At 40.0% G+C, this 143,355-nt stretch overlaps 1 pseudogene; it reads right to left on the bottom strand.

The window, feature by feature from the left end:
- Positions 1-23,646: 23,646 nt before the first annotated feature.
- On the bottom strand, positions 23,647-79,957 carry LOC114256885 (uncharacterized; annotated as a pseudogene).
- Between the last annotated feature and the right edge of the window lie 63,398 nt (positions 79,958-143,355).

A 143,355-nucleotide genomic window follows, 5' to 3' on the forward strand; every position in this document is an offset into this window, starting at 1 on the left:
ATGTGATTATTCGGCATATTATGTTATAGCCGAATCATATTACACTACCCCACTTGGCCAGACAAGCTTAGCATTGAGCCATATATTTGATTCGGTAGATTATGTTATAGCCAAATGTTGCAAGGTTAAATTTAATGCGGAATTATGGCACATTGTCTAACTTATCCATCAATCTAAATTAGAAAAATCAGAATAGAGACAAAAAGGGCAATTTTCATTAATAAAATGAATACAAAAGACAAACAGTCACTTTACACATGAAAATTGCCCTACGAAAAACTTACAAACAAAATGAACAAAAACCTATACAGACTACATACAAAAGATGCCTAACATAAAGCAAAATTATGCTAGCTCTATTTTATTCTTCGGGGTCTGATTCCAACGGCTCAACATTGAGTTGCTCGTATGGAATCGGTTGCCCCAATGTCACGTTAGCGACTCCAAGGTTTTAAGCCGGCCATTTTTGAAGCCCCGGTTTTCAAACTCGGGCACCTTCTCCACGTACTTTTCCATGGCGGCGTCCTTTCCGACTTCGAATGCCTTGGAAATCTCAAATTCGGTGATTTCTTTTACCTTCTTCGATTCTTCCAAGTCAGCCTCTAGCCTTGTGATCACCTCTTTGGCTAATTTGAGCACATCATCGCTTATATTCGCTCTCTCCTCGGTGGCCGCCCTGAGTAGGTCGGAGCTTTTGGCCTTTTCTTCCTCAACGTTGGCCCTAGCTCGCTCCTCTTCTACCTTCCTAGCCTCGGAGTCGACTCTTAGAGATGCCACTGCCAATTCGGCCAGAGGCCCCTTGGCTTTGCCCTTTTCATTTTCAACTTCGGCTTTAAGTAAGCTGATTTGCTCAACGGCGTCATAGTGACAGCAACCAATTTCTGCGATTCTGCCTGCCGCCTGAAACAAAACATGGGAAAGTTTATCAGCATACGAAGGAAATGAAGTATAAAATTTTCCAATTATGTACCAATATCGCTGATTGAGTAGCTAATGCTATCGGAAAGCAGCCCTGTCTGTCGGCAAGGAGAACGATGAGGCCACACTTAGGGCCACGGTGGAGTCTTTCAAAGCTGATGCATCGGCAGAAATTGATGTGTTCTTGATTCTGGTTTGGATAATAAATGGTGCCGCCAAGTCTTTAGAAGAGTCGGCCTTAATCTCGGTGGGGCGTTTCTCCCCACTTTGTTCGGCAACTTGGTCGTCTGGTTGTTCAATGACTGATTTGGCCACAACAATTTGCACCATTTCCTCAATAGGAGCAGGTGGTGAAGGTTCAGCCTCAATAGGAGCAGATGGTGGAGGTTCAGATCTGGCGGCTTTGATCTTCCAATGGGCTGCCATCTTTTCGGCGCTCTTTCTTCTCGCCATCTGAACGAGCGATTCCCCATCCATGTTTTCAGGATTTGTGCCGGGAAGGTCTCCTAGGTCGGTGAAAATATCCTCTTCTAAAGATGTGTCAATTCAGCCTGAAGTGGATGAGAGGTCAAAGCTGACTTCTTCAAAAGCTAAGTTAAGAGCTGTGTCAACTTTCTCCCCCAAACGACCCTCTGACCCGTCCGTGCTGGATTAACCCGGCTGCTCAGCGGCCTGATCGTCGACTTCACCACCTACGTCCAAATCTGAACCTTTAAAATCGATGTCCCTAAGGCTCTTGAAGTTTGGGAAGATGAGTGTCGTAAGATGTTGCTCACCCCTTTGAATTGGGATGTGATCTTCAGCCAAAAAAGTCGAATACGTAGGATCGTGTCGAAGTAACACGTGGGCAGCCCACCATTGCTTTTGAAGGTTTGGACGGCCAAAGAATTTGAGCGTGGTTTTGACTTGCTTAAGTACAATGTCGTCGGCCAAAGTGAATGCTTTCTTCAGATCGTTACCTGCACAAGAGAAACAATTAAGTTCATGGAATCGAAACCGAGTAAACATATAAGAAATGCACCTAAAAATATTTTTTTTAAAAATGGGTCTATGTGGCCACTTGCTTCGCCTTTTTGCCTAGGCACAAGATCCAGGCGATCTTCACCTTCGCCGAATTCTCAGTTACCTCAGACAATGACCATGATATCGTCAACACGTTTACCAGGGCTGGCAAGCATAGTCACGAAGTGGTGATTAGTGTCCTTGGCCTTGAGGAAGTAGCGTCCCTGCCGACCAGAAAATCTTGCCAGGACATAACAATACCGAATAGTAGGGATTCCTAGATTAATCCTAAGTCGGCGATTTAATTCTACTATGCCCGTTATGATTTGAAAAAAATTTATGTTTGGCTGTGAAGGGAGTAGGCCCTAATAACGAAGAACGACCCTCAGAAATAGATGAGGGCGAAAATGGACTCTGCCCTTAGCGAATTACAAGAGGGGAAAGATGATCGTACTTGCATCGGCTCTCTCCATATCAACCACGCTGTCCGCCATGAGTGAAAGATGGATGTCATCTGGAATAGAGAAATGGCATTGAAAAGTGAAAATAGGATCCGCGGAAAGGAGATCTTTTAGGTGTTTCGCCATTTAAATCGGAATAGAAAACACGCTAACTAAAAAATGAATAAGAAAATGTGAGCTAGAATGAGGAAGAAGTACAAAGAAGAGAAGAACTTACAGTTTAGAGAGAGAAGAACAATAGGGAGCAGGCAAAAGTCGCAGAGGTCTTAGAGGAATGATACTGTGAACGAACCAAAAAATCTTGCACATTCAAAAAATATTCGAAAAGACAGCGCGGTTTGGTATCGCATTAAATGAGCAACGTGTACGAAGGGGCGGGAAGTTATAATGATTTCTAAAACCGTATTTATTCTGATGCTTCGGTATTGGAAGAAGTGCGAGCACCTTATTTTTGACTTTCCATACGCAAAACCAAATATGCCGGCTAATTGGTTTTAGTCGGATGTTCGGGGGGCAATTGTGGAGGCCGAATAAAATTTGTTAGGAAGAGGCCAAGGCATTTGATCGGCATCCGGCCAAAGCAATTCAGCCCTGACCACGGGCTGATAAGGCCGAATAAACGAATCGGCCGTATAAGGAGCCAAGCAGGAGCCAACACTCAACTGGAAGGATGACTAGGTAACTACGTAGGAGATCAAGAGTCGGCTCGACCCTCGGGCCCAGAGGTAATATAAAAAGGGAGGAATGTCAATTAAAGAAGGTATGTGAGAATAGATGATATCATTTGAAATAGAAGTAAGCTAGAGAGGATACTGATTTGTCCGTCGGAGTGCTAATTCTGGCACCCCCGACCGGAGTGTTCATCCCTTTTTTAGGTAGTGATCAAAGGATCCGGGACGTCTGACTGGATTCTGGAGTATTTCCAAACCACTTCACCACAAGGTGCTAATGATATGCCTCCACCAAGTACATATCTTGGGAGGACTTGGAGCCAAGAGCTCCTTTTGTTTCTTTTGATGTAATTACTTTTGTAAAGCCATGGGCTTTAACTGTATGAAGTTGAACTTGCTTCTGTTGTATCCAAGCATTGGCTTGGAAAGATATAGTCAGTAGGGTAGAAACTTACCTGTATAACCGCTTCGATTTAGACCCGACGCTTTTCATGCTCTTAGATCTAGCATTCTGTACCTTTAATTATTGTTTATTCCTTTTATTATCATGTTGATAGTTGAGTTGAGTTGTTTATTGTGTTTGAAATCGGCTGAGAGTTAGTTTTCCAATAAAGTTGTTATCTATTTCACTTTTGGTTCACTCGAGTGATGCTTTGGTCACTCGAGCAGTGTTTGAGATCTCTCAGTATTTTTACAACCTGTAAAACTTCTGGAAAATGGGTCATTGTGCACTCGAGTAGTGTTTTTGGACGCTTGAGTGGTGTCACTTACTGTGTCTAACACTCGAGCAGTTGTTTGGTCGCTCGAGCGGTCTGTGCGTATATCAATTCGAGAAAAAAGAATTTTTGTCACTTTTTCACTCCCTCTCTCTCCCTCAAAAACCTCTAAAAACCTAATTTCTTCTTCTTCTCTCTTTAGTTCTTGCTTAAAACCCTCTCATACACCCTAATCCATTAATTTCACTACCATTGTGCTTTAGCGTAAAACATAGAGCTCGTTAAGAGGTCAATCTAATCGGAATGGATTTCATTTCACCCCTTCCAAACTTCAACACTTGTTTTTTTCTTCTTCCAATCTTAAGGTAGGAATTTCTTTAACCTTTGGTATGACTCTTAGCTTAGTTATTTTCTATTTGAGAAGGTTTAGTGATTTGAATTTTGGGTTAAACCTAAGTTTTGATTTTAAAATGTAAAATAGGGGTTTTTCAAATAAATTCTTGAGAAAGGTTGTGGGAGTATGTATATTGCTGGGTTGTGTTGAAATGTTGGAATTTCCTTCCTTAAATGTGATTTGAAAAGTAAATGAGGTTTTGTTTGAAAATCAATGATATTTGATTTATGAAAGAAAATGAAAAGATGTTGGGTTTTGAACAGATACGAAGAATGTATATGTTGATGATGAGAGTGGAGGTGGATATGTATTGTTGCTGCCATTTTGAAAATTATGAGATTGGATCTGTTGTTGGAAAATTATCTGTTGAGTAGAAATATCTGTTTTGGGCTATCCGTGGAGGATAACTTTGATTGTTGTAGAAATTACATGAGGATTAGGGGAATTGAAACTAATTGCTCATACATCTTGCATTGAGCATTGTTTCATTCTTAAACATTGAAAATGGATTGTTTTGAGAAAAAAATTGTATATTACGACTCGAGACACCGCCGGATGAAACTCGTCCCTCGGTGAATTTGGTTAAGAAGTGTGGTTATGGTTTATTATGTTGGCCTATTTGTCCTTGGTGAAAGTCCAAAAACCCACGCGATTAGGTATCGATCCTTCTAGTTAGTACCAGTAAAATGGCTTTGGTAGTGCTTGTATAGCCTACTGGCAGACACTTACCTAGAGATTCCTAGTATTTTGTATCCATTGTTGTATTTTCTTATATAAAAGTATATTTTCATGAATTGATATATAGATATATATAATATTGGCATTGCATTATTTTGAGATGGAAATGTATAATGTTTGGCAAACGGCATGCATATGCATTCACCTTATGACTTCAATAAGTTTTATACATTTTGTTAAAGTATCTCTAATAGGCTTTAGCTCCCTACGTGGAAATCAACTTTAGGTGCTGATGATATGCCTCCACCAAGGATTTAGCTTGGGAGGACAGTGGAGCTGAAGGCTCATTTTTGTGCCTTTTATTGTGATTATCTGTTGTACAAGCCTTGGACTTTTTAAAATTATTTTGGACTTGATCCACCTTGTTGTAACCAAGCAATGTTTTGGAAAGATGTAGCCATTAGGGTATAAACTTAAATGTATTCCCATTTATTTTCAGTTCTCTCATACTTGGCATATGCTATAGATTCAGGAACTAGGATTCGTGAATGTATACATGCATATGTCATCTTTTGTTTAGTAAAGGAATATAAATGAAAGGTTAACATTTAGCAAGCTTGTGCTTCTATTTAAACATCATGGGATCGGTTGTCGTTATTATTTTGGGGTGTTACACTAACCGGAAGGATCGACACCTAATTGCGCAGGTTTCTAGACTTTCACAAAGGATACACAGGTTAACATAATAAACTATGGCTACACCCCTTAATCAAATTGACCAAGGTATACACCATTTTTTCCCAAAAAAATACATTTTCAATGTTTAAGTAAGAAACAATGCTCAATGTAAGATATATGAGTAATTAGTTTTAATTAACCTAATCCTCATGTAATTTCTAAGACAATCAAATCTATTCTATACCAATAGCACGTAACAAATATTTTTACTCAACATATAATTTTCCAACAATAGATATATTCTCATAAATTTCAAAATGGAAGCGATAATATATATATATATATCCAACCAAATTTGTAATGACGGATGTTGCGAGGCAGCACCGCTGACCATTATGAATTGCATAAGCTGGAACTGCCATGGGCTTGGGAACCGCAGATAGTCTGAGACCTTCAGCAAATGCTGAAATCTGAAGATCCTGCTCCAGTCTTTCTTATGGAGACTAAAAGTGTTGCGAGTAAAATTGAAAGGTTACGTTGTAAGATTGGTTTTTCTGGTGCTTTTACGGTGGACTGAATTGGTTTTGCAGGTGGTTTAGCTTTGCTTTGGAGGGAGTGATATTCAAGTCTGTATTAAAAGCTATTCTACTGGATATATTGATGCTATTGTAGACTCTGGTTTAGGTTCAACCCATGGCAATTTACGGGCTTTTATGGTAATCTAGTGGCATCTCACTGATGGGCTTCATGGGAATTGCTACGAAGATTATCGGGTTTGTCTAATTTGTCATGGCTTGTTATTGGTGATTTTAATGAAATACTATTCTCGCATGAAAAGGTTGGTATGGGTGAACGTAATGGTGTCCATATGACTACTTTTTAACATGTTTTAGAAGATTGTGCTCTTGCAGACCTCGATTATAGTGGACCCAAATTTACATGGGCCAACAACCGCCAGCAAAGATTGATTCGGAAAAGGTTGGACCGTGGTGTGGCTACTTTGGCATGGTCGCAGTTATTCTCTCGGGAAAAGGTACATAATCTGGTATGCATATCCTCACGTCACAACCCACTTTTGCTTGATTTAGTAAGATTTAAAGATATCTTGGTGGGTCGGCGTGGAGGGCATCGTCTTTATCGTTTTGAGGCAATGTAGTTGCGGGGTGAAGAGTGTGAATCTATTGTTCATCAAAATTGATTGTGGCACCAGACACCTACAATGGAAGGTATTCGATGAAATCATGACGTCAATGGGGCCCACTTGTCTGCGTGGGGCCAAAGAAAATTTGGTGCATTTTAGAACACCATTCGTGACAAGATCAAGGAGCTACAAAAATTAGAGAGATTGCTATCCATGTCGCCTTTGGAACGGGATACCTTTTATGAACTTTGGTGACATGTTGAACTTCATTAGAGAGAGGAAGTCTTTTGGTTTCAGCGCTCATGTGCCAATTGGTTAAAAGATGGCGACTAAAACACTTTTTTTTTTTTTTGCCAAAGCAACCCAGAGGCATAAGAAGAAACTGATTATGGATTTGGAAAATGAGCAATCATAATGGTGCACTGATATCTGTAGAATAGAGGATGTTGCGGTGAGGTATTTTGAAAGCCTTTTTACTTCGGAGAACCCCCGGGGTATTACGGAAGTTCTTGACACTATTACCTCGCAGGTATCCGACGATTTAAATAGAATGTTGGGTCATGTTTTCACAGCTGTAGAGATGGAAAGGGCCTTAGCCCAAATGAATCCCACAAAGGAACTGTGTCCGAATGGTAAACATGCGTTGCTCTATCAACGCTTTTGGTCAAAAATTGGGTCATAGGTGATTGAGGTAGTTTTGGGAATTCTTAATCGACAAGAGTAGGTGAACATTATTAATGACACTTTTATAGTGTTAATTCCGAGGGTTTCTTATTCGAAAAGAATATCTGAATTTTGCCTAATTAGTTTGTGCAATGTTCTCTGCAAGTTGGTTAGCAAGGTTTTGGCGAATCGACTTAAGCTTATGTTGCCATTAGTGATTTCAATCAACCAAAGCAGCTTTGTTTCTGGGCGTCTCATCACTGATAATGTAGTAACGGCATTTGAAGTATTTCATTACATGAAGAATCAGAAGCAAGTTCATACAGAGCATTTCACATTAAAATTGGATATGAGCAAAGATTATGACCGAATAGAATGGGAAGTTCTTTGCTAAATCATGTTGAAAATGGGAATGAATGACCGGTTTCTACAAGTTATTATGAGGTGTTTTACGATAGTTTCGTATTCGATCCTTCTCGATGGTAAACCCACAAGAACTTGCCGCCCTTTCCATTGATTGTGTCAAGGTTGTCCTCTGTCCCTTTATCTATTTGTTTTATGTACGGAATGTCTATCTTTGTTGATTTAGAAGGCAGAGCTCGATAGTCAACCTATTAGGATAGCCTTATTCCGCGGAAGCCCAAGGATTTCACACCTACTTTTTGCCGATGATAGACTCTTATTTGGTAATGCGAATGTGGAGGAGGTGTAGATGATTTAGCACATTCTGAAAGCTTATGAATTAGCTTCAGTTTAGAAGGTCAATTTTAGTAAGATATCTATTAGTTTTAGCGCTAATGTGGGGGAAGGAATTACGAGAGGAGCTCTGACAACTTTTCAATGTCGGCTCTGTGGTAGTTGAAGGCAACGCACCATGCGTGATGTGTTTCAGTTTATCAAGGATCGATTGTGAAAGTGTCTAAACGGTTGTAAAGAAAAGTTTATATCAATGGCGGGTTGCAAGTTTTGATCCAGGCAGTTGCTAAGGCAATACCAACCTATGTCATGTCGTGTTTTTGAATCCCAGAAACTTGATGTGATGAGATGGATTCCATGGTGAGTAGATATTGGTGGGGACAATCTGATGACAACAGGAAAATACATTGGAAAGGTTGGGATGATCCAGGCAGTTGCTAAGGCAATACCAACCTATGTCATGTCGTGTTTCTGAATCCCATAAACATGATGTGATGAGATGGACTCCATGGTGAGTAGATATTGGTGGGGACAATCTGATGACAACAGGAAAATACATTGGAAAGGTTGGGATGAGTGCACACCGAAATGGGTTGGTGGGTTGGGTTTTTGGAAGCTGGCAGGCTTTAACAAAGCCTTGCTCGCTAAACAAAATTGGTGCTTCATAAAATTTCCCGATTCCTTATTGACCTGTCTTCTTCGAGCTAAGTATTACCTTCATGTGGATTTTTTGTCTTCTTCGATTGTGCATAATCCATCTTTCACTTGGCGAAGCATTTTTAATGCAAAACCATCGCTTATGGCAGGTCTTCGATGGTGTATAGGTGATGGACAAAGTGTTCATATATGGGGTGATAAATAGATTCCTCGACCACAATGTTTTGAGATAATATCTCCCTCAATTAGTGAGAAAAATTGAATGGAATGTTTTCTCATTGACTTGGATCGACGATGCTAGAATCTAGATCTTTGTCAAGAGTTGCTGCTCCTAATTGATGTTGAGGCTATTCAACAAATTCCATTAAGCCCAACTCTACCACCTGACACAATAGTTTGGCATTACACTCAAAATGGTTTTTTCTCGGTAAAGTCAGCCTACCATTTACAAGTTGATCTCATGTGTTCAAGTAATCAACTTGGATCTTCAGGTAGAGGACATGAGCAACAACACTTTTGGAAGAAACTTAGGCATCTCCATATTTGAACAAAATTAAAATCTTTGCATGGAGAGCGTATTTGAACAATATCCCAACCACCGACTTGTTGCGTCGCAAGCAAGTATTTGTGGTAGAAAATTGTGTGCTCTACTTCAAAACTCTAGAGAACCTGTTGCACTATTTTCATGATTGTCATGGGGCGAAGCAGGTATGAGAATTGAGTCTGCTGTTTGAGGTTCAAACTTGGACTTGCTTTAACTTTTCTCAATGGATTTTTGTGATTGAAAATAGAATTTAGGAGCGCAGGCTTGGCTTATTTTTTTGCACTTTGTTGGTGTTTGTGGTGTGCTCATAATCAAGCTGTGTTCAACGGTGTCACTCATTCAGCGGAGGATACAGTTGGGTATGCGATCTTCTTCATGACTTTTCTCTTGCGAATAATTGAATTCTTAGTGCTCCAGTCATTCGAGCTCCTGTCCGATAGGTAGCTCCGATATATGGGTTTTACAAAATCAATTTTGATGGTGTTGTGTTCCATTATCTTAAGGAAATTGAGGTTGGTGTGATTATCCGGGACCGCGTGGTTATTGCGACCTTGTCAGAGAAGATTGATTATTGGGGGGATACAGATTGTGTTGAGGCATTTGCAGCCTAACGAGTGATGAATTTTGCTATTGATTTGGGCATTTCTGATGTTCATTTAGAAGGGGATTTGTTCACCATCATTCAAGCTTTTTAGGCAATGGAATTTTTCTCGTACTCCTCTGCTTGGCAATCAAGTAACTCATGGTCTGTCCCAGATGGCTACTAAGATTTTTGGACCATCAATCTGGATGAAAGAGGTCCCTTTGGAATTATCTTCCTTAGTCTTTTCTGAAGCTCTGTAATTTTCTTTGGGTTTTTCCCCTCTCAAAAAAGAGAAAAAAAAAGGGCCCACTCTTATCATCAACTAATACATTCCTCTTAACTTTTCAGAGCCAATATCTTTTCATTTTCTTTCATAAATCAAACATCAATGATTTTCAAACAAAACCTCCTTCACTGTCTACTTCACATTTAAGGAAAGAATTTCTAACATTTCAACACAACCCAACAACATACACACTCCCACAACCTTTCTCAAAAATTTATCTAAAAAATCCCTCTTTTACATTTCAAAATCAAACCCTAGATTTAACCAAAATCCCCAAATCACTAAACCTTTTTAAAGAGAAAATAACTAAGCAAAAAATCATACCAAAGGTTGAAGAATTCCCTACCTTAAAGTAGAAGAGGAAGAGAACAAGGGTAGAAGTTTGACAAGGCTGAAAGCGAGAACCTCTACGATTAAAACGAAACTTTCAACGAGTTCTACCTTTTTTCCCAAACAACTATGGTGGAGAAATTAATAGATTAAGGAGTATTTGAAGTTTTAAGGTAAGAACTACAGAGAGAGGGTGAAGAAATTAGGGTTTGGAGTGTTTTAGAAAGAGAGAAAGGAAGTGAAAAAGTGACAAAAACCCCTTTTCCTCAAACTGATATACGCACAGACTGCTCGAACAACCAATCCATCACTCAAGCGTCAGACACAATAAGTCACATCGTTCGAGCGACCAAAAATACAGCTTGAGCACACAATTACCCCTTCATAGAAGTTCAAACGTGCAAAAGACGAAGAAAAGACCGCTCAAGCGAAGATCACCCATTCCCAAAAGTTTTTCAAGTTTGCAAAAACTTTGAGAGATCTAAAAGACTGGTCGAACGACCCAAGCATCGCTCGAGTGAAATAGAAGTGAAACAGACAACAACTTTATTGAAAAACTAACTCTCAACCTATTTCAAACACAACCAACAACTCAACTCAACTATCAATAGGATGATAAAGGGCATAAACCATAGTTGAAGGTACGAAATCCCAAATCTAAGAACATAAAAAGCGTTGGGTCTAAACTGAAACTGTTATAGGTGGCGAGTGCATGCTCAATCCCTAGCTCAGTCTTTGTCTTCGTCGGGGGTTTCAAACTCGTCCGTTGGGAGGTCCTGTGAGGTTCAGGCTTTAGGTCAGTCATAGAATAGAAAGTCTGTTGTTTGTTTTGATTGTGGTCATCTAGGCCATGTTAGACGTTTGTGCCCTATGAGTGTGAATTCTTCAGGTGTTTCAGAAACCAGTTGGACTTAGTCTCGTCAGTCTAATCGGGGCCAATATCGGTACCAGACTTGAGTAGGCTAGGCTTCGTGAGCCTTATGAGGGTCAACTTTTCAGCCAGTACAATAGCATTACCCTTAAAAGGGGCTTTGTATTAGAGACCAGTGATATAATATTTGGGAAAAAAAATTGTTGTTAATAGGTGTGCAGTTAGATTTAAGGCATCATAACTATGTGTTGCATGTATACATTGTTTTTGTTTATCCCCATGTATTGGGGGTACGTATTGGAGTTTCAACCCTCTTTTATGTATGTAATGAGAATTTGTTAATGGGATCAATAATCCTAGTGTTTTTGTATAGCTATTATTAATTTAAGAGATAGTTATGTGATGGCATGTGAGCCTTGTTCTATTTAGAAGTTGTTTGTTGAGAACGGGAAATCCGTGCGCATTGTGATTGGAGAGGTGGTGTCATAAAGGCCAAGTTATAAGACTTGAATAGGTTGAGTCTAAGGGAATATGTGACTTTAGAGTCTTGTGAAATTTGTGAGGTTATAAGCGTAAGGAGAATTTAGTGGTTAGATGCTAGGCGTATTCCATGGGATGAAGTACGGTTTGTGTTACCAAGTAACGAGTGTAGCCTTGGTGAAGATTGTTTTGTGTGTTCGGGATTGTGTGATCTCTTTTGACCTTGTCGGTCTTGTGTTCGCGATGTAAGGATGTGTTTTCCATATAGGCATATGTGTGGTGATTTCCTTGGGGACAATAGTAGTGTGGTCTAATCTTGAGAATCTGAGGTGATTCAAGGAATATGAGGGCATGTGTGTGGAACTTCGTTTTGGAGTAATGGGTGTTGGGTGGCATGTTGGTGTTTAGTATCGAGTATAGAGTTTTAACAAGTCGATTAGTCGGTTAGTTGATATCGGAGTTTAGTTGGCAAGTAGTCACCTTGGGAATAGCTTGTGCTTGTGTATGAGGGTCGAAAGATTTTGGATGCCTTAGAATGGTTTGCGAGCATTGGGCCTCGTGTATATGGTTGTGAATCTTGTGTGAAGCTTGTCTTGAGTTAAGGGAAATTTCTAAGTTGGAGTAACGTATTGTGAACTTTTGTTTCTGCGTGTGCTTTATTGTGTCGGTAGCACCATTGCTATTTCTATTAATTATTATTGTAGAAGTGTTGCATACATGTTTGTTGTGGCATCACTGTAAGATTGATGGGCGTTGTTGGGTAATGGTAGAGGTTCACCAGTTATTTTTTTAAAAAGGATTTAGAAAATGAAATTTTCCTAGTGGTATAGCCTCGGATGTTTTGTTACAAGGAAATGTTATGGATTTAATTTAAATGTGTAATTAGGAATTTCTATTACAAAAATCTTGCGTTCTATGTGGAGAAAGGCATAAAATATATTTCGGTTGTGCCAGTTGGGCACCCTTTTAAGAAATGTTTTATATGCAAGAGATTGATTTTCAAAGAGTTGAGAAAAAGAACAAATTTCCCTTATAACAAAGTTATGTTATTATTTTGATGATTGGGTTGTGTAGTGATTTAGCTTGAGTTGCTAATCATGGGTTTGGGTGTTTGGTTTTGAGGAGTGTTTTGGCATTGTTGAGGCTTGTTATGCTAGGGTGTTATATTTTGACCGTATTGTGTTATAATTTCTTTCCTTCTGTGCAAGTTAACTGAGAATTCTATTGTAAGGTATTTCTTCCGTATTCGAGTATTGAACACTCGGGGTGTTTGTGTGTGTGGTGGTGGTTGAGACGTGGTTGTAGTGAGGGTCGAGGAGGCATCCGTGATCTCTTCCTGGAGTTTTGTCGATCGGGTTTCTTTGGGGCCCCCGAAGTGTTGAATCAAGATCTAGGAATTTATCCCAAGGATGGATCTAGTCTTGAGTTGGGGGTTGTGCTTCCAGTTGTGAGTGTATGGCCTTTTGTTTCGGCCTTATCTTTAATTTCGGGGATGAAATTTCCTAAGGTGGGGAGATTGTGACAACCTGTAAATTTTTTTTCTCCATCGCTCGAGTGACAGATTGTTCGCTCGAGAGGTTTTGCGGGTCATCCAGTACTTTTGTAGGTCTGAACTTCTAGGAGTTCGCGTTCTATGCTCAAGTGAAAGTTTCATCGCTCAAGCAGTCTTATGTCTCTGATGCTTGAGTGCAAGTTTCATAGCTTGAGCGGTCTATTCGGGTTCAACACTTTGAAATGCCACTTTTTGGTCAAATCTAGATCATTCTCTCTCTCTCTCTCTCTCTATATATATATATATATATATATATATCTTTTTCCTCTCTTCTGCCATTTTTAAGGGTTTCAACCTTTCTAGCTTGGTTTTCATTCATTTCCACTCACTTTCTACCCTTAGTTACATATACCAAAATGCAGAGCACGAAGAGAGCTTTCTAGTAATCTGAGCGGATCGTGTTTTTGTCGCAGTTGAATTTTTGAGTTTTCTTCTCTTCTTGCTAAAGGTAGTGATTTCTTTGCTCCTTTCCAATCCTTCCTTATAGATAGACATGTGGTATATTTCTATTACATAAAAAGTACGATTTAGTTATGTAATTTCAAATTCATGCAAAGGGGTTTTTGAGGTTGAGTTGTGAAAAATAAAATTGTATGTTTTGGGGAGGTGTTGGTGTATCGGAAGGTAGTTTATTTTGTTTATGTTATAAATGACAGTAAAACCCTAATTTTTATTATTAAAGGTTGATGAAATAAAAAGGGACAAAGTTAAGTAATAGTTATGTTATGTATTATGCAGATTGTATTAATGTAATTGTTAAAAGGGGAGCTAATCGAGATATTGAAATTGTTTGAGAAATATATGTTGAGTTAAGTTGAATTGTGGTTTTGGTTAACTATAGATTCAAGATTTTTTTATAAGAAAGAAAACGAATAATTTTAAACATGGTTGGAGTATTGTGAATTAGGAAAATAAGGAAATTGATTTTGAAAGGAAAATGGAATTATAAATGTTTTATAAATTGAGAAATAAATGAGAGGTTGGACATTTGAACATTTGATATATATTATTGTTGTTTTGGGCTTACGCTCCACGAGGATTTGACGGTTGTAGTTATGTGTAATAAATACATGTGCTTAGAGGTTTTGTCATTGGTCATTGGTGGAGGATGACATTGATGTGTTGAATAGATTAAGTGTATGTATTACACTTGTGTTATTATGATTTTAGCATGTCATTATGGTTAGTAATGCATACTGTGTTGAGAATGAGAGGTACCATTACCTTCCAATTAGCGCTTGGAGAATTGGTTGCACTTAGAATGAGAGGTGTTAGTACCTTCCAGCTAATGTCTGGAGAACTTGACAGAGGTACCATTCCCTTGCAACTTGTGTCTGGTAAATTGGCAGAGGTATCATTCCCTTCCAGCTTGTGTTTGGTAAATTAGCATTTCGTTGTGGAAAGCTATATTCTTGGCCTACCGTGCTTGAAGCAGGTAGAGCATGGGTTGGGGATTTCAGTGTTGAATCGGTTTATCTGTGTATATCATATGTGGTAGTGGTTTGGTCAATGAGGTCGGATTGTCTCATGTGATATTGTCGTAGACTTGGTATCTATGTTATTTTTTTTTCGTGTTAAAGGTATTGTATGTAAGTTTATGTGTTAAACGGGTTGTAGAAATGTTTCTTTACCTTGGCTTAGGGCTTGGAAATGGCATTCACGTATTTGAAATGGGTGTATGTGATGGATTGGGAGTGTAAGGAATGAAAGGTGAGTTGGTTTTGTGAACATATCATCGAAAACGTGTTGTTAACATTTGTTCTTTTTGACATGAATAATGTAAGAGAATGAAAAGAGAACGTTATGTATTGTTCAGCAAATTAGACAAATTATTGGAAAAGTATATATATATATATATAAGTATACTTTGATTATAAACCATCACATTATTTATATTGTATGATATGAAGCATTCATGATCATAGTTATCTATATGTTGTTATTGTTTAAGATCATGTTGGGATCACTACTGAGCTTTATGCTCATCTCACGTTGTTAATCCCTTTTCAGTACAAGTTTACAAGTGATACAAGATTGGTGATCTTCCTTACGTGTTGGCCACGAGGCCCTTATTTGTTGGCCGAACGCCGTCAATGTAAAGAGAGTTGAACCCTTTCTCTTTTATATAATAGTGTAAGCCTACGGACAATTTATTTTATTGTAATTCATGTTGCATTTCAATTTGTATATCCGATTGGGGGAACCCTTATGCATTTCTGGATGTCAATGTATTTCTTTTCCGTATTGTATTAATGAAATGGACTATAACGACGGATTTGGTAATGTTATCCGTATAATAAAAAGTGAAGTGTGACAAGAATTGTAAAATTTCAAAATAGAACCATCCTAATAATTCACTCCCCATAACAAAACTAGTTCGCATTTGTTTCATTGAATCTACAAAGAAGCTAAAGGTTGTCTTGAACAAGCTTGCACTTGGTGATAGTCAACCTATAATTATAAAAACATTAAGAGGATGTTTGATTGGACGGACTGGATAAGGGGGAATTAGAATCCATCAGACTTGAACAGTGTAAGGAGTCTGGTTGAACTCCTGGGGTGCGAACAGTGTAATTCCACATATGGGGGAATAAGGAGTCTGGTTGAACTCCTTGTCCGGGGGATTGAAAAAAACAAACGCTGGATAAGGGGCTTCTAATGGATTTCAATTCAATCCCACACCCTAATCCTTCCAACCAAACACCTTCTAAGGGTACACTACCAATAGGTCCTAATAGTTAGACTTAATTTTCATCAAATCCTACTAAAAATAAGTCCTAGTAAAATTGTCTTTAAAAATAAATTTTTGTGACGATTGTTTGCATATGTCGTTAAAAATTGACATTTAGTGACTTTTTTTGCCACAATTTTTATAAATTGTCGCTAAAACTTACAATTAGTAATGTTTTTATGAGTTGAATTTTTCAAATTGTGGCTGAAAGTTAAAAATTAGTGAATTTTCTTGTGACGACTTTTTTAAACTATCGCTAAAACTTATAAATAGTAAAAAAATTTATGACAATTTTTAAACAGTCGTTAAAATTAACAATTAGTGACATTTTTTAATAGTGCTTAATAAACAATGCCATTAATTATCATAGGACCTATTGGATAATAAGTCTACCTATTAAGACCTACATGTAAGTCCCCTAAACATCAATCAGTATTAATCAGTTAACTACTACATTTGTAGAACATTGTAAAGCTCTAAACTCAAAATGGTGAATGACAATCATGAATATTATAATTAATTCTAGATAACAAATCCTTCCCTTTTAAAATAGTCTATATAGTCTCAAGGCAACAAACAAAACAAACAGTGACAACTCAAATGGAATAATCAGAACAATATCTTATAAAGAATTGAAAAGAGAGTAACATATATATCTGGTTTTTGTTGGATATTTTAGTATGAACAGAAATTAACTCCATTAAAGTTGGAAGGGTGTGACTCTTCATGGTGTCTACTCGGATGGACAGAAATAATTCTTCATAAAAAAAAGTCATAACATTTCAGAATAATCACCAATACTACAATAAATATTATTCCCATGGCATTCATTCGAGATAGGAATTTTAGGATTCATAAGGATAACAGAGAGAGTATATGCACAACCATGTTCGCTAGACTCATAGATTAAAGTGTTGTTTCTGTAAATTTTTCAATCGTTGTACCCTTAGAGACAGATGCCCATTCAAACTCATGAACACTAGAGTGAGGGGCAAAATTCGTCTTAAGAAAATTGTGTCCAATACAAGCCTCGATCAAATTGTTTTTGGTTCCAGATATGTAACGTCCGACAAATGAACTTTAATGTTCCCCTTCTCATCCGAGCATTACCAATATACAATAGACAACACAACAAAACAAAATAGAAATAATGCAACATTAACAACATTCCTTCCATTTTTAACTATTTAAAAACCTTACAACATTGTTTCATTACATTTACAACTAAAAATAAAATAGTTCAACAAGTAAGAAAAGATTCAACAAAAAATTTTGTCATTGTTAATCAAAATACCTAACTACACATAGTCATCCAAAAACTGTCCCTAGCACACACCGAATATGATTCAATACAAGCCCTCACATCCCAAAAGTGTTCTTCAACCCAACACGTTCATTCAGAGGTCACTTCATCTTCTTTTCCTGAAATTTGGTTAGTTTTGGGGGTGAGCAAAAGCTCAGCAAGTAATGCACTTAACAGATTATAACATTAATTGAAAAACATATCATCATGCAATGCATCATTCTATAATTATTTTATTATGTATGTATGAATGCCCTTGTGCATGAGTATGCAATATGTAAGTTAACTAAACAATTCCTGAATTCAGACGATGAGGTAAATATACTATGACCTTCCAAGTAAGAGCCAAAATTCATAATACATACACAGATATAGGTTTTGTATACTTAAAATAGTCTCACATTTGCTGGCTCCAGAAATGGTGGGGCGATGGGCACCCAAAAATACTTTTCCCTTCAGCATTTGCCGATTCCAGAAACGGCGGGGATACGAACACTCAAAACCATGCTTGTCCACATTTGCCGACTCCAGAAACGGCGGGCTCGTGGACACCCAAAAACATGTTCCCACATTCGTCCAGCAATATGCACAGACAGGGCAATTGGGCACCTTGGCTCCCCACGCGGGTACCGAATACAATACACAACTCAAAACCGCCTGACTCACTTCCCAAACTCAGACTATTTACCCCCGTTTTAGCTTTCCACTATTTGCACCATTAATTCAATCACAAAAGAACTTTAGTAATGCATATGATGCATAAATTTTGTAAACACTCATTTTCCCCTAAAATGATTTCTAATGTACCTAATCTAGTATTCACCTTACAATAATAATCATGGTTTATTCACTAATCATCACCAACACAAGATGCATATAGGGAAAAAAAAAAGAAAAAAGGCATACATTTCAACCTCAAAGTTAAGCAATCACCCTCAATTTCATGTTTTAAGAATCAATTGAACAAAACCCCTCTTTTTAAAACAAGTTTCAAAACTAGGGTTTATAGAAAAATTAGGGGTTTCCTCTCTTTAATGAATTAGAGGCTAAATTTCTTCACCAACAACCATGATCATCAAAGATAAAAATAATTCCCTCCTTAATCCTGAATCATTACTCTTATCCTTCCAAATCATTTGATAGCAAACACTATCTATACATATATATAGATGTAGATATATCTACAAAATGAATAGCTAATGAAATTACCACATATAGTTCCAAATTAAAGGTATAACAAGTTAATGACACCCCTACCCCAAATACAGAAGCTAAGGTGGAGAATCCAAGAAAAATCTCAACCAATGGGTGAAACAATCAGTAATTAGCTTGAACTGAACTTGCTCTTTAGTTATCTTGAAGGATCTAAGGTGGATTTAAGGCAAAAATTGGAGAATTCAAGTGTTTACAGGACTTCGAAATATGTGTGTGTGTGTGTGAGAGAGAGAGAGAGAGAGAGAGAGAGAGAGAGAGCAATTGGAAAAAGTGAGAAAAGAATGAGTTAGATCGACTTTTAAGTGAGTTGTCCCGAACAGACCGCTTAAGAGAACATCACAAATTGTAGGGGATCGCTCGAGCGACCTTTTTATCGCTCGAGCAAAAAACAAAAGGTTCAAGAAGTTTTTCAAAGTTACTGTGAAAATACTGGGAGCATAGATTCTATGCTCGAGTCTCTACTTTACCGCTCGAGCAATCTCACCTACAAAATGGCAAACTACTGAGAGCTAAGAATCTTCGCTCGAGCAACCAAAAAACCGCTTGAACGGTCCTCAAAACTCAACTATCACAAGATATATATACAATCTGTTTGTAAATTTTCTACTTCTTTATGAGTATTTTGGTTTGATTTGACTTTACCCAAACAAATTACGTTGTTTTCAAGTTAAATTTTTTATATAATTGAAAATATATTTGGTATAATTATTACACATTTTACCTAGTACAGATAAGGATTTTTTTGTTCTATTTAATACAAACCTATATTATTATTTTTTTTTCTTGCTCTAATTTCCATACAAAATTTTCTTTGTATATTTCATGGTTCTGCTTTAATACAGATTGTACGTTTTCTATTTTTTAAAATACAAATTTTTTTTCTTTATTTTGAAAAATCCGTTGTGTACTATTCTTACCCGAATCTGTGTTTGAGTCAAATTCTCCTTTATCACTACAAAAAATTTGCTTTTTGCCGTCGCAAATAACCAAAACGCCATCTCAAAAGTTTTTTTTGTGACGGTAACTGGCTTTTTGCGACGGCAAGTGGGGGTTCGCAACAACGGGGGTTGCAAAAGGGTTTTAGCGACGGCATAACATCGTCACCTTTTTTTTGTGACGGAAAATATGCCTTTTTGCGACGGAAAAATTCTGTCGGCATTAACGTGTGAAAATCTGAGTTTTTTTGAGACGACACTGTTTTGCTGTCACTAAAAGGGTTATTTGTGATGGCAAAAATACCGTCGCTAAAGGGTTATTTGAGACAACACCTGATGCCGTCGCTAAAGTACTATTGGCGACGGCAAATAACACCGTCGCTAAAGGTCTTCCATTTCAACCAATTCCCCTATCTTTTGCGACGGCACTGGTTCTATTTTCTTTTTGAGACGGTGTGTGTGGTGGTGCCGTCTCAAATTTCTTTTTGAGACGGTGTGTGTGGTGGTGCCGTCTCAAAAAAAAAAAACTGTAATAAAATTATTAAAAATATGAAAATAACCTGTATTAAATGAAAAATAACTGTAAAAAAAACCCGATAATTACATAATAATATAAAAAGTCCAGTATATAAATAAAAATTCATCCATAATTAAAATATTCTTCCATTCATAACAATACATCAGCAAAATTATCCCCCTACATAATGTTGCATAATACATACATAATGTTGTTCACAAATCTAAATAGCGTAAATCAAAATCAAAAGTTTTCATCATGATTCTTCCGTGGGTTACAAAAACAAAAGTTGGTCATAATCTTTACACGCCTGCATTCCACAAGAAGCAAACTGTTACTCAGGAAATATCTGAAAATAACAAAATAAAAATAATTAATGACAATATAATTGTGTTAATATTTTAATTACAGAAAAACATAAAAATTAACTACTATATAATTACAAAGATAGTTTAGTAAATAATTTTGGCCAAACAGAAATCCGGCCCCAACTCCCAAACCGGAAACCCGATTGAAGTCCCGTCTTCTCCCATAAGTCTCTCGTGCCTAGGCGGTCGTGTGTGCCAAGTTTCGTGCTAAATCGACGTTGTTTGCTGATTTTGGGGGGTCAACACCTTGAATTCAAGTTTCTTAAGGAACTAGTTTGCCTAGATCGAAATCCGACTCTAACTCCCAAACCGGGAACCCGATTGGAGTCTCGTCTTCTCCCACAAGTCTCTCGTGCCTAGGCGGTCGTGTGTGCCAAGTTTCATGCTAAACCGACGCCGTTTGGTGATTTTGGGGGGTCAACACCTCGAATTCAAGTTTCTTAAGGAACTAGTTTGCCTAGACCGAAATACAGCTCTAACTCTCAAACCCGGAACCCGATTCGAGCCTCGTCTTCTCCCACAAGTCTCTGGTGCCTAGGTAGTCGTGTGTGCCAAGTTTCGTGCCAATCCGACCCCTTTTGGTGATTTTGGAGTGTCAACACCTCAAATTCAAGTTTCTTAAGGAACTAGCTTGCCTAGACCGAAATACGGCTCTAACTCCCAAACCGAGAACCCAATTGGAGTCCCGTCTTCTCCCACAAGTATTTCGTGCCTAGGCGGTCGTGTGTCTCAAGTTTTGTGTCAATCCAACCCCGTTTGGTGATTTTGGGGCGTCAGCACCTCGAATTCAAGTTTCTTAAGGAATTAGTTTGCCTAGACCGAAATACAGCTCTAACTCCCAATCCGGGAACCCGATTTGAGTCCCGTCTTCTCCCACTAGTCTCTTAGCTTAAAATGAAAAGAATGAAAAGATACATTTTAGCTTAGAATGTAAAGATACATTTTATACATGATCTTCTGGTGGTGGTGTGTTTGTTTGGTATTAATTCAAACAATAAAATGTTTGAATTAATACCCTTTCTTGCTAATGCCAACAGAAAAACAAATGCCAAAATTATAAAACATGTTTTTTAAATAAATGAATCCCCTCTATATAAAACTTTTTTAAATCGCAAAGATAAACATGTTTTTTTATAAATAAATAAAAAATAATAAATCACGTGCTCACTACAAACTGCTTAAGTTATGTCATTCATTGCGTAAACTACTCCATGTTTCAGACTACTATATCTACAAACCATATATAGCCTTCATCATCATGAAATATAATCAACAAAAATGTAAATTGGTTTAACCGTGACGTCATATTACCACCATGTCCTACTGTAGGTCAAATAATTGGGATTAAAGTTTGGTAAGTTGAGTTGAGTTATCTTGCCAATGCATATCAAGTTCACTACTGTCAAATGACAGCAATTATTTGTTAAAAACCATTTCTACTTTCAATAATGTCAAATGACAACAACTATTTGTTATATTGCAAAATCTTATTTCCAATATGTTTTGTTAGATAGCCCACATTTATTGATTTTTTATTACTTCACCCTAGTACCAACTTTCAAATAAGCACTAGTACAACTATTTGGCCGGGTCCCATATTTCCATCTGTACCAAAAGTTGATGGTCAGACAATCCAAACACCAACACAAACACTCCCATGTGTACCAAAAGTTTGGTTAACATAGTAAATTCATATTCACAGGAAAAATACTAACTTCAAGGTGTGAAAAATCCCAGTTTGCCTCTTACCATCTCATCCAAAATTATAGATGCATTATATGTATGGAAAACCTTTGCTGTGAGACCAGGCATGAGTTCCTTCAGATGAGCATTCAGTTTATTGGTATCCAGCTTGTCAAAAAGATCATCGCCGCCACTTTTTCCTGTAGAAAAATAAGATCATGTGAGCATGTCTTTATCATGAAATACAAAAAGAGATATTTTGATACAAAAGGCCATGCATCCACTAACCAGTTCGGAATTGCTGAATTACCTTGAACACAGGAAGTTCAACTTCAACCTCATTTTGGTATCTAATTGAATCTTTACCAAGGAAGTCAAACTAGAAAACTAGAAAAGATATTGATTTGTTATTAATTGCAGTTGACGAAAAACCTTTGTATTGTTACATGTTTCTAATAGGTTCAAAATATTCCAGAAACTGATTCCAGTTTCACATCATGCAGTCCCCTTTTTAGTCATTTAAAACTTCAAAATCTCAATATAATAACCCACCAAACTCACAAATATTATAATAACCAAATCCAATTGTAAGTTAAGGTTTAAAACCTTGCTATCTGAGACATAAACGCCATTATACCTTCAGTATTTGGAGGCATTGGTTCTACATTTTCTACTTTCAATGTGCAGCAACCAACGGTATCAATGTCATCATCATCCTGCAAGATCAAAACAATTATAAGAATAAAGGCTCCAAAACTTGTTTTGTTTTTTTTTGTTATGTTTCTATTTACTTTCTGAGCAAGATCGTAGAGGACTCATCATATATACATAATACATGTGTTTATATATTAAAGCATGCATCTATATAAAGTAAATAAAACACTATTAGCATCTGTAAGATGATCTGCATCACTATGTTTCCTCCACAGAGAAGGTTGTCCACCCCATCCAACAGAGTCTTAACCAATTACCTGTTGTCAGATTCTCAACTATGCTTCTACATTGGGAGGAAAAAGAAAGAGGATGTTCCATGAACAAGAGAGTAAAAGATAATCATAAACATGATGAAAACAATTACATACACCATACCTTTTCATTGCCTGCCCTGAGAGCTAGTTTATCAATAAGATAGGTGGCAACTGCTATTTGCCGCCTTATGATATCCTTCCTGGAAAAATCTTTAGTATAAGCTGCTCTGATGCCTTGTATGTAGTCCTACAATCAAACAACAAATTATAGTTATAGCTAAGGGACGGGATGTTACTACTACATTGTCTAACACAAATAGAAATGGCATTCATCAGATGTGTAGGTAAAATTTTATGTAAAGTACCTTCAACATCCTTGATTTCTCATATTTCTCCTTGTCACTTTGCCCTTTCAAAGAACTGCTAGCTACCAAGAACACGTATTTGAATTCCTTTGGGTTGATTGGATCATTCCAAAAAGCAAGCCATGTAACTGTGTTGTCATGCCTTATTTCTTTCCATCTGCAAAGATCAAATATTTGTAAAGTTAATTTATTAAAAATATTAAAAAAGAGACATAACTTTGTTCCTATTTTCTAATAAAATTATGGCAGAAACAACCACCTTTCACCAGGGATAGGGCATTCGAGAATTGGGGCATCCTTTCCAATATTTATAGTAGTGTCTCTAGGTTGAATGCGTCTTTTCAGCTTCCCCATCTGAACCACAAAACCAAAAGTCAATAGCAAGTTCTGAATGAAAACTTGAGAACAATTGCAAATTCTTCCAGAGACAACTACAAAAAATTCTTCCATGGATCTCATATACAAACACACAAAACATGCATAAAAGAGCATACACAAAGATAAGCAAACACATGAGAATAGGAAATGATATACTAAAAACAAATTCAATCTATAATACTGGCAGGCAATAGTACTATTGGTTATAGTAGATAAAAATATATTCCTCTCAATAGTCAGAACATAGGAGTTAAGGTAATAATTGAACTGACAACCTAGAACAATACTTTTGGCAACTACACAACAATTAGAAATGATTGTTTGCAGATGGCCAGAAATCACAGAGAGAGAGAGAGAGAGAGAGAGAGAGAGAGAGAGAGAGAGAGAGAGAGAGAGAGAGAGCAGAGAAGAAGAAATCACATACCTACAAACTGCTCAGCCTGTTGTAAGAACCTTTCGACACGGGTTGTATGTATGACAGAAACATCAAGAAAACTAGTCTATTCTAAATTTGGTCGTAGAACATCTGAAACAACCCAAGGATCCATCTCGACAAAATGCACCTGACAGTATGCACAACCTGTATTTCAGTGCAAACCAATAAGAGAAGCATGAAATCAAAACAGCAAAAGAAACTAAAACCAAACAACTCATAAAAAAATCTCATTGCCAAAACTCAAGTCAAACGCATCTTTTCAACTATATCATGAAGCCACTCCATCCGACATGAGTTCAACATTAATTTACCAGCTAGCCAATCAGCCAAACATCGTTACCAACGCTATAAACAGTAATCTATTTTATTTATATAAATCATACACCTGAGTTGATGTGAAAGCTATCATGCTTTTTACTTTTCTAATAATGCATTTCCAATCTTGTGACTGTCAACCCCTTCCTACCTAGTAATAGTAACTATCACATCCTAAATTTTAGAATGCTTTTTCTCCTTCATCAAACAGTCCAAAATTGTTAATTAATTTTTCTCAAACATCAAACTATCCAAAAATTTAATTAAAAAATTACTGCTAGTTTACTAAATTAATCATAGTACCTCAGAACATCCCCAGCTGAGAGCCTCAATACCAACAGATCCTGTGCCGCTATACAAGTCTAACCAATGACGAGGCCTTAAAGATGCAGGACAACCACCGGCCGCCTTAATAAAACAACATTATAAGTATATCAAAATAGCATCTACATAAAGTTAATTGCAGACAAAGAAATTGAAGTATCATCTTGTTTCTAGAACTACAGGACAACATTTGAAGAATAAGATATCTTTTACCTGCAAAAAGTCAAAGGCTGCACCTTTTACAACTTACTTCATTAGGTGTACGTCCATGCCCTTTGGTGAGAGCAATTTCTTTCTTTTAGCTGTTCCTCTAAGCACCTAAAATCACCAATAAGGTTGATATTACTTCTTTTATGACGATGTATATATTGAACTATTCACATTAAGAAAAAACAATAATGAAAAATTTATCACTATAGTGTATCCTTGAAAATGGCAAGCCTCAATTCTGTAAGTTAACCTTTGCATTCACATCTAAACAAACCAAGACAGACACTTAGATGGACATTGAACTACAGTTTTTCTAGTTAGATCACATTCTCTCTCTCTCTCTCGCTCTCTCTCAAGTAGTTTGATCACACTTTGTATCTGTTTGAGTTTGAGCACACTTGCGAGTGATTCAAATGCAATACTTGAATAGAAAATTGGTTTCCAATTGCGCATAATTTTCCAAAACCATTGAGAATAAGGGCAGTTAATATTCATTTAATCAACAAGCTACCAGTTCCATCCATGAAAAGTTCCAAATTGTGGTGAAATAGTAAAATAATCCCAAAATTCTTATATCAAATTGGAACATCACAATGTATATGTATTTACCCAAACTCATTGAATACAAAGATGAATTCAAGCCATTCCACACCTGAAGCAATTTATGAGTCTCCCTTGGCGGCTTAGGTTCCTCCGGTGGGACCTACTTTCCCCTTCCTGTCTTTCGCAGTTCCTTTCTCCTTGTCTATACATTCAAAATCCAAACTTTATTTACATTATTATCATACATATTATATACGTATATATCGATATTATAGAGAGAGAGAGAGACCTTAGGAGAAGGTTTTTGATAGGAAGTCGTCGGGATTAAGACCGTATCGTTCGAGAAACTCTCTTTTCTAATCACTCGAGAGTCCATTATTTGATTCTAAAATTGTCGCATTAAGAAAAAAAGAGTAAGTAAAAAAAGAATTGAAAGATTTGGATTTGTAGAATGGAGACTTACTGGAAGAGTAGACGACAATCAATTGTGGTCGTCGTCGTGACCAAAAAAAGAGTAGACATCAAAATCAGATATTACTTATAGAGAACAAAAAATGGAGTAATCAAATATTACAGTTTTGAATCATAGCAATGAGAGAAACGCACCTGATCTCTATACAAGATGAGTGACCAAAATAAATTACTGCGGGCTTTCGAAAGAGAGAGAGAGAGCATACATACTGACTGAGCTCAGAGAGAGAGATCGTAATACGCCGTCGCCGCACCACCGCTAGCCGTCGTTGCTCGTCAAGAGAGATATCGTCGGTGAACACTCGCCGTCGTCGCTATGATCGTCGGTGAACTCGAACACCGCTAGCCGTCACCGTCGTCGCTCGTCGAGAGACGGAGAGAGATCGTCGTTGAACTCGTCTCTGGGGATTTAGGGATTTTGGGGATTTAGGGATTTGGGGGGTTTTGAGGGAGAAAGGTGTTAGGGATTTTGGGGATTTTAGGGAATTTGATCGAGCGCCATTTCGGCTGAAGGAGGGAGATGAAATTTCAGACTATTTGCGACGGCATGGCAAAACCGTCACAAATGATCAAATCCATTTATAAAACGACGCCGTTTTATTAAGGGTTTTTTTTTTTTTTTTACGACAGAGCATTCCCGTCACAAATGTCCACTATTTGCGACAGTAAATTTCACCCTTCTCAAAAAAATATTTTTAGCGACGGTACACAGTGCCACTTCCGTATCTAAGTTACTTTTTGTTCTGTGCTTATTAGCGACGGGGAAATTGCCGTCGCAGAAAATAGTATTGGAGACGGCTTCATATGCTACCGCAAAAGACCACTTTTTGCGACGGTATAGACGCCGTCACAAAAAGTTTCGTGTTATTTGATCATTTTTCCTGTAGTGCATGTTGCATTGGTATTACAATTTCACGTTGTTTATGATTTGAAAAACTCAGATTTGTTTCTATACTATCCGCGGGGGGGGGGGGGGGAGGAAATTGATTTATGTTAGTTTGTGGAATATATATATAGTTATGTCGGTTGGTGGCTTCTCTTCAGAAGTTGTGTAACTTCTATCAATTGCTTGGTCACTATATTTATCATATTTGTTAGTTCTTTCAATATCATGATAAGCAATGCTTTGGTTACAATTTTTTATTTTATTTTATCATTCCTAATGTCTCTTTGAATTTGGATTTGGTTTGGGGCTTATGATCTTTCATAATATTATATAATATTATGATTTAGTGTCAATATGCTTACCAATCTCTACAGCACTCTAATAAAGGGATGCACTCTAATGAAAATTTTTACTTTGTTTCGGTAAAGGCAGTTTGCAAACTTTTTTTTTTTTCTTTGAAAACAAATGTTACGTTTGGTAGAGTTTTGTAAATATGATTGGAGAGTATGAGTTGTATTTTGAGTTTGTGAGTTGTGAAATTATGAATTGAGTGTAGAAAATTTGTTTGGTTATGATTTTTGAATTGAGTGTTGAATTGAGTTTTAAATTGTATGTGGAATTGAGTTATGAAAGTTTGATGTGACATGTGACATGTGAAATAAGAAAATTTGTTTGGTGATGAGTTTTCAAAATAATTTTCAAAACTTAATTCAACCTATAACTGATAATCAAACACACAACTCATAACTCGATATCGGTATTTTTTAGCAACAATCATAACCACACTATTTTTAAAATACTCAAATAAAAAAATAATTTTTTTTTTCAATTAATTGTTTTTAAGTAATTTGTTTGAATAATTTTTTTTTTCAAACAATTTTTTTTTTTCCAAATAACTTTGATGTCAATTATTTTATGTCAATTTATTTTTCTGTCAATTCAATTTTTAGGCCTGTGTAAACATTAAAAATATGAAAAATATTTTAAAATTATTTAGAAAATTAAAATATTAAAAATATACAGAAAAATAAAATATTAAAAATATTAAAAATATTCCGAAAATCAAAATATTTACAATTAAAATATCAAAATATTAAAATTAAAATATTAAAATATTTTTATGAAAATTAAAATATTAAAAATATTCCTATAAAATAAAATGAAATATTTAAAATAAAAAAATATTTAAAATAAAAATTAAGTTGTTTTTGAGTTTTGAAAAGTGTTTTGAGTTGTGTGTTTGGTTATGAGTTTTGAAAAGTAATAATTATAGTTTGAAATGAGTTTTGAGAAATGAGCGTAGAATTATGATTTGAAAACTACAACGAAATACCACACGCAAATCAGTGGCAGGGCCGGCACTGGGGTGAGGCAACTGAGGCGGTCGCCTCGGACCCCCAATTTTGAACAAAATTTAGGTCCCCCAATTAGGGGAGTGTATTATGTCATGTTATTTCATAATTATTTTAATATTAGCTCAATTTATTTATTTTTATGTTGTCGTGTGGTGTTATTTTGATTCGTGTTCGATTGATATTTAATGTGAAAACTTTCACTTTTATTTAAAAATAACTTAGCAAGTGCATTGAGAGAATAAAATTTTTCTCATAATTTGAATTTTATAAAATTTATTTCAGCTAAATGAAATTATTCATAGAATGTTTGATTTTAATTCAATTGCATTTTTCTAATTAAAAAAATTGTACCTTATTACTATATATTTTTTATAAGATTGACTCTAAAATAGGTAAATATATATATATATATATATTAAATGAAAAAAAGATATTAGCCTTAATTATAATTTTACATACTTTTTTATTCAGTTAGATAGAGTTAAATAAAAGATTAAAAAAATGGCATAGCATCCCTTAGTGAACATTCAAATATATAACTAATAATTCATTTTATTGAGTTGTGTCATATTTGGATTCATGTTGAAAATAGTCAACCTTAACTTGCTAATTTTATATATTGCTTGAATTGTGTCGAAAATTCTCATCCTTACCTGAATTAATTTTTGTTCTTATAGCATTGGTAAGCTAAAAAATAAAGATTCGATTCAACTAATTGAAGTTAAACTATTATATATATATATATATTTGTTATCTAAATTTTGTTAAATTGTAATGCAATAGAAATAACTTTTTATCTTTTTTGTTTTATCCAAACAATCTTTTTTTTTTTGGATAATAATATATGAAGGGCCAAATTTAAAAAATTCGCCTTAGGCCCCTAATAAGTCAAGGCCGACCCTGATCGGTGGTGAAACTATATTTTGAAATCTAAACACCAAACAGTGCCAACATTTTCTATATTTTTGTACTATCGTTAAGTTGATGTTGATAACTAGAAATTTTAGGATAGAACTGATTGATTGGTTTCTGGTTGTGCTCTTGTACAACCTTTTCAATTCTGTGTCGTATCAGAATTTGATACTGTAATTTTCAACGGATTTCAGACTTTCTTTCAAAATTTGTTAGTTTTTTTTTTTTTTGGTTTGAACTGTAAATTTGTTAGTGTTTGATTTTAGTTTTTTATTACATATTTTATTGTTGGTGTAATCAGAATAAACTGTTTGTACAGATTAATATACTATTTTTGTGATCTTTTTATTACATAATTTATTGCTGATGTAATCAGAATAAACTGTTTGTACAGATAAATATATTATTTTTGTGGTCAAAGTAAATGCTTGTGGATATGTATGTTTTACACAAAGTATTTTAAATCATTTTGGAATGGCAATTATGGAACATATAATATTAATAATGGATCTTTTTTGAAGTATGAAAAAGTATATTTTGTATGTAAATAACTGTATGGCAGTAGTATTCTTGTTATATCAAAGTAATTTTTAACACTGGAAAAATTTAAATATAATAGTTTAAATGGTGTCATTCCATTTAATTAGAAGTAGATTGATGAATCTTTTGAGTTGGTTATTATTTTGTTAATAATCAATTTAAAAGTTATTTATAAGGTGATTTTGAATTTTGTGACAAAATTTGTCATCGATTATTATACTTGTAAAGTTGGTTTATTTTTGTGAATATTCAATTATGCCAGGTTACATGGATGCTTGTTGCATTAAGCATTAACTAAAATAAATAAATAAATAAGAAAATAGTTACTCATGTGAGAGTCTCTGTTTTGGTTTTGAAAAAATAATTTAATTTTCATTTCTCTCTCTCTCACACACATACACACATATATATAATAACTTTTCTTTGGAAATAACTTTTTGCATCATTAAGATGGTCACCGTCACTGAAAAATCTAATTGATAATTTAAACAGTGATATTTTATATTCCATATTACAATTGGAATGATGGGTTGCAGTAAATAGCTAACTAATCTAATTGATAATTTAAACAGTGATATTTTATATTCCATATTACAATTGGAATGATGGGTTGCAGTAAATAGCTAACTAATTTGTGCTGTGTACTCTCTCTTTATACTTAACTAGATATAATGTATGTTGAAAGAAATATTATTAGACAGAAGTGTTGTAGCCATAACTGGTCTAAATATTATTTTAGACAAATTAAATTGCGATTGTAACTTGTGTTATTACAATTACTTTTATATGCTATGATAGGTAACTAACTATTTTGACCGAACAAAAGGTGCCTATATGTATATAAATCTATAATTTACGAGTGAGTAGTTACTCTTTATGGGGATTTATTTCTACATTCTAAAGGTATGGAATGACATAAAGTGTAAGTCTTGCATTAAATACATACTTGTCAGAGTATGAGTTGATAGTTGAGGCAATGACACTTGTTCAAAAATGAGTCATATCTTTGTGTTAATTTATGTATTATCATAAATGTGAGGGAGAGTAGCAAGATTATCTACTAATCATTACACACATAAACTCGAACAAGAAATACTCAATTTAAGAATTTGAATCATAATTTGGAGGTATAAGTTTTTTTTTTTTTTTTTGCATGCATTGTAAGGATTTATACAATCAAATGATATTTTTGAATTGTTTGGTTCTTGAGCAAAATCTTTATGAGAATATGACTTTGTTTAAGCATTAATTTTGGAGACAAATTACAGCGGTAGTTCCTGTACTTTGATCATTGTGTCATTTGATCCCTGTAATTTCGATTGATTCGATTTTGACACTAAATTTTTGACTTTGTTTCTATTTGGTCCAATTGATTACAATTTTAAGATTTTTTTTTGGAAAATTTACCCATAAGTCCTAGTTTTTGAAACGTTGAACCATTTAGTCCTAAAAGTTTTCTTATGCTCCATTTAGTCCCATTTTTACATCAACATGATGTGAATGATGTAAATGATCTGATGTTTCATTCTATAATTTCAAAATTTATTGAAATCTGATGAACATTAGATGTTTTTCATCCTATATTTTCAAACATTATTGAAATTTGATGAACATTAGATGTTTGAAATCCAATGTTTGTAACATGACTCTGATGTTATTAACATTGTATCTGATGTTATTAACATTGTAATGGGACCTTTCAGTCTATAAGAAAACTTTTAGGACTAAACAGTGCATAAGTTATTAATTTGGAATTTATTGGTGCATACCCTTTTTTTTTTTAATGAAAAATTCACACATAAGAGTCATATATCATATCTGTAAGGGTGAAATTATAAATTTACTCAACTAAGAGAGTTAACCTCAATTAATTTAGTGATAAATTTTGATAAAAAACAATAACGATATTATCAATTGGACCAAATTGACATAAAATCTAAAATTAAATATCAAAATTGAGCTAATTGAAAGTGTATGGACCAAAATGACACAAGAGGTAAAATATAGAAACCACTAGCATAATTTGCCCTTCATTTTGAGTTGTGTAGTCATACTTATTCTGGCTTTTCTATTTGATAAATTTGATTTAAAATTGTATTATTCAAACACACCATAGTCAATAAGTGATGGATATATTCTGATTTATATTAGAATTGTGGGAGTGTATTGATGTTTTCATGTGGTAATATCCTAACAACGAAATTAATTTTTCTTAGAATATTTAAAATGTAAGGGTTCTTGGAGGATTTTATTAAAGTAACAGTTCCGATGTTAGGTCCACAAAGGATCTCGATTTTGTCTAAGACAAAGCTGGAGGAGAAACAAAAATGACTTTGTTAACTCCTAGGGAACATCTCTATGTCTATTAATTAATTTTAGATATGGGAGTGACATAGAGTAACAGTAAGTCTCGACGTAGTCAAAGACCTAATACTGTAAGACATTTTCTCTTAGTCGTGAATATTGTTTGAGGAGAATATAGTGATCTACTAACCACTCAATGATATGTAACTGAGAAGGTCAAACGAAAAATAGCGGCCGCTAAACAAATGGTTTGACCAAATAGCAAATGAGAGAAAGTTCATTGAGGATGATATGATTAAAGCCTTAATTTTGAGTCGCCATAATGGCAGCCCAACCTAGCTGATTAGAGATCCCAAGATCTGAGTTCAAAGAGACAACCAAATTATTGATGACTCACCACAAATCACTAAGAGAGTCTATCCTCATACCCATTTCTATGCTGAAAGTGATATTTGCAACATATGTAGTTTGTAGGGGACTTAGGGTAAGCTATGCTTTTAATGATCACTTATATCATGAAAATCTTGAGGGGTATCTGTCAAGAGGAGTATTTAAGATACTCGAAATAAGGATCACCAATATGAGCGTGAAGGGGCCGTTTCTACGAGAATTGATAAGGCTAAATCCTCTAAAGCACTCATGAAACACAAGGACATGCCTAAGGCTAAAACGGGCACAACTGTGAGAAAACCAAATTGTATCCAGAGATATTCTGTGCGAATTCTATGGTCTTGGCTTATACAAACCACTGAACAGTTTTAAGACATTGCATCTACTGATTAGCTAGTAAGTTCGATAGTCTTTCACTAAGAATGTTCAAAGCCAAAAGCCACCTATCTCAATGCAGGATATTTTCATTTTGTACTCTCTTCGCCAGTGTTGGCATTTCATTTGCATTGTGTTGTCAGTTTTCTTTATGTGGGGCATTGTGTCGTCAATTTCATTCATGTGAGAGATTATTGGATATTTCAGTATGAATGGAAATTAATTCCATTAAAGTTGGAAGGGTGTGACTCGTTATGGTGTCTGTTCGAATGGGAAGGTATCCTTCATAGAAAAGTCATAACCATTCATAACAGTCACCAATATTACTATAAATATTATCCCCTTGGCATTCATTCAAGATAGGAATTTTAGGATTTATACATTATACATTATACATTAAGTCAAGTATAACAGAGAGTGTACATGCACAACAACGTTCGCTAGAATCGCAAATTGAAGTGCTACTTGTATGAGGTTTCCGATCGACTAATGCCCATTCAAACTCGTGAACACCAACACGAGGGGCAAAATTCGTCTTAATGAAATTGTGTCTAGCACAAGTCTCGAAACTGTTTTTGGTTCCAGATTTATACAATATGTTTGTAAGTTTTCTACTTTTCTATGAGTGTTTTGGTTTGGTTTTACCTAAACAAATTACTCTTTTTCAACTTATATCTTTTATATAATAATTGATAACATATTTGGTATAATTATTACGTGTTTCACATAGTACGCATAACTATTTTTTCCAAAAGGTTTTCAATAGGTTCACCCGCAACCTTTACTAACAATCTATACAACAAATATAACCTATCATGGTTTTCAGTAGGCTCACCCTCTGTTGACAAATAAATTTCAATCAAATGTATGCTAAAATTTCAAATATAGTAAATTAGTTAATAACACGTGTAGAGCCTACGATAGGAAAGTTGTAGGTAATGACTTTCAAAGAGGACCAATGTGATCCATTGAAGTGCATGGCAAAGTACAACAATGTCGTATTGTTCAAACGACATGTGGAGCATACAAGAATTTTTTTTTCTTTTTTTTTTTTTTGGGAGGGGGGAACGCTAGAGCCTACAAGACTTGAAGTACAATATGCTCAACAAAAGAATGACACATGTGAAGCCTACAGAAAGGACACTACAGAGGATGAAATCTAAATAATTAGTATGGTTAATCATATTTATGATTAATCAGATATGATGATGCCAAATTCAAGTGGCGTTATCATTCAATTTGAAATTCAAATTGAAGATAGTGCACTCTTACCACATAGATGACCCTCTATAATTATAAGGATGCAAAGATAAAAATATCAGAGATCAAAAGATCATAAATCAAAGGATTAAGAATCAAAGATGACACACACACACACACACACACATACACACACACACATAGAGAGAGAGAGAGAGAGAGAGAGAGAGAGAGAGAAATCAGAAGTCAAAGAAGTCTTCACAAAGAAGAAAAATAGAAATCGGGAGAATTGAAGAGCCTATGCTGCAAACATATAATGGCGATCAATAGGTAAAGAATTGTACTTCGTATTCAGGGACTCAAAACCCATAACAATTCAACAAAATATTTATTTTCATTAAATTGTCTTATGTTATTTTTCGTTCTTCATTAATCGGAGGTTTCATTTAATTAAAATGTATAATTAACAATCGAGAATACAGATCAGAAATAGGAACCTGCTATTCAAATAATCAACACTATTTAGTTTGGACATTTGTAACATGAATTCCAAAATGCATTAAAACGCTTCATGTTTTGAACTTTGTGTCTACAAATTCAAGTACACCCAGTAAGACCTATTTCTCATCCCATTTTTTGAAGAACAAATATATATATATATATATATATATATATTTAAAATTTTGAGTTGTTGGAATGCAGTGGATAGATATTTGTGGTGGAAGTTGATAGCGCTGGTCGGGCCACAAATCTAGATTGGGCGGATGCTTCACTGACATATTTTGTTTGTTATAGAAATGCTGAAGTAACTATCAAGAGGCTGACTTACATTTCAGTGGTTCTAAAATAATGAAGGATGGAGATGGCGTATATCACCCAAGGCGTGCCAGAGCGAATGCTCTTGGCTGTCCCAAAGGTAGAACCAACAAAATCCTAGAAAGATACATTTCTTTCCCCGATACCTATCGCCTAAGGGGCTCTGGAGCGAATTCTCTTGGTTGTCCCAAAGGTGAATCGTGTCTCAGAAAAGGTCACTCTTCTCTAGAATGCTAAAAACTTGAAAAAGATTGTGAAACACTACGTACAGGCGTCGAAGCAATATACAGTAGTGAGGGCACAACCCAAATAAAGAGTTTCTTGATCTGGGCAAGGGATGCGACTCAAATTTCAACTACGGCCCTTGTTGTAGTCTCGATGGATGCAATACAAAATGCTGTGGCCCAAGTACTCACAAGGGTGGAAGATTTCATTAAAATAGCGGAGTCTGCCTAGATGAAAGTCTTTGCTAAGAACATGGCCGTCATTAGAGCCATTGGGAGAAGAGTGATGACTCAAACCCTTGTTAATGAAAAGCCAAAACCAAATGTGGGCTTCGAACCTACAATTCTATTCAAGGCACAAAGTTTGTCAAATCGAAGCCTAGTAATTTCTGATGGGCTAATTTTGAAAAAGGAACACTCGTTAGCTCAACGAGATCCAAATCAACATCAACTGGTCATAGCTATGGACCAACACAAGACCTCCTCTATTTTCAAAAATACAAGGACTATCTTGAAAGTTAATAAGGAATTTGCAAAAGTGACTACACACATTGTTCTTTCTATGCCCATAGAGGTTCGACCTGATAGGTCATCAAATGGCTCATGCTCGAAAAGACAAAGTCAAAGGAAAAATAAGGCCTTAACAGAACTGAAAGGAAAGATAGTGGCGACAAATATCATAGGAGCTATCAAAAGAGATGAACACCAAAATCAATTTTGAAACTCCTATCTTCACACTAGGAAAAGCTAGAGAATCAAACTCCATTGGAAAGTCAAGCCTCTCAAAGGCAGTGAGTAAATGACCCTTGGGAAATTTTTCTTCCTTGATCCAACCATCTATGGAGGTCATGAGAAAAGGGCTTGTAACAAGGTCTATGACTCATGTTGAGGCCCAAAACAAAACATCGTAGTCAAATGCTTCAAATATAAGTAAGGTTATGGAGATAGATAATCCTTCGTATGAACAAGATGATTTTGTCTCGTCCAATTCATCTACTTTAACCAATATTGAAAACGATGATTTGAAAGACATCACCGAAGCTATTACAACGATGATGACTGATGATGAAAACAAATGCGAAAACTCATAGGCCCTACAGGAACAACTAGAAAGAAGAAAATGAGAAATAGCTGCTATGTTGGAGCAAATGCAACAGTTATAGGCCCAAATAAAAAGAACAGGAAATGCACCCAAACAAATGGTGCAATCCGCAACGGGGACATCCATAGGCATGCAAAGCACACTAACCCTGAGAAGCAGTGGTCCTTGTTACTCTGACCTACCCAATGGTGGTATAAATCCAATGCTGATGGCCATGATCGATGATATGGTAAAGAGACAGGTAAAGAAGGTCAAGGAGTAAGATGATGAGAACTTTCGAGTAATCACAATGCCTTACTCAGCATGGGTACATGTGGTTACATTTCCTTCTAGTTTTTTTTCTAACCAAACATCAAAATATTTGATGGGACAGGAGATCCAAGGCATCATGTGGCCCACTTTCTTTCACGATGTAGGCCGATAGCCCAGAAAAAGGCCCTTTGCGTACAACTATTTGTCCAGTCACTTGAAAGTTCCGCATTTATGTGGTATGCTAACCGTCTTGAGGGATCAATCCCAAATTGGGATTTCATGGTAAAGGAGTTCCTTAAACAGTTCTACAATATGCAAAGGCGAGTCGGAGTACCGGAACTGATTGAAACCAAGCAACGTACAATGAGCTTGTTACAGATCTCATTGCAATATGGCAAGCGTTGACAGTTGTCTGCTCTCAAAAGTTCATGCAATTAGAGTTAATTCAGATGTGCCTTAACAACTTTCGATATGAGCTCTCTACGTCTCTTATGGCTCAACCCTTCAAAGGATTCAATGATATGTGCACTAAAGCTCATGACATTGAACTGTTTTTGTTTAAAATAAGGAGGTCCATTATAACATTCTGAAATTTGAGAGACCGCTCGAGCGGTGTAGTTACTGCTCGAGCGGTAAAGTGAAGCTCGCAGACACTTCCCTACATGTTTGAAATTCTAGGAAGAGAGATTTTTTGCTCGAGTGACCAAGTTACCACTCAAGTGGTGGATTGATTGCTCGAGTGATCTATTCGAGTTCAGCCACTTAAAAAGTCACTTTTGCTTCATTTTTTCTCACTTTTTCTTTCTCTCTCTCTCTCTCTCCTCTCCATTTCTGAAAAACCCTAATATCCACCCTTAGATTTCAACCACTTTTATAAAGAACACCCCTTAGATCTTGTAGTAGAAATGAAGAACACGTAGAGATCGTCACTTTCACCGATTGAATGTGATTTGTTAAAATTTTCTTCTTGGATTTTCATCTCTTGCTCACATTCTCAAGGTATTTAACTTAATATATCTATGATTTGAGATGTATATGCGGTATTTTCCTAGTTATATTGATGTATGAGAGAAACCATTTGATTTACAATGAAATATTTATGTTAAAAGGGGTGATTCCTTCCAAAATTTTAAAATGTCTTGAATGTTTTGACATATTAGAAGATGGTACTTGAAGGGTTGATGGTTTGTAAAGGAAATCAGAAAAGGCCCCAATTTCTTAGAAAACCCTAGAATTTAAATGTGAATTAAAGGTGGGTTTTGGGATAAATTGATTTTCTACTATGAAATTGAGATCAAATTGACATTGCTATGTGAGAGGTACTTAATTGTTGCAAACCTTGAGATATGATTATTGTTTTTGAAGCTTATAAAAAAGGGTTGAAACTGATGCTTGAGGTTCCTACTTCCAAGTTTTTATTAATAGCTTTGAAATACCTTATGATTGAATTAAATTTTAGGTGACTTGTAACATTTGCAAATTTATGCATAACATAGCATCCATGGTTATTCTTATGATGGTGCACTCATTGGTTGTTGATAAATGTAAAGTGGCGGCAAATGATGTATGAATCTTGGTAATAAAGTTAGTTGATGTTGATGAATTGAGTATTGTATTGGTATATGTGCAGGGAGTCTAGGTGCCCAATTGCCCTGTCTTGAGTTGATCGTCGGACGAATGTGGAAAATGTTTTGGGGTGTCCACTAGCCCTATTGTATCAACACAACAAATATGGAAAAACAAGCGATTTTAGGTGTCCATTGGGATTGCTGTATTATGAGCCGGCAAATGTGGAAAGGGTGTTTATGTTTTAGGTGTCCATCGCTCTATCGTATTGTGAACCGGCAAATGTGGAAGTAGCGTAATGATGGTTGAGTGGGGGATATGCTAATTCTTGATTTTGCATGGGAACTCCTCGCATTTTGATTCTTAAAGGAAGGAAAACAAGGATTTTAAGCATTTATATATTTGTTGAATGTATTCGTGCTAGGCAATTTTGCTCATCCCAATCATTAATTTTTTCAGGTATGGATGATGTGCTTCTACCTAATTGATGGTGGGTGGTGATTATTTTTTTATGGAGCACGGAATTGCTCATTGGATGTTGTTTGTGCTTAAACTATCGAGCTTTGATATTTTGGGATTAAATTCCTTTTTTGTGTAATCACGACACATGTCTTGAATTCTGTAAGCCAATAGTTAATTTTCTTTTATTTCTCTCTAACTCTTTGAACTGTAATGTATAACCAAATGCTCACTTTTGAAAGTAATTATTCATTTGATGGGAAATAGTTCAATGAGAAAGAGTATTTTGCATGGAAATCCTAAAGAATATTTTAGTACTACTGAGGATCATATTTGGTAAATTGAATTATAATATCAAGGCGTTACAACTTGGTATTAGAGCTAACCAAGTTTGAATACCTTGAGCTCGTAGAATTTGGCTTGTGCCACAATGGGTTTGTCATGCTAGGAAAGAACGTTAGTTTACCTTGTATACTTTTTCTGTTAATGTGAATATGTGGGTATGAAGTTAAGTTTCTTGGATACAACTTATGCCTATTGCATTCATCGAAATCTTTTTGGAAAGGCACCTGATGAATGCTTTTTTCACTTGGAAGTCTTTAAGCAGCGTGGGATGAGTTGATATCTAGGAGGGTGATCAATATGTGCTCTATGTGACTATGCTTATTTGGCTTCTTTATGTGAAGTAGTTACATGTGTAGGTTCATGTTTGTGCATATGTTACGTATAAGGTAATGTGTGAGCATGTGAATTGTTAGCTTAACCTTATTTCTACTCTCATATAGGATGTCTAAACATGGTAGAGGCCATCGTAAACCTTGTCGAGGTGGTCGGGATATTGCAGCCCAACAAAGAATCCCTTCTCTAGAAGTGGGAGTTGGTCAGAACAATGTGGCCGTACAACCGGTCCAAGATGCAATGGTGGCCTTGCCCCAAGAAATGGTCAGGGCTATTAGAGAGTCCATGGATATCCTTAAAGCCAAGCAAGTGACTAGGATTGTAGAAGGAGAGACTAGAGTCACATTCCTGAAAAGGAATTATTCCACTCTAATCCCACTAAGTTCAGTGGCGGTTTTAATTTAATGAAAATCGATGAATGGCTTGAGAAAATCATGAAATCCTTTGAGATCCTAGACATCCATGAGGGTGAGCTCTGAGTAGTGCTTGCGGCCTATCAGTTGAAGGGGCAGGCCAGTCAATGGTGGAAGTTCGCTAAGAACTGCATTGCGAACACTTGGAAGTTCCTTCCCCCCAGAGCTAGGGAGCGGTTGAGGAGGTAGTTCGAGGGCCTTAGGCAACTTGATACCCCTTTGGTTGAGTTTGAGGCCCAATTCACTAGCCTATCCCGTTTTCCACCTGAACTTGTGGCAACTGAGGAGCATCGATGTTGAGTTTGAGAAGAGATTGAGGCCCAAAATCTTGATGAAAGTAGTGGGAAACATGATTCAAGTGGATCGACTTGTGAAAGCCGACGCACACGTGGAAATTATGATAAAGGTAGAGGAGGTTAGGCAAAGGTCTAAGAGGCCAAGAATTTCGAGGTCCCAAGGTGACACGAGGTCATCCAAGAGATCGAAATGATCATTATCTTTTCAGTCACCACCTCAGCAGACTAGATCTACAGTCCTTATACCTGCGAGGAGTTCAAAGAGCATGGGTTAGAGCTGTGTTACTTGTTTTCAATGTGGCTAATAGGGGGGCCAGCAATAGTCAACTCATTCAAAAAGTCAATCCCAAGGTAGAGATCAACCACTCACATGTTATCAGTGTGGTCAGCTTGGAAATGTGAAGAGGTTTTGCCCATAGTTAGCCGGGACGGCCAGTGCTTCTGGGTCCCGATAGTTGGGAGGTTTTTAGGTGGGCAAGGGCTAGACACAATTACATCAGCCAGTTCAGTAAGGACATGCATCTAGAGCAGTGCATGGGGCCATTTCTATAGAGTTTGTATAACAAACCTATGTTCTGAAGGGTGATCAGGGTGAGCAGAGACCATAAGGACAAGTGTACACCGTCATTGCGTCCGAACAGTCATCTCGACCAACTGTAGAGAGAGGTACATATCTTTTCTTCAATAGATGGGCCAATGTGTTAATAGATACCGGGGCATCTCATTCACTTATATCATCTGCATTCATATCTATTCTAGGGTTAGAGATTGACCTACCTCTTATGGTAGAGTCACCAGTTAGGGGTAAGGTTGTTCTAAACCGAGTATGTCATGATTGTGAGATTGAGGTCAGCGATTGCCGACTTTCCTTTGATTTCATTATATTAGACATGTTGGGTTTTGATGTCATTCTAGGCATAGATTGGTTGTCTTCCTATCATGCCACCATAGATTGTCACCGTAGGAGGGTCACCATGTGTACATCTGATGAGGATTACTTCTATTTTATGGGGAATCGAAATGATAACTTGTTATCACCATTGTATGACCTACGGGGTCGACAGGAACTTAGTTTCCTTTTTACTATTATTCTAGCAGAGGGTAGTATGGTTCGAGGTGCACTTTCTAGAGTAGTTTGAGAGTACCCGTATGTCTTTTCGAAAGACCGTACCGATTTACTGGCTCATCATGAGGTTGAGTTCTCCATAGATTTAGTGCCAAGCACAGTACCCATCTCAACGTCACCTTATAGATTTGCACTGGCTGAATTATTTGTTTTGAAAGAGTAGTGAGAAGAGTTATTAGATAACGGTCTTGATGGGTCATTTTGCACACCAAAAATAAAAACTATACTAAATTCTAATTCCTTAGAATAGAGGTAAATTTAGGCATCGATCCACAGGGACAATTGCAAATTAAACTAATTTAATTGCTAGGTTCCTAAATTAATTTTGATAAAAAGCTTGATGATAATTACATTGGAATGAAAAAGAAAACTTAAATTAGCAAAGAAAATTAGGATTTGAGATATTAATTGAAGAAAATTTCTGAGGTAATGAATTCACCACAAGTTACATAAATAAGGTTTAAAGATGGAAATCGATTGTGCTCTGGTTCGAACTACCTAATACTTCACAACTACAAGCTTGAAGTATTGATCAAGAGGATTATCACGTTCAATGTAAACGAATCATCTCAAGTAGTGCGAGTCATTTGCTCTAAACTAGGGTAGCAATACAACTCGTCTCTCATAGCATGACTCGTCTCATGCTTTGAATACGAAAGAAAAGATAACCATTGCATAGAAAGCATTCAACAATCATAGAAAGTAGAACACTTAAAGAGAATAATGGAAATATATTGAAAAACTTCTTAAACATCATACAACTTGTTCAAACCATTACAACAATAAAAAACCTAAGAAAACCCCTATTTACTTGGCTAGGGTTCATAAAAACCCTAGAAAATGGACGACTAGCCACTCATGGAGGAGTGGAAAGAGGTAGAGGTAGAAGCCACCATAAAAGACATCCTTGAAAACTCTAAACTCCTTTATCTCCCAAACCCTAGCCTCTCTTTTTCTTTCAAAAATCTCATAACCCTTTTTCAGCTTTTTCTTCTTCCTTTTATACCTTCCAGGCTTCAAAACAAGTTTAGAAAGCTGCACATGAAAAATGAGATATGGCGCACGTAGGGGAAATATCACCGCATGTGCGGCGAAGGTTCCGCACGTGCGGGAAAACCCCTCTGAGCGTGCAGCTTTTCCAGAATGCATGGGCTTTGGGTGGTGAGGCCGTATGTGCGGGAATGACCCTTCGTACATGTGGGGTTGACTTTTTTTTTCAGCTAAAACTCCATGCTTTTGCTCATTTTTTGCTTCCACCGCATCAAACCTCATTGACATTAAACAATCGTGAAATGTACAACTTGAATCAAGAGTAGGGTTAAGAAATCTCAATTACCAGCCTCAATAATATACAATTCGGCCTCAATCACAGCCCCAAATTTACAACAAGCAAGTCCTCGAGCAAGGAAATAAAGAAAGAAAACAAAGCAAAATCTAGCTACCTTCTCTTTCGTGGGATGAATAATTGCATTTAGCGTATGCAACAAGCCTTTAAATCACAAAGTTATGCAAAGTGGAAGAGTATAGTCTTCTGAGGATTTCCATAAATGGTACCAACAAACATTCTATATACATACACCTCATTTACAACATTTGAATTATTTGCTCCAATAACACTCCCCAAAATCTCACACCATCTAATGACAGATATTTCACTTCCTCTCATGGATTATTCAATACTATTGTTATGCATAGATCAATTCATATGAACATGCGAAACAACAAGAGGTATTCGGATTGAAAGTAATATTTGCACCTCGTGTGTAATGTGAAGCTCAACAATTAGTGAATTACCATAAAGTATCAAATCAAGTGTACTTAAAGTCCCATAGCACAACGGCACCTTTAAAAAAAAAAAATTCTTTTTTTTTTTTTTTTTTTTAAAGAGACTATTCAATGTCCAGATTTCTTAAGCTTTCTAATTAACCCATGTAGCAAGTGTTAGGCTAATAACTCCCAAACCAGACAACTTTAGGGCACTAGGTGTGAAGACACCCCAATGGACTTAATAACTTCATCTTTTTAACTACAAATCCAAACTAGTCATCTTTTCAATCAGTGACCGTGTGATGTGTAGGCCCTCAAGCTTTCTAATTAACCCATGTAACAAGTGTTAGATCAATGACTCCCAAACTATATGGTTTTTGGGCACTAGGTGTGAAGACACCCCAATGGACTTAATAACTTCAGCTAAAAAGGCTACGAACCCAAACTAGTCACTTTTTATTTATTTGTTTTATTTTTTTAACTCTGAAGGATCAGTCACACTATGAATCAAGAACACAATCTTAGATAACAAATATTGCAATTAACGTACTTAGAATTGTGCTTGTGAAAGAGAAAGTGCAAAATTATCACTACAAATCAAATGGACCCTTGCTACACACACACTTACATTAAGTTAATCATGCACACCAATAATAGATTGAAAAATATTTTAAGATGTCATAAAAACAGTACTTGTGGTGCAAAATATCAAGTGTGTTCCAACGTTCATAATTCTCATATATGAATTAAGGTGTACCCCCTATAGACCGCCCCGAACTCCGCTCGGCGCGCGAGGGCGCGAATTGTGGTTCTAGCTACTACAGTTCGGACTCCTGTCACGGTTATGTATCTAATCTCACAAAGTGCAATGTAAGACTGATAAATCACCAAAGAGTCCAAATCCGGCAAATCGTTTTGGAAAATCGATTTTAATCAAAAAGTGCCAAACATGGACTGCTTTGCCAGATTTCAGAGTCGCCACCTAAATATTTTATTTTGGAAAATTTAGGAAACCCTGACTCGTGCCTAAGGCCACGTGTCCGTCATCACCAAAGTTGCCTCGGCTCGGGAACTTGGGTACGAGAGGGGAAGGTCCTGAAATGAGCACTCCCGCTCGCCCGATCAAAGATCAGCCTCTACTAACATGATATGATGTTTTTGAAAACACATGCGTTCTTATTCTGGTTTATTTGCTAGCTTACTATGTGATGCGCACAACATACAAGTATAGACTAAATCACTCAACTTGGAACAAAACATCTCATGCTTGTTTGTGAAAATGGTCTGGAAGTGCTACTCGCAAGTAGGCTATGATGCGGATTTGCCACCGTCAAGTAGGCTTAGAAAAACATGATTTGCCACTCTCAAGTGGGCTTAAAATGCACATTTTGATGAATTATTCCAATTCAAGCAATGAAGCCTTCATCCACAGGCATTCATGCAATTAATCAATTAAACAATTAGCCTCATGGCAAGCATGCTATCATGGCAGTCACTTACACACATGCAAGGATGCTAAAGCGTAAACACTCACAGTGTACTCCGAGCCAAAGAAAGAAAACTAGTTAGAAATCAATGCATGATCCTAGCTATGTTAACACTACTAGAAAATAGGGCTTTTGAGTCGGCAGCGTGCCGTCGCAAATAGCGTATTTGCCGACGCAAAAACTTTTTGCGACGGCGTTTCGACGGCAACTCAAGGGACGAAAATGGTAGGGTCGCAAAAAGTTTTTGAGTCGGCAATCTGCCGACGCAAAAGGTTTTAATTTTTTGAGACGGTAGATTGCCGACTCAAAAAGTGGTTAAATGTTTTAAAAAATTTAACTCATAATTTTCTCATTGAGGCTCCCAAGTTTCGAACACACACCATTTGGACAATTTGACCCGAGGTCACCGCACTAAACCCACTTCACCACCATACCTCTTCCAGATATTAAACGAGATATATATTATTTATAGTATATACACTCAATATTAATATAAAAGTATATGTATAAATAAATATATTTATTAAATATAATCAAGTAAATATATATATATATATCTTGGCTATAATTTTTTTTTTTGCTACGGTATCAGTTGCCGACACAAAAAGGTCTAATTTTTTGCGTCGGCACAAATTTGCCGACGCAAAAGGTCTATGCCGACTCAAAAGGTCTATCTTTTGCGTCGGTAAATTCAACCAACTCAAATAATGCTATCAAATATTAATTTTTTTGTGTCGGCCAACGGTGCCGACGCTAAAGGTTTGGTATTTGAGTCGGTAACTCTGTGCCGTCTCAAAAAGGCTACCTTTTGCGACGGTAAAATTTGCTGACTCAAAAAACCGACTCAAAAGGCCCTTTCTTTAGTAGTGTAAGATGCCTAATGTAACACATGCAAAATGTAACTAAAATAGGCTCAGCTATCTAGAATGGCATATGAATGCAACACTTGATACATGTTGTTAAACTTGTATTCAAGAAAGTGTATTGAAGTACAATGCAGTTTGAATGATGCGCTGAGCCCGGTGCATGCAATACGAAATGAATGATGCATGCATGCAAGCACAAGTATGCTACTTGAAATATGCCCTAATCTAACCACTGAAAGCGGATAAGTAAAAAGGAGAAAGACGTGGGGTTGGAAGACATTCACACACACACGCACACTTATTACAACATTTTCCCTCTCGACGGAGGGTCCAAATGAAAGCTAAGCTACTCTAAGCTAGGCTAGATAACTAATCTAATAATATAATTAGACTAATTATTACACAACCGAATTGAAAACTAGCTATGCTAAGCTAATGAAGAAATTAAAATAATGAATTAAATTAGCTAACACATTAACTAATTAATTACAAAATGACTAAGCTAATGAATTAGTTTAACTAAGCAATTTAAACAAATGGCCTCGGGAAGCGAGGGAGATATGCATGCTCGGTCGGCTTCGCTCGAAAATCCACTACCGTGCCTCATGATGCCTCTATTTGCGCTCTTTTAGACTTCTGAAAATTGTGCCAACTTCCAAGATGCTTCTGATCCACCCTAGAAACACGTTGATGGGTGGTCAGCCAAGAGGGATAGCCATCGGCCAAAGTTAATGGTCATCGGCCACTTTTGATAGCCGATCAGCAGACTTGGTGGCCGGTCAGCAGCTTTGATGGCCGGTCGGCCACTGCTTCCTGCAATTTCTCCTTTTGCTGCAACAGAGGACAAACAAAGGCATGGTAGTGTATTTGCAAGGTATGTGTGCACAACCACCCTCCCTATCATTTCTCAAGCTCAAGGGAGTGCGGTACTCGACACTCAGGCCACCAACCGAGCATCGCAATGCACGATGGCCGAGAAGCCAAGTTTGCACAATTTCAATGTCAATGAATGCACAAATAACACATAAGGGCCTCCACCTCTATCATGCAAGATCAAGAGGGTCGACGACCGAGAAATGAGGCACGTTTCATCACTTCAAGTATGAAACGTTCCTCATTTCTCGTGTTTGGATTAATGTTCAATCCAAACACAATGCACTGCAACAACATTCCAAACAACATGCAAACAACATGAGCATGGCAAGTTAAAGCCCTTAAGCATTGAAACTAGTGAAGGACACAACACAAGGGCTATGTAATGCAATGCTCAATGGATCAAACCAGCCCCAAACTGACTTCATGCATGTCAAAACAGTGGCCAAAATGTTCTGAAATGATGGCATGAAAGGTAAGATGGTGATGCTCATGCATTGGCCCATGAACTAGGTATAAGGGTCAACTCTCAAACACAATCAAAGAGTGATATGCATGAGGATATGACAATGCTATATGCTCTGAAATCAAGTGTTAAATGATGCCAAATCACATAAACACACAAGTATAGCATGGAAGGGGCCCTAAGGCACAAGGCTACTAAATGGAACTACACAAGAGGCATGCAACACATGCCACAAATGATGGAACCAACCATAGACAGAGCTCAATTAGGTCCAAACAAAGACCAAAACATGCTGGGAAGGGAGCTCAAAAGTCTAGACAAGTATGCATACGCATTGGCCGGTAAACGAGTGTAGACACCCCATTTTTGACCGTCCTCAAGACTTGGACGTCATCGTTTGAACACTTGATAATTATCCATGCTTGTGTTCGTTTTGAGTTCCCGGAGGTCTCGGCCGCAGTCCTTGCCTCAAGATCTCTCAACGTGTCTATTTTGTGCTTGGTTGTGGACCAAACACTTGTGTTTTTGCTTCTAAGGGAAGAAGATGGCTTGTTTGCCATACCCTCAACCCACCGGCCAAGGCTTGAGGCCATCGGCCCTGTTTTCTTTCCATCGGCCGAAGGTATTGGCCAATCAGCACTTTATTTGGTCGACCGGCCCTTATTTTGGTCGATCGGCCATTTTTGGTGGCCGAACCCTGTTCATCTACTTTATGCAGATATTTTATGCCAGCTGGCATGCACAATTGACCCCCTCCATACACGTGTATGGAGGGATTTGAGCTTTGCTTAGCTTCTCCAAGAAGCTTTTCAATTTGGATTTCTATAAGAGGGGAGGCCCTCCTCTCTTCTCAGGGGTTCTGAAATTAGGGTTAGAAAGTTGTATCTCTCTCTCTCTCTCTATATCTCCTTATCTCTATCATTTGTGTGTGTATTTGTGACCTAAAGTGAGTTTTGTTCACATTATTGCACACAAACACCTAGCATTACACCATCCTTGGTTGCTGAGGTTCTAAGGAGTTGTTGTTAGGGTTCTTGGAGTGGTTTTGATCAGAGAAAGGTGCTGGTGTTGTGTTCTTGAAGGTGTTCTTCAAGGGTGAGCATTCTTGCTTTAGATACCCCTTTCTTACTTAGGCTTTTAGCCCTTCTTGCTTATTGTTTTAAGCTTAGCTATTAACTAATAAAAGTTCTATTTTTACTTGCTTTTTAAGTTTGTTTAAGGTCATTTTCAACTTTGGGGTTTTTTACCCCCTCCAAGTCCTTGTTAGGCCTTATTTTAGGCCATTCCTTTTGGCCCTTGCTTTGAGGTTTGCATGACCTTTCCACCACTAAAATCCAGAGAATTTTCAGTGGTGGAAAGGTGGTTTTGGTGTCTTAAATAGGAGAGGGTCATCCCCTCTCCTTGTTGTCTTGAAAACTTGCATAAATGGCTTATGTTGGTAGCTTGTATGCTTAGCTTGTTTTAGCTTCATTTCAGTATATATTAGGCTTTGTTTTTCCGTGATATAGCACTATTTTAAGTTGTTTTAGACATACCATACATGCTTCATGTACTTGTCTTGTAATCCCATGATTTGCCTTAACATGCATCATGCTTTAAGCCATGTTTCTAGCATGATTTTGGCTCGACTCCATGAAGCTTTTAGTCTTGTTATAACATGCTTAAGCTCTAATTTGAGTTGTTTTGACCATATATGCCATGCTTCGTATAACTACCATGCATTTTAGCTTCTTAGCTTTGAGTGTCCTAGTCACTAACATGCTTTACTTGGTTCATTTCAGTGATTTGGAATCACTTGTTATGTTATTTCAGTCCATATAGTATGCTCATATACTTGCATTTGTCACTCCTTTAATGTTTTGAAGGGTTTGTGTTTTATGCCTCATGAATGTACCATTGTGTATGCCATAATGCTTAGGTCTTTGGGATGCCATCTAAGTGAGTTTTTGGACTTAATTTAACATGCCATAACTCTGGCTTTCATTGCTTAAATCATGCCATATTTGGTTTTGATAGGTGTAGTGTAACACCCTCTTTGGTAACCTTCCATGCCTCATGTTTTGGCGTTGTGTTCTAGCTTGTGTTGGTTATTTTTGAGCTTGCTTTCGGTCTTGTTTGGACCTGCCTTAGGACTGTTTTAGGTCCTCTTGGCCCTTTGGGGCTTGCTTTGTATAGCCTTGGTTTGAACCCTTAGGCTAGTTTCAAGCTTTAAGCTTTCTTACATGCTTGGCTAGTCTTTGGAGTCTCCATTTCATCACTTTGGCCGTTGATTCGGGCATGGCTGAGGTCTGTCCATTTTTAGTTTAAGTCCATTGAGTATGTGGTTTGCATATTGTTGCATGCATATTGCATTGCATGTTGTTGCATGCTTGTTATATGACCTCATATTTGCATGTTTGTGTTGCTTTGTTAAGTTAATCATACATTCGTCACATTGGTTTAATATGCTTGTCTTTGCATGTTGTTGTATGCTAGTTGCATTGCATGACATTGTTGTTGGCATACTCATGTTGCATTAGCTTTGTTCATATGCTTAGGTTGCATTGCATTAAGTTGGCATGCCATTAGTTTTGAGAAGTTAATCATGTTGCATTGCATAGCATTTTGTATGCATTGCATTCTGTGTGCATCCCTTGCCTCTTGATCTAGCATGATAGAGGTTGGGAGCCCTTATGTGGTTTGTGCATTTTATTTGATATTGAATTGCACACTTGGCTCATTTGGCCATCATGCATTGAAATGCGTGATTGATGGCCCGAGGGTCGAGAACTACACTCCTTTGAGTCTCAAACATGATAAGGAGGGTGGTCATGCAAACATTGCCTTGTAAATGTATTGCCATGCTCTGTTTGTCCTCTGCTGCAGCAACACAGCATTCTGCAGGAAGAAATGGCCGGTCGGCTACTTTCAGTGCTGGTCGGCTAAACATTGTTGGCCGAGAGCTTTACATTTGGTCGATGACCAATCTTCCATGGCCGATGGCTCTATCTCTTGGCCGATGGACTCTCAAAAAGTCCCCAAGTTGGTTCAGAAGTGTCACAGAAGTTGGCACAGTTTTCAGAGGTACAGAGCAGTGTAAACAGAGGCAACATGTGACATGGCGATGGATTTCCGAGCGAAGTCGTCCGAGCACGCATGCATCCCTCTTCCCGAGGCTGTTTTTACTGTTTTCATAGCTTAATTGATTTGCTTAATAAGTTAAGTGTTGTGTAATAATTAATTAGCTTGTTAGTTAGTTAATTATGTAATTTGAATTATTCTTTCGGTCCCTCCGTCGAGAGGACGCAATTATGTAATAAGCGTGCATGTGTGTGATGCATGTCTTCCAACCTCCACTTCTTTCTCCCTTTTACTTAATCGGTTACGATGGTTAGTTCTAGGGCACATTTCAATTAGCATCCTTATCCTATGCATGTTTGCATCATTCATCTGTATTACATGCATCGGGCTCAGCGCATCATACTAACTGCATTGTATTTCAATTCTAAGTTGAATACATGTATCGAATTGTCGCATCTCACATGCCATTTTAGACTAGCCGAGCCTATTCTAGTTGCATTTTGTATGTGATGCATTAGCCATCTTAACATGGACTTGGATCATACATTGATTACTAACATGTTCTTTGTTTTGGCTTGGAGTGCACTATGAGTGTTTATGCTTTAGGATCTCGCATGTATGTGAATGTTAACATGACAGCATGATTGCCATGAGGCTAATTGCTTATGTGATATAACTGCCTGAATGCCTGTGGGTGAAGGTTGGATTACTTGAATTGGAACAATTCATTAAATCCGTATTTTAACTTGCTTACGAGGAGCAAACTTCAAACCATTTTCCAAACAAACAGATATACAATGCTTTGTTCCAAATTAGGCGATCTAGTCTATACTTGTGTGTTGTGCGCATCACATAGTAATTCTAGGCTAATAACCGGAATAAGAACGCATGTGTTTTCAAAAACAAGATATCATGTTTTGTAGTGGCTGATCTTTGATCGGGCGAGCGGGGGTGCTCATAGATGACCTTTCCCAATCGTACCCAAGTTCCCGAGCCGAGGCAACTTTGGTGATGACGGACACGTGGCCTTAGGCAACGAGTCAGGGTTTCCTAAATTCCCCCAAAAATAAAACATTTAGGTGGCGACTCTGTATCTGGCAAAGCAGTCCATGTTGGGCACTTCTTTCTTAAAAATTAGTTTTCCAAAACGATTTTCTGGATTTGGACTCTTTGGTGATTTATCGGTCTCGCATTGCACTTTGCGGGATTAGATTCAGAACCGTGACATTTGAGTCCGAACTGTAGCATGAGGCCCTCGTGGCCCATCTACAGTTTTTGGCAGCTCTGCTGGGGAGTTAGAGAACTTGATTCGAACTCATGATATCTTGTTTTGACTACACTTATGTGTCTCTTTGCATTGCATTTGCATTGGTGCTCCAAGGACACCGTGTTTGCCGTATGCTATTCCTGAACGGTTTGCCGAAGGCTTGCTTTGAGAAGCATTCCATAAGGCTGACCGGTTGCGGGCTCTGCCACGATGGAAAAACAAACCCCGATTTTTATCGGGGCACCCCTTTTGACCATTCGACCTAGTGCATAATCGGAATCCATAGTGGCTATTCCAAACTAGGACAGGTTGCTTACCCGAATATAGGTTGTTTAAAACCGCTGTGTGCGTAGTGAAACCCTAGCTCCTGACAAAATAGCACAGGGAAACCCTACCCCAACATAGGGGTGTTTTGGCTCTCATTTGCTTGATTATGTGCTTTTAGAGTGTACCTCTACAGGGAATGCACGTATCAATTTGCAAGTCTGAGTATCAGGGCTGCGTGCATCAGTATTTTGATAATCAGTTATGTCTGTTGGTATCAGATTCAGTTTTGGGGCAGTAATTTAGGGAATCGTGATTAGTGGTAGAATACAATTATTCAGCTATGCTTATGTCTGTTCTGGGGAAATTGGGCTGAGATGTTGTCTGTTTTCTCTTTCAGTTTAGAGATTCGATTCAGAGCAACCAGTGTTCTCCTTCGCTGAGGCAAGGCAGAAAAGGGCCAGTCAAGGCTCACCGGTTCATCAGATTCGTCAGCCACCAGTCACATCACCTTTGTTCAGTTCAGCAGACTCATGATGACACAGAATTCAGAAGAAATTGTGGTTATGGCGGCGGCACTAAACCAAGGAATCACCATACAGGGTGAGACCGATGTGGAAGTACAACACCCATCCAGGTCACCGGCTGCGTGTCCAAATCTGGGAACCCCAGTTATTTCAAACCCATGAGCCCACCACTTTTGAGTTGATGGGAATGATCGGCGATCTCCAGAGATCTGTGGCTGATTTAGCTTACAGAATGTCGGCTCCGCCACCGACTGCATCGTATGCCGAGAATTTCATGCTAGAAGAGCCCCCGCTATTAGGGCGAATTGTGATTGAGCTCAACCAACCTAAAGCCATCCCAAGTTTCGGCAATGGCATGACAACAACAACGGGGCTCCGCTCTGATGCAGCGACCCAAACCTTCCACCAAGCTGAGGCGAGCGGTAAGAACAAGGTGGGGGTGGACACTGATCCCTATGAACAACTTCTGCAGGCTGTTGAGGCTTTGAAAGCCGGAGGGCTGAACAAACAACAAGTGCTCGCAATTGTTACAAAGGCTGTGGATGACACTTTCGTCACTCAGAACGAAGGCGGTTCAAGACAAAGGGAAAATCGGGAGAAAGAGCGTCGTACCAGAACTGTTCCTCCCAACCCTAATTCTGTATCCGAGAAAGATTAGAAAACCAAATCAGCGCCTGCCGGCCCTTTTGCCAGTACATCCGGCAAAGGTTTGCAAACCTCGAAGAATCTACCCCGAGGTCGTAGGGTCTTCCATGCCCTCTACAGGCCTTTGTCCAAGGCTCTCCAGATCCTTTCTGAAAAGGGGCATCTTAAACCCCTCGAGCCTCGGCCTCTCCCTAGTCATCTTCCATCCAATCATGACGCTACCCAGTACTGTGCGTACCATAAACAGACCGGTCACCGCACCGACAATTGCTTCCGTCTTCGCCATGAAGTACAGGATTTGATTGACGATGAGGTCATCCTCCCACCTAGCTCAGCAAAGTCCATCGTCACTAGGTCAGTGAACTTCGAGGATAATACACGTATGTGATCAGGGGATGAACCACCTGTGGACGGCACTCAGTTTACTCCAGATGTGGCGTATGGCACGTACTATTTTGAGCATTTGCCAATGCTAGCTTTTGTACTGTTTGACTTGGGTATTCAGTCGGTTTTGTTGTCTTGTATATAGTCAGTTTTTTTTACTATGTCAGTCGGGTCTGCGTTGTTGTATCGAGTCAGTCCTGTTGTACAGGAGTCGAGTGATTTCGGGGGTGTTATCTGGGATTGTGGACGCGCCCTCGGGCTTTATGCCACCATAGTTCGGACTCCCTTTTGTGTCACGGTTCTTAGTTTGACCCAAAGAGTCCGAATCCGGCAAATCGTTTTGAGAAAACAGATTTTTAGAAAAGAAGTGCCAAACATGGACTGCTTTGCCAGATACAGAGTCGCCACGTAAATATTTTTTAATGGGGGAATTTATGAAACCCTAACTCGTTTGCCTAAGGCCATGTGTCCGTCATTACCAAAGTTGCCTCGGCTCGGGAACTTGGGTACGATTGGGGAAGGTCAGCTATGAGCACCCCCTCTCGCTCAATCCAAAGATCGGCCTCTACTAACCATGATATCCAATTTTGAAAACATTATGTGTTCTTATTTGGGCTAATTAGCTAGAATTACTATGTGATGCACATAGCAAAACGAGTATAGAGTAGATCGCCTAATTTGGAACAAAGCATCGCATATCCGTTTGTTTGGAAAATGTTTTGAAATTTGCTACTCACGAGTAGGCTAAAACACGGATTTTGATGAGTTGTTCCAACTCAAACAATCCAACCTTCACCCACAGGCATTCAGGCAGGTCATATCACATAAGCATCTAGCCATATGGTAAGCATGCTGTCATGTTAACATTCACACTCGTACGAGATGCTAAAGCACAAAATACTTACAGTGTACTCCAAGCCAAAACAAAGAACTCGTTAGCAATCAATGTATGATCCAAGTCTATGTTAAGTGCCTAATGTAACGCATACAGAATGCAATTAGGATAGGCTCTGCTAATCCTAGGATGGCATGTGAAATGCAACCATTTGATGCACATATCAAGTTAGATTTGAAATACTTATGCAGTTAGCATGATGCGCCGAGCCCGATGCATGCAATGCTGATGAATGATGCACGCATGCATAGCATAAGGTATGCTAAATTAAATATGCCCTAATACTAACCATCAAAGCATGTAAGTCAAAGGGAGAAAGAAGTAGGGGTTGGAAAACATACACACACGCACCCACACTTATTACAAATTTGCCCTCGCTCGGAGGGACCGAAAGAATAATACAGATTTAACTAACCTACAAGCTAATTAAATATTACAAACCAATTAAACTAGTTAAGCAAATTAACTAATATAATAAAATAGTAAACAGCCTCGGGAAGAGGGCCCAATGCAATGCGTGGTCGGCTCCGCTCGGAAGTCCACTACCATGCACAAGTTGCCTCTGTCCACGCTGTTTTCCTTCTCTAATCATTGCAAAATTCCCAAGGTGCACTCTATGAACCCTGTGGGATACCACCGGCCAAGGGAAATGGTCACCAACCAAAGGAAATGATCACCGGCCACTTATTAAGCTATTGGCCACCAATTGTTGGTCGGTCGGCACTAAAGATGGCCGGCCGGCCAAATCTTCCTGCAGAATCCTGTTTTGACAGCAGCAGAGGGCAAAACAAGGCATGTTAATGCATTCCAAGCAAATGCGTGCACCAACACATCCTTTATCATGTTTATGACTCAAAGGGACATGGTTCTCGGTTCTCGGACCACCAATTGCACATTTCGATGCGTGATGGCCCAAGAAACCAAGTTATGCACTTTGATTTCAAATGAAATGCACATAAACAAGCAAGGAGCTCAACCTCTATCATACTCAATTCAAGAGGCTAAGCATGCATGTCAATGCAATGCAACCTAGACGTATGAGCTAGTATGCAACATGAGCAATGCGAACAAGCATACAAGGCATGTGACAATCATGCTAACCAATAAGTATGCCAAATACAATGGGGATGTTCAAGCATGCAAGCAAGCATGTGACGTCATTCAATCATGCCACAACACATGGAGCAAACATGTTAGACAACCTAAACATGTGACAACACACAAGTATGCAACAACGCACAAGGTGAGCATACAACAACGAACTATGGACTTAAACTAATTTGGGCAGCTCTATACTAAGCCCAAAACAGTGGCCAATATGCTCAAGAATGAAGGCAAAATGACATGCAAACATGCATGCACACAAGGACCAACACTTAGGCATATAGAAACAACTCTCAAGCACACTTAAGAGGATGCAAATATGGACAAATGGCATGCATTATAAGCTCTGAAAGTCATGTTAGAGAAGGTGCCAAACCAATCTACAATGCAAGCTAGGCATGCCACCAAGCCCAAGGACTTAAACCATGGCCATATGACATATGAAGCAAATGACCAAAATGAACTAAAACAGTCCTAAATCATGCAAAAGTAAGCCCCAAAAACCACTTAGATGGCATCTAAATGATCTAATCCTAGAGGCATACACAATGGCACAAACATGGAGAAAGAAACACCAACCTTTTAAAGCATGAAAGGGGCATCAAATGCAAGCATACGAGCATATCATGAGGACTGAAATGACATGACAAGTGGTTCCAAACCACTGAAATGATGCAAGGATGGCATGTTAGAGGGGTCAATGCTTAAGGCATACAAGAGAGGTTACATGATAACTATACAAAGCAAAGCATGGACAACCCAAATGACCAAAAACAGACCTTTAGCATGCTAAAACAAGCATAAAAGTTTCACAAAGCTAAGCCAAAAACATGCAAGAAACAAGGCTCAAAGCACAAGGCATGTTAAGGCAATTCGTGGCATTACAAGACATGTATGCTAAGCAAGCACGGTGTACCTAAACCAACTCACAACAATGCTATATCATGGCAAGATAAGCATAAAAAAACAGTTAAGGCATGGCCAACATACACTTAAACAAGGTGCTCACTAATGAGGCTTAAATGGCCATTATTGAAGACAACAAGGAGAGGGGGTGGCCCTCTCCTTCTTAGGACCTCAAGGCACCAACCTCACCATTGAAATCCCTCAAGATTTCAGTGGTGAGGAGGCCCAAACAAGGTGGTCCCGGAGCTCAACCAAAATGGCACAAAATGGGGCCAAACAAGCCCTAAGAGGAGCCAAACAACCCCGAAGTTCAAAACACTCTTAAACAACTGTTTAGAGCAAGCAAAAACAAGACTTTTATTAGTTATACACAAAGTCTAAAAATAGTTGTAAGATAGTCAAAAAAGCTTTGCAAAAATGGGGAATAAAGGGTAAGAACACTCACCCTTGAAGAATACTTCCAAGATCACAAGACCAGTCCTCTTCTTGGACCAAAACCAGCTCAAAAAGTCCAAGATCAACCCTCTAATGCCTCAGCAACTAAGGAAAGGTGCAATGGTAGGTGTTTATGTGCAATAATAAGGACAAACACACACTTAACTCACAAGGGAGGGAGGTATAGAGATAGAATAGACACACACTTCTAACCCTAAAAACCAGACCTCTGGAGCTTTTTTCTCTAACCCTAATGGAGGGAGAAGAGGCTCCCTCTTATAGAGCTCACTCTTGCAAAGCTTCTCAAGTAAGCTAGTCAAGAGGGAGATCCCTCCATACACGTGTATGGAGGGGAGCAAAGTGTATGCCAGCTAGCACAGCTAGCATAAAAATATCTGCAAAAGCAGATGTACAGTGGTCGGCCAGCCAAAAATGCAATTTGACCAAAATAGATGGCCGGTCGACCATCTAGAGTGCCGGTCGGCCAAACATTTGGCCGATGGCAACAAAACACAGCTAGTGGCCTCAATCCATGGCCGGTGGAGTGCGGGAATGGCCAACAAGCCATTCCCTGCCCTCCAAAGCAAAAACACAAGTGTTTGGTGCAAAACCAAACACAAAACAGTCGAGTCGAGAGATCCTGAGGCAAGGCGCATAGCTGAGACCTCTGGGAACTCAAGACGAACACAAACAAAGATGATCACCGAGTGTTCAAACGGTGACGTCCAAGTCTTGAGGACGGTAAAAAATGGGGTGTCTACAGTTGTCCCTCTTTGACAGAACTCGAAAGTCATAAGAATGACAGGAGTGAGTGTCAAAGCCCAGAGACGACCCATTTTTGACAAGGCCGAAGACTTAGACAAAGCATGCAAGACAATAAAGATATGCGCCTGAAGGCAGGGGCGAAATGCAACTGAAAATGCAAGAAGCCGGGCATAACTTATGATCATACAAAGAAAGCTGTAACAAAGCACATACAATGCAACAGTTTTAAGCTAGCACAAACCAAACTACACTACAATGCAGAGAGGGTGCAAGAGAATTATGCAATTCTCGATACGTCTCACTAGGAGGATACAATACTTGTGCGGCTTGTCTGGTTGCACCAGCTTCAATTGAACCGTACATACAATATCGTGCCTGAAAGAGAAAGAAAACTCAACAGGTGCAATATCATTAGCAACATGCATAACAATGCAATCGAAAGCTGCGCGACAACGCGAATGTAGGATTTAAGGTCTCCTTAGACCAAGGGGTGCACAAACAGTGCGATGATATGCAATTGAATCTAATGTAATGCAAATGATATACAAAATTCCAAAACAAATGTAAAAACAATGCAAATAATATGCAAAACATACAAAACTATGTATAAACAATGCAAACGATATGCAATGCAATTGAATCATGATCCAATCATGAGCGGTTCAAAACCACACAAATGTCAAATAGATTGATGGAGATGCAAAGTCCGTCTACCATAAAAAAGGTGCCGTAACCCTCAAACCACAATACCAGCAGTGGAATAGGCGCGTACACATGCAGAGCTATGAGTGATGCAGACGGACACAAGAACAAGTAATTGGTTGGAATGACATAAGTGAGGAAATGACCCGCTGAGGAAAAACCAATGATCCTAGTGCTGGACGCAAAAATTACACTACAATGTAATATATACAATGGATATGGCATGCAGCCAAACCAAATCTTGCCTAGGAAAGGCATGGACACATACAAGCCGCGTCTAACACAGATACGATGTCGTCACCCTCAAACCAACATACCAGCGTGGAATAGGTGCGTACACATAATATCATAACTGTGCTTCGACGTGAAAGATATGGGCACATACCAGACCAAGCTCAACATGGAAAGGCGCAAGCCATAGATGGAGGGGGTGATGTAGTGAACGCACGCAGACTACAATGCAATATTTACAATATGCAATGGAATGTATGTATGTACAATGCATTATATACAATGAATGCTATGTACGATGCGATCTGCCGAGGAGAATGCAATGGATGCAGTGGATAAGGCCTGCAGCCAAACCGTATTTTCCCTAGGAAAGGCATGGACACATACAAGCCGCGTCTAACACAGAACAGTGCCGTCACCCTCAAACCAACATACTAGCGTGGAATAGGTGCATACACATAACATTATAACTGTGCTTTGACGTGAAGATATGGGCACATACCAGACCAAGCTCAATCATGGAAAGACGCAAGCCATAAATGGAGGTGAAGCAATGAATGCATGCAAGCTACAATGCAATATATACAATATGCAATGGAATGTATGTATGTATAGTGAACGCATGACATATGCATTATTTACAATAAAAATGCATGACATATGCATTATTTACAATGATGCATGACATATGCACTATATACAGTGGATGCATGACAAATGCAAGAAAATGCATGATAATGCATGCTATTTACAATGCATGACATATGCATATATATTTTTTTGTTTTTTGAAATGCAAATGATGCATGTTGTTTTTGGCTTTTTCTTTCGAAATGCAAATGATGCATTTTTTTTTTGTTTTTTTTTTCTTTCGAAATGCAAATGTTGCATGTTTTTTTTTTGTTTTTTTTGAAATGCAAATGATGCATGTTTTTTTTTTTTGTTTTTTCTTTCGAAATGCAAATGATGCATGTTTTTTTTTGTTTTTTTTTTTCGAAATGCAAATGATGCATGTTTTTTTTTTGTTTGAAATGCATGTTGTTTTGAATGCGCGACAACGCAAGTTGCTTGAAATGCATGGCAATGCATGTGAATTTGAAATGCGCGACAACGCGCGGCTTGAAATACATGACAATGCAAATGAGGAAGATGCATAACAACGCATGTAAGGTGCGCATGGCAACGCGTGACGAGGATCATGCATGACAATGCAGACCGACGGATTTAAGGCCTCCTAGACCGAGCGTATTTAAGGTCTCGCCAGACCGTGCGTGTTTAAGGTCTCGCTAGACCGTCTGTGTTTAAGGTCTCGCCAGACCGTGAGGAGGTGTATGACAATGCAAGCATAATGATGTACAACTCAATGCGCGTTCACATCAAAGCGTTGTAAAGCAACGCGTGTGGGGCAACTTTCAAATCTTGAAAGGGACAAAAGGATACAAAAAGGATACACCTTGCACATATTCAAGTGCTGCGCACAGAAGACACAGTCTGAGGTCAAAACGGAGGCCGGTTGAGCTTCAGAAATGCACTGTCTTGCACTGTCTTGAGCAATGAAAGCCCCAAACCACACCTCTGACCCAAACAAGGTTTTAGGAGACTCACCGGCCATCAGGGGAGGTTATTGGTATCAATCCCGACACTCTGCTGCCCTGCTCTCCTTTTGCTCTACTTTCCTTCCCTACTGTTAGTTTTAAGCACATTGCACTGCCTCAGGCAGGTTTTTGTTTTCTCCAAAACTTTGTACTTGTAAAAGATGATGAAATGAAACAAACTTTTTGTCTGAAAAATTGTTACATTTGTACATTTCATACATTGCATCGCATTGCATCATGTTACACCTCAATGTAAATGAGATTGATCTCCTGTCTGAAAATCAAACATTTGTATTGTAATAACCAGGTAATGAACTAGCTAACAGCAAAACAACTTAAACAACCCACTGCTCAGTCCGAACACTCGGCTCATGCTCTGTTGGGGATTAATCTGCATACAGCGAATCCTGAACAAACAGTTCAATCTGACAAGACGAAATACAATGGTTGAATTTGCTGAATCTGAAACACACTCAGATGCAATCCGGAATCCATATGCTCATTGTTTTCACGCGACCTGGGTTGAACCTCCGCGGCTTTACGAAAGAACCAAATCTGTTTTGTACAAATGTGGAGAATGGCACAGCACTCTGAGCACAAATGATTTGTTTTTGAAAAAAGGGTTTCTCACACCAGGGTATTAAGCCTACGACTGAACTCAGTGAAAAAGACTCAATAGCGAAAATCAAAAGGTAAACTACCTAGACACAACGAGTAACACTCAGAAAAGACTCAAAACAAAAGTTGAGCTAAACAAAACAAAAGACACGACACACAGACATGTTTACAAAAATGAAAGACCTCAAATCACGAAGAGCCAGTTCCTCCGGGTATTGTTTCCCACCCTTTCTTATTTGTGTGATTCTCACCTCACTCAGCACTCAGGCTCGATTTTTCTCTCAAAACCCTTTTGCTCGCTTTTCTCTCAGCGCACATCTCTCTATTCTTTACTCTCTCATTTTTTATCCCTCCCCAGATACAGTCGGTGGATAAACAAGAGGTTGTTGGTTCACGCCCAACACTGTTAGCTTGCAGCTATTTCTTCCGATGACATCTAGTCAGTGCTCCGGATGAGGGAATGGAGTATCTTGATCCGTTCCGATTCGTGCTTCGCACTAGGTTTGATTCCTTGTCGCTTGGAGGGTGAGAGAGCTTTTAGCCCTTTACAGACAGCTCCAGTTATGCCCTTTCTGGCAGGTAGAGTGTCCTTATGGCAAGGAATGTTAACCACAGGGTAAAGACAGAACACCTGACTCAACTGTGCCCCTAGTTCATCATTTTGACCATTTTTTTGTTTTGGTTTTCTACTAAAACAATTTTGACCAAAATGAGAGTTAGATTAACATACTTGTCCGATTTTCTGATTTAAAATCATGCAAGTCAGGCTATGAGCACTGGAAATTTTCCTTTTTTGGGTCCAAGAAAATGGTCCAGTTTTGGAAAAGATAGAATAATTTTTGAGAAAATGGTCAAACTTAGTAGAAATTCTCAAAAACTATTTTTTCAAATGGCCAATGCTCAACGAGCACGGAACCTACGCTTGAGATGCACAACCTCGGATCCGAAGGAAAATTGCCCCTTGCTCGAAGGATGCTGCATGGCAACGAAAAGTTGCCCCTGGTTTGAATGGTGACTCATGGCAACGGAAAGTTGACCCTTGTCTGGATAACGCCGCAACATTTTGTAAACAGTCCTCATTAGTGATGATCACGACCGAACTCTCGGATACGGAGAAGACGAAGATGGTCAAAACCAATATATGGACACAGTCGCTTTGCAAGCGTTGGTGGCTGGACTTCAGGATGAAGTTGCCCACGTATCCCAAACATGGGAATCAAGCCTACGTAGTTCATGGTGTCATAACCGAACTATCGAATTCAGAGAAGGCAAGGATGATCAAAACCATTACATGGACTCAGTCGCTATGAAAGCATTGGGGGCTGGACTTCAAGATAAAGTTGCCTACGTATCCCAAACATGGAAATCAAGCCTTACGTAGTTCGGGTTAAGGTACACTCGTGTATTAACCCTCACTTTTTATGCTCTAATTTTTGCTAAGGCCGCCCTTTGCGGGTTTTCAACCTTGCGAGCTTTGTTCTTATTTTCTTTTCCATTCTTTTCTTTTCCTTTTTTCTTTTCTATTTTCTATTTTCTCTTTTAATTTCTTTTGCATTTTTTTTTTCTTCTTCTTCTTTTTGTATTTTCTCTTGCTCTAACTTTTGCTTGGGTCGCCCTTCCGGGTTTTCGGCCCAGCGAGTTTCTCAAAGGGTAAAAGTTTAACAAGTCCATGCCAAATGGTTTTGAGATCCTGAAGTCATCTGAATCCAGGAAAATGATTGTTGTATTGATTTGCTGAAGGACCCATCTTCGGCTCTTCAAGCACATCGGACATTTTTGTCCCTAGTTGGAGGGGTGCTTCTGTTCTAGCTTCACAAGCTTCTTCCGGCGAGATATGATCTTCTTGATCTGACTTTGGTGCCTCTTGTTCAAGGGCTACTTCCAATCTGGCCACACAGGCCTCTCTTGATGGTCGATCGTTGAACACTCCGAATTGTGGTTCAAGGTTTTAAAGTAAGGGCTCAAGTCTTGAGGCTGAGAGCGATCCTAAGCTGCACAATCTCAAGAGCGATTCCACACAGGTCTTTGCAGGACCGCGCAAAACATTTTATTTTTGAAAGTTTTTAAAGAAGCGACAAATCGTTCGCGCTGAAGATAGTGTGGAACCAGTCTGGATCAAGCCAGGGTCCTTCTCAGTACTCACGCTGACAAGCATGATTTCAATCTTCCTGCAGAATCCTGTTTTGACAGCAGCAGAGGGCAAAACAAGGCATGGTAATGCATTCCAAGCAAATGTGTGCACCAACACATCCCTTATCATGTTTATGACTCAAAAGGACATGGTTCTCGATTCTCGGACCACCAATCGCACATTTTGATGCGTGATGGCCCAAGAAACCAAGTTATGCACTTTGATTTCAAATGAAATGCACATAAACAAGCAAGAGCTCAACCTCTATCATTCTCAATTCAAGAGGCTAAGCATGCATGTCAATGCAATGCAACCTAGACGTATGAGCTAGTATGCAACGTGAGCAATGCGAACAAGCATACAAGGCATGTGATAATCATGCTAACCAATAAGTATGCCAAATACAATGGGGATGTTCAAGCATGCAAGCAAGCATGTGACTTCATTCAATCATGCCACAACACATGGAGCAAACATGTTAGACAACCTAAACATGTGACAACACACAAGTATGCAACAACACACAAGGTGAGCATGCAACAACATGCGAACTATGGACTTAAACTAATTTGGGCAGCTCTATTCTATGCCCAAAACAGTGGCCAATATGCTCAAGAATGAAGGCAAAATGACATGCAAACATGCATGCACACAAGGACCAACACTTAGGCATATAGAAACGACTCTCAAGCACACTTAAGAGGATGCAAACATGGACAAATGGCATGCATTATAAGCTCTGAAAGTCATGTTAGAGAAGGTGCCAAACCAATCTACAATGCAAGCTAGGCATGCCACCAAGCCCAAGGACTTAAACCATGGCCATATGACATATGAAGCAAATGACCAAAATGAACTAAAACAGTCCTAAATCATGCAAAAGTACGCCCCAAAAACCACTTAGATGGCATCTAAATGATCTAATCCTAGAGGCATACACAATGGCACAAACATGGGGCAAGAAACACCAACATTTTAAAGCATGAAAGGGGCATCAAATGCAAGCATACGAGCATATCATGAGGACTGAAATGACATGATAAGTGGTTCCAAACCACTAAAATGATGCAAGGATGGCATGCTAGAGGGGTCAATGCTTAAGGCATACAAGAGAGGTTACATGGTAACTTTACAAAGCAAAGCATGGACAACCCAAATGACCAAAAACAGACCTTTAGCATACTAAAACAAGCATAAAAGCTTCACAAAGCTAAGCCCAAAACATGCTAGAAACAAGGCTCAAAGCACAAGACATGTTAAGGCAATTCATGGCATTACAAGACATGTATGCTAAGCAAGCATGGTGTACCTAAACCAACTCACACCAATGCTATATCATGGCAAGATAAGCATAAAAAACAGTTAAGGCATGGCCAACATACACTTAAACAAGGTGCTCACTAATGAGGCTTAAATGGCCATTATTGAAGACAACAAGGAGAGGGGGTGGCCCTCTCCTTCTTAGGACCTCAAGGCACCATCCTCACCACTGAAATCTTGAGAGATTTCAGTGGTGAGGAGGCCCAAACAAGGTGGTCCCGGAGCTCAACCAAAATGGCACAAAATGGGGCCAAACAAGCCCTAAGAGCGGTCAAACAACCCCGAAGCTCAAAACACTCTTAAACAACTGTTTAGATCAGGCAAAAACAAGACTTTTATTAGTTATATACAAAGTCTAAAAATAGTTGCAAGATAGTCAAAAAAGCTATGCAAAAATGGAAAATAAAGGGTAAGAACATTCACCCTTGAAGAATACTTCCCAGATCACTAGACCAGACCTCTTCTTGGACCAAAACCAGCTCAAAAAGTCCAAGATCAACCCTCTAATGCCTCAACAACTAAGGAAAGGCGTAATGGTAGGTGTTTGTGTGCAATAATAAGGACAAACACACACTTAACTCACAAAGGAGGGAGGTATAGAGATAGAATAGACACACACTTCTAACCCTAAAAACCAGACCTCTGGACGTGTATGGAGGGGAGCAAAGTGTATGCCAGCTAGCACAGCTGGCATAAAAATATCTGCAAAAGCAGATGTACAGTGGTCGGCCAGCCAAAAATGTAATTTGACCAAAATAGATGGCCGGTCGACCATCTAGAGTGCCGGTCGGCCAAACATTTGGCCGATGGCAACAAAACACAGCCGGTGGCCTCAATCCATGGCCGGTGGAGTGTGGGGATGGCCAACAAGCCATTCCCTGCCCTCCAAAGCAAAAACACAAGTGTTTGGTGCAAAACCAAACACAAAACAGTCGAGTCGAGAGATCCTGAGGCAAGGCGCATAGCCGAGACCTCCGGGAACTCAAGACGAACACAAACAAGGATGATCACCGAGTGTTCAAACGGTGACGTCCAAGTCTTGAGGACGGTCAAAAATGTGCTACGACGCACTCCAAACAAGGGGCAACTTTCCGTTGCCATGCAGTGCCATTCAGACAATGGGCAATTTTCCATTGCTTTCGATTCCAGGTTGTGCATCTCAAGAGTAGGTTTCGTGCTCGTTGAGCAATGGTTGTTTGCAAAAATAGTTTTTGAGAATTTTTACTGAGGTTGACTAATTTTCTCGAAAATTATTTCATTTTTCTAGAACTAGACCTTTTCTTGGACCCAAAAAGAAAAATTTTCAATGCCCACAATCCAACTTGCATGATTTTGAATCAGAAAACTTGAACAAGTGTGTTAATCTAACTCTCATAATGGTCAAAATTGTTTTAGTAGAAAGCAAAAACAAAAAATGGTTAAAATGATGAACTAGGGGCACAGTTGAGTCAGGTGTTCTGTCTTTTCCCCATTGTTAACTTACTTGCCAGAAAGGGTACCGTATTTGCCAGAAAGGGCACAACTGAAGCTAAAAACAAAGGGCTGAAAGCTCCCAATATCCTCCAAGCAACGAGGTATCAAGCCAAGTGCGAAGCACGAATTGGAATGGATTAAGATATTCCACTCCCTCATCTGGACACATCCGATCACATCCAAACTGGCCAAGGGCGTCATCAACTGATGTCAGTTGTAGACCTGCTGCACACACAGTTGCGGCGTAACCCCTCTTTGGGAGAAAATTCACTAGTTGTGCCCAGAAGAATGAGAATCTAGCAGAATGCTAGGGGCATGAGCCCACAACCTCCTATTTATCCATCAACCACCCAGGGGAGGGATAAAAATGAGAGATTGAAGAATAGAGAGATGTGCGTTGAGAGAAAAAGTGAGGAAAAAAGGCTTTTTCAGAAAAACAGAGCCTGAGGGCCGAGTGATGTGAGAATCACAAATGAGAAAGGGTGGGAACCAATACCCGAAGAAACTGGCTCCTCACGAACTGAGAGGTCTCTCGCCTTTGGAACACGTCTGAGTGTCGTGTTTGTTGTTTTGTTTGTTTCGATTCTTATTTTGAGTCGTTTCGAGTGTTACTCGATGTGTTTAGGTTGTTTACCTTTTGTTTTTCTTTGTTGAGTCGTTTTGACTGTGGTCAGTCGTAGGCTCAATTCCCGATTGAGAACCCTCCTGTCATTACAATTTCAAAAATGAATCGTTTTGTGCTCAGAGTGCTGTGCCATTCTCCACATTTGCGCAAAATAGAATTTGTTCTTTCATAAACTGCAGGGTTCAACCCAGGTCGCATCAGAACAATAAAAGCAGGACCTATCTGAAGCTATATGGGTTCCAGACTGCAAAGCAAAAGAAAAGAGGGAAAATTTGGAGCATCCTAGTATGTTTCAACTCCAACAAATTCCGTGGTTGCATTTCAGGTGCACCTTCTTAGGCATCGCCTTTCTTGAGAGTGTGAGTGTATCTCGACCCCAAGTGTAAGCCTGCTTCAAGTCAGAATGGTAGTCCAAGCAGCACCTACGGTTTTCACATACAAATGTTATCTCTTGCCAACATAAACAGGGTATACCATTTTTGAGCTGAGTGTGTTGCAAAGCCCTCTGAGAGATAAATCGGAGGCACCAGAGTACATGTTTGATGCCCCTCTACTGCATAGAATGTGCACTCCCATCTACACTTCTGTTGCACGCATGCCGCGCATCGTTATGATTCATACATAGAATATGCTTTCAATATTGCATATGATATACCTGTCTATTGCGTAAAATGTGCTTGCTTTCAATTTTGCATAGAATATGTTTTGCTTGTCTCATGCGTAAAAAAAAAACAAAATGTATTTGCTTATCGAGTTGTTGCTCATTTGTCTATCGAGTTGTTGCTCATTCTTTTATCGAGTTGTTGTCCATTTGTTTATCAAGTTGTCGCGATTTTATTTATCGAGTTATTGCTCTTTACTTATCGAGTTGTAAACTTGTCAAGGTCTTATTGTTGTTTATCGAGTTGTTTTTGTTGTTAGTCGGTTCACTACCTGATTATTACGTTGCACGTGCTTAATTTTCAAACAAAAGTTCAATCTCATTTATATTGTTATGTAATGCGATGCGATGCATAGAATGTACATATGTAACACTTTTTGAACAAAACAGCTGTTTCATTTCATCATGGCCTTGTTTGGTTTGTGTTTGTCAAAAAATTTTGGAAAAAATTCTCTACAAATAAGTTTTCAAAAGTAGTCAAACCAAACAAATTTTCCCAAAATTTCTTTCCAAAACTTGTTTGGTTTACAAATTTTCCAAACAAATCTCTCTCTCATACACATCAAATCAATCACTTTTTTCCAAAACTCTCTCTCAAAATAATTTTTCAAAACATCTTTTGAAAAAAAACCAAACCAAACAAATTTTCGTACTTTTTATCTCAAAACATGTTTCTCAAATACAAACCAAACAATAGTTTTGAGAAAGTAAAACCTACCTGAGGCAGTACAATGTGCTCAAACTACCAGTAAAAAGAAAAATAAAGCAAAACAAAAAAGAGGAGAAAAGTAACAAAGTGTCTGAACAGAGCAAAAAAGAAGAAAAACAGAAAATGTCTGGATCAGTATCAGTCATCTCGAGCACGAGAGTCGGTCCTGGTCCTCTTCCGGGACGAGGGTCCAGGGTCACCACCGCCATCTCCATAGTCAGAGTCTGAGCCGTCTCCGGCCTCGCCCTGGGACGACGCCGCCTCCTCGTCAGAATCATCGGGGGAGGGCTCTCATGAACTGCTCTCAGCATGAGTGTGCCTATGTCTGCCCCGGCTATGAAATGTCATCCCTCACCTGGCTCCCCCTCCTCCTCGAGCAGGAACAGATGGTCCAGCTGGAGCACCTCCCGCAGCCGGAATCTGGAAATGGGGCCTGAAAAGGACAAATAACAAATGCATCAGTCATGTTACGCAAAGCAAAGTATGAATACCGAATACAGTGTATGAGTACAGTGTATAAATACTGTGAGCAGTGTATCAGTACAAAATGCAGTGTATGGGTCCAGTGTATGAATGTCGTGAGCAACGCTGTGAGCAGTATGTGGGTTACAGTGTATCAGTGTCGTGAGTGCTGTGTATCAAGTGCCGTGTTGATAGTGTGATGCATCAGATTATGTATGAAATAGATTAGGTAGAGTTTGAGACTGCAGTTGAAAGTACTTACTGAGATATTGTAGATGGTCAACAAGTCGATGCACCGTTGTAGCATTCCTACCGTTGAGGCTATCAACTCCAGGGACTGGCGAGTGTACTCGATGGAAGCCTGCAAAAGTGTTCAAGTCATTAGTATTCTGCGGGATATCAAATGAATCGAAATGACTGTAAAGAATGCAAAGTCTAGTAGTACATACCGAGGTCGAGCCATAGACTCCGACAAGCTCATAATCAGCCGGAGGAGGAGCGAAAGGGATCTGATAAGTCTCCCCACCTTGCCTTCAGCATGTGATCGTTGTGGGCAGTGCTGGCCACTCAGCACCTCGTCCTCTTCGAGATCCACTCCTACCACGAGCCTAAGTCACCCTCGGTGCTCGTACTCCAATCGGCGCCGCAAGCCTCTCTCTCTCGACTCGACGAGCACCGATCAGAGGCCGCATGAGATAAGCCTGAATGAACTCGGCATAATCGCCCTCGTCTCTAAAGCGCTCCGAGTCCCAGCCGATCGTATAATCCATCATCTCCTCAAAGGTACACCTCTCAGTATGCCTCATATGGGTAGGAGGCAGCCTCGGGAGTACCTGCTCCGGTAAGCCGAGGGTTTGCTGCAAGAAGCGCTCACCCAAGTACCACGCCCGACAGACTGGACCCTCCAGCAAGACCCTAAACCGGACAGTCTCTCAAGCACCGGCATACCGCTCCCGAACTACGTCAGGCAACGGGGTCCAAGGCTGTCAGGTGATCTGCAAATAATACACAGTTTGTTATCTACTGTTATTGAGAGTACAATATAAAGTGAAGCTTAAATAAACTGTAATGTTTGACATACCTCGGCTGTGGTGATGGTGTCAAAATAGCGACGGAAGAACATGAAGGACTCCCGTGGCCTCCGCTCGCATCTCACATCGAAGCGGTGGGAAAACGGAACCATAGGGGGCATCTTCTCATCCGGCATTGGGGCAAGCCTAGGCAAGTAAGCATGCACCCACAACTACCGAATGCAACAAAGCAGATATGAGTATGCTTATCAGATAAAGCAGTATACAAATAAAGCAAAATGCAGTAAGTGCAGTGTATTGTGCAGTGCACAACCAGTGTAAAGCAGATTGCATGCGCGTAGTGTGTGTGATGTACAGATGATGAAAAAAAGAATTGAAAAAAAAAAACAGAAAGGGAAAGTGTACCTCCCAGGCTCGCCAGTAGCCTCCAAGCAACTGCCCGTTGAGGCGGGAGGATGAGCTCATATATCCGTAAAGGGTGGCCAAGCCCGCGCCACCCCAGTCGTAACTGCGGATCTGCGCCATCCCAGTGTTCGCTCGATCGGCGAAGAGCGTGGTCCCCAGCAGGAACATGATGAAGCCACGAGCATACTGCTCCTCCTCCTCCCGAGTAGTAGGCGCCTAGATCCGGAAGTGATCCTCGAACCATGAATACCTCACAAATCCTACATGGGCAGGAGGTGGCTGAGTGCCAAGCAAGTATAGCTGAGCGGCGTCCCACTCATCCATGTCTGTATCAAAGGGGATCGGATCACCCCCTACTCCGATGCCTGTGAGCATGGACAAGTCAAATGGAGTCATCGTCATCTCCCCAGTGGCAGAAAGGTGGAGGGAGTCGGTAGTGTCCCACCACCTCTCCACCAAAGCAGCAAGAAGGGGCCTACTCGCAGTGAGGCGCGAGAGTCCCATGCAGAAAGTCCCAAAACCGGCCTAGTCGACAATATGACGGATCGCATCAGGCAGCTCCATATACCAACCTCGGGCGACAGTGTTCGTATACCCCCGAAAGTTATGGGAATCTCCCTGTGTTTAAAATATATCAGTTGTGAAGCAGTGTTAGAAATACAGTGTTGAATGTGCTCAAAATTGTTCAGTTAAAAATGCAGCGTGTGTGCATGTGTTCAGATCTAAACAGATATCGGGTGTGGGTGTGCTCAGAGTGAACTATAGCATATGATGTATCAATGTGTCTGAGTTAAGCAGTTAAAGAACAGAATCGACTATCGTAGTTATTGTTCTACATTGTAAAAAATGAAACAGAGGAAGAATATACCTCAGTGGCACCGTAAGACAGATGTGACTCTGGCTCGCGCAACAAAAGCTCCAGTGGCGTGCCCGCGCATAGCTCCTGAAATGGTGGATGCCATCGGGAGGCAACACGTGTACCGCCGGCCTGTAAGTCGCTGGATCGAACGGCCGGATAAAAAGAGGTATGAGCTAGACCTCGGGGTCCACGTCCATCTCCGGGGGAGTCCCACCACGTGAAATATCGTCTACCATCTCAAAAGGGGCGTGAAAATGGCTGAGAATGTGAAAAACGAGCAAGAATGCGAAAGGTCAACCCAAAAGTCAACCCCGAGAGGATGAAAAATGAGAGAAAAGGTCAGAGTCTGGAAAAGGCACGAAAACCAAGTAAACTCGGGGGGAAACAAACCCCAAGTAGTGGAAATCGAGAAGGAAACATCGAAAACCGTGTTTTGTTCGGTTTAAAGTGTGCAAAACGGGAGGGGTTTCACGAATCGAATGACGAAAAAGGCTTGAAAACACGGCAAAAACTCGGATCGAAGGTTGTGAAATCACCTAGAGAGAGAGAGGAGTGTTTTTCGAGCTAGGGTGAAGTGGAAATATAAGGTTTGGAACCTTATATTTAAAGACCCGTGGCCAAAGGACAAAACTGCCCCGACATTGCCATTTTTGGCCGGTCGGCCAAATTGTTAGCCGATCGGCTAAATAGTTGGCCGATGAGCTCCTTTTGTGGTTGATAGATGGCCAGTGGCCTCCCCTTGTGGTCGATGCACCTCCCACACCCTTGTTTGGGTCAGTTATGTGGTTTGGGACCTTCATTACTCAAAATAGTGCAAGAAAGTGCACTTTTTCGTGTTGACCTCGAGCCGTGTCTTCTGTGTGCGATGCTCGGTGCGCGCAAGGAGTATCCTTTCTCGTATCCTTTTGTATCTTGCGAGTTCCACAAATCGCTTTAAATATGTTGTATTACAATGCTTTGTTATGACTGTAATAAGCACGCTCGTTACGTGTCTTGCATTGAACAATGCCTCGTCTTGTTTTGAAGTTGCATTTCAACATCGCGAGTGACGTGCCTTCACCATACTTATGCTGAACTTGGGTCTTTCTTGTTACTCACATTGTTATACGTTGTCGCGTATGCTTTACTTACATGTGTTCATGCTTTTCCTTCTATACACCTTGCTATACATTGTCGCGTATGCTTTACTTACATGTGTTTATGCACCCCGTTCTCACATTGTTACACACATTGCTTGCGTTGTTGCGCATGCTTTACTTACATGTGTTTATGCACCCTTTCGCATTGTTACACACATTGCTTGCGTTGTCGCATACACTTTACTTACATGTGTTATCCTACTTATTTCACTCGCATTGTTATACGTACACTTAGATTGCATTGTTATGCACCCCTTGCTTGCGTCGTCGCGCATGCCCCTACTTGCATTGTTATGCTCATTCTACTGGCATTGTTATGCCCTACTTGCATTATTATACTCGTGTTTATCTCATATTGAAATGATTTCTTGATCTAACATTGAACGTAACTTTCTACTATATTGTACCTGTTGAATTTCTTTCTTTTGCAGGCACGATATTGTATGTACGGTTCATTCAAGAGAAGTTCCAGTTCAGTCTTACTATACCCCTTCTCCACTCGCGTGCTACGTTTGGACGTACCCTTTCTCCACTAGCGTGCCGCGTTTGTACGCAACCTTTCTCCACTCGCATGCCGCGCTTGGACGCAACCTTTCTCCACTCGCGTGCCACGTTTGGATGCAACCCTTTCTCCACTCGTGTGCCACGTTTGGACGTACCCTTTCTCCACTCGCGTGCCGCGTTTGGACGCAACCTTTCTCCACTCGTGTGCCGCGTTTTGACGTACCCTTTCTCCACTCGCCTGCCGCGTTTGGACGTACCCTTTCTCCACTAGTGTGCCGCGTTTGGACGCACCCTTTCTCCACTCGCATGCCGCGTTTGGACGTACCATTTCTCCACTCCCGTGCCGCATTTGGATGCACCCTTTCTCCACTCGCGTGCCGCGTTTGGATGTACCCTTTCTCCACTCGCGTGCCGCGTTTGGACGTACCTTTCTCCACTTGCGTGCCGCGTTTGGACGCACCCTTTCTCCACTCGCGTGCCGCGTTTGGATGCAACCTTTCTGCACTCGCATGCCGCGTTTGGACGTACCCTTTCTCCACTCGCGTGCCGCGTTTGGACGCAACCTTTCTCTACTCGTGTGCCGCGTTTGGACATACCCTTTCGACGTACCGTTTCTCCACTCGCGTGCCGCGTTTGGACGCAACCTTTCTCCACTCACGTGCCGTGTTTGGACGTACCCTTTCTCCACTCGCATGCCGCGTTTGGACGCAACCTTTCCCCCCTCGCGTGCCGCATTTGGACGCAACTTTTCTCCACTCGCGTGCCGCGTTTGGACATACCCTTTCTCCACTCGCGTGTCGCGTTTGGATGCAACCTTTCTCCATTCGCGTGCCGCGTTTGGACACAACCTTTCTCCACTCGCGTGCCGCGTTTGGACGCACCCTTTCTCCACTCGCACGTCGCGTTTGAACAGACCCTTTCTCCACTCGCGTGCCGCATTTGGACGCAACCTTTCTCCACTCGCGTGCCGTGTTTGGACGTATCCTTTCTCCACTCGCGTGCCGCGTTTGGACATACCCTTCTCCTCTCGCGTTTGGCACACGTTTGGATTACTGCGCTTTCTTGCACAGTCCAACCTTTCTCATGCGTGTGCCACGCTGAGAAATGCTCCATTTCCTCTCATGCGTGTGCCACGCTGAGAGATGCTCTCTTCTCTCTTATGCGCGTGCCACGCTGAAAGATGCTCTTTTGCCTCTCTTGCGTGTGATACACTGAGAGATTTTGTGTTTGAGACTCCGGGTGTCCTCGGTAGTCACTTTTAATCTTCTCTGCATGAGGCGCAGTGAGAATTGCGTAATTTTCTTATATCCTCTCTGTTGGATTGTGTAGGACTGTTATTTCTTATTCACTCGCTTAAGCTGTTGTATTTATTTTGCATAAATTCTTCATTACAACTCTTTTTGCATGATCATAAGTTATGCTTGGCATTTTTCATGTCCTTTGCATTTTGCCCCTGCCCATGGTTGCTATCTTGTATGCTTGTCTGAGTCTTCGGCCTTGTCAAAAATAGGTCATCTCTGGGCTTTGATATTCACTCCCGTCATCTTTATGACTTTCGAGTTCGGTCAAAGAGGGGCAACTGTAGACACCCCATTTTTGACCGCCCTCGAGACTTGGACGTCATCGTTTGAACACTCGACGATTATCCATGCTCGTGTTCGTTTTGAGTTCCCGGAGGTCTCGGCCGCGCTCCTTGCCTCAAGATCTCTCAACTTGTTTGTTTTGTACTTGGTTGTGGACCAAACACTTGTGTTTTTGCTTCTACGGGAAGAGGGTGGCTTGTTTGCCATACCCTCAACCCACCGGCCAAGGCTTGAGGCCATCGGCCCTGTTTTCTTTCCATCGGCCAAAGGTATTGGCCGATCAGCACTTTATTTGGTCGACCGGCCCTTATTTTGGTCGATCGGCCATTTTTGGTGGCCGAACCCTGTTCATCTACTTTATGCAGATATTTTATGCCAGCTGCCACAGCTGGCATGCACAATTGACCCCCTCCATACATGTGTATGGAGGGATTTGAGCTTTGCTTAGCTTCTCCAAGAAGCTTTGCAATTTGGATTTCTATAAGAGGGGAGGCCCTCCTCCCTTCTCAAGGGTTCTGAAATTAGGGTTAGAAAGTTGTATCTCTCTCTATCTCTATATCTCCCAATCTCTATCATTTGCGTGTTTTAGGCCATCCCTTTTGGCCCTTACTTTGAGCTTTGCATGACCTTTCCACCACTGAAATTTAGAGGATTTTTAGTGGTGGAAAGGTGGTTTTGGTGTCTTAACTAGGAGAGGGTCATCCCCTCTCCTTGTTGTCTTGAAAGCTTGCATAAATGGCTTATGTTGGTAGCTTGTATGCTTAGCTTGTTTTAGCTTCATTTCAGTATATATTAGGCTTTGTTTTGCCATGACATAGCACTGTTTTAAGTTTTTTTAGACATACCATGCATGCTTCATGTAGTTGTCTTGTAATCCCATGATTTGCCTTAACATGCATCTTGCTTTAAGCCATGTTTCTAGCACGATTTTGGATCAACTCCATGAAGCTTTTAGTCTTGTTGTAACATGCTTAAGCTTTGATTTGAGTTTTTTTTGACCATATATGCCATGTTTCGTATAGCCACCATGCATTTTAGCTCGTTAGCTTTGAGTGTCCAAGTCACTAGCATGCTTTACTTAGCTCATTTCAGTGATTTGGAATCACTTGTTATGTTATTTCAGTCCATATAGTATGCTCATATACTTGCATTTGTCACTCCTTTAATGTTTTGAAGGGTTTGTGTTTTATGCCTCATGAATGTGCCATTGTGTATGCCATCATGCTTAGGTCTTTGGGATGCCATCTAAGTGAGTTTTTGGACTTACTTTAACATGCCATAACTCTGTTTTTCATTGCTTAAATCATGCCATGTTTGGTTTTGATAGGTGTAGTGTAACACCCTCTTTGGTAGCCTTGCATGCCTCATGTTTTGGCGTTGTGTTCTAGCTTGTGTTGGCTAGTTTCGAGCTTGCTTTCGGTCTTGTTTAGACCTGCCTTAGGACTATTTTAGGTCCTTTTGGCCCTTTGGGGCTTGCTTTGTATAGCCTTGGTTTGAACCCTTAGGCTAGTTTCAAGCTTTAAGCTTTCTTACATGCTTGGCTAGTCTTTAGAGTCTCCATTTCATCACTTTGGCCGTTGATTTGGGCATGGCTGAGGTCTGTCCATTTTTAGTTTAAGTCCATTGAGTATGTGGTTTGCATATTGTTGCATGCATATTGCATTGCATGTTGTTGCATGCTTGTTATATGACCTCATATTTGCATGTTTGTGTTGCTTTGTTAAGTTAATCATACATGCGTTACATTGGTTTAATATGCTTGTCTTTGCATGTTGTTGTATGCTAGTTGCATTACATGACATTGTTGTTGGCATACTCATGTTGCATTAGCTTTGCTCATATGCTTATGTTACATTGCATTGAGTTGGCATGCCATTAGTTTTGATAAATTAATCATGTTGCATTGCATAGCATTTTGCATGCTTGCATGCATTGCATTATGTGTGCATCCCTTGCCAATTGATCAAGCATGATAGAGGTTGGGGGCCCTTATATGTTTTATACATTTCATTTGATATTGAATTGCACACTTGGTTCCTTTGGCCGTCATGTATTGAAATGGTTGATTGATGGCCCGAGGGTCGAGAACTACACTCCTTTGAGTCTCAAACATGATAAGGAGGGTGGTCATGCAAACATTTCCTTGTAAATGTATTCCCATGCTCTGTTTGTCCTCTGCTGTAGCAACACAGCATTCTGCAGGATGAAATGACCGGTCAGCTACTTTCAGTGCCGGTCAACTAAACATTGTTGGCCGAGAGCTTTACATTTGGTCGATGACCAATCTCCCATGGCCGATGGCTCTATCTCTTGGCCGATGGACTCTCAGAAAGTCCCCAAGTTGGTTCAGAAGTGTCACAGAAGTTGGCACAGTTTTCAGAGGTACAGAGCAGTGTAAACAGAGGCAACATGTGACATGGCGATGGATTTCCGAGCGAAGCCGTCCGAGCACGCATGCATCCCTCTTCCCGAGGCTGTTTTTACTGTTTTCATAGCTTAATTGATTTGCTTAATTGGTTAAGTGTTGTGTAATAATTAATTAGCTTGTTAGTGAGTTAATTATGTAATTTGTATTATTCTTTCGGTCCCTCTGTCGAGATGGTACAATTGTGTAATAAGCGTGCGTGTGTGTGATGCATGTCTTCCAACCTCCACTTCTTTCTCCCTTTTACTTAACCGCTTACGATGGTTAGTTCTAGGGCACATTTCAATTAGCATCCTTATGCTATGCATGTTTACATCATTCATCTGTATTACATGCATCGGGCTTGGCGCATCATACTAATTGCATTGTATTTCAATTCTAAGTAGAATACATGTATCGAAATGTCGCATCTCACATGCCATTTTAGACTAGCCGAGCCTATTCTAGTTGCATTTTGTATGTGATGCATTAGCCATCATGACATGGACTTGGATCATACATTGATTATTAACATGTTCTTTGTTTTGGCTTGGAGTACACTGTGAGTATTTATGCTTTAGCATCTCGCATGTATGTGAATGTTAACATGACAACATGATTGACATGAGGCTAATTGCTTATGTGATATAACTGCCTGAATGCCTGTGGGTGAAGGTTGGATTACTTGAATTGGAACAATTCAATAAATCCGCATTTTAGCCTGCTTACGAGTAGCAAACTTCAAACCATTTTCCTAACAAACGGATATGCAATGCTTTGTTCCAAATTAGGCGATCTAGTCTATACTTGTGTGTTGTGCGCATCACATAGTAATTCTAGGCTAATAACCAGAATAAGAACGCATGTGTTTTCAAAAACAAGATATCATGTTTAGTAGTGGTCGATCTTTGATCGAGCGAGCGGGGGTGCTCATAGATGACCTTCCCCAGTCATACCCAAGTTCCCGAGCCGAGGCAACTTTGGTGATGACGGACACGTGGCCTTAGGCAACGAGTCAGGGTTTCCTAAATTCTCCCAAAAATAAAACATTTAGGTGGCGACTCTGTATCTGGCAAAGCAGTCCATGTTTGGCACTTCTTTCTTGAAAATCAGTTTTCCAAAACGATTTTCCGGATTTGGACTCTTTGGGGATTTATCGGTCTCGCATTGCACTTTGTGGGATTAGATTCAGAACCATGACATTTGAGTCCGAACTGTAGCATGAGGCCCTCGGGGCGCGTCTACAACGAGGCACAAAGGCACAACTCTTAAAAGCACTCAAAGAGTGAAAGAAGTGGGAACATGGCAATGCCATATGCTCTGAAATAACATGTTAAATGATGCCATGACATGCAACTATCTCTAACAAAGCATGCTAGAGGCATCAAAACACAAGGCTAGTCAAGCCCATTACACCATAGCTATGCAATACAATAACCATATGGCCCAGACAACCCAAAATAGTCCTAGAGTATGTCAAATCAAGGCAAAAAAAAAAAGCATAGACTAGAGCTAACACATGTTAGAATTAGAGGCATGAAGCATGGAGTATGCAAGGCCAATGAGGAGGATTACACTACAAGTGTAAAAACCAAGAATGAGATGACTTCACCAACAAAAATCAGAGTTGTAACATGGAAAAATAAGACCAAATACACACTGAGATGGTAGCCCAAAATATTAGGCATGATGGCATACATATTGGCTCATGTTTAAGGCATAAAGCACAACTTTCCAAAAGCATTGAAAAAGTAACACATGTGAGTGTATGACACTGAAACATGCTCTGAAATCATATATCAAATGATGCTAAATCATGTAAATAACCCAAGCAATGCATGCTAGTGGACTCAAAACACAAAGCTAATGAGCAAGATTGAACTATGGCTATACAAAGCAAGGCATGCATGACCCAAAACACTTAAATAAGAGCTCAAGCATGGCAAAACATGAGTAAAAGCTTGCTGGAATGGAGCCAAAAACATGCTAGAATGATGGTCCAAAGCATGATGCATGTTAGACTAGTTAGTGGAATTACACTACAAGTGCAAGGAGCATGCAAGTGGCAATCAAACCAACCCTAGACAGAGCTATATCATGGCAAAACAACACCAAAAACATGCTGAAATGATACCAAAATAAGCTAGCATGATGGATCAAGGCATTGAGCACACAAAGGCTAAATGACAAGATTACACTACAAGTGTAAAAAGCATGCATGAGATGATCAAACCAAGCCAAAACAGTGCTATGCCATGCTGAAATAAGGCCTAAGACATGCTAAGATGGAGCCTCAAGGAGGTAGAAAAACATGCTAACTTGGTGAGCCATCAACACAGGCATACAAGAGAAGAGGAGGGGGGACAACCCCCACCCATTTGGGGCTTCAAAACACACTTTCCACCACGAAAATTCCTCTGAGTTTCAGTAGTAGAAAGTCCATGCAAAGGTGACCTAAAAGGCCTAAAAAGATGGTTCAAAACAAAGCAAAGCAAGGCACAAAAAGGAGCAGACCACCCCTAACATCAAAGAGGCCTCAAACAAATATTTCAAACACTTGAAAATGAAGATTTTTACAGTTGAAAGTTAAGCCAAAAGTAGCATGCAAAGATGGCTAAGTACTTAAACAAAACAAAGCTTAAAAGAGGACTAGTCTCTTACCCTTGAAGAACAAGAACAAGGTAACAACTTCTGAGGTGAAACCAAGCTTTTGAGCTTCAAACAAACATCCAAGAACCTCAGCTCAAGAATGAATGTGTTTCACTAGGTGTTTAGTGCAAAAGTATGAACAAATCTCACTTTTAGGTACAAAACAACACAAATATAAAGAGAGAGGAAGAAAATATAGAGATAGAAGGATATGTATAGCCCTAAGTAATATTTCTCAGCCTGAGACAAGAGGGAGGAGGCTCCCTTATATAAAATTCCAAGCTTCAAGCTTGTTGAACAAGCTAGAAGCTTGGTGCAATCCCACCATACACGTGTATGGAGGATGCTTTCTGTGCCCAACAGCTGGCACAACTGGCAAGAAAAATATCTGTAAAAAGTGCAGGAAAGTTGCCGACCAGTTAAAATGGTCGACCGACCATTCCCACTGGTCGACCGACCAGAAAAAGTGGTCTGCAAGGACAAAAGTGGGCGGCAAGGGGGGGAGGTGGTCTGCACAGAGAGAGAAAGGTGGTGGCATGGCTGCCGACCACTTTAGGTGGTCAACAGACCATCCACCCTAGCTGGCCGACCAGAAAACTGGCTGGCAGGGAAGAAAAGTGGTCTACAAGGGGAGAAACTAGTCTACACCCATGTTCCACTCTCCAGGCAAGGGATAATAAGGTTTAGTTCAAAACCAAACAAAAAAGAAAGCAAGACAAGAGTCCGCAAGGTGAGGCACTCAGTCGAAAGCCTCGAAAACTAGTCTACGGGTACAAAAAGTGGCCTACGAGAGGGAAAGGTAGTCTACGGCTACAAAAAGTGGCCTACAGACCTCTGTCTCCCTCTAGGAAAAGGCAGCAAGGCATGGTCCAAAAACCAGGCCAAGAGAAGGAAGTTAAGAGGTCCCGAGACAAGGCGCTCGGCCGAAGGCTCCGGAAACTTGAAACGAGCACAAACATGCACAATCATCGAGCGCTCAATCGATGACATCTGAGTTTTAAGGTCGGTCAAAAATGGGGTGTCTACACCCCCATATAAATATGCACTCCCCTCCCCTCCCCCTCTCAAAAAAATAAAAAGATAAATAAAATAAAATAAAAAACTAAAATGACATTGTCCTCAATGACAAACAAATAATTAAGTAAGTCAAATCAAAATTGAAATAAATGTAAAAGAGAGACTATCACCAGATTGTGTTTCCATCAGTACCACAAATTCATATTTAACTACACATATACTAAATTGAATAAATAGGGCTCATGGGCCGAAAGTATCTGGAGGTGATGGATGATAATGACCTAGGAGGGCCTACAACATAATGTGGGTCTCATATGCATCCTAACGAGACTACATCTGGTAGGCCTGAAAATCGGTCTACAATGTGTGCACATGCTTACGGTACTAAGCAAAATCGGTGTGCAATCCCGTCAGTAGCTACTAGTGGTTCTAAAGGGTATTGTGGACAAGATCCACTAAGTGCTGAATACGCATGTAATGCTCTGTAGTCATGTACATCGGCTCCCCTTGGAGTGGTAGGAAGAGGTGGATCATGCATAGGAGCATCCCCTGCATCAACCATAGCACCACTCTGTGGTGGAATTTCGGATAGACTATGCTGCCATTCCTACTAGCCAAACTTCGGGATGGTAGTATTGGATTGCTTATCCGGGTCAATCTCGAGGCCATTCATCTGGAAGAGGCGAGTGAGCAAGTGGGCAGATGGAGTAGGCCAACTCATACTTTGCATGGGTTGAAGCCAAATAGCCTCCCGTATGAATTTATGCATGTAAACTTAGATGATGTTTTGAAGGTCAACTTGGTAGCCATGCTAGTAGTGATATAACACCCGCACGCATTCCTTGTGATGTTCAGCTTTATGCCCAAGTGGAAGGGCATTCATGTGAAGCACTGAGTCGATGAATAATAGGCGGGTGGGCTGTTTGCTACAGCGTAGGCAGGTGAAAACATTATCACCATGGGCTCCTAGAAAGAAATCATGAATGAGGCTTGGTATGGAGGTGTTACCGCAATGTCAGGAAACGGGTAGTCAGCTGCAGACCCCTCATAGAAGTTTAAAGCTCGAGCAATCATCAATGGCATGATTTGAATTTCATAACCATCAATAATTGAGCAGAGCTTTGGAGAGGATACCATGGGCTCCTCATACATGTTATGATAGAAAAGCCAGACCAGGTGAGGGTAGGCACTAGCAATGACAGTGCAAAAGTCTAACTGTTGTTGATCCCAGAGCTATTGAACAGCGTAAGAGGTGGCTGGGTCATCACGAAAATACCGAATACTGAACCAGGTGAGCTTGTGAAGCAGCCAAGAAGCCCACTAATCTCTGGGTTGCTCAAATTGTGGCGGTGGCAAGGATGGTGGTGACGATGGTGAGGATGTTGGTGACGGTGGTGGTGGTGGTGCTGCTGCTATTGAGGAAGAACCTTTAGCTTTCTTGGAAACCTGAGATGGTGCATGTCGACTCATATTCTGCGCACAACAACAACATATACAAAGAATACCCGTGAAACATGAGTGAGAATAAAATATAATGTCATAGCACATGTTTCCCCTATTGATTTCGACACATGCAATTCTCCATCCTCCATTTAAAAAAAAAAATACAATTAGCTATGCTAACAAAATAAATAAATAAATAAATAAACGAATACTAAACTACTATATTCTAACAAAAATAAGAAAAATTAATATTAGACTATTGTTAAATAAATCTTACTGACACACACACAAATAAACAGTACATAAGTCTATCACCATCAAATTTTTATTTATTTATTTATTTTGACAACAAAGCAAAAAAAAAAATATTAATGAACAAAAAAAAAGAAAAAAAAAACTAAACTAAACTAAACTGTTAATAAACTATACTTTACCACACTCTACTTAAGTAAATTAATTAAATTAAACAAGTAAAACAACTAACTGATTAAACTATAATAGTAGCAATCGTGTGCCGGAGATGGCCACACGTACGGCTGTTTATCATTTCAAATTCCATAAAAAAATAAAATAAAATAAAATAAAAAATTTAAAACAATAAAAGAAAACTACTATGAATCTACAAATGTACTTTACTACAAATGAGGAATGAAAGATCTAAAACAGAAAATGAACTCACCTTAAAAAAGTGAGAAGAAAGAATGAAAAAGAGAAGAAAAATGGAGGTCTTCCAAAAAAAACGTCGCCGAAGGTGTGCCGGTGGTGAGTTGGGTGGTGCTAAGGTGGTGAGAAGAGATGGAGTGAAGGTTGAGGAAGGTGGTTAATAATGGTGATGTTGGGTAAAAGAGAAAGAAGAAGGAAAAGATAAGGTAGAGAGAGAAAGTGTGAGAGGTAGATAGAGAGAGTTTGGAAAATGATGGATTAGAAGGGTTGGTTAGGGTTTGAATCAAATTTTTTTTTTCATGTCGCGCCGTACGTGTGGGAATATCTGCCGCATGTGCGGGCATCTCGCCGCACCATGTGTCGCACCTTCTTTTAAAGTAGTGGGCAAATTTTGGTCTTTTGGGTTTCCATGTGCTAAAAATAGTGCCGAACGTGCGCCACTCCTTCGTACCAACCCCTAACACCTGGTATTTTGTCACATGTACTGGTATTTTTTTTAATTTTTATAAGACACCCTCTACTTACACCAATTCAAATCCATGGACAATCACTAGCGACTTCTACCTTCATTTTTGCATTTAACAAACAAATAAACCTTTTCAACTTCCCCATACTGCTAAATGAAGGTATAATCTTCATGCAAAAACCATGGTACTACTTTTTTCCCTAACTGTGTTTGTAACTTTCCCTATTCTCCAACAAGGTGACAAACTAGGTTGACTTGGTATTCAGAATTGAAGCGCCAAAGCTACCCTCAACCTATGGGACTGCGATACAGATTTCAAGCCAAGGTGGTTTTGAAGCAATCTCCACACCCCTAGGTATTTAAACCAGACTTTAGTTTCAAAAATTCCAAACATTTGCGTTCTAGGTTTTGTCATTCGAACTCCAGTTTCCATCGTCTCAGTTGGTCTCCTAAGAACTCACTACAAACATTAGTAGGTGGCTATACCAGACTGTCAAATGTTGTTCGGGCACGGCTAACACCGAAGGAATTGCACCTTTAGAGGATTTAAAGTCTCCTGGACATCAAGTACAAGATAGCAAAAATAGAAATAAGAAAAGAAAAGAAAAGAGCCAAACAGAAATATGTGCCTCAATCGAAGTAGAACAGATCCATCAAAGCAATGGACTCAATCATCTCCCCATTCTCAATCATTTCCACATAGGATTTCAATCGTTGGCCATTCACCATAAAGGTGTGTCCATTACGTGGATCTCACACTTCAATGACACCATGAGGGAATGCCTTGAAAACCACAAAGGGGCCATCTCATCTTCATCTAAGTTTACTTGGGAAGAGTATCAACTTGGAATTAAAGAGCCACACTTTTTGGTCAAACTCAAAGGCTTTGCGACTAATATGTTTATCGTGAAAAGCCTTGCTTTGAGCCTTGAAGATTTTTGAAATCTCATATGCATCATTCCTAATGTCTTTTAATTCATTCAATTACATCTTTCAGTTAATTCTAGCTGCGACCATATCAAAGTTAAACTTCTTTATGGCCCAAAGTGTTCAATACTCTAGCTCAATCGGGAGGTGGCAAGCTTTTCCAAACACCACCCTATATTGAAACATTCCAATGGGTGTCTTGTAAGCAGTGTGGTAGGCCTATAAGGCATCAATCAACCATATTAACCAATCCTTCCTATCCGGCCTCGTCTTCTTTTCAATTATGTGCTTCACTTCCCGATTGGACACCTCTACCTGGCCACTAGTTTAAGGATGGTATAGAGTTTCAACCTTATGAGTGATGGAGTATTTCTTGACTATCGACTCAAAGAACCGATTACAAAAATGCGTACCCTAATCACTTATTATGGCCCTAGGAAAGCCAAAACGACTAAAGCTATTTTCATGCAAAAATTTTATCACCACTTTCTGGTCATTAGTTCTGGTAGCTATAGCCTCAACCCATTTCAAAATATAGTCTTCCGCCAAAAGAATGTACACAAAACCGAAATACTATGGAAAAGGACCCATGAAATCAATGCACCATTGTGACAACCAACCTTTCATGCATATGCATATCGTGTCATTCGTGTATGTTAATCTCATGTTAAATGTTTACTTGCTTGAACTAGAACTTGATAGGAGCATAAGAGAAGAAGAAATTAGCTCGAACACCTAAGCTTAGAAAATATTGCATGTTCTATGCTTTGAGTTAGGGGATACCTTAGAACTTTATTTGAAAACCATAGGAAATGCTTTAACCTTAATTGAGGAGCTTAAGGACCTTGGGCTGATGTACTTGTACATTTCATGCTATTCGCCAAATTGCTAATTAGGATTAATTAGGATAAGTATGATTAGAATAAGAATAAATTATTTAGTTTTAAACTTAGTTAATTAAGCCTAAGTTAGGAGATTGGCTAAATAATGAGTAAAAAAACTTTTGCCCCACTGCACACAATAAAACCTCATGTTCTCAAATCAAACAAAGAGAGAATTGCTAGAGAATTGTAGAACTAACAGGAGAACAAGCCAGAGAAAAGGGAGAGGAAGAGAGAAAGACGAGAGGCTCAAAGATTTGCACCAAAACTCAATCCTTAACAAGTTTAAGGTAAGATTTCCATCCAAAATCTTGTAGTAACCATCCCTAGCATCCAAACTCAAGAAGAAACTAGGATTAAAATGGTTTAGGAATGAAGAAATTAGGAAAGTTAGGCTTGGTTATAGAATTTGGTGGAACTCTTAATGGACCATCTCTTTGAACTTGTTTGAAGTGCTTATAATGCATGTAGACCTTTATATTTAGATATTCCTTTGATTTTCATCAATCTCGTAGTTGAAGTTACGATGAAAATGGAAGAAAAAAGGAGAGTATGATGGAAAAATAGTTTTGTTTCAAATTCTTAACAAATTAGTAAGTTTGATTCTTGAACCTTGAAGATAAATCAAGTTTTGATAGTTTTGATTTGATTAACAATCATGTTTGTATATTTGTATGTTTCTAGACCTTGCATATCATGTTTGAGGGTTGAAAGTGCAAGAAATCGAGGTTAGAAGGCCTTAGAACAACCAAGAACAGAACAGGTTCGCGAACTGCAGAATTCTGTTTTATAGATCATCACTTGAGTAGTGGAAGGACCGCTCGAGTGGACATCCTAGAAACCTAAATGAACCAGTTAACCACTCGAGCGGTTAAAGAGCCGCCCAAGTGCACTTTGGACATTCTCAGAATATCTGTTGCAGGCCTGAACTTCTGGGAGGTACTTGATCACCGTTCGAGCGGTGTAAAGACCGCTCGAGCGAAGTGGCCAAAATCAAGAAAGTTTGAGATATAGTTCCATTTATTTTTTCTTCCTTTCCCGAGACACTTTTAGGTATGTTTTGGACCTAGACACAAGGGTAACATAACTAGAAACCCACTTGAAACATGTTTAAATAGGAAAGAGGATTAAAGTCCAACTGCATGATAAATTACTATAAGAAGCTTAAAGGTTTTCCATACTTCAATGTTTTGTTATTGTTTTGCATAGGTCAAGCCTTGGAGGAAGGCACTCCTTGTCAAACCGAGCTACTTGTGAATAGTAATTCATTAATGCTATGTTTGTCAAATTATGTTTTCAATGCAAAACTTGATTATGTTTACAAGCTTGATATGTTTTACTATGAATGAACATTTTATAATCTTGTATCTTGTATTTAGATGGCGTTCATGGATCAAGCCCACAATTGGGGGGATATCCAATCATGTTTGATGGCCGGGTTCATTTTATTACATTTAGCCGGTACCTGGGCTAGCTAAGCACCTTGTCATCCTTGAAATTCTTATCATTATATATTTTGTTCGCAAGCCAAGCTATGTTTTGTCTTGTTCAAACTTATGTTATTTTGAAAGAATGTTTAAAGCTTTCAATGGTCATTCATTTACCGCCTTACTTTATTACTATTGACTGAGCAATGGCTCACCCATCTACCTTATATGTATGTAGGTGAAGATGAAGCGCAAGGACACGTGAATGAGTCACACTAGAATGCTTTTCTTTTCTTTGTTTCTTTTGGAAAGATGTAATCTTGAGACAAGAGCCTTGTTCTTATGTTTTGGTTTTGTAAAGATGCCTTTTAGTATTATACTCTTTTGTTTTGTCTTGTGGACATGTACATACTAAAGTAAATAGATAAGTAGTGTGCTTGTCTTGTTTCCATCTTACTTGTGCACATACTCTGAATGGATGTTGTTTAGTATAATGAATCGGTTATTCCACATAACCCCCAAGGTTATAGTCCCATCTTGTCTCGTCTTGTCAAGCCGTTGGTAGTCAGACATCACTAGTCGGTCATAACTGCTATCCTGTTTGGGGCAAGATAGGGTCGTGACAAAGTGGTATCATAGCACAAGTTTGTACACACACAAACACACACACACACACACACACACACACACACACACATGCACACACTTGTCCTTCAAAGCATAGGATTCCCTAGAAGAATTTTAGGAATGCATTCATAATGAGTGTTTGTGACAAGATGTACATCTTATATGTTATTTGAAGCATCATGTGCATGTTTATAAATGTTTAACTCATGTTCATGTGCATAGCATCATGGTAAGAGAAGGGGGAGAATCCTCTACTAGCCTTCTAGATCATTTGGAATGATTATTGGAGGGTGTAGTAGAGGCTATGAGACAAAGAGATTAGAGAGAGCAAGAACAACAACAACCACAACAACATTAACCCCAACCACAGCCACAACAGCAACAACAACAACTACCGTAGCAGTAGGTTTTGTTGCATATGGACTTCCTAGATCAAGGAACTATGGCAATAGTTAGATAGTACAAGAAAATGAAACCGACACAATTTGAGAAAGGCATAGATCCATTGAAGGCAGAAGTTTGGGTGTTAGAGACTGAGAAATTTTTTAAGGTCTTTTCATGTGTTGAGGCGCAGAAGGTTGCACTTCCTACATTCACTCTAGCGGAGGAGGCACGTAGGTGGTGGATATTAGTGAAGTGTCAATATGAAGGTATTACTTGGAACCGCTTCTTGGAAGTCTTTTACCAAAATATTTTCCTCAATCCATCAAAGACAGAAAGGCTGCAGAGCTCCAAGCATTAAAGCAAGAAGGAGGCACTGATTCAGAGTACGATGCAAAGTTTACTGAATTGGCAAGGTTCACCCCACATATGGTGAACACGGATTATAACAAAGCACGAAAGTTTGAAGGAGGGTTAAAAGGGCCAATTAAGGATAAAAGGAACCTCTTTCAATTGCTAACATATGCAGAAGTTTTGGACAAAGCACTGATGGCTGAACAGAATGCCAAAGATGAACAAAGGTCAAAGGAATGGTTCAGTAAGAAGCAAGGTTTTGGCATAAACAAAGGGCCTAGTAGTTTACCAATCAAAAGGCCTAGTACAGGGAGCACTAGCAGTTCAAGTCAACTAGCAAGACAATACTAGCATGCCAAGAATGTGGCAAAAACCACTTTGGGGTATGCCGTCGAGCTATAGGAGCATGCTTTAAGTGTGGACAAATGGGACATCTAGTCAAAGATTGTCTAAAAACCCAGCAAAGAGGTGCAAGTAGTTCATCTGTGTCATTCCAAAGATCAAGTACTAAAGCTAACACAGGAAAAGAAGCAGTCAGGCAAGGCAAAGTCTTTGCATTTGTCCTAGGGAATGTCCAGAATACCGAGTCAGTGGTGTCAGGAACACTCTCAATTTGTGCTCGAGACATTTATATTTTCATAAATTCAAGTTCAACACATTCGTTTGTGTCTAGTGAATTTGTGAATAAGTTGAATAAACAGTCATAAACTTTGGATTATTTGTTGTCAGTAGCTACACCATCGAGTGAATCCATGATTTGTACATTTGTTTATCAAGGTTGTGATATATTAGTTGGGAGTGCTAGTTTGACTATAGATTTATTACCTATTGATATGAATCATTTTGATGCAATTTTGGAAATGGATTAGTCATCAACAAATTATGTTACTATTGACTATGTATCAAAGTATGTCATATTCCAACCACTTAATCAAGAAGAATTTTCTTTTCAAGGGAATGGAGTAATACCACCACTGTATCTTATTTCATCTATGAAGGCCAACTAGTTACTCAAGAAAGGGTGTCGGGGCTATTTTTGTAGTGTTTTGACCATTCAAGAATTCAATGCCAGTTTTGAAAGTATTCCAGTGGTGTGAGAATTCTCAGACGTGTTTCCTGATGACTTACCGAGCAATTTAATTGATAGGGAGATCGAGTTTACTATTGATGCGGCACTAGGAACTCAGCCTATCTCTAAAACTCCTTACAGAATGTTGCCCACGGAATTGAAGGAATTAAAAATTCAATTGCAAGACTTACTAGATAAAGGCTTCATCAGACCTAGCACATTACCATGGGGTGCACCAATATTGTTTCTCAAAAAGAAAAACAAACACTACGTCTATGCCTTGATTACAGGGAGCTGAATAAAGTGACAATCAAGAACAAATACCCATTGCCTTGAATTGATGACTTGTTTGATTAGTTACAAGGGGCACAAGTCTTTTCCAAGATAAATCTCAGATCAGGCTACCACTAGCTCAAGGTCAAGGCAGGAGATGTAGAAAAGACAACTTTCAAAACAAGGTATGGCCATTTCGAATTTTTTTTATGCCTTTTGGAGTTACTAATGCACCCGCAGCATTCATGGATCTGATGAACATAATTTTTAAGCCTTATCTGGATGAATTTTTTGTAGTCTTTATTGATGACTTTCTTATTTACTCTAAATGTGCGGAGGAACATGAACAGCATTTGGCATTGATCCTTCAAACTCTTAGAGATAAAAAGTTGTATGCAAAGTTGAAGAAGTGCGAGTTTTGGTTAACTAGTGTAACATTTTTGGGGCATGTGCTTGAAAAAAAAATGGGGATTTTAGTTGATCCTCAAAAGATTGAAACAATAGTTAATTGGCCAAGACCGACTAACGTAACAGAAGTTCGAAATTTCCTTGCTTTGGCAGGTTACTACAAAATATTTGTCAAGGATTTCTCCAAGATAGCAGTGCCATTCACTCAGCTAACACGAAAAGGGTTACCATTTGAGTGGATAGAAGAAAGAGATTCGGTGCATTTAGAGCTCAAGACTACATTGATTACATCACCAGTCCTTAAATTGCCAACTGGTACAAAGAGGTTTATTATCTACAGTGATGCATCACATAAGGGATTAGGTTGTGTTTTGATGCAAAATAATGGAGTTATTGCATATGCTTCACGCTAGCTAAAGCCACATGAGAAGAATTACCCAACACATGATCTAGAATTGGCAATCGTCATCTTTACATTGAAGATATGGCGTCATTATTTGTGCAGGGCTTCATGTGAGGTATTCATGGACCACAAGAGTTTCAAATATTTGTTTTCCTAAAATGAACTCAACATGAAACAAAGGAGGTGGCTTGAACTGATGAAGGATTATGATTTGCAAATTTAATATCACCCTAGCAAAGCAAACACTATAGCGGATGCCCTCAGCCAAAAGTCCATGGAGAATTTGGCATGCTTACTTACCAAACAAAAAGATATTTTACTAGACCTACAAAAAATGGAAGTGGAGTTAGTTCTACATGAGACAAGAGGCAATTTCAGTACAACCAATGATCATTGAAGAAATTAAACAGAAATGGATAAAGAATGCCTACCTAAAAGAAAGTTTCTTGAGGAAATTGATTCAAAGCCAAGGCCGGGATTCGCATCAAGGATCAAGTGTTACAATTTGAAGGCAGAATGTGTGTTCCAGATATACCTAAATTGAAAAAGAAAGTTATAGAGGAAGCTCGCTGTTCTAAGTTTGCAGTCCACCCTAGAATCCCAAGATGTGTCAAGATCTCAAGCAAGTTTATTGGTGGCCAAACATGAAAAGGGACATAGCAGAATTTGTATCTTGATGCCTTCTATGTCAACAAGTCAAATCCGAATATCAAAGGCCAGCCAGTCTTCTTCAACCTCTTCCTATACCTGAATGGAAGTGGAAACATATCACGATGGACTTTGTAATTGGCTTGTCTCGTACACCAAGAGGTATGGATTCTATTTGGGTCATCATTGATAGGCTGACCAAGTCCACCCATTTCTTACCTCTGAAACCTTTTTATAACGCAGACAAACTTACTACTTTGTATATAAATGAGATCATTAGACTTCATGGTATGCCTATTTCTATTGTATCAGATAGAGATTCCAAGTTTATATATAGATTTTGGCAAAGTTTAAAAAAAGCAATAGGAACCGAATGAAGGTTTAGTACTGCTTTCCATCCATAAATAGACGAACAGTTAGAAAGAACCATACAGACTCTAGAGGATATGCTTCATTTGTGTGTCATAGATTTCAAAGGAAGTTGGGAAATTCATTTTCCGTTGGTGAAATTTGCCTACAACAACAAGCAAGTATTCGTATGGCACCTTATGAGGCATTGTATGGAAGAAAATGTAGATCACCCGTTTGTTGGATAGAGGTGGGAGATCAAACAATATTGGGGCCCGAAATTGTTCAAGTTACTATTGAAATATCAAGGTTATCTAGCAACAAATCAAAATCGTTCAAAGTCGTCAAAAGAGCTATGCAGATGCAATGAGGAGGAATGTATAATTTGAAGTTAGTATCATGTATTTTTGAAAGTCACTCCAATGAAGGGCTATACACAATTTGGAAATAAAGGGAAATTAGCTCCACGTTATATTGGACCGTTTGAAGTCTTGGAAAAAATTAGCCAAGTGGCTTACCGGATTGCATTACCACCAGAAATAGAACAAGTGCACAACGTGTTTCATATTTCTATGCTACGAGGTTATGCCCGAGATCTTTACCACGTGATTGATTTCTAGAGACTAGTTATTGATAAGGATTTGGAGTATGAGGAATGACCTATTCAACTTACTAACCATCAAGTAAAGGAACTTAGTAACAAAGTAATACCAATGGTAAAGGTGGAATGGCGAGAACACTATGGGAGAGATGCTACTTAGGAGAAAGAAGATGAGATGAGAATAGGATATCCTAGTTTATTTTTGAGCTAAGGCGAGACAAGTTTGGAGAACCAAACTTCTTAGGAGGGGGAAGAATGTGACAACCAACATTTCATGGATATGCATATCATGTCATTCAAGTATGTTAATCTCATGTTAAGTGCTTACTTGCTTGAACTAGAACTTGATAGGAGCATAAGAGAATAAGAAGTTAACCTGAAAACCTTAGCTTAGAAAATATTGCATGTTCTATGCTTTGAGTTAGGGTATACCTTAGAACTTGATATGAAAACCATAAGAAATGCTTTAACCTTAATTGAGGAGCTTAAGGACCTTGGTCTAATGTACTTGTACATTTCATGCTACTTTCCAAACTGCTAATTAGAATTAATTAGGATAAGTATGATTAGAATAATATTAAATTATTTAGTTTTAAACTTAGTTAATTAAGCCTAAATTAGGAGATTAGCTAACTAATGAGTAAAACAACTTTTGCCCCAACCGCACACAATAAAACCTCATGTTCTGAAATCAAACAAAAAGAGAATTGCCGGAGAATTGTAGAACTAACGGGAGAACAAGCTAGAGAAAAGGGAGAGGAAGAGAGAAAGAAGAAAGGCTCAAAGATTTGAACCAAATCTCAATCCTTGAAACGTTTAAGGTAAGATTTCTATCCAAAATCTTGTAGTAATCATCCCTAGCATCCAAACTCAAGAACTAGGATTAAAATGGTTTAGGAATGAAGAAATTAGGAAAGTTAGGCTTAGTTGTAGAATTTGTTGAAACTCTTAAGGAACCATCTCTTTGAACTTGTTTGAAGTTCTTATGATGCATGTAGACCTTTATATTTAGATATTCCTTTGATTTTCATCAATCTCGTGGTTAAAGCTATGTTAAAAAATAAGAAAAAGGGAGAGTACCATGGAAAGATAGTTTTGTTTCAAATTCTTAACAAATTAGTAAGTTTGATTCTTAAACCTTGAAGATAAATCAAGTTTTGATAGTTTTGATTTGATTAACAATCATATTTGTATATTTGTATGTTTCTAGACCTTGCATATCATGTTTGAGGGTTTAAAGTGCAACAAATTGTGGTTAGAACGCCTTAGAACAGCCAAGAGCAGTGGAGGTTCGCAAACTGTAGAATTCTATTCTGCAAATCACCGCTCGAGTTGTGGAAGGACCGCTCGAGCAGACATCCTAGAAACCTGAATGTGTCGATTAACTGCTCGAGTGGTTAAAGAGTCGCCTGAGCTCACTTTGGACACTCTCAGAATCTCTTTTGTAGGTCTGAACATGTGGGAGGTACTTGATCACTGCTCGAGCAGTGTATAGACCGCTCGAGCGGAGTGGCCAAAATCAAGAAAGTTTGAGATATAGTTCTCTTTCTTTCTAGGACACTTTTAGGTATGTTTTGGACCTAGACACAAGGGTAATTGTAACGACCCCGAACTATGATTAGCCACTAATTCAATCTCCTTTCACTTGAGACACAACCAGGTTCGACTCCCCAATGACGTCCAACTGTTTTGCCCCTAGTTCTAGGGCAGCTTCCAAGCCAGCGATGCATGCCTCGTATTCTGCTTCATTGCTAGATACTTTAAATTGGAGTTTGAAGGCTAAAGGTATATGGGAATTATCAGGTGCTATTAGCAACACCTCTATCTCATAACCGTACTGATTAGACACTCTGTCAAAGTATATGGTCCAAATCTCTTCTTCAACCTACAGAATGGCCTCATCTGCGAACAAATACTCCACTGCTTCATCCCCCTCCACTGGGTGATTGCCAAGAACTCTATTACCACTCTCCCCTTGACAGACTTGCGAGTCACATACTTCAAATCGAATTCGGAGAGAAAAAGCAACCAACGGGCTAACCTACCAATAAGCGCTGGTTTCTCAAAGAGATATTTGATGGGATCTAATCTCGAAACCATAATTACAGAGTGAGCTAACAAGTAGTGCCTCAACTTCATGGTAGTTTATACCAAGGCTAAGCAAGCCTTCTCTAGCGGGGTGTAACAGGTTTCATATTTCAGCATCTTCTTGCTCAGGTAATAAATGGCTTTCTCCACTCTATCCTTTGATTCATGCGCAAGCATGCAGCCCATAGTCGTGTCGGTTACTGACAGATACAAAATTATCGGCTTCCTCAGCTCTGGCAATGACAACACGGGCAGGTTCTGAAGGTACTGCTTGATCTGCTCAAAAGCAACCTGGCATCGGTCATCCCATTGGAATTTCTTTCCTTTCTTCAGGAGACTAAAAAGTGGTTCACAAGTCAAGGTTAATTTTGCAATAAACCGTCTTATGAATTGCACTTTACCCAGAAAGCCACGCACCTCCTTTTCAGTCCTTGGTGGTGGCATTTCTAAGATGGCCTTGATTTTGGAAGGATCAACCTCAATGCCCCTTTGTGTAATCAAGAACCCTAGCATTTTCCCTGCTGTAACGCCAAATGTGCACTTCTGTGGATTTAGCCTCAACCAATATTCTCTGATTCATTGGAAAAATTTCTTCAAGGCGGTGTTGTGGCCCTCTCTTTCCTTGGACTTGAAAATCATGTCGTCCACATACACCTCAACCTCTTTGTGGATCATATCATGTAAGATCGTGGTTGCAGCCCGTTGATAAGTAGCCCCAGCATTTTTCAAACCAAACGACATCACCCTGTAGCAGTAAGTTTCCCACGGCGTGGTAAAGGCAGTCTTCTCCCTGTCCTCGGGTGCCATCAAAATCTGGTTATACCTGGAAAACCCATCCATAAAGGAGAGCAACGCATGGCCTGCGGTGAAGTCCACCAATTCATCGATCTGAGGTTGAGAAAAGTCATCCTTCTGACTGGCTTTGTTCTGATCTCTAAAATCTACACATACTCGAATTCTTCCATCTTTCTTCGGCACCGGAACAATGTTGGCTAACCAAGTAGGATACTTAGATACTAGCAAAAACCCTGCATCTATCTGCTTGGTGACCTCTTCCCTGATCTTCAAAGCCCAATCCAGGCATATTCTCCAAAGCTTCTACTTGATGGGTTAGGCCTCAGGGTCTAGAGGGATCTAGTGATGTACAATCTCAGGATCGATTCTAGGCATGTCTTCATAGGACCACGCAAAAACAGCTTTGAAATCTTTTAATAAAGCGACTAAGCGCTCGTGTTCCCCCAAAGACAACGCAAACCCGATCTGGACCAGACGCGGATCCTTCTCAGTACCCACATTAATTGCAACAATTTCATCAACAAGGGGTTTTACAAACCTCTCCTCCTCTCGATCAATCAAATGTTTCAAAGCCAGAGGAATTCCTTCCTCGTCGTTTTTATCAAAATTTTGAAAGTCACGATCAATGCAATACATAGGTGGCACAGAGAAGTACTCAGAAATAGCGGTGGTACCATTCTAATTCAAAACTTCCAGCTCGTCTAATTCCTCGATTACAACCGACTCAAAAGAAAAGGAAAAAGACAACCTGAACAAAACAACAGCATTCGGGTTATCAACCCCAAGAATACTAGACTCCGGCTCAGAAGAACTGGAATCTGATTCTGACTCCACAAACTCTGTGGAATCAGATTCTGGCTCACTACCTGATTTAGAACTGCTGGATAAAAAGCCCTCCTCTAGCTACCAAACGAGAGAGAGTGTGATAGATGTGTCTAGAATACCGCCAGAAGGGTCCACACTTGATTGATCTCCAATTATGGAAACGGTGAAGTCATCCCCTAAGCTCTCCGGTTTGATCTGAGGATCCGAATGGAGACAAGCCAGTGCTACTCCTATCTCAAGTTTACTGCCATTGGACTCATCCTCTGTATCTTGCTCAGCCTCAGCAAGTAGGTTAGCATGTTCCTCTGTGACTTCATCCTCTTGTAGCTGTAGGTCGAAGAAAATCTCAAAGTCGGGCAAGTGCCGCTTCTCAGAGTTCAACCATAGCTCAAGTAAGTCGCAAAATGGGAAGTCCTTCCCTTCTCGGACAAAGTGACCATTTAGAGTTCCCGGAATTGGTCTATGTACAAGCTCATAGTGCTTCCCACTTTGCTTAGCTTTGGCTCTTCCTGCCTTTTCCTTTCCTTTTCTCACCCAGTCCTCTTTGGTAGGCATGTAACCTAGACCAAAGGTATGAGGGTTATGTGGCACTTCGGCCATTGCAGCAACGCCCTTCCGGCCACTCCTTCCTAATCCCATCTCGGGCAGATGTTGTAGCTTGTTCATGAGGTAGACAGATTGAGCACTGACATACAACCCCTCATCAATAGCCAAGATATCTTGCACCACCCAGGCCTCAGCCAAGGTAAACCCAGAAAGGAAAAAATCTTCATCGCCATGTACAATCTCCAGTACTGGTGTAGTGACCTCCGGCGGAGGATGTATGGAAGAGTTCCCAAAAACAATGGCTACCCGTTTTCCAAGAGGGTACTTCAGCATCTGATGCAAGGTGGAAGAAACAGCTTTTACTTGGTGCGGCCACAATCGTCCAAGGAGCAAGTTAAAGGTAGCTGGAATATTCAGGACGTGAAACTCAATGTCCTATTGTACCGGCCCTACTTGTGTTTTGATCTGAACTGTTCGCATCACCTCTCTACTCGTCTTGTCGTAAGCCCGGTCACCTGTGTAGTTTGTACAAAATCTGCCGGCTTCAAGCCAATAGCATAGGTCGTGCGCAACGGACAAACATTAATTGCAGACCCAGTATCAACTAACACAACCGGCACCCACTTCTCTCTGCATTCGACTGAGATGTATAGTGGTTGGTTATGCTCAGAGCCCTCGGGCAGCAATTCCTTATTCATGAAGGTCAAAATCGGCGAAGCACCTCCCGGGATGACCAGTCCCATTAACTGTTCTGGAGTTGTGTCAATAGCTAGCTTAGCCTTATCCATTGCAGACAATACAGCATGCCGGTGCACACGCGAAGCCATGAGCAACCCCCAAATAGATATGCCCGCCTGAATCTTCTTCAGCTGCTTCAGTACAACTTCCTCCTCCAATAGTTTGTCCTTCTATGTTTCAGCCTCTTTGTCCTTTCCAGATGCTTCTGGTTGGTCCAGGTGTGCGGGCTTAAAGTACCGCCCGCTCCTAGTCATATGATCCACTTCCTCATAATACCAAGTATCATTTGGCAGATTCTATCCCTAATCTTCGTCAGTATGCACAAGATCCAAGTCATCATCTTCCCACCATATTCCTCTGGCAACCGACAAGTAACTGTTCGGTTCTACTGTAAGTATTCCCAAATCCACATCACAATCAATCCTTGCAGGGCCTTTGGTTTTCTTATTTTTATGACTATGCTCAACTCTTTCCTATTCAAACCGCTTCAATGCGGCCTCTTGCCCTGTATCAATTGTACTAACATAACTCAATTCCTGAGCAAAATTCTTAGTACCGGTGCTCTCTGGTAACTTTCCCTTGTTCTCAGCCGTTCCGGCCCTTGTAGCAGTTCTTACTTCTGGCTATTCCAACTTTGGTTGAGGTCCCTCATCCACATCAGGTTCATCACTGAGCCACCTCGAGTTGTCTGTTGACCGATTCGGATCGAACCAATCAATTTGTATATTTTCCAGATCTTGCTCATTGTAGAACTACAGATTGTTGATGTCCTCTTCAAGGTCGACTAAGTCATCCAATCCTGGCTTCGCTCGTCCTCCCAGACTACATTAACCTACATCCCTGTTGGCAACTCTATATCTGGTCTGGCCTGATGGGTTGGCACAATGTAGCGGTACGGGTTGTATTCCGCTTCAGATGAATCCACGGAGCCCTCAGGTGCTGAACTGACATTCACATTCTCCACCAAGGTTATCCTTTCTTCCTCTCCCATAGTCACCACCACAGGTTTGGTTCAGGATATGGATGCGCTCATCATGCACAAATCCATGCTCTCTGGGATGAACAACGCCAGCTTAGGTAGGTGGACAGGGGTGATGTACATACTAGGGTCGTAAGGGACGGCCAGTGTATAGAGGAGGTTTACTTGCCTAGGCGAAGGGACCTGGTTATGTGGTGGGAGGGGATTTGTAGTGACATTAGGCTTTTGAGGAGGCGCTATCACTTTTTTGTCAATGAGATCCTAAATCTCATGAAGCAATCTGAAGCATAGGTCAGTGTCATGACCATGCTGTTGGTGGAAGGCGTAGTAATTGGTCGGGTTATGTTTTAAGGGAAGAGGGTCGGGTAAGAGGCAAGGCTCTAGTGGCTTCAAATGCCATTGTTTGATCAGGACTCTCAGGGCTGCAGATAAGGACATATATAGAGGGGTAAAGACCCTTTGGCCTTGGGGTTAGTATTTTGCAGCTTGTGAGGTGGTTTCGGATGCACCGGCAAAGGGATTGGCAGTTTTCGGTGTGGTGGTGATAGAAGGCCTTGCAGCTGCATTACTACTCATAGCCGCATTAGAACTACATATGAAAGCCCTCTTAGGCTCCTCTTTCTCGTGGTCTATCAGACCTTGCTTCATTGCATCCTCTATCTGTACCCCTATTTCATAGAGGTTAGCAAAAGTAGGTAGAGATATGACTATCATTTTTTGTAGCAGCCTTGGTTGCAGATTACGAACAACCATTCTTATCTAGTCCTTTTTAGCTAGCCAGGTGGTCATCATGGAGGCCTTGGCCCTCCACCAAGTGACAAAATCGGAGAAGCCCTCCTTTAACTCTTGATGAGTTACTTCGAGATCACGAGTTGTAACCTCGATTTGAGTGTTATAGGAATATTGAGCAATAAAGGCCTTAGCCATCTCTTCACAGCTCCTCTTCACAGAGTTTTCAAGCTTAACATACCAAACGGCCGCAATACCTGACAGGGTCCGGCCGAAGAGGGATAACTTCTACAGTCTAGAGAGGCCCATTGGTCGCAGAATGTCTGAAAATAGCCGCAAGTGCACCATGGGATCACCCGAGCCATCAAAGCGGTCTATATGCAGCATTTTAAACCTATCTGGCAATGTCACCGCTGTATCAGTATAGTCGTCCTCTATATCCGAGATCAAATTAACGCCCTGAGCTCGTTTAAAGAGCTTCTCAAGCTTGCTCACTTTCAGCGTAGTAGGGTCAACCTCAAACTCAAAGGGCGCCTTTGTTGGGTAAATCGGTGCTTTGGAGGTGTGGGGTGGAATCGGATCCACGAGGGTGTCCGCATTTTCCTGGACATTGGTTGTGGGAGCAGAAGCTCTGGGTACTGGAATGTTTACGGGAGATGGATGGGATGCAAAGACTGTTGCCTGCTGCCGCCGCAATTTCCACTTGGCGAGCGGTGACTTCCACTTAGCGAGCAGCGTCCAGCTACATATTATCAATAGTCTGTTGAAGTTGGCAGAGCATTTCTTCCATGCTATCTTGTGGGTGCTGATCTATTAGAACTGGTGTGTACTCTATTTCCGAGGTGGAAGTAGAAAACTGGACTTCGTTGAAGGGAGGTAACTGCCGAACCGGTGAGTTATGCCTGACTCTCCTCCGTCTTGTAACTGGGGGTAGCGAAGCAAACACTGGTTGTCCTCTTACAAGATCCCTAGATGGTAGAGTCGCCTTACTCGAGTCCAGAGTGCTTGGGGGGTAACTGCCTCGTCTGATGCAATTGTGAAACACTACATCGCAAAAAGAAAATAAAGCAAAAGAACAAAAATTAGAAAACGTACAACACCTCGACTCAGACAGAAATAACACACAGTTATAATCTTAAGCTGAATGACTGTACTCAAACACTGATTTTTGCCCCAAATTTCTACCTCAAAACTGATACCCTCAAAACTGATACGCAGACTTGCATCTGATACATACGTTCCTGTAGAGTTTCACTCTAAAACCATGTATCAAGCAAGTGAGAGACAAAACCCCTATGATGGGGTAGGGTTACCCTGTCCTAATTTCGTTAGGAGCTAGGGTTCACTACTCAAAACAAGTGGTTTCACCACAATCCTACATTTCGGGTAAGCAACCTGTCTTAGTTTGGAACAGTCTCTATGGCTTCCGATATGCAACTAGACCGATCGGTCAAAATGGTACCTCAACAAGACAACCTAATATACCACTCACACCTAACACCGAGAAGCGAAAAGGAGGATCAAACGGTACAAGGGTAGCGTAGATCCAAGGCTTGTGTTCCCATCGTGGCAGAGCCCGCAACCGGTCAGCCTTATGGCAAGCTTTTCCAAGCAAGCCTCTGGTAAACCACACAAGCATAGCAGATGGCAAACACTGTGACTTAGGTGCACCGATGCAAATGCAAATGCAAATGCAAAGAAACATGTAAGTGTAGATAAAACAACATATCATGAGTTGGAGTCAAGTTCTCTAAGCCCCCAGCAAAGTTGCCAGAAACTGTGGGCTCGTCTTTTTCTGCACTCTGCCTTTCGAAAAGGGTTTGAAAAGAAGGCCTCATAGTTCGGACTCCAGCGGTTCTGAATCTAATCTCACAAAGTGCAATGTGAAACTGATAATCACCAAAGAGTCCAAATCCGGAAAATCATTTTGGGAAATCAATTTTACATCAAATAATGCCAAAATTGGACTGTTTTGCCAGATACAGAGTCGCCACCTCAATATTTTATTTTTGGGGAAATTTAGGAAACCCTGACTCGTGGCAAAGGCCACGTGTCCGTCATCACCAAAGTTGCCTCGGCTCAAGAACTTGGATATGAGGGGGGAAGGTCATGAAATGAGCACCCCCACTCGCCTGATCAAAAGATCGGCCTCTACTAATCATGATATGTCATTTTATAAACCTTGTGTGTTCTTGTTCCTATTATTAATCTAACATTACTATGTGGTGCACACAAGCAAGTATAGACTAGTCGCAAGACTTGGAACAATTCAACTCATGTTTGTTTGCGAAAATGGTTTGAATTTGCCACCCTCAAGTGTGCTTAAAAATGCGGATTTGCCACAACAAAGTGGGCTTAAAACATGATTTTGCCACAACAAAGTGGGCTTAAAACTCACATTCGTTGAATTGTTCCAATTCAAACAACAAGCCTTCATCCACAAGCATTTATGCAGTTTAGCATTTAAGCACATAGCCTCTGGTAAGCATGCAAAACATGGCAATATGGAAATCACATTCATGCAAGTATGCTAAAGCATAAAGACTCACCGAGTACTCCTAGCCAAAACAAAAACTAGTTAGAAAGATGCATGATCCTAACTATACAAGATGCCTAATGCAACACATGCAATATGCAATTAATAGGCTCGGCTACTAATATGCCATAGTATTTGCAACACTTTGATAGCATGCTTTGAAACACATATTCAAAGAAGTATTGAAATTATGATGCAGTTTGAATGATGCGCCGAGCCTCGGTGCATGCAAGACAAATGAATGGATGCAAACATGCGATATGCTAATTGAAAATGTCGCTAATCTAACCATCGAAACCGATTAAATAAAAGGGAGAGACGTGGGGTTGGAAGACATACACACGCGGACGCACACTTATTACAACATTATGCCCTCGCGAAGAAGGGTCCGAATGAATAAGCTAAGCTAACTATGCTAATTAAGCTAACTATTACAAAATGAATGAATTAACTATTCTAGCTAATCAATTATTACAAAATGAGGTAATTAGCTAAATACTAAGCTAATCAAACACAAAGCAATTAAACTAATTAATTAGCTACCACTAATTAAATAAGCAAAGCAATTAAATGGCCTCGAGGGGCGAGGGATACATGCATGCTCGGTTGGTCTCCTCCTAATAATGCCACTGCCTTGCGATTGCAGCCTCTGTTTGCACATGCTTGAACACCAACAGTGCTTCCGAGATCCAAAATGCCTCTGCTCCAACTCAGGAGCACGCTTGTGCAATTTTTCATTGATGGCCAGTCGGCTACCAATGGTGGCTATCGGCTACCAATGGTGGTCGGTCGGCTGCCGATGGTGGCCGGTCAGTTGTTGCTGGTGGCCGGTCAGCCACTACTGTGGGCCGTTCAGCCACTCCTTCCCTGAACTTCCTTTTTTTGTTGCAACAGAGAGCAAACAGATGCAAAGCAGTGTATTCTCATGGAGTATGTATACTGTTACTCTCCTTATCATTACACAATCTCAAAGGAGTGCAACTTTTGGTCCTCAAACCATCAACCAAGCATTTTCAATGCATGATGGCTAAGGAACCAAACTTGTACAAGCTTAATGAGTGCAAAATAAGACTCAACAAAGCCACAACCCTATCATGTATGATCAAGGGTGATGGCAACCAAGGAAAGTGGCACGTTTCATCACTTTGAGTATGAAACGCCCCATTTTCCTCATGTTCGAATTAACGTCCAATTCGAACACATGCAATGCAACACATAAGATTCTTATCTTGCCTGTTTTACTTGTTCATTTTTATTTATTCATTTTAGCTTACCAATCCATTCTTTAATTGATTAGTCCAAAAGGTGAGTGTCCTCTAATTGAAAGTAGACTTAAACTACAAGTGTCTTGAGCATGAAAGAGACCTTATGCCGTTGATAATGAACTCCCAAAGGAATTAAACCAATAAGCATGAATGTCTCTATTTCACGCTCAAGCCAACAAGAGGTTCAAAGCCACTTTCAAAATAAATGAAAGAGTGAAGAATAGAGGGAGATTGTAAAAATTTCAGTGCTGAAATGGAGTGCAAAATGACACTAAAACATGCAAGTAACTCACGTAATTCATGCTAAAAAGCCTAAAAATATTAAGCTAGTAAAGCCTCTTTACACTACAACCACATAATACAAGCCTCAAAGGACCAAACCAGCTCAAAATAGAGTTGAAACCAGTCAAAACAGTAGCAAAAACATGCTGAGATTAAGGTACAAAATGCTAGAAAAACATGCTCACATGTTAAGCTATCTAGGGATGCAAACAAGACACAAAAAGGGAAGGCTAGCCCCTCCAATTTTGGACTTCAAAACAAGGCTTTTGCCACTGAAATAACTCTAAATTTCAGTGGTTAAAAGGCCCATAAAGTTTGATTTGAATATGCTAAAAGATGGTGCAAAAGTCTACACAATTAAGCAACAAGAAGGGTGGATCACCCCCTAACACAAAATAGCATCAAACCATCATGTTAAGCCTCAAAAAATAGAGTTTTTTATAGTTGAAAACCAGCTCAAAAACAATACAAAAGGATGGCAAAATAAGTAGTCAAAGCAAGTACACTAAGTAAGTAAACTACCTCTTGAAGCTCAAGCACAAAACACCCTCAAATTCCAGCTCAAACCTCCTTCAAGAGCTCAAACTAGACTCCAAAGAACCTTAGCTCAAAGGTAAGAGTGTTTGGTTAAGGCTTGATGTGCAAAGGTGTAGAGAAACAAGACTTTAAGGCACAAAACAAGAAGAGAGAGAGAGAGAGAGAGAGAATTCTAGAGAGAGAGAGAGAGAAATTTGATCCAAATTTTCTAACCCTCCCAAATGGGGGAGAGCACCCCTTATATATAGAAAATCGAGGTTGAAGCTTGAAATCATCCTACCATACACGTGTATGGAGATGCACTTCAGTGAACAACAGCTGGCAAGCAAATATCTAAAAAAGGAGAGATATGGTCGTCGGCAACCACTGGTGGTCGACCGGGCACCAACATAGCCAATCGGCCACCACTGATGGCCGACAGGCACAAGTCATGGCCGATAGACTCTGGGGCTGGCCGACAGGCCACCCTCTCGTCCAGACCTGAAACAACAAGCTCTTGGTCCACAACCAAGCACAAAGCAGATAAGGTTCGAAGGCTCAAAGACGAGGTGTCCGGCCAAGATTTTTGGGCACTCAAAACGAGCACAAGCATACAAAATCATCGAGTGTTCAAACGACGACATCTAAGTCTCTAGGACTGTCAAAAATGGGGTGTCTACAGATATGGATAGGGTTATTCAAGCTTAGGAACATGGGAAGAGGCTCTAAGATTTCTAAAAGTCTTTTCTAGCTCAAGATCCAAACTCCAAAGTTCTAGGCGACAAGAACGGCGCCTATGCATACACCACTCACACATACTAAATTCCTATTGTATCTTATCAACAAAAACAAAATACTAAAGAAAGAAATAGCCACAGCGGTTAACGAAAACACTTTACTCGCTTTGCGGGTGCTTGACGTGTAGACTGTTGGCTCCAACCTCCACTTGAGCTCTCACTTTTTAGCACTTTGGTGTTTTGCTTCCGGGTGTTTGCTTTTAGCACTTCGGTGCTACATTTTTTTTTTAGCTCAATTGCACTCCGCTTTTCACTTTAGTGATAGCTTCACTCGCCAGAAATTCTGCAGACTTAGCAACACAAGAATGTAAAATCCTAAACTAAAAATTTAAAATAAGAATCTAACTTTAAATTAATTAATTTTTCTAGAAATCCCTGGCAACAATGCCAAAATTTGATGGGTCGTTTCGCATACCAAAAATAAACACTAAACTGAATTCTAATTCCGTAGAGTAGAGGTAAGTTTAGGCATCGATCCATAAGGACAATTGGGGATAGGTCGTTTTGCACACCAAAAATAAGCACTAAACTGAATTCTAATTCCGTAGAGTAGAGGTAAGTTTAGGCATCGATCCATAAGGACAATTGGGAAATTAAACTTATTTAATTGCTAGGTTCCTAAATTAATTTTGATGAAAAGCTTGATGATAATTATATTTGAATGAAAAAGAAAACTTAAACTAGCAAAGAAAATAGGTATTTAAGATATTAATTGGAGAAAATTTCTAAGGAAATGAATTCACCACTAGTTACATAAATAAGATTTAAAGTTGGAAATCGATTGTACTCTAGTTCGAACTACCCAATACTTCACGACTGTAAGCTTGAAGTATTGATCAAGAGGATTATCATGTTCAATGTATAGGCACGAATCATCTCAATTATTATGAGTCGTTTGCTCTAAACTAGGGTAGCAATACACTTTGAATACGAAAGAAAAGATAACTACTGCATGGAAAGTATTCAACAATCACAAAAAGTAGAACACTTAAAGAGAACAATGAAAAATACACTGAAAAGCTTTTTAAACACCATACAACTTGTTCAAACCATTACAATAATCAAAAACCTAAGAAAAACCCTATTTACTTGGCTAGGATTTCATCAAAATCCTAAAAAATGAACGACTAGCCACTCATGGAGGAGTGGGAAGAGGTAAAGGAAAAAACCACCATGGAAGACATCCTTGAAAACTCCAAGCTCGTTTCTCCCAAACCCTAGCCTCTCTTTTTCTATGGAAAATCTCATAACCCTTTTTCAACTTTTTCTTCTTTCTTACCTTCCAAGCTTCAAAACAAGTTTAGAACACAACACACACAAAATGAGGTATGACCATATATGCGGTTTTTTTAGAATGCATGGGCTTTGGGAAGCGAGGTTGCACGTGCAGGAATGATCATTGAATTTTTTTAAGCTAAAACTCCATGTCTTTGCTCATTTTGTGCTTCCGCCGTATCCAACCTAATTAACATTAAAGAGTAGTAAATATACAACTTGAATCAAGATTAAGGTTAAGAAATCTCAATTATTAACCTCAATGGTATACAATTTTGCCTAAATTAGGTTTTATACACCCTAACACTTCGCCATGGGTGCACCAACTCTCTTTACCAAGAAGAATGATGGTTCATTATGGTTATGCATCGATTACTACAAATTGAATAGGGTCACATTTAAGAACAAGTGCCCATTGCCTAGAATAGATGACATCTTCGACCTACTTAAGGGTTCTCGTTACTTTTCAAAGATTGACTTGAGGTTGGGTTATCATCAATTACGAGAGAGGGAGGAGGACATTCAAAAAATAGCCTTTCGTACTCGATACGACCAATATGAGTTTCTTGTCATGTCGTTTGGTTTACCCAATGCCCCCGCCACTTTTATGGACTTGATGAATCGAGTCTTCCGAGAGTATCTTAACAAATTTGTGGTCGTCTTTGTGGATGATATTTTGATCTACTCACCTTCTGAGGAGGAACATCTCCACATTATCCTACAATTGCTTGGGGAGCACTGCTTATATGTTAAGTATGAGTAGTGCGAGTTTTAGCTTTCCGAGGTAAAGTTTTTAGGTCTTGTTGTTTTCGAGGATGGGGTTACAGTGGACTCATCTAAAATTGAGGCAATATAGAAGTGAGAGTGACCTAAGAATGTCTTTAAGATCCGTAGTTTCTTGGGTCTTGCCGGTTATTATAAACGTTTTGTGAGAGATTTCTCTACCCGAGCATCTCCATTGACCAGATAAAATAGAAAAGGGATGAAATTTGCCTGGAGCAAAGCTTATGAAAGATCCTTTCAGGAATTAAAGACTGGATTGACTACCGTACATATCTTAATCATTCTGAAGCGAGGGTTGCGTTACACCATCTATTGTGATGCTTCTAGAGAAGGTTTAGGGTGTGTTTTGATGCAAGAGGACAAGGTAGTGTCGTAAGGCTCACGCCAATTAAAAACTCATAAGAGAAATTACCCAACCCATGATCTAGAGCTAGCAGTGGTCATCTTTACCCTGAAGCTTTGGAGGGCACTACTTGTGTAGTGAGAGGTTTGATGTGTTTTCAGATCATAAGGGCCTCAAATATTTATTTTCTCAACAGGATTTAAACCTACATCACAGGAGGTGGACAGAATTCATGGAAGATTATGATTTTAAGTTGTACTGCCATCTAGGAAAGTCCAATGTAGTGACTGATGCATTTAGTAGGAAGTCCGTGAACAATATGGCTAGCCTTACCATTAGAGAGTGGGAGATGTTGGGCGATATTGATGAGTTTAACTTGCATCTTGGCGAGTCTACGGAGCATGCCACCTTATTCACTGTCGTTGCACATCCTAAACTTGTCACATGGGTTGTAGAAGCATAACTGGGTAACTCGGAAGTGGAGACAATCCGAGAGAGAATCTCCCCCAGGAAGGAAGAAAAAGATTTTAGTATACACTCCAATTTGAGTGTCTAGTACCTAGATTGCTTGTTCATGCCAAAATCTTGTATGGATGAGGTACTTCAGGAGTTTCATCATTCACGCCTTGTGGTGCATCCAGGAGGCACAAAAATGTACCACGATCTTAGTCATCAATTTTGGTAGAGGGGTATGAAGCAGGATGTGGCTTTGTTTGTGTCTAAGTGTCTAACATGTTAACAAGTCAAAGTGAAACACCAAAGTCTAGCTAGGTTATTGCAACCCATACCTACAGCTGAGTGGATGTGGGAGCATATCACCATGGACTTTGTTTTGGGCCTTCCTAGAACTCAGAAGGGTAATGATGCAGTTTGGGTGATCATGGATCGACTATCTAAATCGGCCCTTTTTCTTGCTATGAGTATGGGTGACTCAATTGATTATTTAGCCGAGTTTTATGTTAGAGAGATTGTCCAACTTCATGGAGTTCCGATGAGCATCATCTCAGATAGAGATCCCCATTTTAGTGTCCAATTATGGCAGCGTCTCCAAAGTGTTATGGGTACTCACTTGACCTTTAGCACCGCTTACCACTCTCAAACTGACAGTCAGTCTGAGTGCACTATTCAGATTTTATAAGATATGTTGAGGGCGTGTGCTTTTGTGGCAGCCACACCTTTTCATGCATCATGAATATTAAATTGCTCATGCCTTCATGTTATATATCATATGCTTATATGATTTGAGATTTGTAGTATTGGGAGAGAAGAAAAATTAGGAACTTGTTTGTTGTGTGTTAGAATTAATTGTTCTATGTTTTGAGTTAGGGAGTAGTTTAGAACTTGATTTGAAAAAAATAGGTTGTGCCAAAACCTTAAGTGAGGAGCTTAAAGACCTTAGTCTAATAAATCCAACCTTTTCATGCTATGTGTTGTATTACTAAGTAGGATTAGTATTAATTAAATATAATTAGGGAATCTTAATAAGAATTAAGAATAAACTTAATTACCTAGGTGTAACTTGGACTAAGTAAGCCTAAGTAAGCAATATGATTAGTTTAAGGATGTTACAACCCTTGCCCTAGCTATACACAATAAAACCTCTAACTCTAATCAAACAAATAGGATATGTGCTAGAGAGGTGAGAACAATGAAGAAGGAGAAAACGAGGGAAGGAGAAAAGAAGAAAAAGAGAAAAAAAAGAGAAGAACTCCTAGGAATTCAATCAAAAATCGATCTAGGAGCGTTCCAAGGTAAGAATTCAATCCTAAATCTTGTAGTAAACTCTTCAAGCATCTAAGAATAGGAAGGAAGTTGGAATCAAAAAGAGTTAGAAATGGAGAATTTAGAAAGGATGGAAGAAAAGTTGAACTACAAAAGTAGAGTGTTAGAAAACTAAGAAATTTTTCATTGAAGTCATGGTGTTCTTGATATATATGAACCTTTATTTTCATATATTCTCATGATTGTCCATAGCTTTCATGACTTAATCCATGTTTTGAAGCAAAAGAAAAGAGAAGTTTTGAAAAAGTTTGAAAAAGAGCTAAAACATTGATTTTGATCTTTCTAGCTTGAAGTTTCATCATATTTTTGATGTTTTGATATACGAAACAACCAAAAAAATCATGTTTTCTATTAATATTACACGCTTTTGAGTGATTTGGATTGAATCCTAGGCATGAAAATGGAATAACATAGCTTAGAACAAACAAAAAAATTTAGCAGCAGCAATTTACCTAGTTCTGCATGTGCAGACGGGCTTCCTGCACATACGACCAACCGAACCAGCAACATCTCGTATTCTGAAATAATTGTATGTGGCAACGCACATATGGCCTTGTACCACCACACGTGCGGTTTGCGGAGCACAACACCGTTTTGTTTTCTAATTGTTTCCTTCTACCCTTGGATACCTTTATACGCATTACCTTTATACGCATTTTAAACCTCAAGGAAGATCAAAAATACTTAGAAGACAACTTAAAATGAGTAAGGTTAATCATGAAAAGATATGTGAAAACCAATTAATCTTGTTTGTGTTTAGGAAGTTCAATGGTTTGTTCTTGTTCGTAGGTCAAGCTTTGAAGAATTTAGCCTTGAACAAGGAGCCAAATTGTGAGTAGTAGTGTAGTAAAGTTATATTATTAAAGTTATATTTTGAAATGCAAATATATGATATGTTTAGAAAGTTATATTATTATTTTGTTACGAATGAACATCATATACTTTTGTATCTTCTAATACAATGACATCTTGGACTTGTTTGTTATTGGGAATCATGCCAATAACCTCTTACTGACTGAGCTCTAGCACCTCTTGTGGCCTCTTGTCTTGTGAATCAAAATGCCTTGATAATAGTCATCGTTATTTATATGTGACAATCTTGTTTTTCTTGAAAAACAAACTATATTATGTTCAATTGCTTGCATGCTTGGTTTTGCTAAAACTTGCAGGTGTTCATTCATTAACCACTTTACTATATTACTATTCACTGAGTTTTGGCTCACCCCTTTCCCCTCTATGTATGTAGGTGATGTCGTGGATCCTGTTATGGATAAGAGAGCAAGTTAGAAGTCTTTTCTTTTGTTTTTCTTCTTTTGAGAATGAGAGTTTTGGTTCAAGACCTTTATATTAGAGTTTAGTTTGGTTGTATATATTGTGAATCATGTACTTATCTTTGGATGTTGTTGTACTAAGAGGATAAATAAATAAAGTTGTTTGCTTGTATCATATAATTTATGCACAGGCTCTGGTTGGATTTTTGGTAATTAATCGACTAAGTCAATCTTCCGCTATTTTTGGTCCAACCTCTTGTTATTCCTTTGGTAGTTAAGCACTACTGGCTGATCATGACTACTATCCTATTTGGGGTGGGATAGGGGGGTGACAATTTTGGATTTCAAGGGTTCTTGAGAGAAGTATTTTCCTCTAGAAGAGTTTGCTTATAATAATAGTTATCAAGCTAGCATTAGTATGGCACCTTTCAAAGACCTGTATGGGTGTTCTTGTAGATCACCGATACGTTGGACCAAATGGGGGATTTACCTATGTTTGGGCCCGAGTTAGTTCATGAGACCATCGAGAAGGTGGCTCTCATTCGGAAGAGGTTGATTACGGCTCAAAGCCATTAGAAGAGTTATGCCAACCAAAGGAGGAGACCTTTATCCTTCAAGGTTGGTGATCACATTTTCTTAAAGATATCACCCAAAAAGGGTTTGATAAGATTCGGTCGGAGTGGAAAGTTATCGCTTAGATTCATTGGCCCTTTTGACATCATTAAGCAAGTAGGAAAAATAGCTTATCGTCTCACCTTGCCACCCCAACTATCCAGGGTACACAACATGTTCCATGTCTTTATGCCTCGCAAATATGAGCCCAATTCTTCACATGTTTTGGATTCGACCAACCTTGAGGTAGATAAGAACACCTCTTATGAGGAGAAGATGGTGAAAACCTTAGATTCTCAAGAGCAAGTTTTGAGAGGTAAAACTATTCCTCTAGTTAAAGTATTATGGCATCATCACGGGGTAGAAGAACTAACCTGGAACCGAATGCCGAGGTCTATGAGAAGTTCTTGAATTTGTTTAGTGATGTATGATTCATCCCTGTTTATCTCCTTTTTTTGTATTTCTAGTATGGTTATATATATATATGAGAAATGAAGAAATGATTGTGTTAAAGCTTTAACATTTGAATTTCTATAAATAGATTATTGATTTATTATCACGTTCAATGAATTGTTGTTGTTATTGTTATCGTTGTTGTTGCGGTTGTCGTTGTATAGGTGTGGTGAAATTTTGATGATGAAATTCTATAAGGAGGGCAGGTTGTAACATTCTGAAATTTGAGAGAAAGCTCAAGCGGTGGAGTTACCACTCGAGCGGTGAAATAAAGCTCTTGTAATCTTCCCTCCAAGTCTGAAATTCTAGGAAAAGAGATTTTTTTGCTCAAGTGACCCAGTTATTGCTCAAGCGGCTCTTGCTTTCACGCCACTCGAGTGGTAGATTGACCACTCAAGCTGTCTGTTCCGTTTAGCCCCTTAAAAAGTCAATTTTTCTCACTTTTTCTTTTCCTTTCTCTCTCCCCTCTCCATTTCCAAAAACCCTAACCTCCACCCTTAGATTTCATCTACTTTTACAAAGAATACCCTTAGATTTTGTAGTAGAAGTGAAAAGCAAGTAGAGATCATCACTCTTACCGATTGGATTATGATTTCTTGATGTTTCCTCCTTGGATTTTCATCTTTTGCTCAAATTCTCGAGGTAGGGATACCTTTAACTCAATATATCTATGATTTGAGATGTATATGTGGTATTTTCCTCGTTATATTGATGTATGAGAGAAACCATTTGATTTACAGTGAAATATTGATGTTAAAAGGGGTTATTCCTTCTAAATTTTTTAGATGTTTTAATGTTTTGACATATTAGAAGATATTACTTGAAGGTTTGATGGTTTGTTAAGGAAATAAGAAAAAAACCCCAATTTCTTGGAAAACCCTAGAATTTAAATGTGAATTAAATGTGGGTTTTGGAATAAATTGATTTTCTACTATGAAATTGAGATCAAATTGACATTTTTATATGAGAAATACTTGATTGTTGCGAGCCTTGAGATATGATTATTGCTTTTGAAACTTATAAAAAGGGTTGAAACTGATACTTGTGGTTCATACTTCACGAATTTTGTCTTAAAAACTTTGAAATCTCTTATCATTGATTTGAACTTTAGGTGACTTGAAATATTTGCAAATTCATGCATAACATAGCATCCATGGTTATTCTTATGATGGTACACTCATTGGTTATTGATAAATGTAAAGTGGAGGCAAATGATGTATGAGTCTTGGTAATAAAGTTAGTTGGTGTTGATGAGTTGAGTATTGTATTGGTACTTGCACGAGGAGTCTAGGTGCCTAATTGCCCTGTCTTAAGGCATGAGGAAAAGATGAAATGCCACAATGAAAGCTAGATATGTGCATGCTTATACAAGACAACAGAAACCAAAAGTTTCCACAAGACAATAGAAACCAAAAGTTCAAGTTTTTTCTTAGATGCTGAATTTGAAAGATGAAGAAGAGCTTAGATGGGAGCCTTACCACCAGCATGTTTTTCAAGTCATCAAGAGATACTTAGCATAGCCCCATGTCCTAACACCTCCTATCAAGAATAAAGCTCTGAAGTTATACATTTCTTCTTCAGAGAAGTCCATTGGGAGTTTGTTAGCACAGGATAATGAGAATGTGAAAAAGCAAGCAATTTACTATCTCAGCAAGCTTTTGACTCCTGTTGAATGTAAATACAGTCCTATGGAGAAATTATGCCTTGCACTTTATTTTTCTGCAATAAAACTGAGGCACTACATGCTTCCTGTTTTGGTTTACTTGGTGCGCAAAACTGATTTGATTAATTATTTACTTTCTCAGCCCATAATAAGAAATCGAATTGGTAAATGGGCCTTAGCCCTAATGGACTTTTCACTCTAGTACATACCTCAAAAGGTTGTAAAAAGCCAAGCCCTAGCAGATTTCCTTGTCGATCATCCATGTTTACAAATCAGTGATGAATCTGGTTTCGGCCTGGTCTCCTGTTTTCCTTGTTTTGCTCCTTAGGCACTATTGTTTGATGGTTCTAAAATTGATCTAGTTTCTGGATATGGGATCATAATCATTTCTCCCAAAGGCTTAAAGACACAATTCTCTTTTAGTTTGACTTTGAATGCTCAAATAATCAATCCAAGTACGAGGCTATGATAATCGGCCTAGAAATATTAAAGAAAATGACAGCTTTAATAGTGGAAGTGATTGAGGATTCACAACTTGTCATTAATCACTTAGGGGGCATTTACAAATGCCATAGTGAATATTTGGCTCCTTATTTCATGGAAGCTGAAACCATTTTTAGAAGACTTTGATGATGCTTCACTCAAACACATTCCTAGAAGATTTAACTATGAAGGTAATGAAATGGCTCAAGTTACCACTGTAGTGAAGATTCCTCAAGGTTTCTATCACAAAACCATCACCATCCAACAAATATTATGGCCTTCAGTCAAGAGAAAAAAGCAACCTATCTTGGAAGTAAACATGACAGAGATTTCTAACGAAGATTGGCGCTTTCCTGTAGCCCAATTTCTAAAACATCCACAACTTCCTGTAGACAGAAAGACTAGAAGAAATGCAACACATTGTGTTTGGATTGAGGGAGAACTATATAAGAGAAGTCCTGAAGATGATTTGCTCCTGCAATGTCTTTCTAAAGAAGAGGTAATCAAAGTAATGGCTGAGGCACATAAAGGAATTTGTGGGGCTCACTGGGTAGGAAGGAAGATGACATGGCTAATTAGAAAGTATGAATACTATTGGCCTACTTGTAGACACCCCATTTTTGACAGACCTTAAGACTCAGACGTCTTCGATTGAGCGCTCAGTGATGGTGCATGTTGTGCTCATTTCTAGTTTCCGGAGTTTTCGGCTGAGTGCCTTGCCTCCGGGCCTTTGAACTCTTTGTGTTTTGGCGTGATTTGTGGACCAAGCCTTGTTTCCCTTCCTTGGAGGGAGGGAGAGGTCTTGTAGACCACCTTTTTTTGGTCGTAAACCACTTTTCGTGATCGTAGACCATTTTTCTCGCTGGGAGATTAGTTTCCAGTTTTTGGAGCCTTCGGTCACGCGCCTTGTCTCGAGACCGCTTAACGTTCTCCGTTTGGCATGGTTTTTGAACCACACCTTGTTGCCTTGGCCTAGAGGGCCACTGTGGTCTGGGAGACCACTTTTGTGGTCGTAAACCACTTTTGATGCCCGTAGACTAGTTTTCGAGGCTCCCGGCTGCGCGCCTTGCCTCCCGAACTTTCGTCTTGCATCCTTTTTGGTTTATTTTTGGTACAAACCTTGTTTTCCTTGTTTGGAAGGTGGTAAAAGCGTGGGAGACCAGTTCTTCCCCTTAGAGACCATTTTCCTTCCTGCCAGCCAGTTTTCTGGTCGGGCAACTGGTTTTCTTGGTCTTTGGGCCACCTTTTTGGTCGGCCACCACACCATTAACTTGTTTTCAGTTTGTAGACCTCTCCTACCCCTGGCCGACCAGTTTGCTTTTTGGGAGACCACTTGTGGTGGTCGGCCGACCACTACAAGTAGCTGGCCGACCACTGAAGTGGTCGGCAGCTTTACATCACCTTTTTGGAGATATTTTCAGGCCAGCTGTTACAACTGGAGGGCACAAAAATCATCCTCCATACACGTGTATGGAGGGTTGGCTTTAGGCCAAAAGCTTGTCCAACAAGCTTATTGCTTGTTTTCAATAAGAGAGAGCCTCCTCCCTCATGCCTTAGGTTCAAAATTTTGGCATTGAGCTATAGATACACACATGTCTCTATATCTCCTTCTTTGCTCTTGTTTTGTGCTTGAAAGTGTAGTTTTTCCATACTATTGCACACAAACACACACTCAAACACCATACTCTTGTTGCTGAGGCTCTTTGAGGTTGGTTTTGGAGTCTTTGGATTGGTTTTGGTTCAAAAAGAGTGCTGGAGTTGTAGCTTCAAAGTGGTTCTTCAAGAGTGAGTCAACTAGCCTTTTAAACCTTGTTTTTGATTAAGGTTTTGGACCCATCTCATGCTTATTTAGGCTTGACTTTCTACTAAAAAAAGTTATGATTTTTAGTCCTTAGCATGTTTGTTTAAGGTCTCTTTTGTGTTGGGGGTAGTCTACCCCCTCCTGTGCCTTGTTAGGCCTTGTTTTGAACCTTCCTTTTAAGCTATTGGGACCACTTCTTTTTTGCCTTCTTACCACTGAAATCCAGAGGATTTTCAGTGGTGGAAAGGAGGTTTTGAGGTCCCAAATAGGAGAGGGTCATCCCCTCTCCTTATGTTCTTAAATGCTTGCTTCATTTGCCTCATGTTTGAACATGTTTGTTAAGCTTGTGTTGGCCACATCTCAGCCTATTTTAGGCCTTATTTCAGCATGGCATACCACTATTTTGACTTGGTTTTGTCATCCCTTGCATGCATAATACAGTTGTAGTGTAATCCTCATAAACTAGCTTTGTATGCTTCATGAAGTAGGATCTCATTCTAGCTTGTTTTGAGTCCATCTCATCATGTTCTTGGTGTTTTTTTGCCATCATATACCTCTGTTAAGGTTTGGTTTGATAGTCCCATGCATGCTCCATGCCCTTGTAGTGTAATTCCATGAATTAGCCTAATATGTATAATGCTTTAGACTGTTATTCTAACATGATTTTGGCTTAACTCCAAGAAGCTTTTGTCCATGTTTTAGCATGATCTAGCTCTGATTTGTGTTGTTTTGGTGTTGCATGCCATGCTTTGCATAGCTATAATGCATTCTAGCTTGTTAGCTTTGTGTATTGAGCCCACTAGCATGCATTACTTGGCCTATTTGAATGATTTGGCATCATTTGTGATGTGATTTTAGTGCATGTTTCATGGTCATACACTCTCATATTTCACTTATTCCATGCTTTGAAGGGTTGGTCCTTTATGCCTTAAATATGAGCCATTGCGTATGCCTTCATGCCTAAGCTCGAGAGCTATCATTTCAGTGTGTTCTTGGAGTTATTTTGCCATAATATAACTCTAATTTTTGTTGGCAAAGCCATCTCATGCTTGGTCTTGGTAGGTGTAGTGTAACCCACCCTTTTGGCCTTGCATATTCCATGTTTTGGCCCTTCATGTTGGCTCATTTTGGCTTCCCTCCATACATGTTTTAGCATCATTTTGACATGTTCTAGGACTATTTTGGGTTACCTTATCCATATGTGTAGACGCGCCCGTGGGCCTCGCTACAGTTCGGACTCAATTTGTGTCACGGTTCTTAATCTGAACCAAAGAGTCCAAATCCAGCAAATCGTTTTGAGAAACAGATTTTTGAAAAGAAGTGCCAAACATGGACTGCTTTGCCAGATACAGAGTCGCCACCTAAATATTTTTATGGGGGAATTTAGGGAACCCTGACTCGGTGCCAAAGGCCACGTGTCCGTCATCACCAAAGTTGCCTCGGCTCGGGAACTTGGGTACGATTGGGGAAGGTCAGCTATGAGCACCCCCTCTCGCCCGATCCGAAGATCGGCCTCTACTAACCGTGATATCCAGTTTTGAAAACGTTATGTGTTCTTATTCCAATTATTAGCCTAGAATTACTTATGTTATGCGCGCAGCAAACAAGTATAGACCAAATCGCCTAAATTGGAACAAAACATTTCATGTTTGTTTTGAAAATGGTTTGCTACTCGCAAGTAGGCTGAAATGCAGGTTTTGCCACCCTCAAGTGGGCTTTTAGAAAAGATGGTTTTGCCACTATCTAGTGTGCTTAAAATTCACAGTTTTAATGTGTTATCCCAATTTAAGCAATTCGACCTCCATCCACAAGCATTCAAGCAGTTATATCACATAAGCAGCTAGCCCCATAGTAATCATGCAATTATCGCAACACTCACACGCATGCGGCATGCTAAAGCATAAAAGCTCACCTAGTACTCCAAGCCAAAACAGAAACCAGTTAGTAATCACATGCATGATCCTAGTTCATATTTGAAATGGCTAATGCAACACATGCAAAGATGCAATCCAAACAGGCTCGGCTATCCTAAACATGGCATGTGAAATGCTGCAACTAACAAATACTCAACTTGGAATTGAAATACGAGTGCAGTTAACATGATGTACCGAGCCTGGTGCATGTAAGACAAATGTATGGATGCACGCATGCTAAGCATAAGGTATGCTAATTTAAATATGCCCTAGTCTACCATCATAAGCGGGTAAATAAAAGGGAAGAAAGACGTGGGGTTGGAGGACATACACACACTCACGCACACTTATTACACAATTGCCCTCACTCGGAGGGTCCGAATAAATATTATAGTCCGAATAATGAATCAACTATCCTAGCTAATTAATTATTACAGACCCTCTAATTAATTAACAAATTAATAACAAAAGAAGGGGGGCATAGCCCCGCCTCGGGATGCGTGAATGATGCATTCTTGACTCGTCTCGCCCGAAAACTCGCTGCCATAGCACTGTTGCCTCTATTAACACTGCCCTGCTCCTCTAGGGACTGCTAAAGTTCAAGAGTATGCTCTCTGGATGTTAGGGAATACCACCGGCTAGGACAAAATTCCACCGGCCGAAGGGGATGATCACCGGCTGACTTTTGATCTATCGGCCACAGATTACTGGCCGGTCGGCACTGTATTTAGCCGACCGGCCAAATCTTCCTGCAGAACCTGCAATTGACAGCAGTAGAGGGCAAGCAGTGTATGGCATGGAATTTTTAGGCAAATGTATGCAAGGACACACTCCCTATCATGTAATGGACTCAAGGGAGCATGACCCTCGACCCTCGGGCCATCAATTATGCATTTTGATGCACGATGGCCTAAGAGGCCAAGTTAGCAACTTCGATATCAAATGGAATGCACACACAAAACACATCAAAGGCCCCGACCTCTATCATGCCTGATCAAGAGGCAAGGGATGCATGCACAATGTAATGCAACCTAAGCATGCAAGCAAGGCTAATGCAAGATGATTATGCAATGCATCTAATATGCAATAGGCACACAACCTAAACATGTAAGCATACATGGCATACAACAAAATGCGATGATGGACTTAAACTAACATGGATAGCTCGCAAGCGTGCCAAAATCAGTGGCCATTAGATGAAAAATGAGACTCTTGAAATGCGTGCACGTATGCACGCAAACCGAGGACCAAACCTAAGGCATAGTATGCAACTCTAACAAGGCATGGCAAGGCATGAAATATGGCATACAAGCATGTAATTCCAGCACTGAAATGTGATACAAAACAGCCCCGAATCATGGAAACATGGCACCCGATGCATGGAATGGCCCCGAAACACAAAACTAGGCATACGCATTGGCCTATAGCTATACAAAGCATGCATTATTTGATCATGAAGCATGAAGACAGATGCAAGACAGTCCCAAAACATGCATATTTCCAGTTTATAACAAGTCCCAAAAATGAATGCAAATAGGGCTAATCTATCATGCAAAAATGGCCCTAAAAGAGAGATTAAACACAAAGGGACAGAAGATGGCCCCAAATGGTGATGAGCCCTTCAACAAAGTTGAAGAGGGGCTCAAAATAATACCCTTTACAGTTTACATCAAGCCACGAAAATTAGCACAAATAAGGCCAAACTATCATGCAAGAAAAGGCCTAAAAGAGGGGTAAAGAGGCAAGTGGTAGCAACTGGCCTCAAACAGAGAAAGACCCTTAATAAAATATGAAAAGGGGCTCAAAATATGACTATTTACAGTTTGGGTCGGAGCCCAAAAATGCTAGCAAGTATGGCTTAGATATAAAGCAAAATAAGGCAAGAAATGAGGAAATAGGGACTCACCCTTGAAGACCAATGAACCAGCAGCTTTTGGTTGAACAAATGGCGCTTCTAACCTCTGCAAATAACCTCTAAGTTGCTGGAATAGTGTATGGAGGTGTGGTGCTATGAGTTGTAGTGCAAAGGGTGCAAGAACCATAGGGTTTGGAAGGTTGAAGGAGAAAGATATAGAGGGTGTATGTATGTAGCTCCAACTGGTTTTTTGTAACTCTTAGAGAGGAGGTAAGGGGCTGGTTATATAGAGGTAGAGGCCAAAGCAAAAAGGGGGAAAAATCAAATTCAAAATTCCCCCCAAAAGGCAGCCCCTCGGACAGTGGGTTGAGTGGAGAATAGCTGGCACAGCTGGCATCCATTCAATCTGTAGAATACTCCGGAAGGTCGTCGGCTAGCAAAATTGGTCGGTCGGCTACTTTAACTAGCCGATCGGTAATCTATTTGGCCAGTCGGCCATCTGTTATGGCCAGTCGGCCATCTATTTGGTCGGTCGGCAGAATGTTTGGTCGGCCGGCAGGAAAAATCTGCTCTGCAGGTCCAACTTCAAACGGGCATAACTTCATCATATGAACTCCTTTTCAGGTCAATCTTGTGTCAAAATTGAAGACCTGTAAGTAATATTTCCAATGGCACCAGATTTGAATCAAAATTCCAACTGTAAAAAAAGTTATGCTTGTTTTGGTGAAGGCTGCTTAGTTTCGGTCCAACCGGGATGATGCCCAACTTCAACCAATCATATCTCCGCCATCCGGACTCAGATTTAAGAGATTCTTGAACAAAAAATGAAGCCCCGAAAGTCTTCTTTCCAACGGTGGTGGCCTCATAGCTTAAATTCATTTTTATAGACAGATAAGCTTGATTTAGCGAGGATTGTTCGACTCCCTTCTACTCGGATTCATGCCTATCTTCTCCTCCAACTTGGTTTCTTCTCTCTTCCCCTCCTTTCTTCAACTTCAAACCCCTAAGCAAGGTGTTTTGAAATATTTTTCAAAGATTTCATCTCTCTTTCATTCATTTCCACTTTGTCCCTGCTCGGTTTACCGAAAAGCGCAACGTTTGACAAAATGCGAGCCTCGGAACATCGCAGAAACTTTATTTCAAAAAAGTTTTGAAAGAGAGGGTTTTAAGGTCTAAAACCATCCAAAATAGCTTTGGTCCAAAACGGGGTGTGAATTTGAGACTTGTCTCTCTCCTTGCCGAAGAAACTGGATCTTTACCCTGCACACCTTTTATCACCAAGTAAACCATCAGTAATGCCCAAGTCTTATGGCATGTCAAAAATGGGGTGTCTACAATATGCTTCATGTATTGCATAGCTGTAGTGCAATTGGCCTTGCTAGCCTTGTGTTTTGATGCCTCTTTCTTGCTATCTTTGAGCTATTTGGATGATTTGGCATCATTTAGTACTTGATTTTAGAGTATTTAATATTGTCATACTCTCATGCATATCACTTTTTAATTGTGGTTCAAAGGTTGTGCATTTGTTGCATTGTTTGTGGCCTAGCATGTATGCCATCTTGCCTAGGTCCTTGAGCTTCCATCTTAGCATGTTTTGGTCTTTGTTTTGACCTACTTGAGCTCTTATTGTGGCTGGTTCAAGCTTTTGTGCCATGTATTGCATGTCTCTAGAGTAGTCCTCTTTACTAGCTTTAATGCCTAAGGACCTTTGCATGATATACTTGTGTTGTTTGAATGATTTGGCATCATTTCATACCTTATTTCAGAGCTTATAGTGTTGTTACACTTCCATATTTGTCCCCCTTTGAGCACTCTTGAGAGTTGTGCTCTTATGCCTAGTTGATAGGCCATTGCATGTGCATGCTTGCATATGCTTTCGTGCCTTCATTTCATCATTATGGCCACTGATTTGGACATGACTGAGGTCTGTCCATTTTGGTTTAAGTCCATCGAGCATGTTATATGAATGTTGTTACATTGTATCATGTTGTTGCATGCTTATGTTGCCTTGCATTGTGTATGCATGCATTAGCATTGTTTGCATGTCATTAGCTTTGTTAAGTTGATCATGTCACACTGCATTGAGTATGTCATGTTGTTGTTTGCATCGTGTATGTCATGTTATTCTTTGCATTGTGTATGCCATGTAGTTGCATTGTCTTTTGCATGCCTTGCATTGCATGTTTGCATGCGTAAGTTGCATTGTATGTTTGCATGCTTGAGTTGCATTGCATTTGTTTGGATTACGTGTTAGTCCAAACACGAGCAATGAGGGTTGTTTCATACTTGAAGTGATGAAACGTGCCTCAATTCTCGATCGCCGACACTCTTGATCACACATGATAGAGTTCAAGGCTTTATGTGTTTATTTGTGCATTCATTTACATTGATTCATGCAATCTTGGCTTCTCGGCCATCATGCATCGAGATGCGCGATTGGTGACCCAAGGGTCGAGAACCACACTCCCTTGAGCTTATGAAATGATAGGGAGGGTGGTAGTGCACACATATCTTGCAAATATATTGTCATGCCCTTTCTTGCTCTCTATTGTAGCAAATTGGAGAAGTGCAGCAACAACTGGTTGGCCAACCAGAAAAATTAGCTGGCCGACCACTTTTTCTGGTCTGTAGCAATGGAAAGTGGTTGGCCAGTGGCTGAGAACACCACTAGGTGGTCGGCCATGCTCCTACAGGTCCCCAAGGTGAGTTAGAAGCTTTCTGAAGCTTAGTGCATGGTTCTGAGAACAGTTGCAAACAGAGGCAAATTGGGGCATCGCGATGGATTTCCGAACGAGGCGACTGGGCATGCATGCACTCTCCTCCCTCTAAGGACATTGCTTTACAGTTTTACTTAGGTAATTTGCTTAGCTAGTTTATGCTTTGGTTTGTACTTAATTAGTTAATGCACTTAACTATTCGATTTGTGTTGTAATAGCTTAATTGGTTTGCTTGTTAGTTAGCTAGTTTTGTGATGTAATAATTAGTTTAATTAGCTTAGATTAGCTTGTTAGCTTCTTATTTGGACCCTCCGTTGAGAGGGCCAACTGTTGTAATAAGCGTGCGTGTGTGTGATGCATGTCTTCCAAACCCAATTGCTTTCTCCTTTTTACTTAACCGCTTACGATGGTTAGTTTTAAGACATATTTCAATTAGCATACTTATGCTTTGCATGCGTGCATCCATTCATCTGTATTGCATGCACCGGGTTCGGCGCATCATACTAACTGCATGTATTTCAATTCCATTTTGAATACATGTACTAAGTTGCATTTTACATGACATCTTAGAATAGCCGAGCCTATCTTAGTTGCATTTTGCATGTGTTGCATTAGCCATCTTAACATGAACTAGGATCATGCATGATTTCTAACTAGTTCTCTGTTTTGGCTCGGAGTACACTGTGAGTGTTTACGCTTTAGCATACTGCATGAGATGTGTATATTGCCATGTTAGCATGCTTGCCATGAGGCTAACTGCTTAAGTGTTTAACTGCATGAATGCGAGTGGATGAAGGTTGGATTGTTTGAATTGGAACAAATCATCAAAAACCTTGTCTTAGCCTACTTGCGAGTAGCAAACTTCAAACCATTTTCAAACAAACGAACATGAAATGCTTTGCTCCAACTTAGGCTACCTAGTCTATACTTGTATGCTGTGCGCATCACATATTAATTCTAGGTTAATAACCGGAATAAGAACGCGTGTTTTCAAAAAATTAATATCATGCTTAGTAAAGGCCGATCTTTTGATCGGGCGAGCGGGGGTTCTCATTGCATGACCTTCCCCTCTCGTACCCAAGTTCCTGAGCCGAGGCAACTTTGGTGATGATGGAGACGTGGCCTTAGGCACGAGTCAAGGTTTCCTAAATTTCCCCCAAAATAAAACATTTAGGTGGCGACTCTGTATCTGGCAAAGCAGTCCATGTTTGGCTCTTCTTTATAAAAATCAGTTTTCCAAAACGATTTGTTGGATTTGGATTCTTTGGTGATTTATCGATCTTGCATTGCACTTTGTGAGATTAGATTCAGAACCGTGACATTGAGTCCGAACTGTAGTAGCTAAAGAACAAAGCGATTTGCGCCCTCGCGCGCGGAGAGCGGGAGTTCTTCGGGGGGGTCTACACTACTATTCTTTCATATTGTATTAAATTTGCCCAAGCATGTCTACATTGTCAAGCCCATGGTCCTATTCAACATGCTCTAGCAACTTCAATTCCATAGTTAAACCATGGTCATTTAAAGGTTGGTACTTTGACATGATTGGCAAGATCTTTCCTCCTTCTTCTATGGGTCATTCCTTTATAGTTATGGCTACGGATTACTTCACGAAGTGGGTCGAGGTCATTCCTATGAAATCAGTGAGTTAAAGTGACATCATCAAGATGATCAAAGAGAACATCATCTACAGATTCGGCTTGCTTCAGCATATTGTGGCCGATAGGGGGATAGTTTTCTTTGGTGAGGAAGTCCAAGCTTTAGCAAAAGAGTATGGTATTGAGCTTTCTCATTCAACTCCATATTATGCTCTAGGCAATGGCCAGGCAAAGTCAACAAACAAAGTTCTAAAAGGCATCACTGAAAGAATGATTGAGGACAAACCCAAAGTCTAGCATGAAGTCCTGTTAAAAGCTTTGTGGGCCTATAGAATTTCAAAGAGAATAGCAACAGGAATTACACCATTTATGCTTACTTATGGGCATAATGCAGTCCTGCCTATGGAGGTTACTGTGAAATCCTTGAGAGTTGCATTTCATAATGGTTTAACTCCTGCAGAATACAATCAAGCTATGTTTGTGGACATGCAGGAGGAGACCGATACTGAAATGCAACACCCATCTGGGGCATCTACCACACAGCCAATCTCGGGACCCCAGTCGAACTTGGACCCACTCCCGTTAGTGGAAGATTTGCATGGTCCGGATCCCCGAGAAGGGTTGGCTCAAGCCCGAGTTTTCAGACCCTTGGCGTAGCCTACTGAGAGGCTTTATTCCCTTGATTCTAATGATCTTGATCCGAGCTCGGAGAAGATTGCGAACCTTGAAGAGTAGGTCGAAATGACCTTGCAAGAGCTTGAAGCAACCCGCCAGAACCCAACAGAGCCTTTTGTGGAATTTGTTGCGAGGTGGAGAGCAAAGGCAGTACAGATGACAGATCGCCCTTCTGAAAGGGATCAAGTGTGGATGGTGGTGCAGAATCTTGAGCCTGATATGCTGCAAAAGTTGATAGTCATTCCACTGTCCACTTTCAAGAGTTTACATGAACTGGGGATTCAGATCGAGAATGCATTCAACAGAGGGATTATTCCCAGAACAAGTGAACTTGTAAGGAGGGTGTTTTCTGAGAGTACCCATGCCAGTAGCACTGTTCCCAAGCCCACTAAAATTAACACAGTCACCATAGTTGACCCTTTTGCCAAGACCAGCCTACAAACAGCCAGTTCAGCCCGAGCTCAGGGTAGAACTTTCACCCCCCTCTATATGAGCCTAACCAACGCACTAAAAGTCCTGATGGGGAGAGGGTATCTTAAACCCCTTTATCCTCAACCTCTGCCTAACCCACTCCCTGCCAGGCATAACTCCACGAAATACTGCGTGTATCATCAGCAGCGTGGTCATGGAGTCGATGGTTGCTACCGCCTTCGTCATGAGATCCATAATCTCATCGACAACTGGACGACATCTCCACCCCACGACCCTAATGACCAAATACCTCATCCACATCTCAACCTCGACCATACACCGCCACCCACCTACAACCCCAGTATATACACCCTGACCCATATACTCAAGCCTGAGGTGTTTATCTCGAAAAGCATGGGCTTAAGCACAATGAATGCATTTGAGCCCCAATCATCTCAAACCCGTGAACCCACTACTTCTGAGCTGGGGTGGATGATCGAAGATTTGCAAAGAACTGTGGCAGATTTAGCCTTTGGAATTTTGGCTCCATCATCGACCACATCATAGGCCAGAAGTTTCATGCCAAAAGGCTCTCCAATCTTAGGACAAGATGCAATTGAAATTGGCCAACCTGAAGTCATCCCAAGTTTGGGCAATGACACGTCGACAACAACAGGGCTCCGCTCTGACATAGCGACCCAATCCCTTGACAAAGTGGAGGCGAGTGGAAAGAACAAGGTAGGGGCAGGCATTGATCCTTATGAACACCTTTTATGGGCTGTTGAGGCTTTGAAAGCCGAAGGACTAAACGAACAGCAAGTGCTCGCAGTTGTTGCAGGAACTGTGGGTGACACTTTCGCCACTCAGAATGAAAGCAGTTTGAATCAAGGGACAAACCGGGAGAAGGGCCGTCATACCAGAAACGTTCCTTCCAGCTCTAACCCTGCACTTGGAAGAGATCAGCAAGCCAAGTCAGCACCTGCTGACCCCTTTGCTAGTGCATCCAACAAATATCCACAAACCTCGAAGTACCAACCCCGAGGTCGAAGGGTCTTCCATGCCCTCTATATGTTTTTGTCCAAAGCTTTCCAAATCCTTGTTGGGCAAGGCCATCTCAAACCCCTTGAGCCTCGGCCTCTCTCGAATCCCCTTCCAGCTAAGAATAATACTGCCCAGTATTGTGCCTTCCATCAATAAACTGGTCATGGCACTGATAGTTGCTTTCGTCTTCGCCACGAGGTACAAGATCTGATTGACAACGAGGTCATTGTTGCACCAGGTCCTTCAAGGTCTGTTGGTACTGAATCGATGAGCTTGTGTGGTAATGTGATGTGATCGGGGGGGGTGAATCATTTGTGGATGGCACCCAGCGTACTCCGGATGTGGCATATGGCACGCACTGTTTTGAGCATTTTGTGAATGTTGTTTACTTTACTTTCTGACTTGGGTATTGAGTCAGTTCTGTTGTGCTATTTTGAGTCTGTCTCGTTGTTCTGAGTCAGTTAAGTCTGTCTCGTTGTATCGAGTCAGTCCTGTTTTGTTAAGAGTCAGGTGATTTCGAGGGCGTTACCTCGGACATCACTTACTTGTTTTGTGTTTGTCTTTTCACTCTTTTGAGTCTGTTTCTACTGTGGGGCCAGTTGCACCAGAAGATTTGAATGAAACAGCAGTGATTTTCACACTTTTGTGTTTGTTTCTGCCTTGCGCCAGAAGTTCTGAATGAGATGGCAGTATTTGACCAAAATTGTGTCTTTTCTGTGTCTTGAAGTCATTGCATTGACGTAAGTTTTTCAAAACTTTTTCTAACACTGTGGTGAAAACAAGGAAGAAGGAATTCCTCGGGTTTTGTAAAAATTTGATCAAACTGAGAGAAAGAGAGGCATGCTAAGCTCTTAATAAATGAGATCATACGTGTTAATGTGAATACTGAGAAGGATCCTGGCTTGATCTAGATTGGTTCTACATTGTCTTTGACGCGAGCGATTAGTCGCTTTCCTAAAAGATTTCAAAAAAAAAAAAAAAAGTTTTGCGTGTTTCTGCGAGGACCTGTGTGGAATCGCTCTTGAGATTATGCAGCCTAGGATCGCTCTCAGCCTCGAGTCTCGAACCCCTTTGCTTTCAAACCTTGAACTTGGATTCAAAATGTTCGACGATTAACCACGATGTGAAGCATGTATGGCCCGATCAGAAGCCACCCTTGAACTAGGGGCAAGAAGATCAGATGTTATCAAAGGAAGCTTGCAAAGCTAGATCAGAAGCAGCCCTCGAACTAGGGGCACAAAAAATGTTAGATGTGCTCAAAGAGTCAAGAATTGGGACATTTCTCAAGCTAACGAAGATCGGCAAGAATGCCAAATCCCAGAAGGGAGGAAAGAAAAAAGTATTGCTGAAGGACAATTGAGTTCATATCCACAACACTGGGGGCAAATTCAGCCCCCATTGGATGGACTTCTACATCATCAACAAACAGCAGCCATTCTCCTAGATTCAGATGGCTTCGAGATCCTACGACCAATCAACATGGACAAAGCTACACTTTTACCCTTGAAAGGCTCGTTGGGCCGAAAACCCGGAAGGGCGACCCAGGCAAAAGTTAGAGCAAGAAAAAGAACAAAAAGAACAAAAAAGAAAAAATCCAAAGAATGAAAAAAGAAATGAAGAAAAATGAAGAAAATGAAAAGAAAAGATGAAAAAAGAAAAAAAGAAATAAAAGGAATTGAAAAGAAAAGAAAAACAGAGCTCGCAAGGTTGAAAACCCAAACGGGCGGCCTTCGCAAAAGTTATAGCGCAAAAGGAGAGGTTAAATACCCGAGTGTACCTTAACCCGGAACTACGTCAGGCTTGATTCCCATCTTTGGGATACGTAGGCAACTTCATTCTGAAGTTCAACCGTAAACACTTCAAATTCAATTGTCCTGTCCATGAGATTGAACGGGTCATCTTTGTCATTTATGTATCCAAGAGTTCAGTTGTGATCTTCACTATGAGAACTGGTTACAGTGTGCGGCGGTGTTATTCGAACAAAGGGGCAACTTTCCGTTGCCGTACAGTGTGCTGCGGTGCTATTCTAACAAGGGGCAACTTTCCGTTGCTGTGCAGTGCCATTTAGACAAGGGGCAATTTTCCATTGTTTTGGATCTGAGGTTGTGCATCTCAAGAGTAAATTATGTGTTGGTCGAGCATGGCCATTTGTAAAAATAGTTTTTGAGGATTTTTAATAAAGTTGACTAATTTTCTTGAAAATTATTCCATTTTTCCAAAACTGGACCATTTTCTTGGACCCAAAAAAAGAAAATTTTCAGTGCTCATAGCCTGACTTGCATGATTTCAAATCAGAAAATTGAACAAGCATGTTAATCTAACTCTCATATTGGTCGAAATTGTTTTAGTAGAAAGCTCAAAAACAAAAAATGGTCAAAATGATAAACTAGGAGCACAGTTGAGTCAGGTTTTCTCTCTTTTCCCCTTTATCAACATACTTGCCAGAAAAGGCACTCTACCTGCCACAAAAAGGGCACAACTAAAGCTAACAGCAAAGGGCCGAAAACTCTCCCATCCTCCGAGCAGCGAGGTATCAAGTCAAGTGCGAAGCACGAACTGGAAAGGGAGCCAGATATTCCACTCCCTTATCTGAAAAGGTCTGGTCACATCCGAACTGGTCAAGGGCGTCATCAATCGATGTCAGCTGCAGATTTGCTACACACCCAGTTGTAGCGCAACCCCGCTGTGGGAAAGTTCACTGTTATGAGCAGAAGAAAAAGAATCTAGCGGAATGTTAAGGGCAAGAGCCCGCAACTTCTTGTATATCCATCAACCACCCAAGGGAGGGATAAAAAAGAAGAGAGATTGAAGAATAGAGAGATGCGCGTTGAGAGAAAAAGTGAGAAAATGGCTTTTTTAGAAAACAAGAGATTGAGTGCCAGAGTGATGTGAGAATCACAAATAAGAAAGGGTGGGAAACAATACCCGAATAAACAGGCTCCTCATGAACTGAGAGGTCTCCCAGTGGTGGTACATATCTGAGTGTTGTGCGTGTGTTTTTGTTTGTCTTGATTCTTGTCTCGAGTCGTTTTGAGTGTCAATAAATGTGTGTAGGTTGTTTACCTTTGTTTTTCCTTTATTGAGTCGTTTTTGCTGTGGTCAGTCGTAGGCTTAATACCCGATTAAGAACTCGTTTCTCAATTTCAAATCGTTTTGTGCTCGGAGTTCTGTGTCCTTCTCAACATTTGTGCAAAACAGGATTTGTTCTTTCATAAAACTGCAGGGTTCCACCCAGGTCATGTGAGAACAGTAGAACAAGGACCTATTTGAAGTCATGGGTTCTAGACTGCAAGGCAAAAGAAAAGAGGGAAAATTTGGAGCATTTGAGTTTGTTTCAACTTCTGCAAATTCCAAGATTGTATTCCAGATGCACCTCCTTAGGTCTTGTTGTTGCTTATTGAGTTAAGTTGTTTTGTTTGTTACGTTGGTTCCCTACCTAACTTGGTAATACATGAATGTTCAGTTTCCATTCAATCTCATTTTTGTGTAAAACGATGCGATGCGATGCTTAGAATACAAATAAAACATTTTTTGAACAAAAAGCTGTTTTCATTTCATCATGATTTCTTTTTACAACATTTTACAAAAGGGTACAAGTTTTAAAGAAAATAAAACTGCCTAAGCTATACAATGTGCTACAACCACATGTAAAAAGAAAAATAAAGTAGGAACATCTGCATCAGTGCTATCAAGCTCAAAACTGAGAGGCCCTATTTGCCCTCTTCAGCTAAGCAGCCTCTGTGCCACCATCGTCGGCATCTCCGTCCAAATCAGAGCCGCTGTCCTCGGAATCCTCCTCGGCGTCACCTCCGTCTTTAGAACTGGAACCGGAGTCATCATCCCTGCCTGCAGATGTCTCTGACTGTGGATGTGTCGACTCCTCCTCCTCGCTGGACTCCTCGTCATGTCTGACAGGTGCTTTGCGTCTCCCCCGGCCGCGAGTCAAGGTCCCTCTCCCAGCTGATCGAGAAGGCCTAGATGGCCCGGCCTATAGTGGTGTGACCTGAAAAGGCAGTTTTGAGTGCATCAGCCAGTATGTATATCAGATGCAGATGAAAGAATGATACATAGAGTGGGTGCATGCAGATATAGTATGTGAATGTGATCTGTCAGATGTGCTCTACACATGCAGTGAATCAATATAGTGAAATGTTCAGTTTCCATATGTCATCAGAAGTATGATAAATGCAAGGAAATTGAAAAGTACCGAAATGCCGGAGGCGTACAGCAGCGTCTCCCTCCGCAGGACCATGCTCTCGAGTGAGGCCACCACTTCGAGCAACCCCTCAGTATACTCTCTGGGAGGCTGCAAATGCAAGTTCAAGTCATCGGTGAGTGAATGAATGATGTGTAAATATCTGAGTGATAAATGAAAACTGTAGAGCATACCGGTGGTGAGTCAGGGTCACTGACGTATCGATGATCGGGCAATGGAGGCTCTAGTGGAATCGGGTAAGATGACCCATACTGCCAGCCCATCAGCTCGGTCGGAAGAACTGGCCACCCAGCATACTGGCAAGTCGAGGGCATCCCTCTAGCCCTACCCCTCGATTTGCTAGCCCTGCTAGTGGAAGGGATGTCTGTAGCTCGAGCGCGATTCGACGATGGCATATCAGCAGCCTTCCTCGTAGGAGTACGGACACCTATCAGTGGAGGCATCAAGTATGTATGGCGGTATGTCGCGTACTCCCCCTCCTCCAGGAAAAGATCTGCGTCGACACCCAACATAAGGTCGTTAACCTCCCGGGGAGTGAGGCTCTCTGTGGACCGCATGTCGAGTGGAGGTGCTGAGGGGATCTCCTGAGTGGGATTGCCCATCGTCTGGCGCATGAAGTGATCCCCGAGAAACCAGGCTCTGCCGACTGGTCCCTCAAACAAAACCCTATATCGTGAGGCGCCCCATGCCCCGGCGAACTGGAACCGGGAATACCCGGGCATCGCCAGCCAAGGCTGCCAAGTGATCTGTGAATGGCAAGTGCATAAATTGATTAGATGTCATAAGTATGCAAGATGAATCAAAGCTGAGAGCATAAAGAACTGGAAGTTCTGGATTACCTCGTCTGCCCACACCATGTCGAAATACTACTGGAGATATAGCAATGTCTCCTGAGGCCTGGACAGACACCGACCCTCGAATCGGCGCGAGTACGGTATCTCAAGCGGTGCCTCGACCTCCAGCTCGGGAGCGAGCGTCGAGAAGTAGGCATAAACCCACAGCTATGAAAGGCAAGACAGTGGTAATAAGAATACAGAATGTATAGAAAATGCAGAGTGTTGAGTGTAGAATGCGAATACAGAATGTATAGAAAATGCAAAATGCTGAGTACAGAATGCAGAGCACGGAATGTAAAGTGTGCAATGTGTGCAGTGTGTGGTATACAGATAATGAAAAGCAGAAATGTAAATCAAGAGGGCCGAATGTACCTCCCAGGCTCGCCAGTAGCCACCTACTATGGTCCCCCGCTCTCGGGAGGTCGCACTCATGTAGCAATAAAGGGTAGCGAGGCCAGCGCCGCCCCAATCAAAATGCCAGACCTGTGATAGGTCTACCAGAGCACTGAGAAGATAAAGCCCGACTGTGCTCCCCCTATCGGAGAAAAGAGTGGTCCCGAGGAGGAACATCAAAAATCCCCGAGCATACTGCTGTATGGCCTCAATAGTCTCGGGCGTAGTCCATCTATACTGCTCCGCAAACCAGGTGTACCTAACCATGCCCGGTGATCTGCAAGGCGGCGAATGGGCTTCGAGTAGATAAGTCCAAGCTGCCTCCCACTCCCCCATATCAGTATCGTATGGGATCGGCCGGCCTGCCACATCGAGGCCCGTCAGTATGGAAAAGTCATACGGGGTCATCGTCATATCCCCGGTGGCAGAAAAATGGAAGGAGTTGGTGGTGTCCCACCATCTCTCCACAAGTGCGCCCAGAAGGGTCCTTCTCGTCGGATGACGCGACAACTCCATACAAAACGGACCAAACCCGGCCTCATCTACAATATGTCGAACGGCATCTGGGAGCTCCATGTACCACTTCCTCGCAATAATCGATCTGTAACCCCGTGCGAAATGGGAAGATACCTGCATTTAGAATGAACAAATATAATCTGTTTCAAATAAACAGAATGTTGTGTTATGAACTGTGTATTCAGATTGAGCAGTGTTATGAGCCGTGTGCAAATAAACAGAATGCTGTGTTATGAACTGTGTGTTCAGATGGAGCAGTGTTATGAGCCGTGTCCAAATAAACAGAATGCTGTGTTATGAACTGTGTGTTCAGATTGAGCAGTGTTATGAGCCGTGTGCAAATGAATAGAATGTTGTGTTATGAACTGTGTGTTCAGATTGAGCAGTGTTATGAGTCGTGTGCAAATAAACAGAATGCTGTGTTATGAACTGTGTGTTCAGATTGAGCAGTGTTATGAGCCGTGTGCAAATAAATAGAATGCTATGTTATGAACTGTGTGTTCAGATTGGGCAGTGTTATGAGACGTGTGCAATTAAAAGAATGCTGTGTTATGAGCCGTGTGTTCAGATTGAGCAGTGTTATGTTACGAGTTGTGTGTTCAGAATTAAAAGAATACTGTGTTATGAGCTATGTGTTCAGATTGAGCAGTGTTATGTTATGAGTTGTGTGTTCAAAATTAAAAGAATACTGCGTTATGAACTGTGCTCAGATTGAACAAATACTGCGTTATGAACTGTGTGTTTAGATTGAGCAAATGCTGCGTTATAAACTGGGTGTTCAGATTGAGCAAAATACTGCGTTATGAACTGTGTGTTCAGATTGAGCAAAATACTGCGTTATGAACTGTGTGTTCAGATTGTGCAAATACTGCGTTATGAACTGTGTTCAGATTGAGCAAAATACTGCGTTATGAACTGTGTGTTCAGATTGAGCAAATATTGCGTTATGAACTGTGTGTTCAAATTGAGCAAAATACTTCATTATGAACTGTGTGTTCAGATTGAGCAAATACTGCGTTATGAACTGTGTGTTCAAATTGAGCAAAATACTGGGTTATGAACTGCGTGTTCAGATTGAGCAAAATACTACATTATGAACCGTGTGTTCAGATTGAGCAGTATTATGAGCTGTGTGCCAAATGAGTTGTGTGCCCAAATAAGCTGTGTGCCCAAAATGTGCTGTGTGCCCAGAATGAGTTGTGTGTCCAAAATATGTTGTATGCCTAAATGTGTTGTGTGTCCAAAATGTGCTGCGTGCCCAAAATGAGCTATGTGCCCAAATGAACGGAATGCTATGTGTAAGTTATGCTCAAGAATGAGTAGAAGTACTGTGTATGTAAATGTGTTCAGAACGAGAAGATGAAATACATAGCGAAAGCATGAAATGTGCAAGAAATGCAAAATGCATCGCAGAAAATGCAAAAATGAAGTACGCACCTCTCGCGCATGATGAGATAGGTGGGACTCAGGCTCCCGTAGTAGCAAGTCTGCGGGTGCTCGGGGCGCGAAGTCCGTAAAATGGTGAAAGGTGCTAGGAGGTAGGATGTGCTCCTGCGAGTGGTACCTCTCCGGGTCAAACGGCCACATCCTCGGAGGCAATGGTATAATGTCGGGCTCATCCTCTACTCTAGGGGAGCCTCCACCGTATGGAATATCATCGGCCATTTGAAAAAATCTACAAAAAGATGCAAAAATGAGCGAAATGAGCCAAAATTGTAAAGAGTCAACAAAAGTCAACTCTCGAGAAGAGAAAAAGTCAACGCCCGAGAAAAGGTGCTAAAATTCGAGACAAACATACCTCAAGTGATGAAAATGGAGAAAGAATCTTCGAAAACAAATTCTAATCGGTTCAAAATGAAGAGAATCGAAAGTTTTCGCAAAACAACTTCGCGTGAGGGGTTAGAAAACGAGTATAAAGTACAGATCTGAGAGAGAAAAGGGTCTAGAAGCAAAGGAGAATGTGTTTCGGCCTTGTGTTTATGAGCAAAAGTGATTTGGATGTGTATACTTAAAGATCCGTCCTTGAAAAGACCAATATGTCCCTGTTTTGCAAAACTGGTCGGCCAGCTAGTTTTTCTGGTCGGCCGACCACTTATGTGGTCAACAACTGGTCGACCACTGATGTAGGTGGTCGGCCACCCTCTTGGATGATCTTCAGAGCTCCATTGTTCTCCCTGTGTGTTTTGGTGATGATTGGAGTCCTCGGCTCTCGAAAAAGTACAAGAAAAGTACACTTTTCGGTTCAAAAATGTCCCTGAGGGAACTTCAATTCAAGTCTTCGATGCGTAGCTCATTGTCACTCGTCAAGAGCAAGGTGTATCCTTTTTAAGTATGTTGTGACTCTTCCGAGAGGTAAATCAGAGGTTACGGTTTAATTCGCCTCGTTATGGCTTGTATCTCCTTTTTTTCAGTATTTTGCTTCAAACATGCTATTTAAGTCACACTCCATCCGCATTGTTATGCGCACACTTAGGTTGCATTGTCATGTACCCTTTCATCCGCATTGTTATGCGCACATTTAGGTTGCATTGTCATGCACCCCTCCATCTGCATTGTTATGCGCACACTTAGGTTGCATTGTCATGCACCCCTTCACCCGCGTTGTCGCGCATACTTAGGTTGCATTGTCATGCCTTCTTCACTTGCATTGTCAAGCATGTTTCGCCCGCATTGTTATGCACACTCCACCTGCATTGTTATGCTCGTTCCGGTTGCATTGTTACGCACTTTTCACTTGCATTGCTATGTATGTTTCCATCAGCATCATATGTGCATGCGTTTATCTCGCATTGGAATTGTACCATGTTGTAACGTGGGGCATGTGTTTCTAACTATATTGTACCTGTTAAGTTTCTTTCTTATGCAGGCACGATATTGTATGTACGGTTCATTTGAGGCTGGTACGACCAGACGATATTGTATGTACGGTTCATTTGAGGCTGGTGCAACCAAACGATATTATATGTACAATTCATTTGAGGCTGGTGCGACCAAACGGTATTGTATGTACGGTTCATTTGAACTTCTCGTCCTTTTCCGCGTGAGACGCAGTGAGAATTGTATAATTTTCTTACATCCTTTCTGCATGAGATGTAGTTTGGTTCGTACTCATTCACTTGCTTAAATTGTTGCATTTATTTTGCATATTTACTTCATTACAGCTTTCTTTGTATGACCATAAGTTATGTTCGGCTTTGTGCATGTCTTTTGCATCTTGCCCCCGCCTGTAGGCGCATCTCTTTGTTATCTTGCCTGTTTGTCTAAGTCTTCGACCTTGTCAAAAATGGGTCGTCTCTGGACTTTGACATTCACTCCCGTCACTTATGACTTCTGAGTTCTGTCAAAGAGGGGCAACTGTAGCCACCCCATTTTTGACCGACCTTAAGACTCAGACGTCATCGATTGAGTGCTCGGTGATAGTGCATGTTGTGCTCGTTTCGAGTTTTCGGAGTTTTCGGCTGAGTGCCTTGCCTCCGGGCCTCTGAACTCTTTGTGTTTTGGCTCAGTTTGTGGACCAAGCCTTGTTTCCCTTCCCTAGAGGGAGGGAGAGGTCTTGTAGACCACCTTTTTGTGGTCGTAGACCACTTTTCTAGCTGGGAGACTAGTTTCTGATTTTTGGAGCCTTCGGTCGCGCGCCTTGTCTCAAAACCACTTAACATTCTCCGTTTGGCGTAGTTTTTGAACCACACCTTGTTGCCTTGCCCTAGAGGGCTACTGTGGTCTGGGAGACCACTTTTGTGGTCGTCAACCACTTTTGATCCTCATAGACTAGTTTTCGAGGCTCCCAGCTGCGTACCTTGCCTCCCGAACTTTCGTCTTGCATCCTTTTTGGTTTGTTTTTGGTACAAATCTTGTTTTCCTTGTTTGGAAGGTGGTACAAGTGTGGGAGACCAGTTCTTCCCCTTGGAGACCACTTTCCTTCCTGCCAGCCAGTTTTCTGGTCGGGCAACTGGTTTTCTTGGTCTTTAGGCCACCTTTTCTGGTCGGCAACCACACCATTGACTTGCTTTCGGCGTGTAGACCTCTCCTACCCCTGCCCGACCAATTTGCTTTTTGGGAGAGAACTTGTGGTGGTCGGCAACCACTACAAGTACTTGGCCGACCACTTCAAGTGGTCAACAACTTTCCATCACCTTTTTGGAGATATTTTTAGGCTAGCTGTTACAGCTGGAGGGCACAAAAACCATCTTCCATACACGTGTATGGAGGGATGGCTTTAGGCCAAAAGCTTGTCCAACAAGCTTGTTGCTTGTTTTCAGTAAGAGGGAGCCTCCTCCCTCATGCCTTAGGTTCAGAATTTTGGCATTGAGCTATAGATACACACTTGTCTCTATATCTCCTTCTTTGCTCTTGTTTTGTGCTTGAAAGTGTAGTTTTTCCATACTATTGCACACAAACACATACTCAAACACCATACTCTTGTTGCTGAGGCTCTTTGAGGTTGGTTTTGGAGTCTTTGGATTGGTTTTGGTTCAAAAAGAGTGCTGGAGTTGTAGCTTCAAAGTAATTCTTCAAGGGTGAGTCAACTAGCCTTTTAAACCTTGTTTTTTATTAAGCTTTTGGACCTATTTGCATGCTTATTTAGGCTTGACTTTCTACTAAAAAAAGTTATGATTTTTAGTCCTTAGCATGTTTGTTTAAGGTCTCTTTTGTGTTGGGGGTAGTCTACCCCCTCTTGTGCCTTGTTAGGCCTTGTTTTGAACCTTCCTTTTAAGCTATTGGGACCACTTCTTTTTGGCCTTCTTACCACTGAAATCCAGAGGATTTTCAGTGGTGGAAAGGTGGTTTTGAGGTCCCAAATAGGAGAGGGTCATCCCCTCTCCTTGTGTTCTTGAATGCTTGCTTCATTTGCCTCATGTTTGAGCATGTTTGTTAAGCTTGTGTTGGCCACATCTCAGCCTATTTTAGGCCTTATTTCAGCATGGCATATCACTATTTTGACTTGGTTTTGTCATCCCTTGCATGCATAATACACTTGTAGAGTAATCCTCATAAACTAGCTTTGTATGCTTCATGAAATAGCATGTCATTCTAGCTTGTTTTGAGTCCATCTCAGCATGTTCTTGGTGTTGTTTTGCCATCATATACCTCTGTTAAGGTTTGGTTTGATAGCCCCATGCATGCTCCATGCACTTGTAGTGCAATTCCATGAATTAGCCTAATGTGTATCATGCTTTAGACTGTTATTCTAACATGATTTTGGCTTAACTCTAAGAAGCTTTTGTCCATGTTTTAGCATGCTCTAGCTCTAATTTGTATTGTTTTGGTCATGCATGCCATGCTTTGTATAGCTATAATGCATTCTAGCATGTTAGCTTTGTGTATTGAGTCCACTAGCATGCTTTACTTGGCCTATTTGAATGATTTGGCATCATTTGTTATGTAATTTCAGTGCATGTTTCATGATCATACACTCTCATCTTTCACTTATTTCAAACTTTGAAGGGTTGGTCCTTTATGCCTTAAACATGAGTCATTGCGTATGCCTTCATGCCTAAGCTTGCGAGCTATCATTTCAGTGTGTTTTTGGGGTTATTTTGCCATAATATAACTCTAAGTTTTGTTGGCGAAGCCATCCCATGCTTGGTTTTGGTAGGTGTAGTGTAACCCACCTTTTTGGCCTTGTATATTCCATGTTTTGGCCCTTCATGTTGGCTCATTTTGGCTTCCCTCCGGGCATTTTTTAGCATCATTTTGACATGTTCTAGGACTATTTGGGGTTGCCTTAGCCATATGCTTCATGTATTGCATAGCTGTAGTGCAATTGGCCTTGCTAGCCTTGTGTTTTGATGCCTCTTGCATGCTATCTTTGAGCTATTTGGATGATTTGGCATCATTTAATACTTGATTTTAGAGCTTGTAATATTATCATATTCTCATGCATATCACTCTTTAATTGTGGTTCAAGGGTTGTGCATTTGTTGCCTTGTTTGTGGCCTAGCATGTATGTCATCTTGCCTAGGTCTTTGAGCTCCCATCTTAGCATGTTTTGGTCTTTGTTTTGACCTCTTGAACTCTGTTTGTGGCTGGTTCATGCTTTTGCGCCATGTATTGCATGTCTCTAGAGTAGTCCTCTTTACTAGCTTTAATGCCTAAGGACCTTTGCATGCTATACTTGTGTTGATTGAATGATTTGGCATCATTTCATACCTTATTTCAGAGCTTATAGTGTTGTTACACTTCCATATTTGTCCCCCTTTGAGCACTCTTGAGAGTTGTGCTCTTATGCCTAGTTTTTGGGCCATTGCCTGTGCATGCTTGTATATGCTTTCGTGCCTTCATTTCATCATTATGGCCACTGATTTGGACATGACTGAGGTCTGTCCATTTTGGTTTAAGTCCATCGAGCATGTTATGTGAATGTTATTACATTGTATCATGTTGTTGCATGCCTATGTTGCCTTGCATTGTGTATGCATGCATTAGCATTGTTTGCATGTCATTAGCTTTGTTAAGTTGACCATGCCACACTGCATTGAGTATGCCATGTTATTGTTTGCATTGTGTATGCCATGTTATTCTTTGCATTGTGTATGCCATGTAGTTGCATTATGTTTTGCATGCCTTGCATTGCATGTTTGCATGCGCAAGTTGCATTGCATGTTTGCATGTTTGAGTTGCATTGCATTTGTTTGGTTTAGGTGTTAGTCCAAACACAAGCAACGAGGGACGTTACATACTTGAAGTGATGAAACGTGCCTCAATTCTCGGTCGCCGACACTCTTGATCACACATGACAGCATTCAAGGCTTTATGTGTTTATTTGTGCATTCATTTACATTGATTCGTACAATCTTGGCTTCTCGGCCATCATGCATCGAGATGCGTGATTGGTGACCCGAGGGTCGAGAACCACACTCCCTTGAGCTTATGAAATGATTGGGAGGGTGGTTGTGCACACATATCTTGCAAATATATTGTCATGCCCTTTCTTGCTCTCTGTTGCAGCAAACTGGAGAAGTGCAGCAACAACTGGTCGGCCAACTAGAAAAACTAGCTGGCCGACCACTTTTTCTGGTCTGTAGCAATGGAAAGTGGTCGGCCAGTGGCTGGCAACACCCCTAGGTGGTTGGCCATGCTCCTACAGGTCCCCAAGGTGAGTTAGAAGCTTTCTGGAGCTTGGTGCAAGGCTCTGAGAACAGTTGCAAACAGAGGCAAATTGGGGCATCGCGATGGATTTCCGAACGAGGCGACCGGGCATGCATGCACTCTCCTCCCTCTTAGGACATTGCTTTACTGTTTTACTTAGCTAATTAGCTTAGCTAGTTTATGCTTTAGTTTGTACTTAATTAGTTAATGCGCTTAACTATTTGATTTGTGTTGTAATAGCTTAATTAGTTAGCTTGTTAGTTAGCTAGTTTTGTGATGTAATAATTAGTTTAATTAGCTTAGATTAGCTAGTTAGCTTCTTATTCGGACCCTCCGTTGAGAGGGCCAACTGTTGTAATAAGCGTGCGTGTGTGTGATGCATTTCTTCTAACACCCATTTCTTTCTCCTTTTTACTTAACCGCTTACGATGGTTAGTTTTAGGACATATTTCAATTAGCATACTTATGTTTCGCATGCATGCATCCATTCATCTGTATTGCATGCACCGGACTCGGCGCATCATACTAACTGCATTGTATTTCAATTCCATTTTGAATACATGTACTAAGTTGCATTTCACATGACATCTTAGAATAGCCGAGCCTATCTTCGTTGCATTTTTGCATGTGTTGCAGTAGCCATCTTAACATGAACTAGGATCGTGCATGATTTCTAACTAGTTCTCTGTTTTGGCTCGGAGTACACTGTGAGTGTTTACGCTTTAGCATACTGCATGAGATGTGTATGTTGCCATGTTAGCATACTTGCCATGAGGCTAACTGCTTAAGTGTTTAACTGCATGAATGCCTGTGGATGAAGGTTGGATTACCTAAATTAGAACAAATCATCAAAAACCTCGTCTTAGCCTACTTACGAGTAACAAACTTCAAATCATTTTCAAACAAATGAACATGAAATGTTTTGTTCCAACTTAGGTGACCTAGTTTATACTTGTATGCTGTGCGCATCACATAGTAATTCTAGGTTAATAACCGGAATAAGAACATAAGTATTTTCAAAAATAAAATATCATACATAGTAAAGGCTGATCTTTTGATCGGGAAAGCGGGGGTGCTCATTGCATGACCTTCCCCTCTCGTACCCAAGTTCCCAAGCCGAGGCAACTTTGGTGATGACAGACACGTGGCCTTAGGCACGAGTCAGGGTTTCCTAAATTTTTTCCAAAATAAAACATTTAGGTGGCGACTCTGTATCAGGCAAAGCAGTCCATGTTTGGCACTTCTTTATAAAAATCAGTTTTCCAAAACGATTTGCCGGATTTGGACTCTTTGGTGATTTATCGATCTTGCATTGCACTTTGTGAGATTAGATTCAGAACCGTGAGTAGCTAATGAACAAAGCGATTCACGCCCTCGCGCGCGGAGAGCGGGAGTTCTTCGAGGCGGTCTACACTACTATTCTTTCATATTATATTTAAATTTGCCCAAGCATGTCTACATTGTCAAGCCCATGGTCCTATTCAACATGCTCCAGCAACTTCAATTCCATAGTTAAACCATGGTCATTTAGAGGTTGGTACTTTGACATGATTGGCAAGATCTTTCGTCCTTCTTCTATGGGTCATTCCTTTATAGTTGTGGCTACGGATTACTTCACAAAGTGGGTCGAGGTCATTCCTATGAAATCAGTGAGTTAAAGTGACATCATCAAGATGATCAAAGAGAACATCATCTACAGATTCGGCTTGCTTCAGCATATTGTGACCGATAGGGGGATAGTTTTCTTTGGTGAGGAAGTCCAGGCTATAGCAAAAGAGTATGGTATAGAGCTTTCTCATTCAACTCCATATTATGCTCTAGGCAATGGCCAGGCAAAGTCAACAAACAAAGTTATGAAAGGCATCACTGAAAGAATGATTGAGGACAAACCCAGAGTTTAGCATGAAGTCCTGTTAAAAGCTTTGTGGGCCTATAGAATTTCAAAGAGAACAGCAACGGGAATTACACCATTTATGCTTACTTATGGACATAATGCAGTCCTGCCTATGGAGGTCACTGTGAAATCCTTGAGAGTTGCATTTGATAATGGTTTAACTCCTGCAGAATACAATCAAGCTATGTTCATGGAACTTGAAGATCTTGATGAAGTGACGTTAGTAACTCTAGATCAACTTTTAGTGCAGAAATAGAAAGTAGCCAGAGCTTATGATCGAAGAGTTGGAAAGAAGAGTTTTGCAGAAAATAACTTAGTTTGGAAAGGGGAAATGGTCTCCAAGTTGGGAGGTCCCCTTTCAAGTTTTCAAAATTTGCAAGGGAGGTTCCTACCAATTGCAAGATTTAGACGGAGAGTTACACAAACATCTAATAAATGGCCAGTACTTGAAGAAATTTTACCCAACAATCTGGGAAATGATAGAGTCAACAAAGCAAAATTTTGTGCATTAATCAAATCAAAAATGAGCTAAATAGGCCGAACAAAGTTAAGCATGTACAAAAATGTTCAAAAAGGCCTAGTCTAGAACTAGGCTGACTAAGCAAAAAAGGTTGTAATAGGCCAAACAAAAACAAAAGTGTTGCAGACTCGTAAGCTGAGCAAAAGTTTTGGGGTGCAGTAAAAAAGGAATTACAAGAGACTAGTCAATCTAGTCTTGAGAATGTTCCAAGGGCCATCCACAACTTGTAGTTCAACCAGGGTGGCGGCATGAGTCTTGGCAAGTTCAAAAGTTTGATGTCTAGCTTTGAGGATTCAACGCTCACTGGGAAAGAAGTTGTGTATAGTTCCTATTTCTGGTCAGCTAGGACTGTTGTGTCTTTCTCTACGTCTTCCAGTTGAACTTAAAGAATGGCAATCTGGTCCTTCAGATGGACAATGTGTTTGGCCTGAGCATCTGTAGTTTCCTTCAGCATCTTGTAGGATTCCATATACTCTTTTATGAGATTCTACAAATAAGTCGACTGTTGAAATTTCTCATCAATTTCTTATTGTTTGCGAACAAGTGAAAGCCAAGTTTGGCTTAGTTTAGGAATTCGCTGCTAAAATTCTTGAAAAGCTGGCTGAAGGCTAGCTAGAACCTTTAAAGCAGAAGTTAGAACTGGGAGTCATCCTAGGTACAGAACATCTTGAAAAGACAAGGCTAGCAGAGGCTTCAGATCATTCTTGGCCTTCTCAACTTCGTTTGATGATGGCATGACTTGGCTAGAGAAGGCAGGTCCACTATTAAAGGCTTTAGAAGCAGTTGGAGTAGTACTCTGAGACAGAGCCTCAAAGTGAACATCCAAGTCTACAGTTTGCTTTGGGATAGATAAAGTAGGTTCTGGTGCTTTGAAGGCTTGAGTAGTTTCACCTTGAGTGAGTGCGTTTCCTTAGGCCTTTTTCCTACGAAGAAAGATCAGAAGTAAGAAAAAGGCCAAAATGAAACCAAAGAAAGAAATTCATTGTCGAGTGAGAACTTTTACTTTATTGATAGAAGGTGGAGAAATTATCTCAGGAGGATTGTCTTCTGCCTAAGGAGTTGCGAGAGAATTGGATGAATCCACTAAATGGGTGTGGCATTTGCAAGCTACCATTTTGAACCTCTTTGGCTTGGTTGGGGTTGGTGTTTCTTTGGCTAGACCCTTCGTTGTTTTGGTTACCACAATCCCAGGAGATTTCTAGGATAAAGAATAAAGGCTCAGTAGAAAACCAAAGGAAAGAAGTCATAAATGATGGAAAATTCTTACCTGATAGAAGGAAGAGCTAAACGGGCTGGTTGTAATTTCTTTTTGTAATTTGACCTGGTTCTTTTAGCTGGTGGAGTGGTGCCTGCCTAGAGACAAAAATTCAATTCATTAGTAAAAGTTAAGATCTTCCTTTGTTAGAAAATGATGGTGAATTCTGGACATATTGGGTAGGCGGTCTTTTTTTTTTTTTTTTGCTGGTGGCCTTTTGTTTGCCAGTTTCTGCCAACATGGGAGTAGGTATAGCAACTGCAAGGCTAGAGGGTAGAAATTGTCAGAATCAAGTAGAAGGATAAATAAGTTGTCAGAAAGAGAGGAGGTTGACCTGCATTGGGGATAAGAACTACTATGTTTATTCTTTGTCTAATAACATCCTCAAGTTCCCAGGAAGGAACATTGGTCTTTGCAACAGTTACTTTCTCTTTTTGAGTTCAAGAAAGTTTCTAAGGCATGAGTTTGGGCATCTAAGGTTTGATAAGCTTTCAAGAATGTCAAGTTTGCCTCATATTTCTATTTGTTAGAAATTTTAATCAATTTTTCCTCTCGAATTTTTTCCATCTCTTCAAATTTCAAAGGGTTCCATTTGCACTTTAAGAATTCCTCAAAGCAAAGGACTAAATTAAAACGGTCAAGGAAAGAAATAGTACCTTGTTTTGGTCCTCTAGAAGGGGCAGGACTTTAGCCGGCTATCTCTTTAGTGTCCTCAATCTTGGCAATGCAGTTTGGGGAGATACGAACTAGAAGTGCCTTCAGATCCATGGAAGTTTTGCTCACAATGTACATTTCCCACCAAACATCAAATTCTATGATGGCATTAGGAGCTTCATCGAAGGCCCTAAAATGGAAGTTCTGCTTCAGAGTAGGAAAGACAGAGCTAAGTGCTTCAATGTTTGCATTACTTAGGACAAATCTGCCTCTAATGTGTCGTTCTGAGTCCAATATGAAGGCATAAAGATCATTTGAGACAAGTCAAATAGAAGGTCCCTTGAGATCAGGAAGATGGCCCATATCTCAAATTGTTCATTTTTCTGACCAACGGCTTTGGATAGAGGAGTGTCGAGCCAAGAAGGGGTAGAATCACATGGGAAAGGTAGGAGAGTAGCGGCATCATGAGATATCAGCTTTCTGTAAAATAAAGTGAAGCATTCATCAAACACATGGGCTTTAGGGTAGGCCTCTAGGAATTAGAGGCCAAAGCAGTTAGATTGCAGCATTGTGGTAGGAATGGATAGAGAAAACTATGGAAAATAAGCTTAGAGCCAGATTTGCATAAGCCAAAAGGGTCCAGAACCATTGATCAAGCGTGAAGATACCAACTCCATCATACCTCTATAAAGGTGAGCCAGAACCAGTGGGCCAGGAGCAAGCTTTCTGCTCTAAGAGAGAGCCTTGGCCCATTATGTGACGTCCTTGATAATCTTCTAGGAAAAGACACAAAACAAGCATTTGTTCAACCAAAAAATCATAAGATAAATGTGTTCATACTCAGAAACTTCTAGCGTTGTCTGAACGGCAAGCAGGAAGGAGGAGTAAGTCAGCAGTTTCTTTAACATAGGCAATATCCTTGTAGACAAGGAGAGTGTTTACTTCATCTCCATAGGGACAAAACCAGCTAAAAAGACAATATCTTGTGAGGTAGGGCCCATCATACCAGTCCTTAAATGGAAGGAGTTGGTAGTGATGGATCGAAAGTGGGAAATATAGAAGAATACGACTTTGTCAAGACGAATATTGCCTTGGCTGAACATGATTGCATCATAGATTCTTGCTTCTTTCCAAACATGGCCTTTAGCAGCAGCTACGCTATCCAACCAAGTGACGTACTCAGGCTTGGAGGAATGTTTAACCTTGATGGTTGAGGATAGGTTATAGCAATTCCAGTCGGCAGGAACAGAGTGCTCAAATGGTTGTTTTTTCTCAAGACATTGGTAGTACTAATTCAGCTAGATAGGAAAGCCAGCAACAAAAGCAGGACCAAGCCCTATCTTGCACTTCAGGGATGAGCCAACAGAATAAGGAAGATCAATCAGATACTCAAAATAGATCGAGGGCTTTTTGTCTTTGATAAGAGTGTCGATCTCAGGCCCAATTGATTTCAATTCTTTCTTAGAGGTAGCAATTTTTTTAGAAGTCATGGAAGTAGAGAAAATGAAGAAAGAAAGCTTTGGGTAAGACAACGAAGAAGATGAGCGATTATTTTGGTGCAAATTATGGATTGAAGAAGTGGTTAGGGGTATTTATTACCCTAGCGCTTGAAGGGTTGCCTTCTTAGAGGACTAGCGCCAAGTTTTGGCGGCAAGGTTGAAATTTGGGGGAATTAAGCCTGAAGATACTCTTCTAATCGCTCTATTAAGGAGTCCTAGTCACTTCCACCTCTACAAAGACGTTTTTAGTCTTGCTCTTGACAGATGTCGTCAGTTCTTGAGATGGAAGAGACACAAACGCAATGATGGCATGCGTGTTAATTGGTTGCCAACTTAACCTTCCCACTTCGTTCTTCAAGGCTCCACTTCCCAAGGATTTTTGGTCTATCACATTAAGGAAGGTCATTATTGGGTCTCAAATCATGGCAAAAAATGGGGGTTAGAATTCAAGTACATCCTTTTCAATTCCTCAACAGAACCAAGAATGTACTTGAAAGAGGCATTGTTTGTACCCTTTTTGGCAAAATTACCACGTGGCAATTCCCTCAATTATTCATGCCACGTGGCAATAGAAGATGAAGAGCCAATAATTTTATGGGACCCACAACCAAGATCAAGAAAATGGCGATTGGAATTAATTAATTTTAATTAATTAAATTAACCGAGTCATTGGGTTAATTAATTAATTAATTTATATTTGTTTGGATTTGATAAGATAGGCTTTAACCGTTCCAAAGATTGAGGAGGTTTTTGAGGCCTTATCTTCTATTTTAGTGCCTTATCTTTTAGTTGGTTTGTTAAAGAGATTGCTAACGATGAGGCTTACATAAGATTTGAAGATCTCATATGTCAACAAGAAGGCCACAAAAATGGAAGCATTTTTCCCAAAATCAAGGCAAGTGGGTTTTTGATGGACACGTGGCAATTAGTGAACATATGAAAGATCAACAAACTACTGCAATCAAGGAAGTATTTTCCCAAATGAAGCAAGGTTGGGTTTTTGACTTTCTTAAGGATAAGCGTGCAGAACAAAAGAAAGGATCTGGCACCAATCAAAATTAGGGGCATCCCCAACACTATATAAAGGGCTCCAAGAGTAACATTTGAAGGGGTCCAACACCAATCAACACGACCAAAAGTCTTTCAATTCATCTTAGCTTCATAGCTTATTTATCCTAGCTTTATTGCTTAATTATCTTAACTTAGCTTCGTAGCTTACTTATTATAGCTTCATAGCTTAGTTCCCTTAGTTTCATAGCTTAGTTTTCATAGATTATCAATTGTACTTTATTCTCAATCAATGCAAGTCACAATTTTAGTCTAATTATCTTTGGCACCTATAAATTTGTTAAAAATCCTCTTCATTGAGGCAAGATCCGAACCAGTGGTGGTTCCTCTTAGCCACACACAGTCATTTCTTTGTGTTAGAAAATAGAAATGTTCAACAATTCCTACACCTTGAACTAGGTTCACAAGTTCTGGCACGTCCGTATTTAATCAAGAAGTTTTTTTTTTTTTTTTTTCACACTTGCAGGACTTCTTGAGTGACAACAGGAATTTTTGAGAAGTGTAAACAATAATACAAAACACACAATACATATGCATTAGTTTGAATTACATAAGACATATATGCATTAGGTTTTTGTAGTTGTATTTTAATTACATGTAATTTTGATACTTTGCCCCTGTTTGTGATTTAAGCTCTTCTTATTTGAGATTTTACTCTTATATTTTAGTTTTTGTTTAGAAAATGCAAGCTAAGCTTTGACATTACGTGAAGCAAGGTGATCTAAACCTGAACACACATGCTCTGAGCTCAACATCCTCAATACATTTAATGTATCTCTCTACAATTATAAACGAAACAAGTTGTTTATGAACTTGGGATTAGCTTGTTACATAAAGGGCTAGGCTTGTGCTCGTTCATTTAATAGAAAGAGTGAGCGTGAGCTCAATTTGGAGCTTGGCCTAGTAAACAAGCTGAGCATGA

This window comes from Camellia sinensis, chromosome 15 (assembly GCF_055761805.1).
Source record: "Camellia sinensis isolate YWXY chromosome 15, ASM5576180v1, whole genome shotgun sequence".
NCBI classification, from domain to species: domain Eukaryota; kingdom Viridiplantae; phylum Streptophyta; class Magnoliopsida; order Ericales; family Theaceae; genus Camellia; species Camellia sinensis.